The sequence below is a fragment of the Oncorhynchus mykiss genome, chromosome 17, assembly GCF_013265735.2.
Source record: "Oncorhynchus mykiss isolate Arlee chromosome 17, USDA_OmykA_1.1, whole genome shotgun sequence".
Classification (NCBI taxonomy): Eukaryota; Metazoa; Chordata; class Actinopteri; order Salmoniformes; family Salmonidae; genus Oncorhynchus; species Oncorhynchus mykiss.
In genome coordinates, this window is record NC_048581.1 from 39300806 (window position 1) to 39444984 (window position 144179).

At 42.7% G+C, this 144179-nt stretch overlaps 1 protein-coding gene and 1 long non-coding RNA gene across 4 annotated transcripts; one reads left to right on the plus strand and one right to left on the minus strand.

The window, feature by feature from the left end:
- The first annotated feature begins 42185 nt into the window (after positions 1-42185).
- On the plus strand, positions 42186-119006 carry pmepa1 (prostate transmembrane protein, androgen induced 1). Of its 3 annotated transcripts, none has more exons than XM_021568436.2 (4): positions 42186-42571; positions 101639-101793; positions 116748-116801; positions 117261-119006. In XM_021568436.2, exons 1-4 carry the CDS (start codon positions 42466-42468, stop codon positions 117849-117851), a joined length of 906 nt encoding a protein of 301 aa, XP_021424111.2. In that variant the 5' UTR covers positions 42186-42465; the 3' UTR covers positions 117852-119006. The 3 variants fall into 3 exon arrangements, with proteins under 3 accessions (XP_021424111.2, XP_021424112.2, XP_036805758.1); XM_021568437.2 differs by lacking the exon at positions 42186-42571 and adding an exon at positions 95235-95387; XM_036949863.1 differs by lacking the exon at positions 42186-42571 and adding an exon at positions 95381-95505.
- A 12388-nt stretch (positions 119007-131394) lies between these two features.
- Positions 131395-135019, minus strand: LOC110493879. Its single transcript, XR_005036980.1, has 2 exons — positions 132872-135019; positions 131395-132122 (listed from the first exon to the last, which is right to left on the minus strand). It is a non-coding gene; the product is annotated as an uncharacterized LOC110493879 (long non-coding RNA).
- Between the last annotated feature and the right edge of the window lie 9160 nt (positions 135020-144179).

The window sequence follows — 144179 nt, forward strand, 5'->3', positions numbered from 1 at the left end:
TAATTAATGTTTCCGGAGGGATCCGTGACAGGGTCACTGAGAAATGTCCTTGTTTTTGAAAGAAAAGCACATTTTTCTACATTAAAATTACATCAAATTGATCAGAAATACAGTGTAGGCATTGTTAATGTAAATTACAATTGTAGCTGGAAACAGCTGATTTTGAATGGACTATCTAGATAGATATAGAGGCCCCTTAGCCCCGGTCTGCTAGCTGTCTGAATCGCCGTGTCTCTAGCCAGCCCAACCACTCACTGGACCCCTATTGACACCTGGCTACGCATACCTCTCCCTAATATCAATATGCCTTGTCCATTACTATCCATCCTGGTTAGTGATTATTGTCTTATTTCACTGTAGAGCCTCTAGCCCTGCTCAATATGCCTTAACCTACCATTTAGTTCCACCTCCCACATATGCGGTGACATCACCTGGTATTGTCTCTAGAGACCATATCTCTCTCATCATTACTCAATGCCTAGGTTTACCTTCAATGTACTCACATCCTACCATACCTCTGTCTGTACATTATGCCTTGAATCTATTCTATCGCGCCCAGAAACCTGCTTATTTTACTCTGCTCCGAACGCACTAGACGACCAGTCCTGATAGCCTACTATTACATTTTCTGACTAGATAGAACTGCCATAGGGGGCGGTGTTGCAATCTACTGCAGAGTACTGTCTTACTATCCAGCTCTGTACCCAAGCAATTTGAACTTCTACTTTTAAAAATCCATCTTTCCAGAAACAAGTTTCTCACTGTTGCCACTTGCTACAGCTGCCCCAGCTGTGCCCTGGACACCATATGTGAATTGATTGCCCCCGATATATCTTCAGAGCTTGTGATGCTAGGTGACCTAAACTGTGACATGCTTAACACCCTGGCCATCCTACAATCTAAGCCTGATGCCCTCAATCTCACACAAATTATCAATGAACCCACCAGGTACAACCCCAAATCCGTAAACACTGACACCCTCATAGATATCATCCTAACCAACTTGCCCTCCAAATACACCTCTGCTGTTTTCAACCAGGATCTCAGCGATCACTGCCTCATTGCCTGCATCTGTAATGGGTCTGTGGTCAAACGACCACACCTCATCACTGTCAAACACTCCCTAAAACACTGAGAGCAGGCCTTTATAATCGACCTGGCCCGGGTATCCTGGAAGGATATTGACCTCATCCTGTCAGTAGAGGATCTTAAATGATCTTAAATTAGCATGCCACATTTAAAAATAATTGAACAGATATAGCCCTTGGTTCTCTCCATACCTGACTGCCCTTGACCAGCACAAAAACATCCTGTGGCATTCTGCATTAGCATCGAACAGCCCCCGTGATATGCAGCTTTTCAGGGAAGTTAGGAACAAATATACACAGGCAGTTAGGAAAGCTAGGCTAGCTTTTTCATGCAGAAATGTGCATCCTGTAGCACAAACTCAAAAAAGTTCTGGGACACTGTAAAGTCTATGGAGAATAAGAGCACCTCCTCCCAGCTGCCCACTGCACTGAGGCTATGAAACACTGTTACCACCGATAAATCCACTATAATTGAGAATTTCAATAAGCATTTTTCTACAGCTGGCCATGCTTTCCACCTGGCTACCCCTACCCCGGTCAACAGCCCTGCGCTCCCCACAGCAACTCGCCCAAACCTCCCCCACTTTTCCTTCGCCCAAATCCAGATAGCTGATGTTCTGAAAGAGCAGCAAAATCTGGACCCTTACAAATCAGCCGGGCTAGACAATCTGGACTCTCTCTCTCTAAAATTATCTGCCGAAATAGTTGCAACCCCTATTACTAGCCTGTTTAACCTTTCGTATCATCTGAGATTCCCATAGGTTGGACAACTGCCGGGTCATCCCCCTCTTCAAAGGGGGAGACACTCTAGACCCATACTGCTACAGACCTATATCAATTTTGCCCTGCCTTTCTAAGGTCTTCGAAAGCCAAGTCAACAAACAGATTACCGACCATTTCGAATCCCACCATACCTTCTCCGCTATGCAATCTGGTTTCAGAGCTGATCATGGGTGCACCTCAGCCACGCTCAAGGTCCTAAACGACATCATAACTGCCATCGATAAGAGACATGACTGTGCAGCTGTATTCATCGAACTGGCTAAGGCTTTCGACTCTGTCAATCACAACATTCTTATTGGCAGACTCAACAGCCTTGGTTTCTCAAATGATTGCCTCGGCTGGTTCACCAACTACTTCTCTGACAAGTTCAAATCGGATAGCCTGTTGTCCGCACCTCTGGCAGTCTCTATGGGGGTTCCACAGGGTTCAATTCTCGGGCCGACTCTCTTCTCTGTATACATCAATGATGTCCCTCTAGCTGCTGGTGATTATTTGATCCACCTCTACGCAGACGACACCATTCTGTATACCTCTGGCCCTTCTTTGGACACTGTGTTAACTAACCTCCGGATGAGATTCAATGCCATACAACTCTCCTTCTGTGACCTCCAACTGCTCTTAAATGCAAGTAAAACTAAATGCATGCTTTTCAACCGATCTCTGCCCTCACCTGCCCTCCCGTCCAGCATCACTACTCTGGACAGTTCTGACTTATGTGGACAACTACAAATACCTAGGTGTCTGGTTAGACTGTAAACTCTCCTTCCAGACTCACATTAAACATCTCAAATCCAAAATTAAATCTAGAATCGGCTTCCTATTTCGCAACAAAGCATCCTTCGCTCATGCTGCCAAACATACCCTTGTAAAACTGACCATCCTACCGATCCACAACTTCTGCGATGTCATTTACAAAATAACCTCCAACACTCTACTCAACAAATTGGATGCAGTCTACCACAGTGCCATCCGTTTTGTCACCAAAGCCCCATATACTACCCAACACTGTGACCTGTACGCTCTCGTTGGCTGGCCCACACTTCATACTCGTCGTCAAACCCACTGGCTCCAGGTCATCTACATGTCTCTGCTAGGTAAAGCCCTGTCTTATCTCAGCTCGCTGGTCACCATAGCAGCACCCACCCGTAGCACTCGCTCCAGCAGGTATATCTCACTGGTCACCCCCAAAGCAAATTCTTCCTTCGGCCTCCTCTCCTTCCAGTTCTCTGCTGCTAATGACTGAACTGCAAAAATCACTAAAGCTGGAGACTCTTACCTCCCTCACTAGCTTTAAGCACCAGCTGTCAGAGCAGCTCACAGATCACTGCACCTGTACATAGCCCATCTGTAAATAGCCCATCCAATCTACCTCATCTCCATACTGTATTTATTTATTTATCTTGCTCCTCTGCACCCCAGTATCTCTACTTGCACATTCATCTTCTGCACATTCTGCCATTCCAGTGTTTAATTGCTATTTTGTAATTACTTTGCCACCATGGCCTATTTATTGCATTTTCTCTCTTACCTCATTTGCACATGCTGTATATAGATTTTTCTACCGTATTATTGATTTTATGTCTGTATATTCCATGTGTAACTCTGTTGTTGTATGTGTCGAACTGCTTTGCTTTATCTTGGCCAGGTTGCAGTTGTAAAGGAGAACTTGTTCTCAACTAGCCTACCTGGTTAAGTAAAGGTGAAATATTTTTTTTATTTATTTTTTTATCAGCAACCATCACTCCAGTGTTCCAATGGCACGTTGGGTTAGATAATCCAAGTTTAAAAGGCTAATTTGTCATTAGAAAACCCTTTTGCAAATATGTTAGCACAGCTGAAAACTGTTGTGCTGATTAAATAAACAATAAAACTGGCCTCTATGGACTAGTTGAGTATCTGGAGCATCATAATTTGTGGGTTCGATTACAGGCTCAAAATGGCCAGAAACAAAGGACCTTCTTCTGAAACTCATCAGTCTATTCTTGTTCTGAGAAATTAAGGCTATTCCATGTCAGAAATTGCAAAGAAACTGAACATCTCGTACAACGCTGTGACTACTCCATTCACAGAACAGCGCAAACAGGCTCTAACCAGAAAAGAAAGAGGAGTGGGAGGCCCCGGTGCACAACTGAGCAAGATGTCAAGTACATTAGAGTGTCTAGTTTGAGAAACAAACACCTCACAAGTCCTCAACTGCCAGCTTCATTAAAATGTACCCGCAAAACATAAGTCTCAACGTCAACAGTGAAGAGATGACTCCGGGATGCTGGCCTTGGAGGCAGTTTGAAAAACCATCAAGCACTATGATCAAACTGGCTATTATGAGTACAGGAAAGGAAGACCCAGAGTAACCTCTGCTGCAGAGGATAATTTCATTCGAGTTACCAGCCTCAGAAATTGCAGCCCAAATAAATTCTTCACAGAGTTCAAGTAACAGGCACATCTCAACATTAACTGTTCAGAGCAGACTGTGTGAATCAGACCTTCATGGTCAAATTGCTGCAAGTAAACCACTACTAGAGAACACCAAAAAGAAGAAGAAACATGGTTGTGCCACGAAACACGAGCAATGGACATGAGACCGGTGGAAATCTGTCCTTTGGTCTGATGAGTCCAAATTTGAGATTTTTGGTTCCAACCGCCGTGTCTTTGTGAGACTTAGAGTAGGTGAACGGATGATCTCCGCATGTGGAGGAGGAGGATGTGGAGGAGTGTGATGGTGTGGGGGTGCTTTGCTGGTGACATTGTCTGTGATTTATTTAGAATTTAAGCCACACTTAACCAACATAGCTATCACAGCATTCTGCAGCAAATCACCATCCCATCTAGTTTGCGCTTAGTGGGACTATCATTTGTATTTCAACAGGACGATGACCCAACAGACCTCCAGGCTGTGTAAGGGCTATTTGACCAATATGGAGAGCATGCAAAGCGGTCATTGTAATGACTGTCGTGGGAAGAAGGTGAGGACCAATGCGCAGCGTTGTACGTGTTCATCTTTTTAATAAAGTAAATGTAACACTGAATAACAAAACAACAAAGACACAACCAAAACAGTTCTGTCTGGTGCAGACACACAAAGACTGAAAACAACCACCCACAAAACACAATAGAAAACAGGCTACCTAAATATGGTTCTCAATCAGGGACAAAGATTGACAGCTGCCTCTGATTGAGAACCATACCAGGCCAAACACAGAAATAGAAAATTATAGAAAAATGAACATAGGCAAACCACCCAACTCACGACTTGACCATACTAAAAGAAAATACAAAACAAAGGAACTAAGGTCAAAACGTGACAGTCATCAAGGCAAAGGGTGACTAATTTGAAGAATCTAAAATATATTTTAATTTGTTTAACACTTTTTTGGTTACTACATGACTCCATATGTGCTATTTCATAGTTTTGACGTCTTCACTATCATTCTACAATGTAGAAAATAGTAAAAAGAAAGAAAAACCCTTGAATGAGTAGGTGTGTCCAAACTTTTGACTGGTACTGTATATATTTACCCAAAAATATATGGGGGATTGGAAATTATGCAGACAATTACATTGATGGAACCACAATCTATCTGCAATATTAAAGCTGATCTAGCCCCCCCAACATAATAAAACAGATTTAATCAGTCCCGAAAAATGTGCTGCGCACGCACATTGCCGAAGGTTACTCTCTGGGGACTGCACTCTCCCAGACCCTTCTTCACTACTGCTTTGCTTCTCAACCCACTACGTGAGTCTCCCCCGAGTTCTGAGTCAGAGCCCGTCGACCTTATCAGGCCAACGAAATGAGCACGTTCTGGTCCTCTCCAAGTCAGGTCAGTCGTCAACTGGGCCCAGTGACATTTCATCTGGCAGATAAATCTCATTGGCACGCCAGCTGTCTACGCAGGGTTCCTGCTCCTGTGAACACACCAAACTTGCCCACTGCTCCAGTGGTCAGTCAGAAAAAACCTGTTGCCATGCAACCTGTCCAGCCTCCTGAACAACAGCCAGCTCTGTCTGCCCCTGAGCCATGTCAGGGGCTCATGCACGCCAGGACTTTGATACTACCTTTCATGGGGGGGGGGGGGGGGGGGGGGGGGCTCCTGTGAGTTTGTTGTGGGTCTTTTGACTCACTCTATTGTTATCCTGAAGAGCCACCGTACTTTGGCAAAACGGGGTTGTTATGCGAGCTCAGGACAGTGGGCATGTTACAGTGATAGCGAATAAACTTTGTGTCGTTGATAAAGAACAGTCTCGTTCTTCCAACACAATAATATATTGCATTATGTTATGGCTAGTTATGACACCTACTGTCACGCCCTGGCCATAGAGAGGTTTTTATTCTCTATTTTTGTTAGGCCAGGGTGTGACTAGGATGGGCATTCTATGTTATTTTTTCTATGTTTTTGTATTTCTTTGTTTTTGGTCGGGTATGGTTCTCAATCAGGGACAGCTGTCTATCATTGTCTCTGATTGAGAACCATACTTAGTAGCTCTTGCCCACAGGGATTTTGTGGGTAGTTGTTTCCTGTTTTGTGTTTTTTCACCTTACAGGACTGTTTCGTTCACTCGCGTTGTTGTTTTTTGTCATTCAGTGTTCAGTTTATTTAATTAAATTTACTATGAACACTTATCGCGCTGCGTGTTGGTCCCATGATTCCTATTCCTCATCATCAGACGAAGAGGAGAACCGTTACACCTACATAAGTGTCAAAACCTACATCCCTGCCAAGAAAGTTCCCTTTCATTTGAAAGCTTGTTACTTGAATCCTTTGTTGTTTTAAATAATTCTTTACAGTCTTCTTTTTTTCATTATATTTTAAATAACTTGTAGAAAATGCACTTCTTGACACTATCATGAAGCATTATGACCATCCTGTACCACATTAGGGTGTGTTTGTAAATTCAATCTGGAGTGCCAGAGTGTTCTGAGTGTTCAGAGCGCACACTGGACGTGCTGGCAGAAGAGTAGAGTTGATCTGAGAGTTCTGACCTCACAACAGCAGTCAAGCACCCAAGCTAACTGGCTAGCTTACTAGCTACTTCCAGACACAAATGAGAGAACCTCACTCTGACCAATTTACTCAACCTAGCAGAGTTGGTTAGGCTGTTTTCATGTTATCCAGAGATTTGGTGACTGTAACTGTGCTGCTGGCAACAATTTAATGACGCTTTTTTTGCAGAGGAGAGTGCTCTGAAATCAGAGTAGATAGCCAGAGTGAATTTACAAACGCACCCTTACTTGGACTGAGAAAATACACGTTATGCTGTATACTGTTAAGAAGCCTTATGACCATCCTGTGCCACTTCACTTGGACTAAGAAAATACACTATGACACTGTCAAGAAGCATTATGACCATCATAACCATATAAGCCAGATAGCCCTATCACGTACATGCCCTTATATGAGTCATCATTCAAAAAGAGGGTGCCTTGTCCTGCTCCTGAAATCTACTCCTGCATTCATCTCAGTCATCAGCAACAGAGCATTGGGGTAGGTGCATGTCTGACATCAATATGTGTGCCAGACAATTATCATTTTATATGGTCAATTTAATATATATATACCATAAACATACTATTGACGCATACGCTATGGTGTAATGGAATGTTTTGCCTTGTGCGGAAGGTTTTGTGGGTTTTTACACTCTTATTAAGGTGCCATAACTAGCCATACAATAATGCAATATATGTAACAGGTCTAAATATTTGTGTCATGACAGTGTTATTACCATATTACAAAAGGTTATGACAAGTCATGTCAACTGCTATGACATGGTTATGACCATGTCGTAACGCGTTTAACCTGCTGGTTGTCAAGTAAAGTGTTACCAAAATATGATATAAAACACCATTATTTACATAGAGGTACAGTAGCAATATCTATGCCAAATTGCAGTTTTTAGCATACTAGGCATTCCATATATTCTACAACATCACTCTAACTGAATATGGCTGTTGTGTTGGTTGAATTTTCCAGGCAGGATCCATAATGTTCTTCAGCTGGTGAACCTCTTCTTGTGTTGGGTAATTGCAGCTGGTTTAGCAAGCTTTGCTGCTGTGGCGATGTTGACAGGGATGTTGAGTTTAGGGGGCTGCGACTCTGGCTCTATGTAGACAACCATCTGGTCCTTTCTGCACTCCACAGCCAGGTGGACAGCACTTTCTTCAACACCCACTGCTTCGACCTTTTGCAGAAGATTTGTTTGTACTGTAAGTCTCCTGGAAAGACATTTGAAAGGAAACACTCTGAAGTTTGTGTAAATGTGAATTGAATGTAGGAGAATATAACACCATAGATCTAGTAGAAGAAAATACAAGGAAATAAACATACGTTTTCTGTTTTTATTGTTGCTGCATCATCTTTCAACTGAACAAGAACATCCAAACATTCAGATAGGATGATGGGGACAATTTCAGTGAAAAACGTAAGAGGGCAACAGTACTTGTGCAAAGTTTCAGAACGATAACTTCCATAATGAGTGTGCTACATGACATTTACCATGAAGTCACCCAGGTGTCCCACACAAGTAGCCCAAATGTACCCAAGTGGCCAAATTGGTGAAGTTATACATTTTGAATGGAATAACAATATACAAAATTGCACACATCCATGCCTGCAGAAATAAATTTGGGCAGTTGAACACCACTTGTGAAAGGAGCTGGATGAACCAGCTTCAGTGGGGGATGGACACCTTGGCACTGGGGGCTCCCATTCGGAGTCAGTGTCACTGTGATAGAAAATGTTCAGTTAGAATAGTTTCACATATGAGCCCTGTATCAACAGGTATAATAAACAGATATATATAGAGAGTACAGGGAACATAAGGTTGAATATATTATTATAGACCTGCTAGATCTACTGTCTCATTTATATTATGATATTTCAGCTAGATCTACTGTCTCTATTATATTACAACAGACCCGCTAGATCTACTGTCTTTATTATATTACAACAGACCAGCTGTATCTACTGTCTCCATTTTACTTTGGCCATTGTTGTGGGCCTGCCCTCCCTTCAACAGCCTTAAATAGGCTATTTCATTTCACAAATAATATTTTATATTATTAATTTCAAACAACGGCATTAGCATGAGAAGAACTTACCAGTCCAAAACGATGTCCTCTCCCTTCAAAAAATATTCCCCCATTTGGGAATCGCTAAATGAAACGTCATCTATCAATTTCTTCTAAAATTGTGTGTACATCTGTATATCTAGACTTAGATTTAGCTTTCCCTGACTTAGTCGCCATACTGATTGATATATAAACAGCTGAATATGCGCTTTACCAAACTAATGCTGTGCGCAACATGTGTGGCTCCTTCCGGTATGAATCGTCAATGGCGAATGAACCTCTTTACGCCGGAGTTTACTACATGGGTTGGTCTTCCAACACATAAACATTACATATTGCCGTTTACCTCAGCTCATTGGCTATCTACCCAGCTAGATTTCAAGACGATCTGTGGTCATTGGGTTAAAATACATTCAATCAACGAAACAGCGGTCATATCATTGGTGCACAATGATGTCATTATTTGTTGTCTTCAAATCGGTTTCTTTCAGTCAATACGTCCCACGAAATGACCCATCAGGTTTGGTTGTGTTACAAACAAACCAGTTGATTGCAATGAAACCAAACATGACTGGAAAAGTCACGTTTTGTGAGTGTATTTACCTCGAATGTGTCGTCAAAAATGGAATGAGACGGAATTCACGACCCAAGTGGTTCACAAAATGTTTCATGTTAAGCTATAAAAATGGATTTTATCAAACAAAATAACATTTATTGTGTAACAATGAGCATTGGGATTGCAAACAGAGGAAGATCGTCAAAGGTAAACTATTTATTTCATTGCAGTTTGTGATTGTTACGCCTGTGCTGGTTGAAATAGTTTTTTTTTTATGGGGCTCTATCCTCAGATAATCGCATCGTATTCTTTCGCAGTAAATCCTTTTTTAAATCTGACAGCGCAGTTGGATTAGCAAGATTCTAGGCTTTCGATAACATGTGAGACACTTGTATTTTCATGAATGTTTAATATGACTATTTATGTAGCGATCACCGAATTTCATCCCGCTACCGGGTTCTGCGCGCAGAGAGGTTAAAACCCACTCCACAAATCTCTTGTTAACAAACTATAGTTTTGGCAAGTTGGTTAGGACATCTACTTTGTGCATGACACATGTAATTTTCCATCAATTGTTTACAGACCGATTATTACACTTATAATTCACTGTATCACAATTTTGGTGGGTCAGAAGTTTACATACACTAAGTTGACTGTGCCTTTAAACACCTTGGAAATTTCAGAAAATTATGTCATGGCTTTAGAAGCGTCTGATAGGCTAATTGACATCATTTGAGTCAATTGGAAGTGTACCTGTAGATGTATTTCAAGGCCTACCTTCAAACTCAGTGCCTCTTTGCGTGACGTCATGGGGAAATCAAAAGAAATCAGCCAAGACCTCAGAAAAAAAATATAGACCTCCACAAGTCTGGTTCATCCTTGGGAGTAATTTCCAAATGCCTAAATGTACCATGTTCATCTGTGCAAACAATAGTACGCAAGTATAAACACCATGGGACCACGCAGCCATCGTACCGCTCAGGAAGGAGACGCATTCTGTCTCCTGGAGATGAACGTACTTTGGTGCAAAAAGTGCAAATCAATCCCAGAACAACAAAGGACAACGATAGTACTTTTTGGAGAAATGTCCTCTGGGCTGATGAAACAAAAATAGAACTGTTTGGCCATAATGATCTGTTTGGGGGAAAAGGGGGGAAGCTTGCAATCCGAAGAACACCATCCCAACCGTGAAGCACTGGGGTGGCAGCATCATGTCGTGGGGGTGCTTTGCTGCAGGAGGGACTGGTGCACTTCACAAAATAGATGGCATCATGAGAAGGAAAATGTGGATATATTGAAGCAACATCTCAAGACATCAGTCAGGAAGTTAAAGCTTGGTTGCAAATGGGTCTTCCAAATGGACAATGACCCCAAGCATACTTCCAAAGTTGTGGCAAAATGGCTTCAGGACAACAAAGTCAAGGTATTGGAGTGGTCATCACAAAGCCCTGACCTCAATGTCATAGAAAATTTGTGGGCAGAACTGAAAAAGCGTGTGTGAGCAAGGAGGCCTACAAACCTGACTCAGTTACACCAGCTCTGTCAGGAGGAATGGGCCAAAATTCACACAACTTATTGTGGGAAGCTTGTGGAAGGCTACCCAAAACGTTTGACCCAAGTTAAACCATTTAAAGACAATGCTACCAAATACTAATTGAGTGTATGTAAACTTCTGACCCACTGGGAATGTGATGAAAGAAATAAAAGCTGAAATAAATAATTCTCTCTACTATTATTTCACATTCTTAAAATAAAGTGGTGATCCTAACTGACCTAAAACAGGGATTTTTTTACTGGGATTAAATGCCAGGAATTGTGAGTTTAAATGTATTTGGCTAAGGAGTATGTAAACGTCCGACTTCAACTTGTAACGGTTTTCTGTATGTGAAGGAGAGTCGGACCAAAATGCAGCGTGTCGATTGCGATTCATGTTTAATGAAAAAACACACTAAACACAACCACTACAAAAACAATAAACGTAACGAAAACCTAAACAGCCTATCTGGTGAAAACACATAGACAGGAACAATCACCCACCAACACACAGTGAAACCCAGGCTACCTAAATATGGTTCCCAATCAGAGACAATGACGAACACCTGCCTCTGATTGAGAACCATATCAGGCCGAACATAGAACTAGACAAACTAGACATGTAACATAGAATGCCCACTCAGATCACACCCTGACCAACCACAACATAGAAATATACAAAGTAAACTATGGTCAGGGTGTGACAGTACCCCCCCCCCAAGGTGCGGACTCCGGCCGCAAAACCTGAACCTATAAGGGAGGGTCTGGGTGGGCATCTGTCCGCGGTGGCGGCTCTGGCGCTGGACGTGGACCCCACTCCATAATCGTTTTAGTCCACCTCCTTAGCGTCCCTAGATAGGTTACCCTCCTTAATGACCGCTCGGGACAGAGGGACAGCTCGGGACAGAGGTAGCTCGGGACTGATGGGTAGCTCAGCACTGAGAGGAAGCTCAGCACTGAGAGGAAGCCCAGGCAGGTAGTTGGATCTAGCAGATCCTGGCTGACTGGAGAATCTGGAAGAGTCTGGTCGACTGGCAGATCTGGAAGAGTCTGGTCGACTGGCAGCTCTGGCTGCTCCATGCTGACTGGCTGCCCCATGCTGACTGGCAGCTCTGGCTGCTCCATGCTGACTGACTGCTCCATGCTGACTGGCTGCTCCATGCTGACTGGCAGCTCTGGCTGCTCCATGCTGACTGGCAGCTCTGGCTGCTCCATGCTGACTGGCTGCTCCATGCTGACTGGCTGCTCTGGCTGCTCCATGCTGACTGGCGGCCCTGGCTGCTCCATGCTGACTGGCGGCCCTGGCTGCTCCATGCTGACTGGCGGCCCTGGCTGCTCCATGCTGACTGGCGGCCCTGGCTGCTCCATGCTGACTGGCGGCCCTGGCTGCTCCATGCTGACTGGCGGCCCTGGCTGCTCCATGCTGACTGGCGGCTCTGGCTGCTCCATGCTGACTGGCGGCTCTGGCTGCTCCATGCTAACTGGCAGCTCTGGCGGCTCCTTGCAGACTGGCGGCATCCTGCAGACTGGCAGCTCTGGCGGCTCCTTGCAGACTGGCAGCTCCTTGCAGACTGGCAGCTCCTTGCAGACTGGCAGCTCCTTGCAGACTGGCAGCTCCTTGCAGACTGACAGCTCCTTGCAGACTGGCAGCTCCTTGCAGACTGGCAGCTCCTTGCAGACTGGCAGTTCCGAACAGGCGGGAGACTCCGGCAGCGCTGTAGAGGCGGAAAGCTCTGACAGCGCTAAACAGGCGGGAGACTCCGACAGCGCTGAAGAGGAGGAAGGCTCTGACAGCGCTGGACAGGTGAGGCGCACTGTAGGCCTGATGCGTGGTGCTGGCACTGGTGGTACTGGGCCGAGGACACGCACAGGAAGCCTGGTGCGGGGAGCTGCTACCGGAGGGCTGGGGTGTGGAGGTGGTACTGGAAAAACCAGACCGTGCAGGCGCACTGGAGCTCTTGAGCACCGAGCCTGCCCAACCTTACCTGGTTGAATGCTCACGGTCGCCCTGCCAGTGCGGCGAGGTGGAATAGCCCGCACTGGGCTATGCAGGCGAACCGGAGACACCGAGCGCAAGGCTGGTGCCATGTAAGCCGGCCCAAGGAGACGCACTGGGGACCAGCTGCGTAGAGCCGGCTTCATGGCATTAGGCTCGACGCTCAATCTAGCCCGGCCGACACGCGGAGCTGGAATATACCGCACCGGGCTATGCACCCGCACTGGAGACACCGTGCGCACCACTGCATAACACGGTGCCTGTCCGGTCTCTCTAGCCCCCCGGTAAGCACAAGGAGTCTGCCCAGGTCTCCTACCTGGCGTAGCCATACTCCCTGTTAGCCCCCCCCCAAGAAAGTTTTGGGGCTGCCTCTCAGGCTTCCATCCGCTACGTCGTGCTGCCTCCTCATATCTGCGCCTCTCAGCTTTCGCCGCCTCCAGTTCTTCCTTGGGGCGGCGATATTCTCCAGGCTGAGCCCAGGGTCCTTTACCGTCCAGTTCTTCCTCCCATGTCCATTTCTCCAGGTGGTGCAGCCTCTCCCACTGCAGCTGCTCCTGCTGCCTCTGTTCCTTCTCCTGCTGCACCTTGGTGCGGCTACACTCCCCTGGTTTAGCCCAGGGTCCTCTCCCGTCGAGGATTTCCTCCCATGTCCAGAAATCCTTACTATGTATCTCCTCTTTTCGCTGCTGTTGCTGCCTGTTGACACGCTGCTTGGTCCGTTGGTGGTGGGTGATTCTGTAACGGTTTTCTGTATGTGAAGGAGAGTCGGACCAAAATGCAGCGTGTCGATTGCGATTCATGTTTAATGAAAAAACACACTAAACACAACCACTACAAAAACAATAAACGTAACGAAAACCTAAACAGCCTATCTGGTGAAAACACATAGACAGGAACAATCACCCACCAACACACAGTGAAACCCAGGCTACCTAAATATGGTTCCCAATCAGAGACAATGACGAACACCTGCCTCTGATTGAGAACCATATCAGGCCGAACATAGAACTAGACAAACTAGACATGTAACATAGAATGCCCACTCAGATCACACCCTGACCAACCACAACATAGAAATATACAAAGTAAACTATGGTCAGGGTGTGACAACTGTACTTAAGGAATCTGAACATAAGTAAATTGAAAGTGGCTTTTTTCTGGAACCAAGTTACAGTACACAAACACCCACACAACAATATAACAAGCCATGCCGTGCACTGCTGTGCCCAGTCAGATCTTTGACACATTCACCCACTCCCACGCTGAAAGATCAGCCATAAAAATGTTGGTACCATTGTAACAGGTTGTAATCATGCCCTGGTTTCCAGCATGGGAACAGAAAAGGAAAAGCTGATGTGGTAGTCTCAGGTAGGCCTACTCCAAATCATTTTGACTTTGACACACACAAATGCAAGCTTTGCAGGTCCACCAACCCATCTAAATACCGCTCACACCCTACAGTAACCTGTGGATCATGAGAAAACCTTCATAAAATAGCAGATTGTTGATAACCTATTTATTGACACTTGATGTATTGTCCAGTAATATTTAGTTTGAAGTGAGACACCTTCGGTCAATCATAACGCGTCCATAAAGACTCTATATCGCATGACGCTGTACTTACTTTAAAGTCAGACCCCTTTGGTAATTTATAACACATACATAAATGCAGGGTCGGCAGGTAGCCTAGGGGTTAAGAGTGGGGTTCAAATCCCCAAGCCAACATCTGTCAATGTGCCTTTGAGCAAGGCACTTAACTCTAATTACTCCTGTAAGTCGCTCTAAAAGACACCTTCGGTCATTCATAACAGATACATAAAGGCATATGGTAAACACAAATGTATTAACACTTAGGGAACAGCTAAAACAAATTCAAATTCAATACAAGTTTAAACCATACTTTTATTCTTACATTTTTAAACAATACCCATGCTTTAAATTTCAAAAAGTTCAGCAATTACATTTAATGCACTACACAGGCCTGTGAATAGTGTAGTTTGTACCTGAGCTGTGAATTAATGGTTATTGCCTCTCTGCCTGCTAAAGGTACTGCATGTTGGTTCCAACCTCAAAAGGAATAACAAAGAATGTTAGCAGGTCTGTTAGGAAGTGCTTTTGTCACACCATCTGGATAAGGAAATGTCTGTGCTGCACCAGAAATACTATAAATGAGGAGATGGGAAACTCCTTCGATTCATATTATTATATTCCCCTTTCATTTACAAATCTCATGACATGACTATGAGACGTGGCTATATCTAGGGGAATTTATTTTAGTTGAGCTAGCTATCTAATGTTAGCTGGCTAGCAATTGCTCTGAAGTCACTGAAAAGATTTGAAATAACGATTGAGGTAACTATGTAATCTAACTCGATGCTTAACTACTACAAAGACATTTAAATGACAATAAATAAAGGTAAACTTACACATTTTTTGCTGTCCAGTGGCACCAAAAGTGGGCATTTGATTTGCAAATTCCATCACGTGTGTTTACTCTGCTACTGATACACCGCTAACCAAACAGCAGTGTATGTGTTAAAAGGTAATTAAAGGGTAACATCACTCAAAAATCAAAGTTTCTTCTATTTTTCCCAGACCTCAAAAATGGTCCTCTGATGCAGTTTAAGCGTTGCTGTGAACACAGAGAATCTACTTTTGGGGGAATGGGGAAAAATAGGGGTAATCTGAAACATGGAAAAACAAACAAATAAACAGATTATCTCCATAGATAGATATTGGCAGTAGAATGGCCTTACTGGAGAGCTCAGTGACTTTCAACGTGGCACCGTCACAGTTCGTCAAATTTCTGCCATGCTAGAGCTGCCCCGGTTAACTGTAAGTGCTGTTATTGTGAAGTGGAAACGTCTCGGAGCAACAACGGCTCAGCCATGAAGTGGTAGGCCACACAAGCTGAAGCGCATGTTCTTGGTTGCAACACTTACTACTGAGTTCGAAACTGCCTCTGGAAGCAACGTCAGCACAATAACTGTTTGCCATGTTCCAACATCTTGTGGAAAGCCTTCCCAGAAGAGTGGAGGCTGTTATAGCAGCAAAGGGGGGACCAGCTCCATATTAATGCCCATGATATTGGAATGAGATATTTGACAAGCAGGTGTCCACATACCTTTGGTCATGTAGTGTATTATCACTATATAGCTGCAATTGAGGCAGCTTATTCTAATGCTTACCCTATAATGATGTACTAAATCACAGATTTGGCACATCATTGCACACATGTTGTTGCACATCATAAAAAAATATTGAGGCAAAAATGACAGACAGAAGCCTACAATTCGCAAATTACAGGTAACTGCCTAAATAAAGAAAACACCAACATAAGATGTCTTAATAGGGCTTTGGTTTACCACGAGCCAGAACAGCTTCAATACACCTTGGCATATATTCTACAAGTGTCTGGAACTCTATTGGAGGGATGTGACACCATTCTTCCATGACAAATTCAATAATTTTGTGTTTTGTCGATGGTGGTGGAAAACGCTGTCTCAGGCGCCGATCCAGAATCTCCCATAAGTGTTCAACTGGGTTGAAATCTGGTGACTGAGACGGCCATGACATGTGTCATTGGCATTTACATTGTTTTCATGCTCATCAAACCCTTCAGTGACCACTCGTACCCTGTGGATGGGGGTATTGTCACAATTGTTTCAATATACTTTGTATCCCCCCTTACTCAGGTATTTCCATTATTTTTATTATTATTTATTATTATTATTTTTGTTACCTATAGAACTCAACTGATTGAAGATTACTATTATTATAAAATATATAGGCCTATGTAGCCTATAGCCTACTGTATTTGTCTTTTCATGCTGTCATCTTGGCTTTCATTTGAAGCATATTTTTTATCCTTCGCTTGTTTCTAACAATTGCAAATACACTGGCAACTTTGTATTTATAGTCAACTTTGTTCTGAAGTTCTGGGTGGTCGCAGAGAAACAGATTAACACCTTGATTCTATATTTAGAGGAAATCTCCTGTGTATAAAGTGATGCTGAAGGGCAAAAAAGCATCTAACGACGCACTTAGCTGTTCTAGTGGTCTGAGGCAGTCGTAAATAACGAGTGTTTTGAAGTGCAACTTAAGTAAAGATGCTTTTGGGAAACAGCTCAGAGATTTAACATTGCTCATGTGGTTCTAACAATTAATTTAGCTTTAAGATGCTTTTTGGAAACTGGGCCCTGTACCATACTACCCACTGGGCACAGATGGAATTTCAACGTCTAGTTTTGATGTACATTTGTTTGAGAAATCAACTAACGTGAATTCAATGTCAAATTAACAACAAATGTCAGCATGTCATTGGTTAAAAGTTTTGTGAAAAAAAGGACATTTCCTTACTTTGATTACTTTTTGAAAATCCACATTGATTCAACGTCATCAGATATTTTTGGGGAGGCCGATGACATGGAACAAAGTTGATGCAACCAGGTTTTGCCCAGTGGGTACTAATTCTTCGAAAACCAAACAACATGCTGTCTATGAAGCCAATTAAGAGATAAGATGATGACACTAGGTCTATTGTGTGACTGCAAACCAGGGAGGAAACAAGTGAATTTCCTCTTCTAATGAACCAACATTTTAGGCGACAGTACATAGGAATTGCACAACTGACATTTTGTTAAAATTGAAGACAGATTACAGTTAATCCGTCTACCTTCATGAGGAACATGGTAAATCTCTGCAAATCCTCTTTTGAAAATTACATTGTGCCAGTCTTAAGACTGCAAATCGTTATGTGTGTAACAGGGAGACTAGAAGAGAACACACCTTAGATGCCACCAACCGCCATGTTCTGGCTCTCTCTACTCCCTCTCTGTCACGCTGAGCACTGCGAACATGATTAAGAATGCATGAGGAGAATATTTTACTTGTTTAGATTATACCTTAGCTGAGCCATTTAACAGCCTGTTAGTAGCCCAACACCATTACTTCTATGACCTTTTCATAACAGAAATTAAGTGAGAAACAGCAGGAACAACACAGGGGGCTCTATTTACATCTGGCGCTATGGAGGTGCAATTGTCAAACGCACGCTAGTTTTCACATTTTTGCAGAGGAAGTGTTTTTACATCAAACTAAGATGTTTGGTGCAGTTTATCTCAAGTGAAAACATTTGCATGAAAACTAGTCATCTCGTTCAATGACAACAAACACTTCCTTGAAGAATCCCATCCCTAGTTCCTGTGCTACTAGGAGTAAGAGTAGATTATGGGTCTGCAATGGATAGCTGCCGTTTTACGGGCTCCTGACCAATTCTGCTATTTGGTGTGTTTTTTCACACTGATCTTAACTTTTTCTGTACATAATATTTCCACCATTTCCACCGGAAACAGCTTCTGGACATTAGCGATCACTAACCTCGATTTGGATGAAGATTTCTACTTCAACGAGTAGGCAGTTTTGTATGTACTGCTCATTCTGGACCAGGCCCTATCCCTGGGCCTCGAAAGATGAAGAGATGGCGCAAGAGAGGAAAATTAATGGGCTCCCTGACGAGAGTAAGTAATCCGTCTCTACCCTTTGGCGAGTAAGTAATCCGCCTCTACCCTCTGTTCTATTGGCGAACGTACAATCTTTAAAGAACAAACTGGACGAGTTCCGGAGTCGTGGCTGAACAAAGATATGGATATTAAACATCTAGCTGTTTTTTTTGTATCGTCAAGACCGAAAGGCAGCTTCGGATAAGGTTAAGAGTAGAGGTGTGTGTCTCTTTGTTAACAATAGCTGGTGAGCAATCTCTAATTTTAATAAGGAAGTCTCAAGGTTTTGCTCGGCTGAGTTAGAATACCTTATGATGGGGCCTCCCGGGTGGCGCAGTGGTTAAGGGCGCTGTACTGCAGCGCCAGCTGTGCCATCAGAGTCCCTGGGTTCGCGCCCAGGCTCTGTCGTAACCGGCCGCGACAGGGAGGTCCGTGGGGCGACGCACAATTGGCCTAGCATCGTCCGGGTTAGGGAGGGATTGGTCGGTAGGGATCTCCTTGTCTCATCGCGCACCAGCGACTCCTGTGGCGGGCCGGGCGCAGTGCGCGCTAGCCAAGGTTGCCAGGTGCACGGTTTAGCCTCCGACACATTGGTGCGGCTGGCTTCCGGGTTGGATGCGCGCTGTGTTAAGAAGCAGTACGGCTGGTTGGGTTGTGTATCGGAGGACGCATTACATTCAGCTTTCGTCTCTCCCGAGCCCGTACGGGAGTTGTAGCAATGAGACAAGATAGTAGCTACTACAACAATTGGATACCACGAAATTGGGGAGAAAAAGGGGTAAAATTAAAAAAAAAAAAAAAAAAAGAATACCTTATGATAAGCTGCAGACCATACTTTTTACCAGAGAGAGTTTTCATCTATATTTTTCGTAGCTGTCTATTTACCACCACAAACTGATACTAGCACTAAGACCACACTCAATGAGCTGTATAGCTGTATATAAGCAATCTAGAAAATGCACATCCAGAGGCAGCGGTCCTAGTGGTCGTTGATTATAATGCAGGGAAACTGAAATCTGTCAAACGTAATTTTTACCGGTCACCTGTGCAACTAGAGGCAAAAAAATTGTAAAACACCTTTAATTCACACACACATACACATAGAAATCTCACCCTCGCCCTCCTAACTCTATCCTCCTGATACCTACTTACAAGCAAAAACTCAAACAAGAAGTACCAGTGAAGTGGTCTGAGGATGTGGATGCTAAACTACAGGACTGTTTCAGTAGCACAGACTGGAATATGTTCAGATAACATTGAGGCGTTTACCACATGAGTCACCGGCTTCATTAATAACTGCATCGATGACGTCATCCCCACAGTGACCATGCGTACATATCCAAACCAGAAGCCATGGATTACAGGCAACATCTTCACTGAGCTAAAGGCTAGAGCTGCTGCTTTCAAGGTGAGGATACTGATCTGGACACTTGTAATAACATCTGCTACAACCTCCAACAAGCCATCAAACTGACAAAACGTCAATACAGGACAAAGATCGAATCCTAATATGCCAGCTCTGACGCTCGTCAGATGTGGCAGGGCTTGCAAACTATCACAGATTACAAAGGAAAACCCAGCCATGAGCTGCCAACTGACACAAGCCTACCAGACAAGCTAAGTTCCTTCTATGCTCGCTTCGAGGCAAGCAACATTGAACCATGCATGAGAGCACCAGCTGATCTGTACGACTGTGTGATCTCGCTCTCCGTAGCTGATGTAATTTATTTTAAACAGGTTAACATTCACATACGGATAACCAGACCTCGTACTCAGAGAATGTGCTGACCAGCTGACAAGTGTCTTCACTGACATTTCAATCTCTCCCTGACCTATTCTGTAATGCCTACATGTTTCAAGCAGACCACCATAGTCCCTGTGCCCAAGACTATTGCCCCGAGGTACTCACGTGTGTAGACATGAAATGCTTTGAAAGGCTGGTCATGGATCCACAGATGACGAAATCTCTATTTCACTCCACACTGCCCTCTCCCACCTGGAAAAGAGGAACACCTACATGAGGATGCTTAGTACCTTCAGAAATTATTGTTACAGCCTAAATTAAAAATGTATTAAATTGATTTAACACACAATACCCAAATTGACAAAGTGAAAACATGTTTGTAGAAATGTTTGCAAATATCTAATTTACTTAAGCATTCACACCCCTGAGTCAATACATGTTAGCATCACATTTGGCAGTGATTACAGCTGTGAGTCTTTCTGGTCTCTAAGAGCTTTGCACACGAGGATTGTACAATATTTGCACATTATACTTTTTATTTTGTTCTTCAAGCTCTTCATGTTGGTTGTTGATCATTGCTAGACAGCCATTTTCAAGTCTGGCCATAGATTATCATGCCGATTTAAGTCAAAACTGTAACTAGAGCACTCAGGAACATTCAATGTCATTTTAGTAAGCAACTCCAAAGTATATTTGCTCTTCCATGTTGGTTGTTGATCATTGCTAGACAGCCATTTTCAATTCTGGTCATAGATTATCATGCCGATTTAAGTCAAAACTGTAACTAGGGCACTCAGGAACATTCAATGTCATTTTAGTAAGCAACTCCAAAGTATATTTGGCCTTGTGTTTTCGGTTATTGTCCTGCTGAAACCTCAATTTGTGTCCCGATGTCTGTTGAAAAGCAGACTGAACCAGGTTTTCCTCTAGGATTTTGCCTGTGCTTAACTCTTTTTCCATTTATTTTTATCCTAAAAAAAAACTCCTTAGTCCATGCGGATGACAAGCATACCCATAAAATGATGCAGCCCCCAACATGCGTGGTATTCAGTGGTACTCAGTGATGTGTTGTGTTGGATTTGCCCCAACCATAATGCTTTGTATTCAAGACATAAAGTTAATTTCGTTGCCATATTTATTTGCAGTTTTACTTTAGTTTATTTTTGCGAACATGATGCATATTTTGGAATATTGTTTATTATGTACTGGCTTCCTTCTTTTCACTCTGTCATTTAGGTTAGTATTGTGGAGTAATTACAATGTTGTTGATCCATTCTCAGTTTTTTCCCATCACAGCCATTAAACTCTGTAACTGTTTTAAAGTTACCATTGTTCTCATGGTGAAATCCCTGAGTGGTTTCCTTCCTCTCCGGCAACTGAGTTAGGAAGGACACCTGCATCTTTGTAGTGACTGGGTGTATTGATACAACATCTAAAGTTTAATTAATAACTTCACCATGTTAAAAGGGATATTCAATATCTGCTTTTTTTTTACCAAAAGGTAGCCTTATTTGCAAGTGTCATGGTTCCTCCTGGCACCAGAGGGCGGTAGAGACCGCCCTAGAGACTTTTATTGTACTCAGGTGTGTTTTATTATTTCATGATTGTTTCCCCTTTAAGAGAGGTGTGTTTTCTGTTTCCCTTTGTTAGTTCTTGAATTCAGTTCCCTGTATGTCTCCCCCGTGTGAGTTTTGAGTGCTAGAGGATGTTGTTTTTGGTTTTAAGTATTGTTGTGTTCTCCATTATTCAAGTAAAGTGTTTATGTTTTTCCCAAGTTGCTGATTCCTGGTCAGGTTCATTCTCTGCTCATGGGTTCAACTCTACCTTGTCACAGTGAGGAATTGGAAAACCTCCCTGTTTATTGTGGTCGAATCTGTGATTGAAATTCACTGCTCGACTTAGGGACCTTACAGATAATTGTATGTGTGGGGTACAGAGATGAGGTAGTCATTAAAAACCCATGTTAAACACTATTGCAGACAGTGAGTCCATGCAACGTATGTGACTTGTTAAGCAAATGTATACTCCTGAACTTATTTAGGCTTGCCATAAAAGGGATTGAATACTTATTGACTCAAGACATTTCAGCTTATTTTTTATCACATTTGTAACAACTTTGACATTATGAAGTTGTGTGTAGGCCGGTGACTCAATTTAATCAATTTTAAATTCAGGCTGTAACACAATGTGGAAAAAGTCAAGGGGTGTGAATATCTGAAAGCACTGTAGCTCAGAATTCAACACCATAGTGCTCTCCAAGCTCATCACTAAACTCAGCACCTAGGGACTAAACACCTGCAACTGGATCATGGACTTCATGACGGGCCGCTCCCACGTGTTGAGGGTTGGCAACACATGCTTGCTTATTCTCCTCCTGTACTGCATGTTCACCCACGACTGCGTGGCCATGCACGGCTCCAACACCATTAAGCTTGCTGATGACATGACGGTGGTTGGCCTGATCACTGACAATAAGGAGACAGCCTATAGCGAGGAGGTCAGTGACTTGGCAGTGTGGTGCCAGGACAACAACCTCTCCCTCAACGTCAGCAAGACAAAGGAGCTGATTCGTGGACTACAGGGAACGGAGGGCAGAGCACATCCCCATCCACATCGGCGGGGCTTTAGTGGGTTGAGAGCTTCAAGTTCATCGGTGTCCACACCATTAAGGAATTATCATGGTCCTCACACACCAATGCAGCCATGAAGATGGCCCTACAGGGCCTCTTCCCACTCAAGAGGCTGAATATTTTGTATGGGCCCAGATCCTAAAAAGTTCTACAGCTGCACCATTGAGAGCATCTTGACTGGCTGCATCACCGCTTGGTATGGCAACTGCTTCTGATCGCAAGCTGCTACAGAGTGTAGTGCGTACGGCCCAGTACATCACTGGGGCCGAGCTGCCTGTCATCCAGGACCTCTATACCAGGCAGTGTCAGAGGAATGCCCTAAAAAATGTCCAAGACTCCAGCCACCCAATTCATAGTCTCTTCTCTCTGCTACCACACATCAAGTGGTACCAATGAAGCAAGTCTGGAACCAACAGGACCCTGAACAGCTTCTACCCCCAAGCCATAATATTGCTTAATAGTTAACAAATAGCTACCCTGACTATCTGTCTTTTGACTCATTACATACACTGCTGCTACTGTTAATTATCTATCCTGTTGCCTAGTCACTTTATCTCTACCTATATGTACATATCTACTTCAAATACCTTGTGCACCTGCACATTAACCTGCATTTCATTGTTATTCTACACCTGATACAAAACAAAGCATGTGACAAATACAATTTGATTTGATTAGTATGGTAGACCAATCAGAAGTATGGGCGTAGACTTCGGTTACCAAACTTCAACTTGCCTCAATAAAAATGTGTGTATAAACAGCAGAAAAAAAACCTGACGAAACGAACAAAAACATAATCAAAACATTTTGTCATCATATATGCACAAACTGTTTTGACTCGGAAGCATGCCACAGACTTAATGTTATATCAACGGCAGATTCTTTTTGAGAATCTGTCTTGCACATAGGCAATGATACATTAGACATGAGCCTAGTAGTTTGTATAAAATTGCGAATGTTATGTGTAAAAACATTTAAGCCAACGTGTGCACCACAGGTGGCTGCTGGCACTTTAATTGGGGAGGATGTGGTCATAGTTGTCACTACTCCCGCTAGTAACCACCAGTAATGGCAACTGACATTACGCACACCTGGCAACAATCATTGCTCACACCTGTACTTCATCATCACCCTGATTAATCTCCCTTTATTTAGCCCTGAGTAGCCTCAGTCTTCAGGCAGTGTTGGTTTTGTTCATGTTCAGTATGCTACCCCTAGTTTGATTATTGTCATGGTGCTTAATCTCACCTTCTGCACCTGCTTCCTGACTCCCTATGTATGTGTTACAATAGTAAGGGGTTGAATGGAATTAATGGTATGGTATCAAACATGTGTTTGATACCATTCCATTTACTCCATTCCAGAGATTATGAGATGTCCTCCCTCATGTGAGAAGGTACATAGCTCGATTGCAATGCAATTTCGTCTGCTATTTCTGGAAAAGTACAAATATGATCTGTAAGATGGGTCCATTATGTTTATGAAACATTACATTTGCGAGTGTCACGCCCTGGTCTTAGTATTTTGTGTTATCTTTATTATTTTGGTCAGGCCAGGGTGTGACATGGGTTTACTTATGTGGTGTGTTTTGTCTTGTTTTTTTTGTAGGTATCGGGATTGTGGTATAGTGGGGTTTTCTAGGAAAGTCTATGGTTGCCTGAAGTGGTTCTCAATCAGAGGCAGGTGTTTATCGTTGTCTCTGATTGGGAACCATATTTAGGCAGCCATATTCTTTGAGTGTGTCGTGGGTGATTGTTCCTGTCTCTGTGTTAGTGTGCAACAGTATAGGCTGTTCGTGTTACGGTTCTTGTTTTTGTATTGTTTGTTTTTCATCTTTATTAAAGATGTATAAAAATTACCACGCTGCATTTTGGTCCGCCTCTCCTTCATCGGAAGAAAACCCTAACAGCGAGGAGAATAACGGTGAATGGACATTTTCCCCATTCTCTTTATATTATATTTAATCTTTATCCAGCTCCTATGAAAAGTTTGGATGTGCGTAAAACCCTCCATAGTCTAAGTTGCCTTGTCTATATTATACACCCAGGGGAGAAATTATGGTGCCTGTAACTGTATTTAGACAGCCTATTTAAACAAGTTTTTATACCTATTTTGCCAATTGGCCTGAACCCCCGCCGACCCATCACGACTGGACTACTGACATAATTTTCCCAAGTTTATTTTTTCTCAATCTGGCTCCTCTGTCGCCACGTCCCCTGAATGCCCATCTGCTAGCCTGCTATCCACGGCCCGCTAGATGTCTAGAGCATATCGGACTGTAAGCTTATGAGGCCCATCGGACAAATTCTTTGGCCACTATACCTATTTTGCCAATTGGCCTGGACTCTTTTACCACACAGAGCCCTTCTGATCGACGACGATTGGTCTGCCGACGTAACAGCACGAGGGGGCTACAACAGACTTAATTTGTCGCGACGTCCCTCTAAGGCCCTTCTGATAATTTGCTAGCCCCAGCCTGCTAGCTGCCTGAATCGCCGTGTCTCCGGCCCACCGAGCCATTCACTGGACCCCTATGATCACGCGGCTACACATGCCTCTCCCGGATGTCAATATGCCTTGTCCATTGTTATTTTGGTTAGCAATTGCATTCCCCAGGCGCTCTCGTTTGTTGACTTCTGTAACCGTAAAAGCCTTGGTTTCATGCATGTTAACATTAGAAGCCTCCTCCCTAAGTTTATTATATTCACTGCCTTAGCACACTCTGCCAATCCGGATGTCCTAGCCGTGTCTGAATCCTAGCTTAGGAAGACCACCAAAAATCCTGACATTTCCATCCCTAACTGTAACATTTTCCGACAAAATAGAACTGCCAAAGGGGGCGGCGTTAGCCTGCAGAGTTCTGTCTTACTATCCAGGTCTGTACCCAAACAATTTGAGCTTCTACTTTTAAAAATCCACCTTTACAGAAACAGGTCTCTCACCTTTGCTGCTTGCCATAGACCACCTTCTGCCCCCAGCTGTGCCCTGGACACCATATGTGAATTGATTGCCCCCCATCTAACTTCAGGGCTCGTGCTGTTAGGTGACCTAAACTGTGACATGCTTAACACCCCAGCCATTCTACAATCTAAGCTTGCTGCCCTCAATTTCACACAAATGATCAATGAACCCACCAGGTACAACCACAAGTCTGTAAACACGGGCACCCTCATAGATATCATCCTTTTTATTTTTTTTTATTCACCTTTATTTAACCAGGTAGGCAAGTTGAGAACAAGTTCTCATTTACAACTGCAACCTGGCCAAGATAAAGCACAGCAGTGTGAACAGACAATAACACAGATTTACACATGGAGTAAACAATAAACAAGTCAATAACACAGTAGAAAAAAAAGATTATTTACATTGTGTGCAAAAGGTATGAGGAAGTAGGCAATAAATAGGCCATAGGAGTGAATAATTACAATTTAACAGATTAACACTGTGTTAATCTGTGATAAATGTGTGATAAATGATAAAGTGATAAATGATAAATGAGTGATAAATGATCATGTGCAGGTAGAGATACTAGTGTGCAAAAGAGCAGAAAAGTAAATAAATAAAAACAGTATGGGGATGAGGTAGGTAAATTGGGTGGGCTATTTACCGATTGACTATGTACAGCTGCAGCGATCGGTTAGCTGCTCAGATAGCAGATGTTTAAAGTTGGTGAGGGAGATAAACGTCTCCAACTTCAGCGATTTCTGCAATTCGTTCCAGTCACAGGCAGCAGAGAACTGGAAGGAAAGGCGGCCAAATGAGGTGTTGGCTTTAGGGATGATCAGTGAGATGCGCGTGCTACGGGTGGGTGTTGCCATGGTGACCAGTGAACTGAGATAAGGCGGAGCTTTACCTAGCATGGACTTGTAGATGACCTGGAGCCAGTGGGTCTGGCGACGAATATGTAGCGAGGGCCAGCCAACTAGAGCATACAGGTCGCAGTGGTGGGTGGTATAAGGTGCTTTAGTAACAAAACGGCTGGCACTGTGATAAACTGCATCCAGTTTGCTGAGTAGAGTATTGGAAGCTATTTTGTAGATGACATCGCCGAAGTCGAGGATCGGTAGGATAGTCAGTTTTACTAGGGTAAGTTTGGCAGCGTGAGTGGAGGAGGCTTTGTTGCGAAATAGAAAGCCGACTCTAGATTTGATTTTAGATTGGAGATGTTTGATATGAGTCTGGAAGGAGAGTTTACAGTCCAGCCAGACACCTAGGTACTTATAGATGTCCACATATTCTAGGTCGGAACCATCCAGGGTGGTGATGCCAGTCGGGCGTGCGGGTGCAGGCAGCGAACGGTTGAAAAGCATGCATTTGGTTTTACTAGCGTTTAAGAGCAGTTGGAGGCCACGGAAGGAGTGTTGTATGGCATTGAAGCTCGTTTGGAGGTTAGATAGCACAGTGTCCAAGGAAGGGCCAGATGTATACAGAATGGTGTCGTCTGCGTAGAGGTGGATCAGGGAATAGCCCGCAGCAAGTGCAACATCATTGATATATACAGAGAAAAGAGTCGGCCCGGGAATTTAACCCTGTGGCACCCCCATAGACTGCCAGAGGACCGGACAACATGCCCTCCGATTTGACACGCTGAACTCTGTCTGCAAAGTAGATGGTGAACCAGGCAAGGCAGTCATTAGAAAAACCGAGGCTAATGAGTCTGCCGATAAGAATGGTAATTGACAGAGTCGAAAGCTTTGGCCAGGTCGATGAAGACGGCTGCACAGTACTGTCTTATCGATGGCGGTTATGATATCGTTTAGTACCTTGAGCGTGGCTGAGGTGCACCCGTGACCGGCTCGGAAACCGGATTGCACAGCGGAGAAGGTACGGTGGGATTCAAGATGGACGGTGATCTGTTTGTTAACTTGGCTTTCGAAGACCTTAGATAGGCAGGGCAGGATGGATCTAGGTCTGTAACAGTTTGGGTCCAAGATGTCTCCCCCATTGAAGAGGGGAATGACAGAGGCAGCTTTCCAGTCCTTGGGGATCTCAGATGAAACGAAAGAGAGGTTGAACAGGCTGGTAATAGGGGTTGCGACAATGGCAGCGGATTTCAGAAATAGAGGGTCCAGATTGTCAAGCCCAGTTGATTTGTATGGGTCCAGGTTTTGCAGCTCTTTCAGAACATCTGCTATCTGGATTTGGGTAAAGGAGAAGCTGGGGAGGCTTGGGCGAGTAGGTGCGGGGTGGAGGGGGGGGGGGGGGGGGGGGGGGGGGGGGGTGTCCCAGAACTTTTTGGAGTTAGAGCTACAGGATGCAAATTTCTGCTTGAAAAAGCTGGCCTTTGCTTTCCTGACCAACTGCGTGTATTGGTTCCTGACTTCCCTGAACAGTTGCATATCGTGGGGGCTATTCGATGCTATTGCAGTCCGCCACAGGATGTTTTTGTGCTGGTCGAGGGCAGTCAGGTCTGGAGTGAACCAAGGGCTATATCTGTTCTTAGTTCTGCATTTTTTGAACGGAGCATGCTTATCTAAGATGGTGAGGAAGTTACTTTTAAAGAATGACCAGGCATCCTCAACTGACGGGATGAGGTCAATATCCTTCCAGGATACCCGGGCCAGGTTGATTAGAAAGGCCTGCTCGCTGAAGTGTTTTAGGGAGCGTTTGACAGTGATGAGGGGTAGTCGTTTGACCGCGGGCCCGTAGCGGATACAGGCAATGAGGCAGTGATCGCTGAGATCCTGATTGAAGACAGCGGAGGTGTATTTGGAGGGCAAGTTGGTCAGGATGATGTCTATTAGGGTGCCCATATTTACGGATTTAGGGTTGTACCTAGTGGGTTCCTTGGTGATTTGTGTGAGATTGAGGGTATCTAGCTTAGATTGTTAGACTACCGGGGTGTTAAGCATATCCCAGTTTAGGTCACCTAACGGAACAAACTCTGAAGCTAGATGGGGGGCGATCAATTCACAGATGGTGTCCAGGGCACAGCTGGGAGCTGAAGGGGGTCGGTAGCAGGCGGCAACAGTGAGAGATTTAATTTTTTTAATTAGAAGTTTGAACTGTTTGGTTATGGACCTGGAAAGTATGACATTACTTTGGAGGCTATCTCTGCAGTAGATTGCAACTCCTCCCCATTTGGCAGTTCTATCTTGACGGAAAATGTTACAGTTGGGTATGGAAATCTCAGAATTGTTGGTGGCCTTCCTAAGCCAGGATTCAGACACGGCAAGGACATCAGGGTTGGCAGAGTGTGCTAAAGCAGTGAGTAAAACAAACTTAGAGGGGAGGCTTCTGATGTTGACATGCATGAAACCAAGGCTTTTTCGATCACAGTCAACAAATGAGGGTGCCTGGGGACATGCAGGGCCTGGGTTTACCTCCACATCACCCGCGGAACAGAGTAGGAGTAGGATGATGGTGCGGCTAAAGGCTATCAAAACTGGTCGCCTAGAGCGATGGGGACAAGGAATAAAAGGAGCTATATTCAGGGCATAATGTGCAGACAGGTATGGTGGGCTGCGGGTACAGCGGAGGTAAGCCCAGGCACTGGGTGATAAGAGAGGTTGTATCTCTGGACATGCTGGTTATAATGGTGAGGTCACCGCATGTGTGGGAGGTGGGACAAAGGAGGTATCAGAGGTATGAGGAGTGGAACTAGGAGCTCCATTGTAAAAAAAACAAACAATGATAACTAACCTGAACAACAGTATACAAGGCATATTGATATTTGAGAGAGACATACCGCGAGGCATAAAGTAATCGCAGGTGTTGATTGGGAGAGCTAGCTAAAACAACAGCTGATTAGCTGTTGTTGTCTCACCTAACACAACAACAGCAGGTAAAATGGCGATGACTAGGCAGAGAGGGTCAGATTAACTACACACAGAGCCTGAGTTTGTGGCTGGGGCTGACAGATAAAACAAAATAATAAACAGAATGGACAGTCCAGCAGGCATCAGCTATGTAGCCAAGTGATCATAGTGTCCAGGGGGCAGCAGTAGATGGAACAGGGAAGCCACCACTACGCTAGCATGCGGGCGACACTGCTTTTAAAGTTAGTAGCCCGGGGCTAGTAGGAGCGTCTGCTCCGACGGAGGCCGGTTTGAAGGCACAGTGGATGGAGTATTTGTCGGCAGACCAGTCGTGGTGGTGCGGCGGGGCGCCGTGTCGATAGAGAATCCAAGCCAGATGGCGAAAGAGGTATTGTAGAATTTAGTTTGCTAGCCGGGAGATGTGCCTGGCTCACGGCTAACTGGTGCTAGCTTCGTGGCAGTGGCGTAAGCCACTATAGCCAATCGGTAGCAGCGGTGATCCGGTGCCAAGGTCCAGAGTTTGCAGCAAGGATCCGGTGGAGTATTGGGCTCTAGCCGTGTATGAGTGGGGTTCGGGTGAGCAGCTGAGTATGCCGGAAGGTGGGCCTCAGGGATAGCTTCGGTACTGGGTGCAAGCTAGCTGTGAGGATCAGAAGTAGTGGTCCAGGGATTACGGCAGGAATCCGGCGTTGTTGTGGAGAGACAGTCCGATACTGGTAGACTGGCGAGTATTATCCAGGCTAAAAACAGGGCTGGTATCTGTGCAGAAGGTAAAAGCCGCTAGCAGTGGCTAACAATGACTAAACAGCTTGTAGCTAATTAGCTGGTTAGCTTCTGGAGGTTCTTGAATGTGTTCTAAAATTAAAAGTAATAGCGATTCCGTATCACATTGGGTGAGGCAGGTTACCGGAAGGTAAATAAAATTGAAATATATATTCAAAAAATACGAAAAATACAAAAGTACACGAGAGGACGAACAAAACACGTCTTCACTGCTACGCCATCTTACCAACCTGCCCTCCAAATACACCTCTGCTGTCTTTAACCAGGATCTCATTGCCTGCGTCCGTAATGAGTCTGCGGTCAATGACCACCCCTCATCACTGTCAAACACTTCAGCGAGCAGGCCTTTATAATCAACCTGGCCTGGGTATCCTGGAAGGATATTGACCTCATCCCGTCAGTAGAGGATGCCTGGTTATTCTTTTAAAAGTGGCTTCCTCACAATCTTAAATAAGCATGCCCCATAAAAAAAAAAATTGAACCAGGAACAGATATAGCACTTGGTTCACTCCAGACCTGACTGCCCTTGACCAGCACAAAAACGTCCTGTGGCGTTCTGCATTAGCAATGAATAGCCCCTGCGATATGCAACTTTTCAGGGAAGTTAGGAACCAATATGCAAAGGCTAGCTTTTTCAAACAGAAATTTGCATCCTGTAGCACAAATTCCAAAAAGTTATGGGAGTGGGGAGCTGGGAGGAGGTGCTCTTATTCCCCATGGACTTTAGTAAAGTCCATGGGGAATAAGAGCACCTCCTCCCAGCTCCCCACTGCACTAAGAAACACTCTCACCACCGATAACTCTACGATAATCGATCATTTCTAAAAGCATTTTTCTACGGCTGGCCATGCTTTCCACCTGGCTACACCTACCCCAGTCAACAGCTCTGCACCCCCCACAGCAACTTGCCCAAGCCTCCCCCATTTATTCTTCATCCAGATAGCTGATGTTCTGAAAGAGCTTCAAAATCTGGACATGCTACAAATCAGCCGGGCTAACCAATCTGGACCCTCTCTTTCTAAAATTATCTGCCGAAATTGTTGCAACCCTTATTACTATCCCGTTCAACCTCTTTCGTATCGTCTGAGATCTTTAAAGATTGGAAAGCTGCTGCGGTCATCCCCCTCTTCAAAGGGGGTGACACTCTAGACCCAAACTGTTACAGACCTATATACAGTGCCTTGCGAAAGTATTCGGCCCCCTTGAACTTTGCAACCTTTTGCCACATTTCAGGCTTCAATCATAAAGATATAAAACTGTATTTTTTTGTGAAGAATCAACAACAAGTGGGACACAATCATGAAGTGGAACGACATTTATTGGATATTTCAAACTTTTTTAACAAATCAAAAACTGAAAAATTGGGTGTGCAAAATTATTCAGCCCCTTTACTTTCAGTGCAGCAAACTCTCTCCAGAAGTTCAGTGAGGATCTCTGAATGATCCAATGTTGACCTAAATGACTAATGATGATAAATACAATCCACCTGTGTGTAATCAAGTCTCCGTATAAATGCACCTGCACTGTGATAGTCTCAGAGGTCCGTTAAAAGCGCAGAGAGCATCATGAAGAACAAGGAACACACCAGGCAGGTCCGAGATACTGTTGTGAAGAAGTTTAAAGACGGATTTGGATACAAAAGATTTCCCAAGCTTTAAACATCCCAAGGAGCACTGTGCAAGCGATAATATTTAAATGGAAGGAGTATCAGACCACTGCAAATCTACCAAGACCTGGCCGTCCCTCTAAACTTTCAGCTCATACAAGGAGAAGACTGATCAGAGATGCAGCCAAGAGGCCCATGATCACTCTGGATGAACTGCAGAGATCTACAGCTGAGGTGGGAGACTCTGTCCATAGGACAACAATCAGTCGTATATTGCACAAATCTGGCCTTTATGGAAGAGTGGCAAGAACAAAGCTATTTCTTAAAGATATCCATTTAAAGTTTGCCACAAGCCACCTGGGAGACACACCAAACATGTGGAAGAAGGTGCTCTGGTCAGATGAAACCAAAATTGAACTTTTTGGCAACAATGCAAAACGTTATGTTTGGCGTAAAAGCAACACCCTGAACACACCATCCCCACTGTCAACCATGGTGGTGGCAGCATCATGGTTTGGGCCTGCTTTTCTTCAGCAGGGACAGGGAAGATGGTTAAAATTGATGGGAAGATGGATGGAGCCAAATACAGGACCATTCTGGAAGAAAACCTGATGGAGTCTGCAAAAGACCTGAGACTGGGACGGAGATTTGTCTTCCAACAAGACAATGATCCAAAACATAAAGCAAAATCTACAATGGAATGGTTCAAAAATAAACATATCCAGGTGTTAGAATGGCCAAGTCAAAGTCCAGACCTGAATCCAATCGAGAATCTGTGGAAAGAACTGAAAACTGCTGTTCACAAATGCTCTCCATCCAACCTCACTGAGCTCGAGCTGTTTTGCAAGGAGGAATGGGAAAAAATGTCAGTCTCTCGATGTGCAAAACTGATAGAGACATACCCCAAGCGACTTACAGCTGTAATCGCAGCAAAAGGTGGCGCTACAAAGTATTAACTTAAGGGCGCTGAATAATTTTGCACGCCCAATTTTTCAGTTTTTGATTTGTTAAAAAAGTTTGAAATATCCAATAAATGTCGTTCCACTCCATGATTGTGTGCCACTTAAATACAGTTTTATATCTTTATGTTTGAAGCCTGAAATGTGGCAAAAGGTCGCAAAGTTCAAGGGGGCCGAATACTTTCGCAAGGCACTGTATATTCTACCCTGCCTTTCTAAGGACTTCGAAAGCCAAGTTAACAAACAGATCACCGACCATTTCGAATCCCACCGTACCTTCTCTGCTATGTAATCTGGTTTCCGAGCTGATCATGGGTGCACCTCAGCCAAGCTCAAGGTCCTAAACGATATCATAACCGCCATCGATAAGAGACAGTACTGTGCAGCTGTATTCATTGACCTGATCAAGGCTTCGACTCTGTCAATCACCACATTCTTATTGGCAGACTCAACAGCCTTGGTTTCTCAAATGATTGCCTTGCCTGGTTCACCAACTACTTCTCAGAGTTTAGTGTGTCAAAATCTGAGGGCCTGTCCAGACCTCTGGCAGTCTCTATGGGGTTGCCCCAGGGTTCAATCCTCTGGCTGATTCTTTTCTCTGTCTACATCAATGATGTTACTCTTGCATGCTGGTGATTGTCTGATCCACCTCTACGCAGACGACACCATTCTGTATACTTCTGGCCCGTCTTTGGACACTGTGTTAACTAACCTCCAGATGAACTTCAATTCCATACAACACTCCTGCTCTTAAATGCAAGTAAAACTAAACGTATGATCTTCAACCGATCGCTGCCCACCCGTCCAGCATCACTACTCTGGACGGTTCTGACTTAGAATATGTGGACAACTACAAATACCTAGGTGTCTGGTTAGACTGTGAACTCTCCATCCAGACTCACATTATTAAACATCTCCAGTAAAAAATTAAATCTTGAATCGGCTTCCTATTTCGCAACAAAGCATCCTTCGCTCATGCTGCCAAACATACCCTCGTAAAACTGACCATCCTACCGATCCTCGACTTTGGCGACGTCATTAACAAAATTGCCTCCGTCACGAGTCAGCAAATTGGATGCAGTCTATTACAGTGCCATCCGTTTTGTCACCAAAGCCCCATATAGTACCCACCACTGTATGCTCTCGTCGGCTCTTCATATTCGTCACCAAACCCACTGGCTCCAGGTCATCTCTAAGTCTTTGCTAGGTAAAGCCCCGCCTTATCTCAGCTCACTGGTCACCATAGCAGAACCCACCCGTAGCACGTTCTCCAGCAGGTATATTTCACTGGTCACCCCCAAAGCCAATTCCTCTTTCTGCCGCCTTTCCATACAGTACTTGGCTGCCAATGACTAGAACGAACTGCAAAAATCACTAAAGCTGGAGACTTATCTCCCTCACTAGCTTTAAGCACCAGCTGTCAGAGCAGCTCACAGATCACTGCACCTGTATATACCCCATCTGTATACAGCCCATCTGTGTAACGGTCTTCTTGAGGCGGACCAAAAAGCAGCGTGATTATATTGATTCATGTTTAATAACAAAAAGGATAAACACGAACACTACAAAACAACAAACGTGGAAAACCGTTACAGAATCACCCACCACAACAGGACCAAGTGGCGTGGTAATGGGCAGCAGCAGGAGCAGCGCGATAAAAACTTCTGGACTTGGGAAGAAATCCTCGATGGAAGAGGACCCTGGGCAAAACCAGGGGAGCGTAGCTGTCCCAAGGTGCGGCAGGAGAAGCGGCAGCAGGAGCAGCGCGAGGAGGAATGGACATGGGAGGAAGAATTGGACGGTAAAGGACCCTGGGCACAGCCTGGAGAATATCGCCGCCCCAAAGAAGAACTGAAGGCGGCGAAAGCGGAAGGCGCTGGTATGAGGAGGCAGCACGGCGACGCGGATGGAAGCCCGAGAGTCAGCCCCGAAAATGTATTGGGGGGGGGGGGGGCTCACAGGGAGTGTGGCTATGCCAGGTAGGAGACCTGCGCAAACTTCCTGTGCTTACCGGGGGGCTAGAGAGACCGGGCAGGCACCGTGTTATGCTGTGGTGCGCACGGTGTCTCCAGTGCAGGTGCATAGCCCAGTGCGGTACATTCCAGCTTCGCGTATCGGCCGGGCTAGAGTGAGCATCGAGCCAAGTGCCATGAAGCCGGCTCTACGCAGCTGGTCCCCAGTGCGTCTCCTTGGGCCGGCTTACATGGCACCAGCCTTGCGCTCGGTGTCCCCGGTTCGCCTGCATAGCCCAGTGCGGGCTATTCCACCTCGCCGCACTGGCAGGGCGACCGGGAGCATTCAACCAGGTAAGGTTGGGCAGGCTCGGTGCTCAAGAGCTCCAGTGCGCCTGCACAGTCCGGTCTATCCAGTGCCACCTCCACAAACCAGCGGGGGACTGACTGGAGGGTTGGCAGCTCCCCTCACCAGGCTTCCTGTGCGTGTTCTCGGCGCAGTACCACCAGTGCCAGCACCACGCATCAGGCCTACAGTGCGCCTCGCCTGTCCAGCGCTGCCAGCGCCTTCCTCCTCTCCAGCGCTGCCGGAGTCTCCCGCCTATCTAGCGCTGCCAGAGCCTTCCTCTTCTACAGCGATGCCGGAGTCTCCCGCCTGTTCAGCGCAGTCAGAACCTTCCTCCTCTACAGCGCTGCCGGAGTCTCCCGCCTATTTAGCGCTGTCAGAGCCTTCCGCCTCTACAGCGCTGCCGGAGCTGCCAGTCTGCAAGGAGCTGCCAGAGCTGCCAGTCTGCAGGATGCCGCCAGAGCTGCCAGTCTGCAAGGAGCCGCCAGAGCTGCCAGTCTGCAAGGAGCCGCCAGAGCTGCCAGTCTGAAAGGAGCCGCCAGAGCCGCCAGTCAGCATGGAGCAGCCAGAGCCGCCAATCAGCATGGAGCAGCCAGTCAGCATGGAGCAGCCAGAGCAGCCAGTCAGCATGGAGCAGCCAGAGCAGCCAGTCAGCATGGAGCAGCCAGAGTCGCCAGTCAGCATGGAGCAGCCAGTCAGCATGGAGCAGCCAGAGCAGCCAGTCAGCATGGAGTAGCCAGAGCAGCCAGTCAGCATGGAGCAGCCAGAGCAGCCAGTCAGCATGGAGCAGCCAGAGCAGCCAGTCAGCATGGAGCAGCCAGAGCAGCCAGTCAGCATGGAGCAGCCAGAGCTGCCAGTCAGCATGGAGCAGCCAGAGCAGCCAGTCAGCATGGAGCAGCCAGAGCTGCCAGTCAGCATGGAGCAGCCAGAGCTGCCAGTCAGCCAGGATCTTCCAGATCCGCCAGTCAGCCAGGATCTGCTATTCAGCCAGCATCCGCCGTTCAGCCAGGATCTGCCAGTCAGCCAGGATCTGCCAGAGCCCCTCAGCCCAGAGGCGCCGGAGCCCCTCAGCCCAGCGGCGCCAGAGCCCCTCTGTCCCGAGCAGCTGCCCCTCTGTCCCGAGCAGCTGCCCCTCTGTCCCGAGCAGCTGCCCCTCTGTTCCGAGCTGCACCTCTGTCCCGAGCTGCACCTCTGTCCCGAGCTGCCCCTCTGTCCCGAGCAGCTGCACCTCTGTCCCGAGCTGCCGCCCCTCTGTCCCGAGCTGCCGCCCCTCTGTCCCGAGCTGCCGCCCCTCTGTCCCGAGCTGCCCCTCTGTCCATTGAGAAGGGTCGCCGTGGTTAGGAGGCCACGGAAGCAGGCAATAAAGTGGACTAAGACAATGGTGAAGTGGGGGCCACGTCCAGCACCAGGGCCGCCACCGCGGACAGACGCCCACCCAGACCCTCCCCTATAGGTTAAGGTTTTGCGGCCGGAGTCTGCACCTTTGGGGGGGGGGGGGGGGGGGGGGGGGGGGGGGGGGGGGGTACTGTCACGTTCTGACCTGTATTTCCTTTGTTTTGTATTTATTTAGTATGGTCAGGGCGTGAGTTGGGTGGGCAGTCTATGTTTGTTTTTCTATGTTTTGGGGGATTTCTATGTTTCGGCCTAGTATGGTTCTCAATCAGAGGCAGGTGTCATTAGTTGTCCCTGATTGAGAATCATACTTAGGTAGCCTGGGTTTCACTGTGTGTTTGGGTGATTGTTCCTGTCTTTGTGTTTGTTGTCACCAGATAGGCTGTTTTTGGTTTTCCACATTTATTGTTTTGTAGTGTTCGTGTTTATCGTTTTTTCATTAAACATGAATAACTGAATAACATTTTGGTCCACTTCTCCTTCACAACAGGAAAACCGTTACAATCTGTAAATATCCCATCCAACTACCTGAACCCCATACTGTTATTTTATTCCTTTGCACCCCAGTGTCTCTACCTGCACACTCATCTTCTGCACATCTATCACTCCAGTGTTTAATTGTAATTATTTCGCCACTATGGCCTATTTATTGCCTTATCTCCCTTTTCCTACCTCATTTGCACACACTGTATATATACTTTTTCTATTGTATTATTGACTGTATGTTTGTTTATTCCATGTGTAACTCTGTTTTTGTTTGTCGCACTGCTTTGCTTTCTTGGCCACGTCGCAGTTGTAAATGAGAACTTGGTTAGACTACCTGGTTAAATAAAAAAAAAAGTAAAATAATGAGCCCATAATTCCGGTTGTGAAAATAGCACAAATATTTCTGACACACCCCTGAACCTATAACACTACTGCTAGTGCTAAGATTTACCATTGCATTAGATTTGTTTAAAATAGAGCCCAGGATATTGTTATACGTCGTCGTGGTCTATGGGCGCATTCTGCTGCCCATTCGGAACTCAGGAAATGCAACTCATCAGCCAATGGCAAATTCTTGTCTGTTAACGCAGGTTTCATAGCCACATTTAAACCAAGCTGTCAAAAATAATGATGCCGCAGACTGAAGTGGAGATACTGCCTGCGTCGGCGACATGGCCATGAATTGAGCAGCGCTATATTTCCTCTCCCCCGCCTGGCTCACGCAGCAAAGCTGCTCAAAGAACAAAGGAATGTTTGGCGGAAAAGAGGGGCAGAGCACCGAGCGTTATGATAATCATCACCATCTATACTGGGAGGTGTGAATTGCAGACAATTACCACACGCTCAGATAGAAGCCATTAGCCCAAACAAAGCAAACCATGTTTCCAAGTTGATACATGTGCATCCAGGTATACTTATGTGGGTAAGTCAACTTATTTGAATTACATCCTTTCACATGATTTAGTACATTATTAACAAAGTATTCTTCATTGGAAGTAAACTTCTATGTGAAATAATTGCAATCATGGCTGTCTTGGTTGTAGAAAAGCAGGAATCTCTAAAGCTGTCCCAGCAGAGACACACATGCGGGGGGGACACACACTATGGCTGCACAATCCACCAACTGAGCAAAGGGACACATCCTTTGGCAGGAAATAGCTAAAAAGATGTGGAAAACCATTGTAAATTTATGACACATTACAATACATCAAACCAATCAAATTGCCCTCCATAGGTGAAAACCGTGAAGTGGAACAACATTGTGAGGATGGCCGGGAAATTTAATCCGTCGCAGATTAAAACCATATCAAAATATGTTGATGTATGTCATCTTTTTGTTGTGTTTGTTGACATCACAGGAGGAACTACTATTACCTGGTTCGAAAACAGCGGGGAACATAACCTCGTCTCCAGGCTCAATTGCTATATACATTGCATTCTGAAAGTATTCAGACAGCTTCACTTTTTCCACGTTACAGCCTTATTCTAAAAAGGATTTCTCCTCACCAATCTACACGCAATACCCCATAATGACAAAGCAAAAACAGTTTTTTTTTTTAAATTTTTGGAAATGTACTTTGTTGGCAGCGATTACAGCCTCAAGTCTTCTTGGGTATGACCCTACAAGCTTGGCACACCTGTATTTGGGGAGTTTCTCCCATTCTTCTCTGCAGATCCTCTCAAGCTTTGTCAGGTTGGATGGGGAGCGTCGCTGCACAGCTATTTTCAGGTCTCTCCAGAGATGTTAGACTGGTCTCTGACTGGACCACTCAAGGACATTCAGAGACTTGTCCCGAAGGCACTCCTGTGTTGTCTTGGCTGTGTGCTTAGGGTCGTTGTCCTGTTAGGGCGAAGGTTCACCTTCCAATCGGAGGTCCTGAGCGCTCCGGAGCAGGTTTTCATCAAGGATCTCTCTACTTTGCTCCATTCATCCTCCCCTCAATCCTGACTAGTCTCAGTCCCTGCTGCTGAAAAACATCCCCACAGCATGATGCTGCCACCACCATTCTTCACAGAGTGGATGGTGCCAGGTTTCATCCAGACATGACGCTTGGCATACAGGCAAAGAGTTCAATATTGGCTTCATCAGACCAGAGAATCTCTTTTCTCATGGTCTGAGAGTGCCTTTTGGCAAACTCAAAGCGGGCTGGTGTGCCTTTTACTGAGGGAATTGCTTCCGTCTGGCCACTACCATAAAGGCCTGATTAGTCGAGTGCTGCAGAGATGGTTGTCCTTCTGGAAGGTTCTCGTATCGCAACAGAGGAACTCTGGCCAAACCTACAAATTTGACATTGTACTTAATAGCAGGGTATGGCGAAGGTATTTAAATTGTTTTAAAAAATATAGATTTAAAAACTATAGATTTGATGTCGGTTGAAGCAACGTTGACATCACTTGTGGTCTTGCTGGCCTTAAAGAGAAAAGATAATGGTTGTTTATACTACGTGTGCAAATATGTTGCGTGTATAAATAAGGCATGACAGAGATGGTTTGACATCCATTGCATTGCAAAACAGATACATCAATTGGGAAGTACTATACAACCAAGACATGGCCGTTCCATTCTGTCAGACCCTGGGCTGGGGTGTATTCATTAGGGCACACAATTGTAAACTGTAGCAAAATGTTTTGCAAAGGAAAACATTTTTTTTCATATTTGACAAATTCAGGTTAGTCTCTCCCCGTTCCTGCCTGTTTTCTTACATTTGGTTCCTAGTGAATATGCCCCAAGTGAATTTTGTCAGCAGTCAAAATGTTACATATTTCATTTAAATCCATAAAAAGAATCAAGTGCATCATACTACAATTTTTTACCCCCCTTAGAAAAAAATGGTGTTCAATGCGAACTTGCCTTGTATTTCCATATTTTTGGAGGGCAGCTATTCCTCTAGTCCAGTGGTTCCCAAATGTTTTATAGTCCCGTACTCCTTCAAACATTCAACCTCAAGCTGCGTACCAACGCTCTAGCACCAGGGTCAGCACACTCTCAAATGTTTTTTGCCATCATTGTAAGCCTGTCACAAACACACTATATGATACATTTATTAAACATAAGAATGAGTATGAGTTTTTGTCACAACCCAGCTCGTAGGAAGTGACAGAGCTCTTATAGGACCAGGGCACAAATAATAATATAATAATCAATAATTTTGCTCTTAACCATCTTACATATAAAATTAACCACAGGTTAATGAGAAGGGTGTGCTTGAAATGATGCACATAACTCTGCAATGTTGGGTTGTATTGGAGAGAGTCTCCAAATTATTTTCCACACAGTCTGTGCCTGTATTTAGTTTTCATGCTAGTGAGGGCCGAGAATCCACTCTCGTATAGGTACGTGGTTGCAAAAGGGCATCAGTGTCTTAACAGCGCGATTTGCCAAGGAAGGATACTCTGAGCGCAGCCCAATCCAGAAATCTGGCAGTGGCTTCTGATGTAAATCAAATTTAAGGGATAACAAATCCAGTTGTTTGTGTCATCCATTTTGGGAAAGTACCTGCGTAATTGCGCACCCAATTCACTCAACTGCTTTGTTATAGCACATTTGACATTGTCTGTAAGCTTGAGTTCATTTCCACATAAAAAAAACATGCAATGATGGAAAGACCTGTGTTGTCCTTGTTAATGCAGACAGAGAAGAGCTCCAACTTCTTAACCATAGCCTCAATTTTGTACCGCACATTGAATATAGTTGCGGAGAGTCCCTGTTGCGGAGAGTCCCTAGATTCAGATCATTCAGGCAAGAAAAAACCTCACCCAGATAGGCCAGTCGTGTGAGAAACTCATCATCATGCAAGCCGTCAGACAAGTGAAAACTATGGTCAGTAAAACAAACTAAGCTCTCAATTAAAAAAAAACGTGTCAATACTTTGCATCCTTGATAACCAGCGCACTTCTGTATGTTGTAAAAGCGTTACATGGTTGCTGCCCATATCATTGCATAGTGTAGAAAATACAAGAGAGTTCAGGGGCCTTGCTTTAACAAAGTTAACCATTTTCACTGTAGTGTCCAAAACGTCTTTCAAGCTGTCAGGCATTCCCTTGGCTGCAAGAGCCTCTCGGTGGATGCAGCAGTGTAAACAAGTTGCGTCGGGAGCAACTGCTTATACACGCGTTTACCACTCCACTATGTCTCTCTGTCATGGCTTTTGCGCCATCAGTACAGATACCAATATGAGCAGCAGCTACGTTTGGCTACATAAGGCCTGTTAGTGGAATTCCCGCAAGAGAGTAACGGTTAATGTGATTGGATGTTAATTATTTCACTAGGCTAACTGTATTTGACATTGTGTTGTTATTTCGCTGAACACTAGATGGTTACATTTGATTTTGACACCGAAACAAGACTACTCAGGCAAGGAAAAAACCTCACTCAAATGTTTAGCTACGTTGGAAAATGTGAGAAATAAAAATGTGAATCACACAGATCTGCAATGATAGTCTGAAATGTATGTACATTGTAGAAAATCACATAGGCTATTATATATCTTCAGACATAGAATAAGCTATTCTTTCTCTGGGTCACTGAACAGTCATGCGGCTTTCAAGACATTGTAATGTCATCGTTAAAACCATTAATCTATTTGCATTAGAGTAGACGACAAGCAAATGAGGCTGTGGTAAAGTTAGAACAAAATGTACTGCGTTGGATAATATTAAATGCAATAACATTTTAATTATAGCCCAGTAAGCCCACCCATGTGCAATACAAATGCTTGAAACAGAGCATGTTACTACTCTTTTTGAACACTAAAATTAAAATATATTAAATTGATCAGTGTATGACTGGTGTTTCAGTTTGATTTTCTTTTCCAAATCGAATGAAAATTACTGTCTGAATCTAATATGCAGCTTCCAATGCACATTGGCTACAATAAACTGTGTGGGCATTCAGACTGCGATTCGATTGGCCAGACATCCTGTCACTCTTGCCAGTTCAAGTCTGGTGTTGACGTAACCTTGTCTGCCTCTAAGCCCCGCCCCAAGAGGAGCTCAGCCGACTTGGACTTGAATGAGGTGAGCTCAGAAGCCCGTCAGACAGACGGATACAAAGTAGCACAAGCTGTTCACAAACATCGGAGATACTGGAGTACCGACGGCAGGCTGCGGCCCGGGGAGGGGGGGAGGACGAAGGCAACTGTGACCCCAGACCCCTGACTTCCACCCGCAAAGAATTTACCAAGAAAGAAAATATCGTTTTTATGTGATTTCTGCACCGTCGCGCGCTAGAGAAGTGAACTGGAGAGAGATCTTCGAAACGTTTTTCTCCTACATTTCCAGATTTAAATGTTCAACTTCATGGGTCTAATAAACGGTACAGCGGCCATCCAGACCAATGTATCCTGTACATGTAACTGCAAACGCTCGACTTCATTCCAAAGCATGGAGATCAGTAAGTACTTTTTGTTATGTTCAAGCTGCTACTTTTCTGTACTTTTCTTTCCCACTTCGAATGACCAAGCTTGTCAACCAAGCTAAGCTGTCTGTTAGGTCTCGCAGACTTCCATTGCGTGGCTGGTAGGCTAGCTAGCTTAGCTATCTATCCAAGCTCTTTCTGCTTTCAATTCAGCAAAATGTCTGGCTGACTGCCCGGTTTTTATGTGCAACGTTTCTCAGCCATAACATGTCACAGCTACTTTTTGTCTTGGGGATTTTTGTCAACTAAAAAGGTCTAGACTGTCTGCCGTGGTTTGACATGATGAAATGAAAGCTTATCTGGTCGTCATAACAAAGTTGACTCTTGTGCAGGCCAGACGTCTGGCTATCTCTGATTTCCAGTAATTGGCTCTAAATAAGGTCAATTATACTTCCATAAAAGGTGGCTCAGTGAAGACATTTTATAATACAAACTGTGTACATGTATTGTGTATGTATATGGACAATGAAAGCAAATTAATTAATTCTGGTTATTGGAGTGATCTTGTAAACCTAAATCTTGATCATACCATGCAGACAGTGGGCCAAATATTTAATGGTGGCATGAGAGGCTTTCTTTATCACAACATTTTGCATATTTAAATCAGTAGATTGATTATTCTACCAGGGATTCATAATGAATTAATAAAACACAATAAATCGGTTTACAAATATAAATATGTTTATTTATATTTATTTATGAAATAGTTTAATTAGAGTAGAGGGGTGATTATTAGACATTAACAATAATTGTATTAGTATCGTCTCTTCTAAATCCACTCGGAAAAGGTCATTCAGTTATAATAGAGATTTGATATAGTCACAAACTAATTTAGGAGTAAAGTGGAATTTCCTATAATGACAGTTGTGCTAAGCTCTGCCTGCAAGAACTACATTATGTTTTGTCTAGAGATGGAGGGGATAAAAAAGAACGAGAGATGGTCCCTGGTTTGATAAGAGAGTTTTCCCAAAGAGACAACCAGTCTGGATATCTTGGGACTGATCTGGACATATTGAATTCCTCAAAGTAATGGACTGTGAGCTCATGTCTCCTGCATACAGTCTCCTCTTTTCCACACAAAAATATTTTTTGCCAGGAAAGAGACAAAATTCATCCCCCCCCCCCCCCCCCCCCCCCCCGGTGCAATTATGGAATTTTGAACGTGATCTGATCTTGGTTTCCCCATAATAAAAGCGGCTTCTTGTATCCTGTCTGTAGTGCTTTGTTTCTCTGTGGTAGGGCAGTCTTGACTGAAGATGAAGTGTAAAAGGTGCATGTCTGAAAGTGTTTCCATTATCAGAAACAAATGCATTAGGAAGCCACTGCGTTTTGTCTAGACAGCCCCCCGAAAGAACGAGACGTGGTGGATGACAAAGCTTCAAAATCAGATAAATGGAAAATCTAAATACCATGGCCAGAATTAGGTTATTCACTTTGTTTGCCTCTGTTACTCAAAAACTCAGCCTATTTGGGAATGCTCTATCTCTCTGAGCATTTAAAAGAATATGTTGAAATCAATTTCAACGCTTATCTGACTGTGTGGGTGGTGGTGGGGAGCTCATCTCAAGCTTCGATTTGGTGCTGTCTGGTGTTCTAAAGAGCAGAAAGCCAATGAAAGATATTCGACAACCCACACTTCCTCTCAATCTAAGATGATATTTGTCACAACGTTATACAATGCACTTATTCAGTACACACACTCCTCTTTTCCCCCTATTTCTTCAGTGAAGCTGTATATTTCTAAGCTTCCAAATACTGCTTAACAATTTCATGGCAGGTAGCCTTTAAACGGTTAAGAGCGTTGGGCCATAACCAAAAGGTCGCTGGTTTGAATCCCAGAGCAGGCCAGACGGCTAGATGAAAAACTGTCGTTGTGCCCTTGAGCAAGGCATTTAACCATAATTGCTCATGTGAGTAGCTCTGGATAAGAGCGTCTGCTAAATGACAAAAATGTCAAATGTACCCTATTTATTCGATGCAATGATAATAAACACTGGTGGAAAAGAGCGTTTGATGCACTATACCAAGTTATCTAGCCTAAATAAAGTCATTGATAAAAACGGACCTTCTATGGCTATTTTTCACTGCCCAGACTAGAGGGCTGAATTGTTTCTTGATTTGTGATGAATTCCTGTTGATGATCGTTTGATTCTGTCGAGGCTCTGGTTCCTTCCCAGCAAGTGCTTTGAAGACAGACTCCAAGAGGAATCAGAAAAGACTTCACTCTGCTCGAGATAGCGAGTGTGATCCTTTAATTCATCGTAAAACGATACTCTCCCATTATACAAATACTAAAGGCAGAGGTTTAGGTTTTCTTTTAATCGCTTTCGGTCTGTCCCCCAAAAAGTGAAATATGAGTTTGCCTTTTAAGGGCTTATTCTCACTGAATAGAGTTATGGGGGTGAAATTTCTATTTACATAATATGTGCATACAGTTGAAGTCAGAAGTTTACATACACTTAGATTGGAGTGATGACAACAACTCGTTTTTCAACCACTCCACAAATTTCTTGTTAACAAACTAAGTCATTTTTCCAGAAATTGTTTACAGACAGATTATTTCACTTATAATTCATTGTATCACAATTCCAGTGGGTCAGAAGTTTACAAACACTAAGTTGACTGCGCCTTTAAACAGCTTGGAAAATTCCATAAAATGATGTCATGGCTTTAGAAGCTTCTGATAAATTATGTAAATTAGCCTAAGTCAATTAGAGGTGGACCTAAGGATGTATTTCAAGGCCTACCTTCAAACTCAGTGCCTATTTGCTTGACTTCATGGGAAAATCAAAATAAATCATCCAAAACCTCTGGAAACAAATTGTAGACCTCCACAAGTCTGGTTCATCCTTGGGAGCAATTTCCAAATGCCTGAATGTACCACGTTCATCTATACAAACAGTAGTACGCAAGTATAAACACCATGGGACCACGCAGCCGTCATACAGCTCAGGAAGGAGACGCAATCTGTCTCCTAGAGATGAATGTACTTTGGTGCAAAAAGTGCAAATCAATCCCAGAACAACAGCAAAGGACCTTGTAAAGATGCTGTAGGAAATGGGTACAAAATCCACAGTATCCATATCCACAGTAAAACGAGTTCTATATCGACAACTTGAAAGGCCGCTCAGCAAGGGAGAAGCCACTGCTCCAAAACCGGCATAAAAAAGCCAGACTACGGTTTGCAGCTGAACATTGGGACAAAGATCTCACTTTTTTGGAGAAATGTCCTCTGGTCTGTTGAAATAAAAATAGAACTGTTTGGCCAAAATGACCATTGTTATGTTTGGAGGAAAAAGGGGTAGTCTTGCAAGCCGAAGAACAGCATCTCAACCGTGAAGCATGGGGGTGGCAGCATCATGTTGTGGGGAAGCTTAGCTGCAGGAGGGACTGATGCACTTCACAAAATAGATGGCATCACTTGAAAGGAAAATTATTTGGATATATTGAAGCAACATCTCAAGACATCAGTCATGAAGTTAAAGCTTGGTCGCAAATGGGTCTTCCAAATGAACAGTGACCCCAAGCATACTTCTAAGGTTGTGGCAATTTAGTTTAAGGACAACAAAGTCAAGGTATTGGCGTGGCCATCACAAAGCCCTGATCTCAATCCCATAGAAAAGTTGTGGGCAGAACTGAAAAAGTGTGTGTGAGCAAGGAGGCCTACAAACCTGCCTTAGTTACACCAGCTCTGTCACAAGGAATGGGCTAAAATTCACCAAACTTATTGTGGGAAGCTTGTGGAAGGCTACCCAAAATGTTTGACCTAAGTTAAACAATTTAAAGACAATGCTACCAAATACTAATTGAGTGTATCTAAACTTCTGACCCACTGGGAATGTGATGAAAGAAATAAAAGCTGAAATAAATAATTCTCTCTACTATTATTCTGATATTTCACATTCTTAAAATAAGGTGATGATTCTAACTGACCTAAAACAGGGCATTTTTACTTGGATTAAATGTCAGGAATTGTGAAAAACTGAGTTTAAATGTTTTTGGCTAAGGTGTATGTAAACTTCCGACTTCAACTATACACTTTTCTATTTACATTAGCGACGGGAATGTCACGAGCCGAGAGAGGGTTCGGTATACGTTCTTGCATCGCAGCTCAAAAGTACTGTAAATGTCATAGCCACTAGCCAGGAGGCCAAGCAAACTATTCACATAGCTAGCTACTAGCTAAAGTTATGCAAGCAACTCTTCATGCGTCTACCATATTACACGTAATTATTGCAACAAAACCATATTAATCTCTTTAATAATGCAACAATTCACAAGCATGTCAAGACTTTTTTTCTTTGACTGTAGACATTTTTACTTCAAGACAAAAGCACAGAGTTACTGCTAGCTAAAGCTAACAGCATGTCATCAAGTAATGTTAGCATATCAAAATGAACAATACCCCTCTAATACGAATATACAACTACAGTAGACCTATCTTTTAACATTACAACCAACCAATCATTTTTTATCAATATCATGCAAATCATAAGGCTTTGTGGTAAAATCTAATTGTTACTGAGAACTTGGGTATAATTCACTGGGGACTTTCCCACCACCCAAAAATAAAATACATATAGATCATCCATATAGGTTATGTTTCTTCATTTGTAGCATTGTATGGCAATTTCCATCTGTCCACGTTGTAGAAATTAACACATCAGGGCTGCCACAAACGTGTAATAAACTTGCCAGCTTGTAGTCCTAAAAAAACGGACATTAGTTAGCATTTTCTACCTCTAGTTCATTGAGCATTCCTATGGGCGAAATTAATGGGGAAAGGAATGGAGCTTTGGGATATATGCCAAAAATAAGGTCGGAGGTTAACACAGGCTTAGGAGATCTTATGTTTCATTTTGTTCTATGAGATAATATTAGTCAGTTAACGTGACATGAATTATGAAGCCTTTATGTGCTCAAAATGTCAGTTGCTAACGAGTTGCTAGCGAGTCGCTAACTGTCAAATGGAACTACAACATTAGTCATACATTTTTTCACGTAACTATGTCGACCACGCAGATTAGTCTAACACTACAGTCCACCAAAGAGCTAGTTAGCTTAGTGAGCTTTCTGCTTCCCAGCTCGAAGGAAAATGCAAGGATGTTATATTGTTTGTTTCAGGCTGCAACCTTTTTACTTGTTTTTATTACATAAATGCATCAAAATTCACAAATAGTAATATTAGCTGATGAGATTCTCATAAAACAAAATATATAAGATCTAAGCCTTGGTTTACTGCAGACCTTATTTTTTATGTTTATCCAAAACAAACAATTTCTCCATAGGCTTTGTCCAACAAGCCATGGCGGAGTTAGCTTCTGTAAGTGTCTACAAAAAGATTCCATTACTATTGCTCTCTATTTGCCCTAGCACTTTTCATTTGATTTAATAAAAAAATATTTACACAAGCGTTGAAAAGAGGGACAAAGTTATTTTGACTGATTCACCTCATGATTTGTTTAACCGTTTTTTTGTTTTTATCCTCGCTAAGGAGTTTTTCCAGGAGTTAAAAAAAACAAACATATGTCCTGATTAGAAAAAAATCTGGTCCCAGATTTGTATGATTTACTATCAATTTTTTTTATAGTATTGGCATAAAAAAAACTGTTGAGAGAAATGGGCTTCCATAGATTTACGTAAGCTCAATGCAGCCGGCAGGCGGCAGCTACTGTGACAATTTCAGAATGTAACAGGCTGTTACTGCAATTTCAGGTAAAAACTCAATAAAACAAGTCTCAAATATAACCAAAATGTCTATACATTTCAGCTGTTTCAAAGACATTGCTCTGCTATTATCATTTACGCTGTAGGAGTGTTGAGCTCAACTAAGACAATACACTACCCTGATCGGAAGGGGGGCAACTGTTGGGAGAGTGTCGTGCACAACCTCCGGAGGTAGCTCTTGAGACGTTATAATTTTGCAACTTTATACAACAGTATTGGCTCTCGAGAATTGATACCTCTTGACTAACCTCTCAAATGTCCCTTTGCTATTGTCAATGTGAAAACAATCTAATAGGCATGTCAATGTCCTCTGGGGTATAAGCCACAGTAAACACTGCTCTACAACCAACTAACTAATAGCAGTTTGGTATATACGTCAAAATAATGCCTTGGAGGTGTGAAACCAACAGAGCAGTCAGTCTCGCCAAAGCTAATGAGGCTTACAAACATTAATTCAACCTTAAATTCTCAGAAGGATTGGAAACAAGGAAGGGCCTTGGGCAAGGGATGGTTGTCTCACTAATTTCCATGGAGAATTCATATCTCAATCAATTGTAACATTTGATAATGAATAATATGATACGGTGTGGGTTCTGTCCATATTCTTGCTATTCACACAAGTTTGAAGAAAGGAGGGATCCAGTGCAGTCAAGATGGGCCTAATCATTTGTCGCTAAATAATGTAATTTTTAAATAGGCCTAGTATTGTGCCCACTCTAATTTAATTTGGGTTGTATACTGTTTTTAAGAGCAAGGGCTTTTCTTTTGAAAGGGGAATTCACACAGTACACCTACACACACATACACCTGTGAACCAGGCTGGGAGTCTGGCACACAACTTAATTTTCCTGTATCCTTACTCTGAAGACGGTTGGGAAAACAGGCATCGGGGAACATAACCAACCACAGACCGTGGAATGTTCTGCGTTAGACACCATTTTCTCTCTCTCTCTCTCTGTCTTAGCAGGTCTTCAGTTGAGCAATCTGCACAGGAGCCCATATTCCCCCAAAGAGGTGTTTGTTCATGCATTCTCTTGTTTCTCTGTTCTCTTTTCGTTGGTAAGGAGAGAGTCTGTCTGACTAGCTCTCATAGGTCTGAATTTCAAGTGACTGTCATTCTTTAGAGAACAGAGCACATCTGCAGGTTGGCAGATTTGTTGGAATCAGAGCGCGGCAGCTTAGAGGTTGAGGTGATTTTAAATTAAAATCTATTCTGCTCTTTCTTATTGTGAAGTACAGTCTTGATTGTGATCAAATTGGACTTGGGTGAGCAACAAAGACTGTCCTTCATCGCTCTCTGTTTTTGGAAACCACTAGGTCTATTTTGGTGTGTTTCTTGTCATGCTGTAAACCTCCTTAAATGCTGGCTAAATACATTTCAGTGTCTCGTGGGGAACGTCACCCCATTGGCTGTGTCGGGATTCTCATACTGAAAGTATTTACCTTGTACTACATATAGCCTACATTCTACTACTTAGAACATACTGTTAGTATAATGTATGCAGTAAGCTCCTACATACTACAGTTACACACTAGGCCAACATGCTACTGTTCATCCATATTAAGGAAATGTTCTATTGCTCCATCATGTTATCGACCACCATTTGTTCACTTTTGCTCTTACAGCCGTCCCCTTTTCTGGTTGCATTGAATTGTTGGTCTAAAAAGGGTGATTCTCTTACTGAAAAGTGTACAGTGAATTCCTACTACAGGAAAAGGCTAAATTAAGTATGACATCCTGTCATTCAAGGCATACCCCAATTATGACACGTTTTTATATACTGCACATCTTTTTATTCTTGCATAGGGTACACTAAACATGTACTAAATAGGATGTAGTATGATTAATTGGATACAGTCTTGTGAAATGGAATACTGAAGCTATTGCCATCCTAAGCGTTATTTCAACTATCAGGCACCTTCTTTTCAGTGCCGCTAACACAATCCCCACCATTTTATGTTTATTGGAATAGCACTTCCTATTTACTTGTTTTGAAGAACAAATGATTTATGATTTGTAACCGTCTGGCCGGCATAGAACAGGCCCAGGCAGTGACAAGACGGACCACCCAGGAAAGTCTAGCTCACATCGCCCCCCTACCCCAACTCCCCCTCTCCTCATACCCAAGAAAACAGAGAATCAAATCTGCTACTAATTCAAGAGAACATGAGGAATATTCCATTGGACAGGATACAGGTTTTGTTCAGTAACTCCCTCCCTCCTTCACTCTTCTTTCTCTCTCTCACTTGTTCCCACACAGTGCTATTCTCCTTTTTCCATTATTTTTCAGTCAGGTGCAAACATGACAATGGTTGGCCATTTAGTGTTTAGATTATTTTAGAATCGGATAAAATGAACCGTTAATCCAACACAATTACTTCAATGAAATGACAGTGGTTTGATTGCAATTTTTTGAGGTGGGCAGTAACCTGTTAATGGTTAGGCTACCATTAGTTCTTATGCCTTCTACACATGTTGTTCTTTTGTAAATGGAGGAATATTTTTTTTCCTCATTAGGAGCAAGTCAAAAGTTACCTATTCTGGTTACAGAGGCCTAATAGAGGGTTTAATTATAATTTACCCTAATGTAGCAACATCAGGGTCATGTTCAGTGGTCATGAAATGGACGAAAACACTTTGAAACGGAGATGTGAAATGGGGAGGTACAATACTTTCTGAACTTGGGTCAGGGTGAAAGTAAGAGTGTTGCACCATTTCATTCCAGACCTTGTGTGACTGCTCATGTGAAACCATTTTTAATCAAACCCTCATTTCTATATTATATCATAACCGTTACCAGGAGTCAAGATCTCTGACTCAGGTTGAAGGAATGTAACTTTGGGAGTCTACTATTTGCTCATACCTTCAAATTGACCTCCCTCCCCGGATCCTGCATGTACAGTAATTGCAGGGTATGATTATTTTAGTCACTCTATAACCCTGTGTGTACACCATCCCCACCCACCTAACCCCATCTCCATGGGTTACCGAACTAGGCCGCAGCCAAAACCAATGATCTCATCAGTACCACTCACTGCCCAGTCATTGAAAAAACACAAGCCTCTTCCCTTTGAAGTCCTTGCTCATCTGCTCTGACACACCGGCTGTGCGTGAGCTAGCTAGCCAACCGGCATCCATTTGCATTGGAAATTAGGTGGAAGACACAAGACCTGGCAAAACCTGCCAGCAACATGGGAAAAATCACAAAGTGAGTCCTGACCACAGACCTTACTCACTCACCCTACTTATCAAGACTATCAGATTCTTTAACTCCCTTCAGTTCTCCCCCTACAGCTCTATCTGTGGGTACCATTGGGGGCCCCTGTGAGGACTTGCCTGTGTACAGTACAGGGAATAAGGGTCCACAAGCAAGCAGATCGAGCTCTGAGCTGTATAATGCTTTATCTCCCCACCCCCTTCAGTTGTTATCAGTGTAGTCCTGGGCTCCATTCCCATCCAGTCACCCCCCCCCCCCCCCCCCCCCCCCCTCTGCCTCTACCCCTGCTCCCTCGCCCCCAGCCCTAGGGGGATAGGCACTAACATGCATGTCCTTTGTTGTCTGAAGCTGGCCAGAATGCCAGACTGGGGAGACTTTTTTTGGAATTTAGAATTGATTTGGGTTATTCAGTTCTGGGAAAAGAGTGACCGAGAGAAAGGGAGGATATTAGTGTGTGCATTAGAGGTCGACCGATTAATCGGAATGGCTGATTTTAATTAGAGCCGATTTCAAGTTTTCATGACAATCGGAAATCGGTATTTTTGGGCGCCTATTTATTTTTATACCTTTATTTAACTAGGCAAGTCAGTTAAGAACACATTCTTATTTTCAATGACGGCCTAGGAACGGTGGGTTAACTGCCTCGTTCAGGGGCAGAACGACAGATTTTCATCTTGTCAGCTCAGGGATCCAATCTTGCAACATTACAGTTAACTAGTCCAACGCAATAATGACCTGCCTCTCTCTCGTTGCACTCCACAAGGAGACTGTTACGTGAATGCAGTAAGCCAAGGTAAGTTGCTAGCTAGCATTAAACTTATCTTATAAAAAACAATCAATCATAATCACTAGTTAACTACACATGGTTGATGATATTATCTAGTGTGTCCTGCGTTGCATAGAATCTGACTGAGCATACAAGTATCTAAGTATCTGACTGAGCGGTGGTAGGCAGAAGCAGGTGCGTAAACATTCATTCAAACAGCACTTTCGGGCGTTTTGCCAGCAGCTCTTTGTTGTACGTCAAGCATTGCACTGCTTATGACTTCAACCGAAGTGAAATGGCTAGCTAGTTAGCGCGTGCTAATTGCGTTTCAAACATCACTCGCTCTGCTCTGAGCCTTCTAGTAGTTGTTCCCCTTGCTCTGCATGGGTAACGCTGCTTCGATGGTGGCTGTTGTCGTTGTGTTGCTGGTTCGAGCCCAGGGAGGGACGGAAGCTATACTGTTACACTGGCAATACTAAAGTGCCTATAAGAACATCCAATAGTCAAAGGTTAATGAAATACAAATGGTATAGAGGGAAATAGTCCTATAATTCCTATAATAACTACAACCTAAAACTTCTTACCTGGGAATATTGAAGACTCATGTTAAAAGGAACCACCAGCTTTCATATGTTCTCATGTTCTGAGCAAGGAACTGAAACGTTAGCTTTTTACATAGCACATATTGCACTTTTACGTTCTTCTCCAACACTTTGTTTTTGCATTATTTAAACCAAATTGAACATGTTTCATTATCTACTTGAGGCTAAATTGATTTTATTGATGTATTCTATTAAGTTAAAATAAGTGTTCATTCAGTATTGTTGTAATTGCCATTATTACAAATAAATAAAAATCGTCTGATTTAATCGGTATCGGCGTTGAAAAATCATAATCACCATAATTTGCAAATAAATTCATAAAAAATCCTACAAGGTGATTTTCTGGATTTTTTTCCTCATTTTGTCTGTCATAGTTGAAGTGTACCTATGAAAATTACAGGCCTCATTTTTTTAAGTGGGAGAACTTGCACAATTGATGGCTGACTAAATACTTTTTTGCCCCACTGTACGTGCATGTTGAACTAGTCGACTGGTTGATTGTTTGGTCGATAGGCTATTGGTCCAACGAGATATTTTTTTAAAATTATCCAGCAGTAGCAAATATATATATGTATATGGCACGCTCAGTGAACTAATCCATTGCAGAGGCAAGGGGTATGCCAGGTGAACTCTCTGCCTGAAAGAGATCAATTATGCCAACAAAGGGTATCCGGCTCTGCTGGCACATTGTAGAACAGATGTCCACAGACAGAAAGTGTGCAATGTAATAATGTGAAGTATAGCCCAAATATATTGTTTTTGTTGTGTTGAACTTGACAGTAACACGTGTGTGTGTGTGTGTGTGAGTGAGGGGGGATTATAAAAATGTTAGTCAGTGATTTGTTATTTTTGCACACATGTAGCCTTGTGCACTTGATCAATGTCTATAGTGGGCACTATAATAGAGCAAAAATATAATGCCTGTTTGTTTCATTCTATTTCTACTTTAAGATGTTTTTTTCCTGTAGTGTTTGTGTCTGGTTACAAGCATTCTATTATAGAGGCTGTCATGCCTAACTGCAATATTAGTGTATTGTTTTTTTATCAAGACTTGAGTGTCATTTGCAGTAAAGTCTAGGCAACAAGTAACATTGGTTTGCTTTCTTAATTTTTTTTTTAGCTGTGTTAGGTTCACATTAACCACTTTCTTTTACACAAAGAGAGAGATCATATTCTTTGTTTTTTACTTAGTTAAAACCTGCATTTCCCCCTAGCAGGGATTTTTTTTTGCATGTTTCAGTGCAACAAAAAAAAGTGTCACCTTTTTGGGCCCTCACCAGTTTGCATCCCAGGCATAGAAGTAGGTTTATAGGCTACCTGGCTTGCACGCAAATGTATGCATATAAATGTGCCCACTTGTGGATCTGATGGTGTTTCTGATTGGTTTAATACACCACCACTAATGAGCTGTGGAGATTCTCAAAGTAATGTTTTCTTTACCTCAAACAGCAAACAAACAAGTCTGTTTTTACATCCATTGATATTGACAATAGATCCTCAATATATTTGTAAAATCTTTCCAGTTCTTTCCCTTCGATAATCACTCAGCGTGAAAGGGAAAAATGTCATGCTCTGATCCAATGGTAATGTCATAAAATAGGCCTACCTGATTACCTCTTATCCCTTGCGCAGATAGCCTACAGCTGTGTCTGTCCCGAGCTCACTGGTGCAGGAAACTCTTACATGCTGACCACACTGGTCTCCTTGCATGAGTGAGTGTTGCAAAATACATTTACATATACATGTTATTCAATAATTGAATTCAAACTGCTTGCGCGTCAGCGATCATCTGCGTAGCTAGGCGCTAAAATAGACCTTGGTTCTATTTTAGATGCTTGATGTACTGTAAGTTCCACCTCTTCCATCTCCTCATTGGTTTTTAGGAGCATATACCCGTGTGGGTGATTGAAAGTTGAACATTCCAGTCCAGTTGGTTGCAGTAATGCACTGTAAAGTTGATTGCCAACCGCCATATAAAATCCACAGAAGAAGTAGACTGAACAAGGAGAGATTACTAGAAACTATGTTTCCCCTTTTATCTGTGGATGAATTGTCGGAGTAGGGAACACACGATTTTGTGTGACTTAAAATGGCATAAAATTCTACAAAGATCCAGTAAAAGAAAAAAGGGCTGTGTACATTTCAGGTAAAATAACAACCCAATGTTTTTATCCCAGGACATAATAGCTAGCAACAGCAAGCTAGCTAGCTGAATATCCATGAATACTTCACTTGTCCCCAAATTAATATTGTTGGTTCAGAGTTCGTTTTGATATTTCAACCTGCTTGTCCTGACCACATCTGGTGTGACTGGACAAAATCCACATGCGCGCGATGGCAAATGACATTTCAATAGCATTTTGGGTCATTCCATGTGATTTCAGCAAGCTATGACACCCACCATCTCAAATTGTTCTGAAATGGTTTCTGTAGTTATAAACAGATAAAGATAAGCATACCTGCAACATTTTGTTCAAATACAATTTGGCCTCTTTGAAATTAATTGAATGCACCCAAATTGGCCATATAATTTATAGGATTCATAGAATATTCAGCAAATATAGTACCCAACGTCTGATTTCGACCAAACCTCTTCTTAACAATGATTAAGACGTGAAGAATCAAAATTAATGTTCAAAAGCCAGCCACGGACCTCCAAGACCCCATACCAAGCCCACCCAACAGCAAGTATATAGTATCTGTTCTCTATGGTTTGACAAGTGGTATGACGCTGCGGCTTGGATAAATATTTATTCAACTTATGTAATGTATTCTCAGCGAATTTGGTGCTGTTTATTTTTCCCTTTTCAGAGAAGTTGTCTATGTCCCATCACACAACCTGATAATACCAGGTTCTAACCCCTAGATGGTGCTGATCCTGCTGTTAGGTGAAAAAAGAAGAATCCCCTCCCCTCAATGTTAACTCAAAACGTATTATTTAAATGATAATGGTTTATACACGTACAATTAAGAGCTACAGTTGGGAGAATGTATTTGTCCAAATAGATCTCAAAGAAAAATCGTATGAAAACAAAAAACAGGACTATTTATTATTAATTTCATTCTTTCACTTTCTTTTCTGTCTTCAGTGCATCTCCTGTTGCAGTGATGATGTTAAAATCCCAAATTATTTTGGTGGCCAAGTAGCAGTGTTTGTTACTCTAATGGTGCAGATGATGCTTGTTTTTGGAAGAAAACGTGTGTCCTCTTTGTTTTGCCAAGAAAGTGACTTTGCTGGATTACTTAGATGCGTGCTTTCCTTCAATGTTTTCATCATTCACATCCTACACAATTCCAATCCAGTACTCATCATCATAGAAGCAAAGTAGAAAATTAGAGGCTCGCACATTCACCATTGAATTCTCATCTATGGGTTTCCTTAGGAACAAACTTAATGCATAATCTGGGCAGTACCCAACTTCAGCAGTGGCCAATTAACTATCTAGTGGTGAGGACAATTTCAATGACAAATTTCTCCGAACAGGGGGAACAAAACCCTCACAATTCTTTGAGAATACATTACATAGGATAAAGAAACAATACTCCAAGCCACAGCTCTATACTACTTGCCAGACATAGAAAACTGATACTATATACATGTTTTTGGTGTGGGGGGTCCGTGGGTGGCAAAAGTAATATCTGTGGATTCGTCGTGTCTTACTCGTAAAAAAAATAAGTTTAGCCCTAATTGAATGTTGGGTACTATATTTATTGAATATATGAATACTAACAATTTAAAATGGCCAATTTGGATGCAATCAATTATAAAGGGAAAGACAGCCACATCGCGGATACTGACACCTTGCTCCCGGACAACCTAAACAGATTCTTTGCCAGCTTTGAGGAAAAAATACAGTGCTGCCGTGGTCCACCGCTGCTCACGAGGACTGTGAGCTCTCGTTCTCTGTGGCTGACGTGAGTAAGACATTTAAGCGTGTTAACCCTCGCAAGGCTGCCGGTCCAGATGGCATCCCGAGCCTTGTTCTCAGAGCATGTGCCTGAAGGGTTTACTAACATATTCAATCTCTCCCAGTCTGTTGTCCCCGCTTGCATCAAGATGTCCACCATTGTTCCTGTACCGAAGAAAGTGAAAGTAACTGAACTAAATTACTATCGCCCTGTAGCACTCACTTCTATCACCATGAAGTGCTTTGAGAGGCTAGTTAAGGATCATAACATCTCCACCTAACTTGAAACCCTAGACCCACTACAATTTGCATCCGCCCCAACAGATCCACGGATGACGCCATCGCACTGCACATTGCCCCATCCCTTCTGGATAAGAGTAATACCTATGTAAGAATGCTGTTCATTGACTATAGCTCAGCCTTCAACACCATAGTGCCCTCCAAGCTCATCACTAAACTAGAGGCACTGGGTCTGAACCCCGCCCTGTGCAACTAGGTCCTGGACTTCCTGACAGGCCTACCCCAAGTGTGTTTGCTCAGCCCCCTTCTGTTCACCCATGACTGCGTGACCACACACGTCTCCAACTCAATCAAGTTTGCAGACGACACAACAGGAGTAGGCCTGATTACCAACAACGATGAGACCTCCTTCAAGGAGGAGGTGAGGGCCCCTGCGGAGTGGTGCCAGGAAAATAACCTGTCCCTCAACAAAACAAAGGAGCTGCTCATGGACATCAGTAGATAGCCAAGAGAACACACCCAATCCACATCAACGGGGCCACAGTGGAGAGGGTGAAAAGCTCCAAGTTCCTCGTCGTGCTCATCACTGACAACCTGAAATTATTAATTCACACAGACAGTGTGGGGAAGGCGCCGCAGCGTCTCTTCAACCTCGGGGGCTAAGCTGAATTTCTTCAGCCTCCTAAGACCCTCAGGCACTTTTACAGATGCACCATTGAGAGCATCCTGTCGGGCTGTATCACTGCCTAGTACGGCAACTGCACGGTCCGCAACTGCAGGGCTCTCCAGAGGGTGGGGCAGACAGCCCAACGCTTCACTGGGGGCACACTGCCTGCCGTCCGAGACATCTACCGCACCCAGTGTCACGGGAAGGCCAAGAAGATCATCAAGGACCTCAGCCGCCACAGCCTGTTCACCTCGCTACCATGTACAAAATAGAGACAGTACAGGTGCATCAAAGCTGGGACAGAGACTGAAACAGCTTCTATCTCCAGCCCATCAGACTGTTAAATAGTCACCACTAGCTGGCCTCCGCCCAGTACCCTGCCCTGAACTTTAGTTACTGTTACTAGCCGGCCAACATCCGGTACTCAAACCTTAGGGTAGCAGTCTCTATCTATGTACAGTGCCTGATTTTGTGTCACTGATCTACACTCCATTCCCCATAATGTCAAAGTGGATTTTTGTTTGTAGAAATGTTTTGAAATTAATAACAAATAAAGCTGAAATGTCTTGAGTCAGTAAGTATTCAATAAGATGCATGGACCCGTTCTGTGTTCAATAATAATGGTTAACATGATTTTTGAATGACTACCCTATCTCTGTACCCCACACATACAATTATCTGGAAGGTCCCTCAATCGAGAAGTGAAATTCAAGCTCAGATTCAACCACAAACCTGGGAGGTTTTTCAATGCCTGGCAAAGAAGTGCACTGTTTCGGTATACAGTAGGTAAAAAAAAAAATTGAAGTAAAATAAATAGACATTGAAAGATACAGGCGTCCTTCCTAACGCTGTTGCCGGAGAGGAAGGAAACTGCTCCGAGATTCCACCAAGAGGCCAATGGTGATTTTAAACAGTTGCAGAGTTTAATGGCTGTGTAAGGAGAGAACTGAGGATGGATCAACAACATTGAAGTTACTGTACAGAATAAAAATGTTCCAACACATGCATCCTGTTTGTAACAAAGGACTAAAGTAAAACTGCAAAATGTGGCAAAGCAATGAGCTTTTTGTCCTGAATACAAAGCGTTATGTTTGGGGCAAATCCAACACAACACATCGCTGAGTACAACTCTTCATTTTCAAGCATGGTGGTGGCTGCATCATGTTAGGGGTATGCTTGTCATTGGCAAGGACCAGGGAGTTTTTGGGGGATAAAAATTAACAGAATATAGCTATACGCACAGGCAAAATCCTAGAGGAAGACCTGTTTTCCAACAAACACTTTGAGACAAATTCACAAGAATTTTTGGCCTCAACAGCTTCCACCCCCACCCAAGCCATAAGACGGACAATTTATATTGACACCCTGCCTCCCTTTTGTACACTGCTGCTACTTGCTGTTTATTATCTGTGCATAGTCACTTCACCGCCACCTACATGTACAAATTACCTCAACTAACATGTACCCCGCACACTTACTCGGTACCGGTGCCCCCTGTACATAGCCTATTTATTGTGTTACTTTTTATTTTTATTTTTTATTTTAGTCTACTTAACTCATCTTGAACTGCATTGTTGGTTATTGGCTTGTAAGTAAGCATTTCACGGTAAAGTCAACACTTGTATTTGGCGCATGTGACAGTAGGACAATAACCTAAAACACAAGACCAGATCTGGAGTTGCTTACCAAGACGACCGTGGATCTTCCTGGGTGGAGTAGTTACAGTTTTGACTTAAATCAGCTGGAAAATCTATGGCAAGATTTGAAAATGTCTGTTTAGCAATGATCAGCAATCAACTTGACAGAGCTTGAAGAATTTTTGAAAGAATAATAGGCAAATATTGTACAATCCAGATGCGCAAAGCTCTTAAAGACGAATCACTTTCAAAGGTGATTCCACAGAGTATTGACTCGGGTGTGTTAAATGCTTATAGAAATTTATATTTTTCTGTATTTAATTTTCAGTAAATTTGCTAAAATATCAGCAATGGAGTATTGTGGAGTATTGGATGTATGGATTGTGTTTAGATGGGTGGAAAAATAAATTTAATACATTTTGAATTCAGGCTGTAAACACAGCATTTTGAATAAGTCGAGGGGTATGAATACTTTCTGAAGGTAATGTACATAGCCATTGAACAGTGGTCACTTTGACAATTTTTACATACTGTTTTACTTACTTCATATGTTGATTCTGTATTCTAGCCAAGGCTCATCCTGTATAACTACTGCTGTACACCTTTGCTATTCCTATACTGTTTATACCTACTGTCATATACATACTTTTCGTCATGTAGTGTGTGTAATATACAGTATGTGGACACCTGCTCTTTTCAAACATCTCATCTTCCAAAATCATGTGCATTAATGTGGAGTTGGTGTCCCCTTTGCTGCTATAAGAGCCTTCACTCTTCTGGGAAGGCTTTCCACTAGATGTTGGAACATTGCTGCGGGGACTTGCTTCCATTCAGCCACGAGCATTAGTGAGGTCGGGCACTGATGTTGGGCAATTAGGCTTTCATCCCAGGTCAGGGCTCTGTGCAGGCCAGTCAAGTTCCACACCGATCTCGACAAACCATTTCTTTATGGACCTCGCTTTGTGCATGAGGGTTTTGTTTTGCTGAAACAGGAAAGGCTTTGCGCACAGTGATCTTTGGCTTGTGTGTGGCTGCTCAGCCATGGACACCCATTTCATGAAGCTCCCGACTAACAGTTATTGTGCTGACATTGTATCCAGAGGCAGTTTGGAACTCGGTAGGGAGTGTTGCAACTGATGACAGACAATGTTTACGCGCTACACGCATCAGCACTAAGCGGTCCCATTCTGTGACCTTGTGTGGCCTACCACTTGGTGGCTGAGCCGTTGTTGCTCCTAGACGTTTCCACTTCACAATAACTGCAGTTACAGTTGACCGGGGCAGCTCTAGCAGGGCAGACATTTGACAAAATGACTTGTTGAAAAGGTGGCATCCTATGACGGTGCCACTTTGAAAGTCACTGAGCTCTTCAGCAAGACCATTCTACTGCCAATGTTTGTCTATGGAGATTGCAAGGCTGTGTGCTAAAACAAAATGTATACACCTGTCAGCAACATGTGTGGCTGAAATAGCCGATACCACTAATTTGAAGGGGTGTGTGTGTGTCACTCCCTTTCGAGTCCAGAGCAAGCAAAATCGTATGGCCTACCTGTAGCAAACTAAGTGGATGTTGCAGGAGGGCACCCTGCCAGCGGAGGTTGCTCGTTGCCAGCCGGGTAGCCCTGTTCTTTGCCAGAATATGTTACATCTTCCTCCCATAATATTGAAGGCAGTGCAATTTTACAGCTTCTTTTCTTTAGTCATATAGCCAGTAGCCACCCTAATTAGGCATATCTGAAAATGATCAATCAAATTGGATAATAGTAGATTGCTAAACTATTTTATATGGATGATAAATGTTGCCAGGTAAAACTGGGGGAAATTAACAAGTTCTTTCTGGTCACTAATCTGGATATGTGAGCCCGCCTTTGTGTGCCAATGCTGATGATTGGTCAATGGTCAACAATCAAGATGTGCAACATTTTGGTTCTGAAGCATAGATGAGAATTTAACAATGATTGCAGGCAGTGAGTTCAGACCAAAAACAAAAAATGTATACTCCTAAAAAAACATTGGGTGAAAATTATACCACCATCGTAAAGGGCACTTTTGAAGACAGGAAGGGCAAAGGGGCGTGTGCTCTGCAAAGGTAGAGCCTTGTCTGTGCAGGTGTTCTGCACAGGTGTTCTGCCGCTCAGCAAATTATCCCAAACAAAAACACGATTTCCTCTTTCACAAAACAACTCACTCCCTCGCCCTCCTCTGTTTTGTGTTTCTCTTATTCCTATCCACTCGGAACATTTTGTAAATTCTTTGGGGGTCTGTGGGATACAGGACTGTACCACTGTAACCGCAACAATGAGAAGCACTCGGCTGTGTGCTTCTCTGCTCCACCAGCTGCCCCTCCCTCTTTCCATTTTACACAGCCCACTCAACACCTTAACTATTACATAGAGAGAAGAGAGCTGTTATCTCCCATCCAAACATCCAAACGAGTGAGAGGGAGGATGAAACAGAATGAAAGATATCAACCTGCCTGGAGCCCAACGGAGACTGCACCTTATTGTTCTTCTATACGAGGGCATCCATTTTACCATGTTCATTTTTGGATTCATATATTTTTATAGCAATATGCGTGCGCAAACCACATCACAGGTTTTTGCAGACTCACCCCAGTGACAGTATCTAGGCCCTCTGCTTGCTGCACACAGCTTCTCTGCTCTGCAACCCTGGCTTTATTTAGCCTGCCTACACACGCACACACACACACACTACGAAGAAGCTCGCCAACCCGTTTGGAAGAGATCAGTAATATTAAGAGACTGTTGCTCCTCTCTTTGTGACCCAGACCCCAGTGAGAGAAGCGGATTAACATGGCGGATCCCCTAAAATAATGTAGGAGAGAAGTCGATGCGTCAAGTGTGACTGGGTCGTCCCTGTTTGACGACTGTGGTGCATGAATGGAGCCTGCAGACAGTGGGAGGCGACTCAGACACTGTCTGGCACTAATAACAGTGGTGCGTGTGTGCTTGTGTAGGAGCATGTGCATGTGATCAACCTGGGTGAGTAGAGACTAAATGTCTGCTCGCATTAGTGAATGCAGTTGTCTGTTATTGAATCAACCGCTTGAGTTTTGTTTCTCTCTTTCCCCTCCGAGTCTTCTGTGAAAGTTAGATTGGTCCACCAGCACATCTGGCCAATTTGGAAAATATCAACGTTTAAAGGAAGGGTTTCTTCGATCACTCGGTTGCAATTATTACCAAACAATATTTTTAAAGATGCTTGATGGAAACACTTTTCAACTGAAAACATAATCACCTGGAGAATTTATCTGCAGGAGAGAATGACTTTTGGCAAACTCCAGGTGTTTACTTTTGTTGGCTGACATGAAAATAGATATCTTTGGCTACGCACACCACGCAAATCCTGGGACCCTTGTTAGGGTCAACGGCAACGGCATCAACTTTCCTCATTACCAGGATATTTTAGGCTAAAACTTGGCTACCAGTGGAGCTTCCAGCAAGACAATAACCCCAACCACACATCAAAATCCTCAAATAAATGATTAATTGGCCACAAAATCAACATTTTGCAATGGCCATTTCACTCTCCAGACTTCAAACCCATTGAAAACCTGTGGTTTCAATTGACATGGGTCCATAAGCCCAAACAAATGAGATCAAGTATCTGTAAGGATTATGTATGGTGGAATGGTCGACGATCCCTTCCAATGTGTTTTCCAACTTTTTAAAACATTTAAACATTCAGTGTCGTTATGCTCGCAAGGTGAGGGGTGTCAATAATTTTGACCCCTACATTTTTTTTGATAGAGATTTTGTTTAACAAGTAATACAAATCTTTCTCGGAGCAATTGTATTTATATAAAATAATATAGTTTGCCTTTTTTTTTGGAGCATACAATATACACTGCTCAAAAAAATAAAGGGAACACTTTAACAACGCAATGTAACTCCAAGTCAATCACACTTCTGTGAAATCAAACTGTCCACTTAAGAAGCAACACTGATTGACAATACATTTCACATGCTGTTGTGCAAATGGAATAGACAACAGGTGGAAATTATAGGCAATTAGCAAGACACCCCCAATAAAGGAGTGGTTCTGCAGGTGGTGACCACAGACCACTTCTCAGTTCCTATGCTTCCTGGCTGATGTTTTGGTCACTTTTGAATGCTGGCAGTTCTTTCACTCTAGTGGTAGCATGAGATGGAGTCTACAACCCACACAAGTGGCTCAGGTAGTGCAGTTCATCCAGGATGACACATCAATGCGAGCTGGGGCAAGAAGGTTTGAAGTGTCTGTCCGCGTAGTGTCCAGAGCATGGAGGCGGTACCAGGAGACAGGCCAGTACACCAGGAGACGTGGAGGAGGCCGTAGGAGGGCAACAACCCAGCAACAGGACCGCTACCTCCGCCTTTGTGCAAGGAGGAGCAGGAGGAGCACTGCCAGAGCCCTGCAAAATGACCTCATGCAGGCCTCAAATGTGCATGTGTCTGCTCAAACGGTCAGAAACAGACTCCATGAGGGTGGTAATGAGGGCCTGACGTCCACAGGTGGGGGTTGTGCTTAGAGCCCAACACCGTGCAGGACGTTTGGCATTTGCCAGAGAACACCAAGATTGGCAAATTCGCCACTGGCGCCCTGTGCTCTTCACAGATGAAAGGAGGTTCACACTGAGCACATGTGACAGTCTGGAGACGCCGTGGAGAACGTTCTGCTGCCTGTAACATCCTCCAGCATGACCGGTTTGGCGGTGGGTCAGTCATGGTGTGGGGTGGCATTTCTTTGGGGGGCCGCACAGCCCTCCATGTGCTCACCAGAGGTAGCCTGACTGCCATTAGGTACCGAGATGAGATCCTCAGACCCCTTGTGAGGACATATGCTGGTGTTGTTGGCCCTGGGTTCCTCCTAAATGCAAGACAATGCTAGACCTCATGTGGCTAGAGTGTGTCAGCAGTTCCTGCAAGAGAAAGGCATTGGTGCTATGGACTGGACTACATTAAAGTTGGATCAGCCTGTAGTGTGGTTTTCCACTTTAATTTTGGGTGTGATTCCAAATCCAGACCTCCATGGGTTGATAAAAATCAATGGAAATCAAATTTGTATGATTTTGTTGTCAGCACATTCAACTATGTAAAGAAAAAAGTATTTAATAAGAATATTTCATTCATTTAGATCTAGGATGTGTTATTTTAGTGTTCCCTTTATTTTTTTTTGAGCTGTGTAGTTCAGTATTTGAAACATTTATTTCATACAGTCATTTTTCCTAGTCTTTATCGAGGGTGTCAGTAATTTCGGACCCCACTGAGTATTCAATCGGGTACACCTTTGTTAAGCGACTGACCACCCCTTTCTCTTTCCCATTTAAAACCAAAGGATCATTCACTGCCCATCTGGCACAAGTTCTCACACTTGTTAAGCAGAGGTTCTCCCTCTCTATAAATACAAACTCCCTCTGTCACTCCAAGCCCCCTCCCTGCCACCCCTACCTCCTCTACAGCATACACTTGCAGTCACACTAACCTTCTCCCGCCGCCCAGTATAAAAGTCACAGATCACATGGGGGTAGAGGGCTGCATTCCCGTGGGATGCCCACAGGACCTGCGGGTCCTGATAGAGATCATTGCTACACGGTCTGCATTTTTCACGCTGCGGGCGGGAGTGGGCGTTCAGACAGAGCTTTGCGCTGAAAATATTTTTGTTGTCCCCCAGATTATTTAGAAATGGCCGTCTTTCTGCTTTGTATTCGTTAGCCTAAGGCCTCAAACACACCTACAGCGTCATTGCTCACAATGGTATGCAGCATCATCTGGATATGTGTGCAACAAAAGTTCAACATTCACCTGCTACCCCTTTCTGTCAAGCCGTCTGTACATATAATTTGATGCGTATGTTCAATATATCCAAATTATGCACCACACAGAACGCACTGCAATTGCACAATGCTGCAAGGCAAACGGAGCATTCCATTGTAAAAGTAACTTAGATCACATGAGGGCCCTCTCTATTTTTATACCCATTTACAGGTGGTGTCTCTTTGTAATTGAATTATTAACTACAGTGGCTGGCTGGCTAGTAGCCCCGGACTCTTGTCTGACACTGAGCCAGACTGTCTCGGACAAATGGCTACTACTTTAGCAATGAAGGCTAAAGCTGACCCGTAAGAGCTGATCTAAGTTCAGGTTAGAGTTTTATGGCCTAGTGGTGAGGGTTAGGATTGAATAGATCTAAACTGAGTGTAGGCTACTGTAGATCTGTTGTAAGGGTCCTTTCTACATGTACCGTGCCTTTGGAAAGTATTCAGACCCCTTCACCTTTTCCACATTTTGTTACGTTACAGCCTTATACTAAAATGTATTAAATGTTTATCCTCATCAGTCTACAAACAATACTCCATAATGATAAAGCGAAAACAGCTTTTTTGACATTTTTGCAAATGTATACTACCGGTCAAACGTTTTAGAACACCTACTCATTCACAGGCTTTTTCTTAAATGTGTACTATTTTCTACATTGTAGAATAATAGTAAAGACATCAAAACTTTTAAATAACACAGTGTTAAACAAATCAGAATATATTTTATATTTGAGATTCATCTAATGCAGCACTCCCATCACTCTCCTTCTTGGCAAAATAGCCCCTACACAGCCTGGAGGTGTGTTGGGTCATTGTCCTGTTGAAAAACAAATGATAGTCCCACTAATCCCAAACCAGATGGGTTGGCATATCACTGTAGAATGCTGTGGTAGCCATGCGGGTGAAGACTGTTAAACAGTCTTGAATTCTAAATAAATCAGTGTCACCAGCAAAGCACCCCCACACCATTAACATCACCTCCTCCATGCTTTACGGTGGGAAATACACATGCAGACATCATCCGTTCACCCCACACCGCGTCTCACAAAGACACGGCGGTTGTTACCAAAAATCTCCAATTTGGACTCCAGACCAAAGGACAAATTTCCACCAGTCTAATGTCCATTGCTTGCGTTTCTTGGCCCAAGCAAGTCTCTTCTTATTATTATCCTTTAGTAGAGGTTTCTTTTCAGAAATTTGACCATGAAGACCTGACTCACACATTCTCCTCTGAACAGTTGATGTTGAGATGTGTCTAACTCTGTGAAGCTTTTATTTGGGCTGCAATTTCTGAGGCTGGTAACTCTAATGAAGTTCTTGACTGTATTGACTGACCTTCATGTCTTAAAGTAATGATGGACTGTTGTTTCTCTTTGCTTATTTGAGCTGTTCTTGCCGTAATATGGACTTGGCCTTTCACCAAATAAGACTTTCTTCTGTATACCCCCCTACCTTGTCACAACACAACTGATTGGCTCAAACGCATTAAGAAGGATATCAATTCCACAAATGAACTTTTAACAAGGCACACCTGTCATCAAAGCAAACAGTGGCTATTTGAAGAATCTCAAATATAAAATATTTTTGATTTGTTGAACACTTTTTTTGGTTTACATGATTCCGTATGTGTTATTTCATAGTTTTAATGTCTTCACTCTTTTACAATGAAGAAAATAATCAAAATAAAGAAAAACCTGAATGAGTAGGTGTTCTAAAACATACCTTAAGTATTCAGACCCTTTGCTATGAGACTCGAAATTGAGCTCGTGCATCCTGTTTCCATTGATCATCCTTGAGATGTTTCTACAACTTTATTGGTGTCCATCTGTGGTAAATTAATTTGATTGGACATCATTTGGAAAGGCACACACCTGTCTATATAAGGTCCCACAGTTGACAGTGCATGTCAGAACAAAACCAAGCCAGGAGGTTGAAGGAATTATCTGTAGAGCGCCGAGACAGGATTGTGTCGGGGCACAGATTTGGGGAAGGGTACCAAAAAAAATTCTGCAGCATTGAAGGTTCCCAAGAACACAGTGAAAAAGTTTCATACCACCAATACTCTTCCTAGAGCTGTCTGCCCAACCAAACTGAGCAATCAAGGGAGAAGGGCCTTGGTCAGGGAGGTGACCAAGAACCTGACTCTGACAGAGTGACCATCAGAAGAACCTTCCAGAAGGACAACCATCTCTGCAGCACTCCACCAATCAGGCCTTTATGGTAGAGTGGCCAGACGGAAGCCACTACTCGGTAAAAAGGCACATGACAGCTGGTTTGGAGTTGGCACCTAAAGGCACCTAAAGGACTCTCAGACAATGAGAAACAGTATTCTCTGGTCTGATGAAACCAAGATTGAACTCTTTGGTCTGAATACCAAGCTTTAAGTCTGGAGGAAACCTGGCACCATCCCAACAGTGAAGCATAGTGGTGGCAGCATCATGCTGTGGGGATGTTTTTCAGTGACAGGGACTGGAAGACTAGTCTGGATCGAGGCAAAGATGAACGGAGCAAAGTACAGAGATATCCTTTGAATAAACACTGCTCCAGAGCTCTAAGGACCTCAGACTGGGGTAAAAGTTCACCTTCCAACAAGACAACGAACCTAAGCACACAGCCAAGTCAACGCAGGAGTGGCTTCCGGACAAGTCTCTGAATGTCCTTGAGTGGCCCAGCCAGAGCCCAGACTTGAACCCGATCGAACATATCTGGAGAGACCTGAAAATCGCTTTGCAGCAACGCTCCGCATCCAACCTGACAAAGCTTGAGAGGATCTGCAGAGAGAAGAATGGGAGAAACTCCCCAAATACAGGTGTGCCAAGCTTGTAGCATCATATCCAAGAAGACTCAAGGCTGTAATCGCTGCCAACGGTGCTTCAACAAAGTACTGAGTAACAAAAACCAGTGGCAAAAAAGACCCCAACTCCAGCCTCTAAAAACCCACTGGGTTTGCCTTCAAATTGACTGACTGTAAATCCACAGGCAGATGCCAGCAGCCAGCTCAGTGCTGAATAGCTCAGAAACATTGGAGCTTTCACACTGGATGCCACGAACCAAAGTCTGAATACTCATGTAAATGTGATATTATTTTTTTTTTAAATACATTTGCAGAAATTTCAGTCAACTATTATAGGGTATAATGTGTAGATTGATGACAGGAAAAAAACAATTGAATCCATTATCTAATAAGGCTGTAATGTAACAAAATGTGGAAAAGTCAAGGGTTCAGAATACTTTCCAAAGGCACTGTGTGTTCACAAACTATGCCCTTACCCGTAGGTTCCATAGAGCTAGCATGGCTAGGCTAAGTGTAGCTACACTCTCCAGCTTGCCTCTTTTGAATGTTAGCCGGCCACAATGGCTCTCAATCAGTGGTTTGCAGGTCCCAGAGTCAAGCTAGCATTGCTATAAACAGAACACCATGTGTTGCAAATAGAGCCCAGTGGTGCTATCACCATTGAGCACTCATTCATTACACCACCTCTTATGCTTTCTCTTGTTCTCTCTTTGTCAGTGTCTGTACTGTCCCCTTCTACCCTCCCTGTAGCAGATCCTCCTTGCTGTTCTCCCAGTGACATTGGTTCTTGGCATCCAGTGTGAAAGCTCCAAGGAGATCAGCTTTGTTTCTGAGCTATTCAGCACTTTGAGCTGGCTGTTGGCATCCGCCTATGGATTTACAGTCAAAGTCAATTTGATGGCAAACCCAGTATGTTTTTACAGGCTGGTGTTGGGGGGTCTTTTTTTGGCTATGGTTTAAAAAAGACAAGACAACATATTATTTGATATTCATATTTGATAGAACACTAAACTCAGATGTTCTAATTTTTGTATAGTGTCTTTTGTAAGTTATACCGTTCATCTAAACAGAGCTTGAAGTTTTTTAGCAAGGCTTTTGCAGAAGATGTACATTTTTTGCTGTAGGACATAATCGATCTTGGGCAGTCACTCTATTGATTGAAAACATGATATTAAAGAGTCTCACATCTAAATAAATTATCTTAACCCATAGTAGTTTCTCCTCACAAAGGGCTTATTCACTGCAGTGCCTGGAGAGTGGAGTGGGGCATGGGAATAAGTGGAGATGGGAGGAACGTATGTTGGCACAGAAGAGGGCAACTCCCTATCAGAACAAACCAACCCAAAGCCCCTAACACTCCTTCATTAGTCATTCTGCTAATCACTACCCATGTCTGGTTGCCCCCACTGTGGCAGAAAGGTTGGGGTTGGGCTGTGGGGTGGGGTAGCTATCTGTCCCTCATTCTCTGTCTCCCTCTCTCTCACACTCTGTGTCGTATTGAGCCATATTGGCCCTGAATAGTGCATATGTTCACTTCTGGGAAAGCCCAGAGAACAATGTCCAGCACTCCGGCAGAAGATTTCTCTTTCACATGAAATAAGAATATTTCATTCATTCAGATCTAGGATGTGTTATTTTAGTGTTCCCTTTATTTTTTTGAGCAGTGTTTTTATATGTACATATTATTTTTCCATCCCTTTAGATTTGTGTGTATTAGGTAGTTGTTGGAGAATTGTTAGATTACTTGTTAGATATTACTGCACTGTCGGAACTAGAAGCACAAGCATTTTCCTACACTCACTAACATCTGCTAATCATGTGTATGTGACCAATACATTTTAATTTGATTTGAATGTACGGCAGGGCAAGACATTAACGTCTGTCCGGGACAAGTAAAAAATAAAATGTTGGGCAAGCAGAATTTAGGTTTAAGTTGTCCGAATGGGCAAGTAAATACATATCATACAATATAAAATAATTACTCTGATCAGAATTGGATCAATGTCCTCCAGATGCAATGTTTTGCACTGTGTTCTACCATTTCTGCAGATTGCATTGACGGGCATGAGCAGTCTTTTTCAATTACCCTTTGAGATCAAATCACAGAGCTGCGTGTAGCCTCGTGTGCACCGTTGTTGATATTCGTTGCTTTATTTATTTATTTATATATATATATATATATATATATATATATATATATATATATATATATATATATATATATATATATATATATATATACACACACACACACACACACACACACACACACACACACACACACACACACACACACACACACACACACACACACACACACACACACACACACACACACACACACACACACACACACATATACACACACACACACACACGGTGGAGAGTGAAACCAGGGACACAGAAAATCTTAAATACAATAATCATGAACAAATACTTCCTGGGGACAGAAAAGGCACCGCATTGTAGATATATAATCGAACCCACAAATGCTGATGCTCCAGATATATATTTATTTTGCATCAGGTGGATCATTTCTACAATGCGGTGCATTTTCTCTCCCCAGGAAGTATTTGTTCATGATTATTGTATTTAAGATTTTCTGTGTCCCTGGTTTCACTTTCCACCATGTTTTTATTTTTTATTCCACTTTTAAAAAAATATCCCCTTCCCAGAATGACATCACATTCAGGAAGTGTCATAATGCTGGCCTTCTAGGCAGAGTTCCTCTGTCCAGTGTCTGTGTTATTTCACCCATATTTATCTTTTCTTTTTATTGGCCAGTTTGAGATGTAGCTTTTTCTTTGCAACTCTGCCTAGAAGGCCAGCATCTTTGCGGGTACAATTTATTGAAGCTGCTAGTTGTGGACATGGGAGGCATCTGTTTCTCAAACTAGACACTCAAATGTACTTGTCCTCTTGCTCAGTTGTGCACCGGGGCCTCCCACTCCTTTATAATCTGGTTAGAGACAGTTTGCGCTGTTCTGTGAAGGGAGTAGTACACAGCGTTGTATGAGATCTTCAGTTTCTTGGCAATTTCTGACATGGAATAGCATTAATTTCTCAGAACAAGAATAGACTGACAAGTTTCAGAAGAAAGGTCTTTGTTTCTGGCTATTTTTGAGCCTGTAATCGAACCCACAAATGCTGATGCTCCAGATACTCAACTAGTCTGAAGAAGGCCAGTTTTGTTGCTTTAATCAAAATAGCAGTTTTCAGCTGTGCTAACTTAATTGCAAAGGGTTTTCTAATTATTAGCCTTTTTAAAAATGATGAACTTGGATTAGCTAACACAACGTGCCATTGGTACACAGGAGTGATGGTTGCTGATAATGGGCCTCTGTACGCCTATGTACAGTGGGGCAAAAAAGTATTTAGTCAGTCACCAAATGTGCAAGTTCTCCCACTTAAAAAGATGAGAGAGGCCTGTAATTTTCATCATAGGTACACTTCAACTATGACAGACAAAATGAGGGGAAATAATGGAGAAAATCACATTATGATTTTTTAAATGAATTTATTTGCAAATTATGGTGGAAAATAAGTGTTTGGTCAATAACAAAAGTTTATCTCAATACTTTGTTTATATACCCTTTGTTGGCAATGACAGAGGTCAAACGTTTTCTGTAAGTCTTCACAAGGTTTTCACACACTGTTGCTGGTATTTTGGCCCATTCCTCCATGCAGATCTCCTCTAGAGCAGTGATGTTTTGTGGCTGTTGCTGGGCAACACGGACTTTCAACTCCCTCCAAAGATTTTCTATGGGGTTGAGATCTGGAGACTGGCTAGGCCACTCCAGGACCTTGAAATGCTTCTTACGAAGCCACTCCTTCGTTGCCCAGGCGGTGTGTTTGGGATCATTGTCATGCTGAAAGACCCAGCCACGTTTCGTCTTCAATGCCCTTGCTGATGGAAGGAGGTTTTCACTCAAAATCTCACGATACATAGCCCCATTCATTCTTTCCTTTACACGGATCAGTCGTCCTGGTCCCTTTGCAGAAAAACAGCCCCAAAGCATGATGTTTCCACCGCCATGCTTCACCGTAGGTATGGTGTTCTTTGGATGCAACTCGGCATTCTTTGTCCTCCAAACACGACGAGTTGAGTTTTTACCAAAAAGTTCTATTTTGGTTTCATCTGACCATATGACATTCTCCCAATCTTCTTCTGGATCATCCAAATGCTCTCTAGCAAACTTCAGACGGGCCTGGACATGTACTGGCTTAAGCAGGGGGACACGTCTGGCGTTGCAGGATTTGAGTCCCTGGCGGCGTAGTGTGTTACTGATGGTAGGCTTTGTTACTTTGGTCCCAGCTCTCTGCAGGTCATTCACTAGGTCCCCCCGTGTGGTTCTGGGATTTTTGCTCACCGTTTTTGTCCCCATTTTGACCCCATGGGGTGAGCTCTTGCGTGGAGCCCCAGATAAAGGGAGATTATCAGTGGTCTTGTATGTCTTCCATTTCCTAATAATTGCTCCCACAGTTGATTTCTTCAAACCAAGCTGCTTACCTATTGCAGATTCAGTCTTCCCAGCCTGGTGCAGGTCTACAATTTTGTTTCTGGTGTCCTTTGACAGCTCTTTGGTCTTGGCCATAGTGGAGTCTGGAGTGTGACTGTTTGAGGTTGTGGACAGGTGTCTTTTACACTGATAACAAGTTCAAACGGGTGCCATTAATACAGGTAACGAGTGGAGGACAGAGGAGCCTCTTAAAGAAGAAGTTACAGGTCTGTGACAGCCAGAAATCTTGCTTGGTGTAGGTGACCAAATACTTATTTTCCACCATAATTTGCAAATAAATTCATAAAAATTCCTACAATGTGATTTCTGGATTTTTTTACTCAATTTGTCTGTCATAGTTGAAGTGTACCTATGATGAAAATTACAGGCCTCTTTCATCAATTTTAAGTTGGAGAACTTGCACAATTGGTGGCTGACTAAATACTTTTTTGCCCCACTGTAGATAATCCATTACAAATCAGCTGTTTCCAGCTACAATAGTCATCTACAACATTAACAATGTCTACACTGTATTTCTGATCAATTTGATGTTATTTTAATGGACAAAAAAATGTGCTTTTCATTTGAAAACAAGGACATTTCTAAGTGACCCCAAACTTTTGAATGGTAGTGTATTATAATTTGTGTTTTATTAGTGACTCGAGCTATTAGCACCAGGCAACATGACTAACCTAGCATTACAGTGTATTATTTAGCTTGCGCCATGGCTAGCTCCAAAGTTGATCCTCCATTTAGGCCTAGCTTTTTTAGTAGTCTTGAAGCTTTTTGCAGTAGTTAGCTCTATTTCTAGTCCATTACAATTTTATGTTGAGCCCTATGGTAGCTTAGTGCTCAGCCAGTGCCATATTTGGCTTTATCACTAGCTTAGAGGCTAGCTAGCTAGTGCACCTCACTGCAGGTGAACCTGAAACAGATTTTCCGTTATCTGAGCTGTTAATGGTGTCCGACCGGTGAGTGAGTCTCCTCCTTCCGTAGCTGCTCTCGACTGGCCTTTGTTTAGCAGTCTAGACATGATGCAAAGGGGAATACAGCAGTGCCACGACTCAGACAGACACAGAGACCTCCTAACCCCTTGCCTGTCACTCCCAAAAGTCGGCCGGGCCTAATATATGCATGTATGTGTGTAGGGGGCAGGGACATGGGAAATTGGGCCATATATGTGATATGCATAATCTGCATTCTAGATGAGGTTACAGAGGGGCTCCAAGCACTGGACTGGTGGTGTAGCCACGTTTTTCCCACAAATTAAGTTCAGCCATTCAGGTTTTGTTTATTGTTACTGCCCGTGTGATATTTTAGCCTTTGCACAATTAAATGGTTAAATTGTTAGTGCAACGACTGAGGTAAAAACTCTCAATATAACTTTACAATGGCTACACACGCAGAACTACAATTCTGTTTTGTGACTAATATCATTTTGTAGGAATGAATAGAAGGAAAAGTATTCAGACCCCTTACATTTTTACATTTTGTTACGTTACAGACTTATTCTAAAATGTATTTAAAAAAGTTTTTTTTCAGCAATCTGCACACAATACTCCATAATTCAGGCCCTTTGCTATGAGACTCGAAATTGAGCTCATCCTTGAGATGTTTCTGCAATTTGAATGGAGGATTGTTTCAGCACAGATCTGGGGAACGGTATCAAAACATTTCTGCAGCATTGAAGGTTCCCAAGAACACAGTGGCTTCCATCATTCTTAAATGGAATAAGTTTGGAACCACCAAGACCCTTCCTAGAGTTGGCCACCTGGCCGAACTGAGCAATCGGGGTAGAAGGGCCTTGGTCAGGGATGTGAACAAGAACCCGATGGTCACTCTGACAAGCATTTCGTTACACTCGCAATAACATCTGCTGACCCTGTGTATGTGGCCAATAAAATTTGATTTGATTTGATTTGACAGAGCTCTAGAGTTCCTCTGTGGAGATGGGAGAACCTTCCAGAAGGACAACCATCTCTCCAGCACTCCACAAATCAGGCCTTTATGGTAGACTGGCCAGACGGAAGCCACTCCTCAGTAAAAGTCACATAACGTTCCGCTTTGAGTTTTCCAAAGGCATTTGAAGACTCTTAGTCCATGAGAAACAATATTCTCTGGTCTGATGAAACCAAGATTGAACTCTTTGGCCTGAATGCCAAGCGTCATATTTCTGGAAACCTATCCATACATTGAAGCATGGTGGTTGCAGCATCATGCTGTGGATGATTTTCAGCGGCAGGGACTGGGTACCTAGTCAGGATCAAGGGAAAGATGAACAGAGCAAAGTACAGACAGATCCTTGATGAAAACCTGCTCCAGAGCACTCAGGACCTCAGACTGGGGCAAAGGTTCACCTTACAACAGGACAACGAACCAAAGCACACAGCCAAGTCAACGCAGGAGTGGCTTCCGGACAAGTCTTTGAATGTCCTTGAGTAGCTCCGCCAGAGCCTGGACTTAAATCCGATCGAACACTTCTGGAGATACCTGAAAATAGCTGTGCAGCAACGCTCCCCATCCAACCTGACAGAGCTTAAGGGGATCTGCAGAGAGGGATGGTAGAAACTCCCCAAATACAGGTGTGCCAAGCTTGTAGCGTCATACCCAAGAAGACTCGAGACTGTAATTGCTGCTAAATGTGCTTCAACAAAGTACTGAGTAACAGGTATGAATACTTATGTAGATGTGACATTTCAGTTTTGATTTTTTTATGCATTTGCAAACATTTCAAAAAAGTTTTTGCTTTGTCATTATGGGGTATTGTGTGTAGATTGAAGGGGAATCAACTATTTTATAAATTTTAGAACAAGGCTGTAATGTTAAAATATGGAAAAAGTCTAGGGGTCTGAATACTTTCGGAATGCACTGTATACACTATAGGACAGGGGTGTGCCTGAACAAGTCACATTCCTCTTTCCATGTAACTCAGTGGTAGGAATAACATGTGTAACATAGATGAGAGTTGTAAGGCCTATCCAGTTTTCCAGTCCTCTTATATTGTGTAATAGGTTGTATTTTCTGTGAACATTCTTCTCCTATTGGTGGCTGTGAGGGCTGTCACTTACAGTGCCTTGCGAAAGTATTCGGCCCCCTTGAACTTTGCGACCTTTTGCCACATTTCAGGCTTCAAACATAAAGATATAAAACTGTATTTTTTTGTGAAGAATCAACAACAAGTGGGACACAATCATGAAGTGGAACGACATTTATTGGATATTTCAAACTTTTTTAACAAATCAAAAACTGAAAAATTGGGCGTGCAAAATTATTCAGCGCCCTTAAGTTAATACTTTGTAGCGCCACCTTTTGCTGCGATTACAGCTGTAAGTCGCTTGGGGTATGTCTCTATCAGTTTTGCACATCGAGAGACTGAAATGTTTTCCCATTCCTCCTTGCAAAACAGCTCGAGCTCAGTGAGGTTGGATGGAGAGCATTTGTGAACAGCAGTTTTCAGTTCTTTCCACAGATTCTCGATTGTATGTAAATTAAGTTTTGCATATGAAACCAGGCTTGCCGTGCATCAGAGGGGAAATGGGAAGGTCTGGGGGAAATTGAAAAAGGGTGGGGACAGGGTGTCTCCTGGCAACCTGGCTGTGTCTCGGGGAGAAGGTCATTGGTTATTATGGGGTGGCACCCCTGCAATCAAAGCAAAGGGTTCATTGTCAGAATGACTGGGGGTTGGGGGTGAGCAGTGCTTGTGTGGTGATGGTAGTTCTGTTGCCCTAAGACCACAGAGCTAGCCTTATCAGCCCTACCACCCCCTCCGTTCTCTACCTCTGTTCTTTAATATTACACTCACAATTGCAGCCATAATTTCAGAAATACTCTAATTTAAAAGTATTTTCCCACATCCCCCACAATTGTTTTAAAACCCACTGCATTTCCTTTCGATTTCTTCCTCCCAGTGGCTGCCAGGAATACATGACATGACAAATGTTCCTCGATACTAGTCTGCGAGAGATGGTTTCAGTTGCTCAAGTTTTGTCCTGCCCCAACATCTTGCCCAGAACCATCCAGACGGAAGTCATCTGAACTTGAGGCTCAGGCATGAGTAAGCGCTGACAGAGTTGAAAGTAAAGCCCTTTCGCTCCTCCCCTCGAACGGAGCTATAAAAATGTAAACCCAGGAAGCAGCCCTCTGGGCCCGATGTGCTCTTCCTGAAACTGACTCATGGCTGCTTGATTTGCTTCCGTATGGAGCAGAGAGGCTGCTGGCTGAGGTTTGTGCGTGTGCGTTCGTGTGTGTGTGTCCATGTCAGTGTGTGTGGGAGTGTATGTCCCAGCTCCTAACCTCCCAGCTGGGGCATTGTGCAGAGTGCAGCTGAACAGACTCACCCAGACCATCCTGCACAGTACAGAACGCTTAGCTGTCTGTGTCCAGTGTGACGGATCAATCTCATTAACCATAGTCATACACATCCGCTTCCTGCATTCTCTGCCCTATGTAACTAACTTGGGTAGCTTACATGGACCATTTGCAGAGATTTTGACTATTTCCAGTGATGCGACAAAACCATAACCCTTTATATTGCAATCAAATCGCCTTGTTTATAATAGCCCAAAACTATGGGAGAATAGTGAAGCAGAGGGATGCGTAAACCTTTATCCCTGCATTATTCATTAAGGGCAACATGGCTGTTCAAACCTAATGAAGTTTAGTTCAACCGCCCAAGGATAATGTCCTCTGAAATCTTAAATGGCAAGTGTAATAATATTTGCACAAACCTGGCTCCCCAAGGTCCTAGCTTGACGACTGGACATGTATTATGCATTGCTTTTTAGCACAGCCGGCTTTGCAATTGTCTAAATGAATTTCCTTTTTAATTACCATTAGGCTGTCTGCAGTTAGCATCAGCGGCTAATGTACGGCCTAAAGAGGTCAGAGTGAGGTAAAGTTCCCCCGTCTGTTTTCCCCTCAAACTTCAAATTTTTATAGCATTCTACAGTTTATTTAGTAGACAATCTCTCAAAGTTATTTTTACCTGGTTTTATGTATTTTGACTTTCATGTTTTAACGAAGGCCTAAAGCTTATTGTATTAAGGACTTAATTCCCCTCCCTTTTAAGCCGGTAAGTATGTTGCGTCCAACTAGAATAGGGGCAATTCCACTGTAAGAGAATGATTCTAAGACTCAGATTTTTCACTTTAAAAGTATGGCAAACAAAAACCATTGATTGCCAAGTTAAACTATACAAGGACTACTTGGAACAATTTTAACAGAACATTTAACAAAAAACATGGCAGATGTAAAGTTTGGTAACAGAATGATTGTAAACTCTACCTTGGTTTGTGACCATGTTTTCTAAAAACTCTTAGATATCTACTCTGAATTAAGATTCAAAGATGTCTGCAGAATGATTGGGGTGTCAGCAATGATATGACACGTTGAGTTTGGAAAATGTATTTTGGTTATTGAACTACTGTAAGTGAAGTGGATTAACACCCGATAACAGAGTGATGGTAACAGAATGACATCATGGGTCCCTGATCTGTACTACACAGAGATGCATAATTATGAATGTCATTCTCTTCATGGTGATGGATACTGAAAAGGAACACAAAGGTAGAAAAATTTTATATCCTTATTTTGGGTTTTATTCTACATACTACCTATTATTTTAATGAGCTCTGCTCCCAGACAAGACCAAATTTAGTTGTTCTAGACCGCACCAAAATCTGTACCAATCATTGACGTGAAATGTTTCACAGGTTTGGACAGCAAATCAAATCAAAGTTTATTTGTCACGTGAGCCGAATACAACCTTACAGTGTAATGATTACTTACAGACTGAAATGGTGTTAGATGAACAATAGGTAAGTAAAGAAATAAAACAACAGTAAAAAGACAGGCTATATATAGTAGCGAAACCTGTACAAGTAGCGAGGCTACATACAGACACCGGATAGTCAGGCTGATTGAGGTGGTATGTACATGTAGATATGGTTAAAGTGACTATGCATATATGATCAACCGAGAGTAGCAGCAGCGTAAAAGAGTGGTTGGTGGGGGGCGGGACACAATGCAGATAGCCCGGTTAGCCAATGTGTGGGAGCACTGGTTGGTCGGCCCAATTGAGGTAGTATGTACATGAATGTATAGGTAAAGTGACTATGCATATATGATAAACAGACAGTAGCAGCAGTGTAAAAAAAAGGGGTTGTGGGGGGGCACACAATGCAAATTGTCCGGGTAGCCATTTGATTACCTGTTCAGGAGTCTTATGGCTTGGGGGTAAAAACTGTTACTCCTTTTTGTCCCTGACTTGGCACTCCGGTACCGCTTGCCATGCGGTAGTTGAGAGAACAGTCTATTACTGGGGTGGCTGGGATCTTTGACAATTTTTAGGGCCTTCCTCTGACACTGCCTGGTGAAGAGGTCCTGGATGGCAGGCAGCTTTGCCCCAGTGATGTACTGGGCCGTACACACTACCCTCTAGTGCCTTGCAGTTAGAGGCTGAGCAATTGCCGTACCAGGCAGTGATGCAACTAGTCAAGATGCTCTCAATGTTGCAGCTGTAGAACCTTTTGAGGATCTCAGGACCCATGCCAAATCTTTTTAGTTTCCTGAGGGGGAATAAGCGTGTGTTTGGACCATTTTAGTTTGTTGTTGATATGGACACCAAGGAACTTGAAGCTCTCAACCTGCTCCACTACAGCCCCATCGATGAGAATGGGGGTGTGCTCGGTTCTCCTTTTCCTCCACAATCATCTCCTTAGTCTTGGTTACGTTGATGGATAGGTTGTTATTCTGGCACCACCCGGCCAGGTCTCTGACCTCCCTATAGGCGGTCTCATCGTTGTCGGTGATCAGGCTGTTGGCACTGTTGTCGTCTGCAAACTTAATGATGGTGTTGGAGTCGTGCCTGGCCATTCAGTTGTTGGTGAACAGGGAGTACAGGAGGGGACTGAGCACGCACCCCTGTGGAGCTCCAGTGTTGATGATCAGCGTGGCAGATATGTTGCTACCTACCTTCACCACCTGTGGGTGGCCCGTCAGGAAGTGTTGGATCCATTTGCAGAGGGAGGTGTTTAGTCCTAGGATCCTTAGCTTAGTGATGAGCTTTGAGGGTACTATGGTGTTGAACGCTGAGCTGTAGTCAATAAACAGCATTCTCACATATGGGTTCCTTTAGTCCAGGTGTGAAAAGGCATTGTGGAGTGCAATAGAGATTGCATCATCTGTGGATCTGTTTGGACGGTATGCAAATTGGAGTGGGTCTACGGTTTCTGGGATAATGTTGTTGATGTGAGCAATTACCAACCTTTCAAAGCACTTCATGGCTACGGACGTGAGCGCTACGGGTCTGTAGTCGTTTAGGCAGGTAGTCTCTATGCCCAAGAACACAATGGTGGTCTGCTTGAAACATGTTGGTATTACAGACTCAATCAGGGACATGTTGAAAATGTCAGTGAAGACACCTGCCAGTTGGTCAGCACATGCCCAGAGCGCACGTCCTGGTAATCCATCTGGTCCTGCAGCCTTGTGTATGTTGACCTGTTTAAAGGTCTTACTCACGTCGGCTACAGAGAGCATGATCACACACACAGTCGTCCGGAACAGCTGATGCTCTCATGTATGCCTCAGTGTTGCTTGCCTCGAAGCGAGCATAGAAGTGATTTAGCTCTTCTGGTAGGCTCGTGTCACTGGGCAGCTCACGGCTGTGCTTCCCTTTGTAATCTGTAATAGTTTGCAAACCCTGCCACATAAGATGAGCGTCGGAGCCGGTGTAGTACGATTCAATCTTATCCCTGTATTGACGCTTTGCCTGTTTGATGGTTCATCGCAGGGCATAGCAGGATTTCTTGTAAGCTTCTGGGTTAGAGTCCCGCTCCTTGAAAGCGGCAGCTCTACCCTTCAGCTCAGTGCAAATGTTGCCTGTAAATCCATGGCTTCTGGTTGGGGTATGTACGTACAGTCACTGTGTGGGGACGACGTCCTCGATGCACTTATTGATAAAGACAGTGACAGATGTGGTGTAAAGTTCAGTAGGGTAAAACAAACAGTTGAGCATATTTCAGTAAAGTACAGTGCAATACAGTAAATTGTACCTCTAGTGTGCTCTATTGTATTATACTAAACTCTACTGTTTTGTGCTGACCTATACTCTGCTCTTCTTTACTCTACTGTGCTGTCCAAACTTGTGAAACAGGCGTCTATGGTAGGTTCAGATTTGGAAGGACCATAACTACTTTTCAAGGTCCATGGACATCCTGTGATCAGTGGGTGAGAGAGCCAGGAGAGGTAACATTAACGAGAGAGAGAATGGTTGACCTGTTTTCACACTCTTGCTTTGACCCCCACACGACAAAGAGAAAGATAGTAGTTATGAGTTGAACATAACTAGTATACCAGTGGAAGGGAGGACCGTAGCAGGTGACCCAACTGAAGTTTGTGACTAGTATGAATTCCCAGTTGTTCATTCTGTTACCGATTTGGTAACATTAAGACGCGTTTTAATCACTTAAATCATAAAAAATGTATCAGTGAAAACACTAAGTAAATGGTTGGTCTACCTTTTCTCGTTACTTCTGTGCATTATCCTCCCTCATGAGGGGGAGAAGTTAGCAAAAACCAACACATCTAGGATATTTTCTATCAGCATGACAAGAAACTAAGCAATATTTCTTAAAATTCCATCTGTTTGAACAGAAGTCAAATCCTCTTAGCTTTCATTTGACAACAAATTTGATGCGCTCGTATGAACTTCACATGTTAGTGCTCATGGGGCTTTTTACATGGAAATGCCCGTAGACTTTACAGACAGTCACAATGGGAGAAAAATGTAGGTTCTTTTAGCTTTCCTGACGATTGTGGTTGAGTAGGAATTTGAAGTAAATTGAATCAAGTCAACACCGGTCACTCCTATTCTCTCTGTGAAGTTAAAAATGTCACTTCATGCTTTGATCAAACATTGTTGAATTAAAGCTGCAATATGTAGCTTTTCACACATGTTTAGATGGTACAATGATTCTCTACACTATACTTGCTTGTTTTGTCACACAAACGAAAATTAGGCAAACTATTAGAATTTGAACAACCAAGAAAAGAGCGATTTCTACAGTGCTTCTTTAAATATTTTTTATAAGAGTTTGGCTGCAGACAATTTGCCTGCTAAGCATAGTAACACATGTTACATTTTTATGTTGGTGATGGTGTGTGCTCCCGTCTGGTCTGAAGTGGCCATTGTTTGTGGCCTTGTCTAGACTGGCTGCCGACCGGGCTTACTTGCTGATGCAGGCAGCAAACAATGCGGCAAGCTGCTGAATGTGTGTGTGTGTGTGCCCCATAAAGGAATCCCCCTCTGCCCGGCAGGGACAACTGAACACACACACACACGCACACACATATATATGTATATATATGTATGTGCTGACACGGATTTAGAGAAAGGGGTGTGTCTGTCTCTCCTCCCACCCTCAAAATAGGAAACAGCTGGGACTGTCTAAATACCATACACACTCATCTGAATTGTTCACTATTGTTTGTCTATAGGGTGCAGGGGGTGGGTGTCTGGTGCCCTTTGCAGATGTTTAATGCAATTTGTTAATTTGTCCTTCCCTTTCTTTTCATAGCTTTCTCTCTTATTTGCCAGAAAAGGCAGCACCCGTAGTGAAACTTCAGAAGTCCTCATTATTGATTCCTGTATAGTTATCGCTAGTCCCCGCACAGAACATATTTGACAAATTGTTTCTGAGGTAAATCATAACCACCTGTTGATGATTGTAATGCTTCCGCAGGTTCATCAACCTAAAACCTTGGAATGAATGTTGTGACATAACAGAGAGCTTAAACCCACCAAATGGCTTCCGGTTGTCTTTTTGGGTTGAAAAAGGATGTGATTCCATAATCCCAAAAAATGAGGGCTCAGACAAAGAAATGCCTCACCTAGACTGAATTCAGCACGGGCAATTAAGAGCAGCTGTAAACCATCAATCCAGGCATCTGCAGAACAGCAAATCTCTTTTTGGAAGTGCCTTTCGAGAGCTGCCTTTTTCCTGGGGTCATGTATTGGCACTCCCACCAGAAGCCAAGAGAGAACGCGATCGTAGGGAGTGAGGGAACGAACGAGTGTTGGCCACACACTGGCTCCTGTGCACCTGTGTTCACTTCATGCTGGCAGTGGGGTCTGCTGTGCTTCCTTTACCATTCATTCCATTTCTGCTCCTCCCCCCTACTCCCGCCTACAGCCATAATTATAACCTGGCACATGGAGCTCTTGCTGTTGTTATTGTTATTTCTCAATCCTGGCAGATGTCTTCATCTCTTAAAATGACTCATTTGGACCTCCGCAGCGCTGGGCAAGAGCACGTAATGAAGTGCAACATGCTTCACGGCCGAGGTTCAACCAGTTATTAGAAGGGGTTTATGGGGCTACGTTCAAGAACCAACACAACCCCAGCTAAATACCAAAAATTTCTTCATAACATTGAACAAAGCTTAACCACACCGGTTGTGTAGTTTTAACACCATTGACCTTGTAATCTAAACACATTTCAGACATGTTAGACTTGTTCAAGCTACCATAAATCTGTAGAATAAATGTTGTAAAGCCCTTGGCATATAATGACTAGTTTCCACATTAGGTGTTAAGCTAGTTGCTTTGATGTTGTGACTAATGCCCTATGAGTCTCAGCAGCCCTTGTGGCTGCCTGCCACATGTGTTCAGCTTGCTATGTTTCCTGACCAAAGCAAACAACTCTGCTTTTATTTTTCCTCCACATCTGCACCATTTAGCCTTCCCAGTTAGCACTAGCATGGAGGGTTGTTGTGTATATCTCCAAGCTTGATTATGTGCAAAGACGAGAAGTCCATCCAAGTCCCGGCAGTACACCATCAGAAATGACTGGATTTGAGACACGTTTCATTATGTACCTAGAGGGCTTTAGCTTGTAAAATTAACGTTCGAAACAATATCGATGAGTCATGGTGTAAACACTGACTTTACAGAGCCCAGGGGGAGATTGTGTCGGATGTTGAGCCAAAGTCCACTTTTTTGGATTTGAGAAACCAGCCGACTAACGTGCCTCATCCTGAGCCAAATAATTTTTTCCATTGGGCAAGCCCTTAGTCGTCAGAGCTGTGGGAATAATTTCAGTAAAGTAAATGCTGAGGTTACTGGACTTTTCTCCTCTAATCTCTTGTCTATGTTTAAGGAAAAAATACATTGTTCCTTTCAATGTCTGGGCAGTGTCTATGATTCCAACTCCAATTCAGATCTTCATCGTCCTTCATTCAACCTCACTCATCCGAGCATACGTTAATTAAGTGGGATTTGTGTAGCTGGGGTTTGTTTTGTCTAGTTCCCTCCCCCGATGAAAACGAACCGGATTCCTGCCAGGGCTCTTGTAGTTAGACGAGTTTGACTGTGGTGGTGGAAGTGGTGTTCTCTCTCTAGACAGACACTGTTATGTCTGGACGAGTGTAGAGTCTGTCTGCAGCTGCGGCTGACGGGTATGGCAAGTTTTCAGCTCTGGAAAAACTTGGCAGCCATCTGTTTATAGATGAGGCTGCCATGTTGGGGAACGTCTGTGTTCCCTCCAAGAGACAGTTTACACAGCGCAGACCTGGAACATAAAACCCAGCACCTGGAAATGGCCTCTCTTTATCGGCCTCCAAGGCCCATGCAGTCATTAGCCGTTTCGTCTGTTCCCACAAGCTCTTAAAGTCAACACTGGTGCAGACTGTTGTTTTTTTATTATCAAGGTGAACGTGAAACATTTTCACTTGAACTCTTGAACTTTCTATTCTCATTAGAATCCCTTCCTGTATATGGCCAGGCTATATTTAACAGTTGGAGTATGTTTTCCCTACAATAGGCCTGTCATGTCTTATGTCTGGACACCCGTTGGCAAGATTAACTGTAGGGAGAAATTCACAGTGGACAGCTTCTAGGTTTGTATGTCTGTGTATATGGATGTTGTTAGGGGAGACAAAGCACATCCCACCTTATTCAGACTGTAGCCTAGATAATAATTATGTCTAGCACCACTCCAGCTCAAAACGGGAATGACTGTCAGACAGAGCGAGAGGTGCGTCCTTATTGGAGTTAGCCAAGCGCTGGATGACTTGCTCTTTGCTCCCCATGTTTTCTTATTCAAATGAAGGAGAGCGTGGCTGTGTGCCCTTGGTGACAACAGATAAATGAGGTGGCAAGCCAGGGACCGGGGGAGTGCGAGACGAGGTCTAGGTCTAGCTCCCGCTGGCTAGAATAACAATGAGCGTCACACCGCTCGGCCCGCAGACAGGCCAGTTGATAACAAGGTTAGATTTTCATAAGCTACAGACAGTCAGACAGTCAGGTCTGGGGGTACATGCCGGTGGGTGAGGCAGGCTCAGTCCCGCAGTGAGCAGTGCGCTAATCGTCCGCTGAGCTGTGAATGATGGCACGGAGGAGGAAACTCAATTTGAGGTTCTGCCATGATTCTTTTAAAACACTGGGCACAGACTCGACAGACGGCTCTCAAGCTGTTCTGCCGGCTTTCCTTTTCAATCTTTAGAAGGGATGTTTTTTGTGCGTTTAACACCACTATTGTGCTCCGTATTGTGACGTTGCTTACTTTTCCTCCATATTGTTTCAAGGGTGGTGAATCACAAGGAGGGTATGTACAGTATGACTATACCTTAGGCCACACACACTGTAAAGGCAACCTCCCACACTCCCATCCCATGTTGTCTAGCCAAAACCTGACCTTTCGAAACTCCCTGTCCTGTAGCCACAGAATCGAACAGATCTGTTCTTCCTATTTTCAAAGCTCCTTCACCCATACAACTCCTTTGCTTTAGGACACTCTTCTAGCAATGTGGAAGTACTCAAGTTAATCCAGTAGCCCTGCTCATCCTTTGTTCTTCCCTTCACTTGTCTGTTTCAGTAATTCACCAGCCAGGCCTCCCCTGTGGGTTCTAATAGGTGGGGGTGGGATTTAGTGGCGAGAGTAGGTGGGGTGGTAGAGTGGGGGGATGTAGTCTAGGATTCCCTGAAGCTGCCAGCTCTGTCTAGTCAGGGAGAGGAGAAGGAGGAGGCGATGTCTGTCACCCCCCTCCCTTGGGACGAATCCGAGATGAGTGAGAAAATGAGTGTGTTTATTCTATTTATGTTCTAACAGGGTCGTTCCACCTCAAAAAGCACAAGAAATAGGTTTTCGATGCCCATCATATCAGATTGTTCTGAAATAATTTATGTAGTTAGTAACAGATATGATTAACATTCCTGAAAAATTATTTTGTTAAAATATAATTTGATCTCTGAGAAATTAAGCTACTTGATTGCACCCAAATTGGCCATTTGCATTTATTGGATTCAGATAATATTCAATAAATATAGTATCCAACGTTCAATTTGGAACAAACTTCTTCCTACCAATGAGTAAGAAATGAGGAATCCCCCCCCCCCCCCCCCCCAGACCTCATGCCAATCACACCCCAACAACCAGTATACAGTTTCAGTTTTCTATGTTTGACAAGTATGGACTCTGTGGCTTAAAGTATTGCTTCTCCGTAATCTGTAATGTAGTTCCTGTGAATCTGGTGATGTTTTTTCTCCCCATCTGTTCAGAGAAATTAGCCACTGAAATAGCTTGCATCGCTTATTTACCTTAAAGTAGTGGAAAAGTACCAGGTTTTGACTACCTAGATGGCGCTGTTCCTGCTATACTGCCACTCCTTTTATCCGTTATGCTCATCTCTTGTGTTTATCAAATAGATCACATTTCCTTGGCAACTTTGGGTAGAAAACCAATAGATATGTCTCATTATGAAAATACATTGTGGTCATCCTCACAATTCCTCCATGAAAGCAATTCAGTTTGTCCTAATAGCAACCCAATGCTTCAACCCAACTTTCCTTGAATAGTCCAACAAGTGGCCGCTGTCAGAGGGTTATCCTTATGCAGTTCTCATATGATTGTCATCATTTTATTGTAAATAAGAATAGAATACGTTTCCAAACACTTCTACATTAATGTGGATGCTACCATGATTACGGATAATTCTGAATGAATCGTGTTTATCCTTATTCATGGTAGCATCCACATTAATGTAGAAGTGTTTAGAAACATTCTATTCTTATTTACAATAAAATTATGACAATGCATTATGTACCATTCATTTATATTGGGCACAAAATAATCTGAAACACAACCAAAACAAACACATTCATCCAACAAGTTTGTAGAGTCACAAACTTAATGTAGTCATTGCGTGCTAGAAATATTGGACCAAATATAAACTCTCTAGTTGAGCCGACTCTGAGCTGGGGTAGTTCATTTCACGTCTCAGGGCCTCAGCTGTTTGAGAGAGTGGTGAATGTGCTGCAAATCCAGGGGGACGCAGGCGAACATAACAAACAAACCACTGTTCGTGATTCCACTCGTTCGAAAAGAGGCAGGTGTGATTAGAACTCGGTCAGATCAAGGATATAAGCGCTCTGAGCATTGATCAATGCTAGGGATCCTCATATGTAGTTACATTCCTGATTAGAACTGCTGTAGCCTAATGGTTTGCTCATTCACCAGGAAGGGTCTAATAGTTACTATTCCCAACCTTTTTTGAAGGGAATTAACCCACCACAAAGGGGCTGTTTCCTGCACACATATTATCGTAAAAGAGCGACAAACTGATTTGCTTTCATGGAGGACTGGCTTGAATTCTGAGGATGACCACAAAATGTATTTTTTATTCATGAGGCAAATCTATTGGTTTCTACCCAAAGTTACGAAGAAAATGTTGTGATCTACACTGAACAAAAATATATTTGCAATATGTAAAGTGTTGGTCCCATGTTTCATGAGCTGAAATAAAAGATCCCAGAAATGTTCCGTACGCACAAAAAGCTCTCAAATGTTATTTACATTCCTGTTAGTGAGCATTTCGCCTTTGCCAAGAATATCCATCCACCTGACAGGTGTGACATACCAAGAAGCTGATTAAATAACATGATCATTACACAGGTGCACCTTGTGCGGGGACAATAAAAGGCCACTCATTATGTTGTTTTGTCACACAACACAATGCCACAGATCTCAAGTTTTGAGTGAGCGTGACTGCAGTAATGTCCACCATAGCTGTTGCCAGAGAATGAAATGTTAATTTCTCTACCATAACCCACCTCCAACGTCGGTTTGGCAATACGTCCAACCGGCCTCACAACCGCAGACCACGTGTATGGTATTGTGTGGGCGAGCTCATGGCAATGTTGTGAACAGTGTCCCTTGGTGGCGGTGGGGTTACGATATGAGTAGGCATAAGCCATTGACAATGAATACAATTGCATTTTATCGATGGCAATTTGAATGCACAGTGATACTGTGACGAGATGCTGATGCCCATTGTCGTGCCGTTCATCCGCCACCATCACCTCATGTTTCAGCATAATAATGCAAGGATCTGTACACAATTCTGAAAATGGCCCAGTTCTTCCATGGCCTGCATACTCACCAGATTGAGCACTAGTGGGATGCTCTGGATCCCACTGTCTACAACAGCGTGATCTAGTTCCCGCCAATATCCAGCAACATGGCATAGCCATTGAAGACGAGTGGGACAACATTCCACAGGCCACAATCAACAGCCTGATTAACATTATGTAAAGGAGATGTTGCACTGCATGAGGCAAATGGTGGTCAAACCAGATACTGACTGGATTTTCTGATCCACACCTCTACCTTTTTTTTAAGGTATCTGTGACCAACAGTCAGTCATGTGAAATCCATAGATTAGGGCCTAATTAATTAATTTATTTATATGAACTGTAACTCAGTAACATATTTTAAATTGTTGCATGTCGCATTTATATTTTTGTTCAGTATATCAGCATATTTAATGAACACGAGACCAGCAAACTGGATAAAAGAGTCTGGTGACATAGAAGGAACAGCGGCATCTAGTGGTCAAAACGTGGTACTTTTACACCATTGTACTGTAAATAATGCAACCAACTTATATTACACATTTCTCTGAACACGGGGGGTGAAAAACATCACCAGATTCACAGGGAATACATTACATAGTATGGAGAACAAATGTTCCAAGCCTCATACTACTCAAATAGAGAACTGATACTGCATAATGGTTGTTGGGGTCAATTGGTGTGGGGGTCCGTGGTTGACTTTTGCCAATTTTTGGGGATTCCTCATGAATTACTCATTGGTAGAAATAAGTTTGTTTCAAATCGGATGTAGGTTACTATATTTATTGAATATGATCTGAATCCTATAAATTTAAATGACCAATTTGGGTGCAATCAATTAGCTTAATTTTCTTGAAGGTACATTTTAATTTAAACAAAATAATTTTGTAACAATCTGAGATGGTGGGTGTCATGGCTTGCTGAAATGACATTGAGCGACTCAACACACACGTTCAGGGAGTGGTGGTCAATCCCAGACAGACATGCAACATATTTCATGTCTGTCATATTTAATATTTCAACATAGTTCAATGGGGCACAGGCTTGGTGGAGATGGTAAAGATGGCGTGGTTCTAGTTTTTTGGCCCCTGGCACCTTGACCTGGATACCATGAGACCCCCCCCCCCCCCCCCCCCCCCCAAAATGGCACGTATTTGAAGTCTGTCAGATTCACACCAGTCTTCTAGACAAGCATCATCGGCCGCTGTCGCAGATCGAACGTGGGTTATCACAAGCTGTGCACTGGGACAAACATTGGCTGTGCTTATTCTGCTTTTTTATTTATTTTTATTTTTCCAAGGTGTACCTCCCAGTCAACAATCTAACTAGTGACCAAATGTGTTCCCAGTTGACCTGTCTCATCATTCCAGTGAGATTATTCATTTCCTTCATCCCTGATGTAAGATCAGTTCAGAGTTTTATGTCTCTACAGTGGACTACATTGCACTGTTTGGAGCACAGTTGCTTTCTGCAATTCATTTGCTTCTCGAGGTAATTCATTGTCCTACATTGGGCTGGGACTCTGTGTTGCCTGGTGTACTTTGGCAGAGTTGCATGAGGCTCAGTGTACAACCCCTGCATCTCAATATCCAAGTGTCCTCCACACACACTAATGGCATGATGCCTCGAGTCCCTTCCTGGTGCTTTACTACAGTTACTTTTGTTTTTTTCTCTCTTTTGCAATGCTGCTCTTGTTAAAGTGTTTTGGTCTGAAATACATTTTACATCCCTTCGTGGCACAAACTTGTGAAATAAAGGTACAATTAAAATAGCACTGTACATATCATGTTGTCAAGTCTGCCTGTGTATCTCTCTTATAGTGTTTGTGTGTGTTATGTCCACTTAGTGTGTGTTTGTGCATTCCCATATGTGCACATATATTTGTGAATGTCTCATAACCTGGCCTAGGAGTCTCATATTCAGCATCTCTACAAAACTGTGTGTATCTCTGTGGTGGGGAGCAGCATCCCGAGCATCTGCTGTTGTGTCTGGAAATGCTTTAGAGACACGCAGAGCAGCAATTGAAACTTGCTCTGAGATGTTAAGCTACGCTTGAGAGCTCAACATATAGAGAGGTGGAGATTTTAAAGAGCAACAATTCCGGTTTTGTTTGTCTAGATTTCCTCCCGACTAGATGACAACCATATTTCCACTAGACCTGTTTTCCGACAGCTCTTGTCCGGACTCGCCGTTCATTCTATCAAATCTACCTTGACTCTTCCATGTGTGCCCCTGTTGTTTGGGTTGAAATAATTACTATAACTTGATTTTGATTAAAGCACAGTCGGCTTTGTTTATTGAACAGTTGCTTCCCCCAAGACTTGTTCAAACAAAGACTCCAGGAAGGTTTCCCATTACTTTGGGCCTTCTCCTCACCCTCTCTCTCACTCCCACCCCTTAACCCACCAGACATGTGTGAACACACAAACACCCTTGAACTTCACCAAAGCTCCAGTTCTAAACTGGGTGGGTGGTACATGGTTTGCTTGTGGTTAAATTTGCTCTGCTAAATAAAATAAAACCCGTCTCAGAATTGTCACTGAACAGACTTCACTTAGTATTAGCATCAGTGCTAATGGCTACACCATGTTAGCAAAAGCGAATAACTCGCTTACGCACCTCCTGTTCTTCACCACCCATTGCTATCAAACTATGTTTAACTAAAAGTTCCTAGCGTTTAGGCTGAGCCTTCTCCGCTTAGCATTAGCATCTAGTGCTATCATTTTAACATATAAGGTAAAGCTAATAATTCACTTAGCTCCCCCTTCCCTCCTCTTTTTCCCCCCACCCGTATCAATAGTGTGAGTGTCCCGATCTAAAGTTCCCACACTTGTTGGTTGTGGCTGTATGACCGTGGTTCCAAAGTCAATGAAAAGGGGTTGCTTTGTCCTCCCCCCCTTTCTGTCTGACTATTGCTCCCCACTGTCTCGGTCTCTCCCTGCTCTGCCCTTCTCAGTGACTCTGCGCAATGCAGGCCTGCCCTGTTTGCTCCGAGCATTGCACCCCCTCCAACCCAGCCTTTTTAATGGAAATTGGCAAGCAAATGTTGTGCACCTCTGACCTACAACCCGCCGCCGACACACACACACACACAAGCGCACACCCATCCTGCTTGCCCATGTGAGCAGACAGTTTTACAGACTGATATATCCCCCTTTCCTTACACACACATCCTCCCCACACCCCGCTATCTGGCCACTCCCAAATTCCCTAGACTAACAGTGTGTCGAGTCAGTAACAGGGAGGGAGAGACAGATGAGAGAGTGGAGTGCTAACCCTTCCCCCAACCCCCCCCCTCGTCCCGCTGTCTGTCTGCGTGCTTAGAGCTGTCTGGCTCAGCAGTGACCGCGAATGCCCCGGCCTGACACTGAGCAAGGGAGGGAACGGGGGGAGGGGGTGCAGGGTTGTCTTCCTTCTGTGACAGGGGACTCCCTTGACCCCCCTCACCTTCCCCATTTGGGGGCGAGTGAGTATCTCCACAAGCTGTATTGTCTAGAGAGAGAGAGCAAGTGGCTGGGGTGCTGTTGCTCTCTAGCTCGAACACACACATACACTAGGATTAACACCCCTACTCTTACGATAAGTGCCATGGGATATTTAGTGACCACAGAGAGTCAGGACACCCGTCTCCAGTCCACCTGCTGTCCCCAGTCCACCTGCTGCTGCTCCAGTTTCAACTGTTCTGCTTGCGGCTATGGAACCCAGACCTGTTCACCGGACATGCTACCTTGTCCCGGACCTGCTGTTTTCGACTCTCTATATCGCACCTGCTGTCCCTAACTCTGAATGATCGGCTATGAAAAGCCAACTGACATGTACTCCTTCTACAACATGTACACCCTCTACAACCATTGTGATGATTATTATTTGACCCTGCTGGTCATCTATGAACGTTTGAACACCTTGGCCATGTTCTGTTATAATCTCCCCCCAACACAGCCAGAAGAGGACTGGCCATCTCTCAGAGCCTGTTTCTTCTCTAGGTTTCTTCCTAGGTTCCTGCCTTTGTAGGGAGTTTTTCCTAGCCACCGTGCTTCTACTTCTGCATTGCTTGCTGTTTGGGGTTTTAGGCTGGGTATAGGGGTATAGCACTTTGTGACATCGGCTGATGAAAAAAGGGCTTTATAAATTAATTTGATTGATTAACGTCCCATCCAAAAGACGGCACCCTACACAGGGCAATGTCCCCAATCATTGCCCTGGGCCGTTGGGAAAGGGTACCTCCTCCTGGCCATCCAACACCACTTCCAGAAGCATCTGTTCTCCAATCCAGGGACTGACCAGGACCAACCCTGCTTAGCTTCAGAAGCAAGCCAGCAGTGGGGTGCAGGGTGGTATGCTGCTGGCATTATGAGCAACTCTTGAACGGTTAAACAGTGTGTATCTGTTTGTGTGCGTGTGTTTAAATTTAGCCCAGGCTTTAGTTGTTGTTGCAGTGGTCCGGAAAAAGGGAAACCGCAAGGTCTCCTCATTGCGCAGTTTTTTCCACAATCTGTTCCTAGGGATTTATTCTGGAAGCTTTGTTGGAAAGCTTTGGTAAACTTCTCTGTTCGGTCTGGGAGCAACCGCTCAGAGGCCATTTTCTCCTCAACCCCCGACTATCCCTTTTTGAACACTTCCATTTGCATTCCTTAAGATAAGCCATTTCAGGAGCATGAAGGCTTGCTTTTTTCAGAACAACATTCCTCTCCTCTATTAAAAATACCCAGAGAAGATAGATAGAAGATGGACTACTTGAATAAAGTGGATTCATGTCTATAATTAAAAAGGCTGTTAATAGCAATACAAAAAATACTTCTCACGACACAGTGTTGCTGGTGGACAATGTAGCGGCTTTCATTTGTTTCTATGATATAGGTTAGGCCTAGTATATGATGTAGACCTATCTTATGATATATGGTACTCAATAACACCATGAACCTGGTAGTGGTGTGAATGTTTAACTGTTAAAACAATTAAATAAATAGGGATCCTTAACATGAATTAATCCCCCCCCCCCCACCCCCAAATGTAAATCACGGTACAGTTATTACAAAACATATTATTTTTGAACTAGACGATAGGCTAGAAACGGGTGCCTGGAGAAGTGGGTATACTCAAATTTTTCAAACGGCCCACTTGGTGAAGGAAAGACGCCCTGTGTAGAAAACCGGGAGACCCATGGGGCGGCGCACAATTGGCCCATCGTCGTCCGGGTTAGAGGAGGGTTTGTCCGGCAGGGATGTCCTTGTCCCATCACGCTCTAGCGACTCCTGTGACGGGCCGGGCGCATGCACACTGTCACGGTCGCCAGGTATATGGTGTTTCCTCCAACACATTGGTGTGGCTGGCTTCTGGGTTAAGCGGGCATTGTGTCAAGAAGCAGTGCGACTTGGTTGGGTTATGTTTCGGAGGACGCATGGCTCTCGACCTTCGCCTCTCCCGAGTCCGTACGGGAGTTGCAGCGATGAGACAAGACTGTAACTACCAATTGGATACCACGAAATTGGGGCGAAAAAGGAGTAAAAAAAAATGTAAATCACATGTTTCAGTTTTTTTTTTTATACGCATCAGAGGGGATTAAGAAGTGAGTAGATGCAATGCCCACTGAAATAAAAGTGGGTATACAGCATATACCTGCGTATATAGCCTCCTTTGCACAACTAGCTATAAAGGCCAGGGAAAAGTTATGTAATTTAAAAGGTACACTCAGCGATATAAAGTAGATGCAGAAAGTATACAGCATAGTAGGTCAATTTCCGCAACAACTAAGAGTGTTGAAGCGCAAGGCTCAACTTCTCTACTGTTTTGGTACCTGGCTACGCTGTCAACAGTGTGAAGCGAACCTGTGCACATGAGCAGATACAGGTTGTGACTATGTGATAGCGTTGCATCTTGCTCATCTCAATATCCTAGCCTATTCATTGGTGATAGGCACTGCTTTACTGAAGTTTCAAGACATTGAAAGAAGAAACAAGAAATTGTGAGACAGCTTTTGATTGCAAATAGATACGCCTAGTGCACGCTTCTGACTCTGTCTGCCTGGTGCCGACATACTGTGCACCCCCACCCCCCCCCTCTCTCTGTCCCTCGCTAACAATGGAAGATGCAAGTTTGATTGTGTTTTTGGAAGGACAGCTCCGTTCCAAAAATACTGAATCTTAGGAGTCGATTCCGCTCTTGACAATCAGAAATGGGAGTCAGCACCGGGAGTCGATGTGTCAGGAGTCGAGGAATCAATTATTTTGTAGTATACCCTCTACCACTATGTCATCGTTGTTAACAGTTCTAAAAAAGAGGCCTGTATGGCAATAGAGAGTGATGTGCCCAGCTACGCAGTCTCTGCCTGCCTGGCACACACTGGCCCCACTACGTCTCTCTGCTGCTAGCCCTGCCATCTGTGTGGAGCCTCATCCCTGTGTGTGCATGCTGGTGTGTCCGTGCCCCCGGGCACCATGTCAGAGAGTAAGGCTGTGCGCCAGCTGACAGGGCCGTTCCAGACAGTGGGTTTGCATAGTCGCTGGCTCAGGTCACTGGCCATATATTAACCCTGATGCTTTAGTAGAGAGACCCTAGCAACAACACTGTTTGTTTGTGGGAGCCGGGTTTAGGGTTGGGGTGTGTTTTGGTTTTATGAGTGTGAATTTACCTTAAGTCAATATTGAGGAATGAGGCCGAGGAACGATGATTTCTCATAACATACATTCGTATTATCCTCCGGTTTGTGTATTTTAGGCCGTGAATAAATGTGGCATGTGTATATACAGTACCAGTCAAAAATTTGGACACACCTACTCATTCAAGGGTTTTTCTTTATTTTTACTATTTTCTACATTGTAGAATAATGGTGACGATTTTCAAAACTATGAAATAACACATCATGTAGTAACCCAAAAAACTAAATATGTTTTATATTTGAGATTCTTCAAAGTAGCCACCCTTTGCCTCGATGACAGCTTTGCATGCTCTTGGCGTTCTCTCAACCAGCTTCATGAGGTAGTCACCCGGAATGCATTTCAATTAACAGGTGTGGCTTGTTAAGTTAATTTGTGTAATTGTAGAAAATAGTACAAATAAAGAAAATCCTTGAATGAGTAGATGTGTCCAAACGTTTGACTTAAATTTATAAACATTTATGAATGTGCTTTTCCGTAGTAATTCTATCTAGTCTTTCTCTCCCTCTTTCTGTCTCGCTCCCATCATTATTCTCTTCATCTCTGACCCATCTGTCTTTCTCTGGATTGTGCCACCACTCCCCCTCTCCCTCTCCTCTCCCTTTGGAAATCTTTTTTTTTTTTTGCACCCCATTGTTCGGCGCAGTAGGGGACACTCATTGTGTGTGTGTCGAGTAATGCGTGTGAGAAAGTGGGGACAAGGCTGCAGACCTTTTGCGGGCCGCGGTGTGTCGTTCTGCTCAGTGAGCACACAGGTTGAGGCTCTCGCCAAAGTTGAGGTATTAGGGGTAACACGATGCAGCCGGTCTCAGGGGGTCCCCACCACCACCATAACTGCGTACAGACTCAATGTAGCGGTGAGTTGTGCATTAATCGTTACTATCTTGGATTTTAATCATTGGGTAAAATCTGTAGGAGTTTGTTTTTTCTCTTCGTGCATTAGTTTTTTTTTCCCCAAGTCAAAAGTCCAATGCGGTGAGTCATTGAGCTCGTCATTGAGCTCGTTTTCTAGACTATCTTGAATTTGGGTTTCTTTGCCAATTGTGTGGTTGTCTGTGTATAACTAGCGTGATAAAAGCCTTTGTTGTTGTGTGAGGACGGCAAACTCTCCTTTAATGCTGCTGCAGGTCAGACATGGTTGTGTAATAGTCGCTGGTAAGACTTCTGGAATGTTGGAACAAACTATTTTCAAGTCTCTAGCCTGCGAGAGCATTTCAGTATCTGGGTTATGAGCACACTGCATAGCTTGGTCTCTTTGTTGTTTTGAATAGAATAGGTTAGGGGCAAATCCATGACAACAGAATTACACTGAGACTCAGCTTTTTCACTTATACAAAACAAAAAACAATGTTTTCAAAGTTTAACAAACTATGCAACTCTATGCACAATGACTACTTTGAAGAAATTACACAGTATATTTCACAAAAACACATTTACTGGAAGAACAGTGCAGATGCTAAGTTTGGTAACAGAATTACAGTAAATTCTCCCTCCGTTTATGCGACCATGTTTTCCCAAAACTCTTAAATACTGTTAAATATCGTCTCAAAATGAAGATTCAAAGATGTCTGCAGAAAGAATGAGGTATGAGCAGAACATAACAGTATGCCTGTGGAAGGAAGGAAGGAAGGAAGGAAGGAAGGAAGGAAGGAAGGAAGGAAGGAAGGAAGGAAGGAAGGAAGGAAGGAAGGAAGGAAGGAAGGAAGGAAGGAAGGAAGGACGGACGGTAGCAGGTTTATTTTTATTTTTTACAAATTAATTCAAATTGAAGTAAATTAGTATTGGAGTCAATTAGTATTCAACCCCGAGCCTAAATGCGTTCAGGAGTAAAAATGTGCTTAATGATGCACTACGCCTTTTTCTAATTGCTAAAATTTGAATAGTTTGCCTAATTTCAGTTTGTGACAAAACAAGTAAGTATAGTGTAGAGAATCATTGTACCATCTAAACCATTGTGAAATATATTTTCCATAACAAAGCTGGTGTACAAAACTGAAAGTAAAAGACACAAAAATGAAACTTAAGAACAAGAAGCATAGAAATAGCACACACAGAACAGATCTTAGAGTTTCTTTGAATGAGAAGGACAGAACTTTAACTCACCTTTCTACGTGAATTTGGTCGGGTTGCCAAAAAAGTTACATATTGCAGTTTTAACAAGTCACATAAGTTGCATGGACTCACTCTTTGCAATAATAGTGCTTAACATTATTTTTGAATGACTACCTAAAAAACAATTCAAAAACAGGCATTGAATTTGTGGTGAAGTTATTAATTACACTTTGGATGGTGTATCAATACACCCAGTCACTACAAAGATGCAGGCGTCCTTCATAACTTAGATGCCAGAGAGGAAGGAAACCGCTCAGGGACTTCACGATGAGGCCAATGGTGACTTTAAAACAGTTAGAGATGAATGACTGTGATAGGAGAAAACTGAGGATAGATCACCAACATTGTAGTTATCCACAATACTAACCTAAATGACAAAGTGAAAAGGAGGCCTGTACAGAATAAAAAGTATTCCAAAACATGCATCCTGTTTGCAATAAGGCACTAAAGTAAAACTGCAAATAATGTGGCAATGAAATTAACTTCATGTTCTGAATACAAAGTGTTATGTTTGGGGCAAAATCAACACATCACTGAGTACCACTCTTCATATTTTTAAGCATGGTGGTGGATGCATCAGCAAGGACAAGGGAGTTTTTGTGAGATCAAAAGAAACAGAATTGAGATAAGCACAGGCACAATCCTAGAGGAAACCTGGTTCAGTCTGCTTTCAACAGACACTGGGAGACAAATTCGCCTTTCAGCAGGACAATAGCCTAAAACACAAGGCCAAATAAACACTGGAGATGCTTACCCAAGACAACGTTGAATGTTCCTGAGTGGCCTAATTACAGTTTTTACTTAAATCAGCTTGAAAATATATGGTTAGACTTGAAAATGGTGGTCCAGCAATGAACAAACAACTTTGATAGAGCTTGAAGAATTTTCTTAATAATAATGTACAAATATTGTACAATCCAGATGTGAAAAGTTGTTCTAGATTTACCCAGAAAGACTCACAGCTGTAATCATTGCCAAAGGTAATTCTAACGTGTTTTGACTCAGGGATGTGAATAGTTATGTTAAAGAGATTTGTATTTATTTTTTTACTTTGTAATTATGGGGTATTGTGTGTAGATGAGTGATGGAGAAAAAAATATATTTAATCCATGTTGAATTCTAGCTGTAACACAACAAAGTGTGGAATAAATCGAGGGTTATGAATACTTTCTGAAGGCACTGTATGTGGGTTTTTGGTAACATAATTACAAGTTACAAGGCAAATTTACAGAAGGCAAATAATTTCTCCAAAACATAGTATAAGTGGTGATATTAGCTGGCAGGGATCTTTACTTCAACGTTATTGTTGTTTTGATGAATTGTAATGCCTATTTTCTGGTAGGTGTTTTCTAAGAAGCTTTTTCAATCTGTTTGAACAAAAATCAAAGCCATTTAATTCATTTGTATCTATGCCTTCATTTCCCCAAAATATAGACTCAGCTTTATTTTGTCACATAATTTGATATGCTCCCATGAACTTCATATGTTGGTGCTTTTACATGGAAATGACCTTAGGCTGTTTCACAGAGGAAGCTACTGTGTTAGCTTATGCTTTGCTTATCTGCTCAGTTAGACTGTCTGTGTTTGGTTTGAGTTGTTGCTTGGGGCAAAAGTCCCTGCTGGATTTTTTATGTGGGGCTGTCCGTGAACTTTCTCTCTGACTGTTGAAGTGTGAGAAGAACACAAAGTATGTCTGAGTTAGAAAGTGTGTGTGTGCGCGTGCGCGCCGAGTCCTGCATTTGTATGTCTCTGTCTGCTTCTGGGTCTGTTTGTGTGCTCCGTCTGCCAGGGTCACGTGGGGGGAGGGGAAGGTCAGGTTGTCCTGCCCTGTCTCCAAACAAAGATTGCTCTGTCTACCTCGACACTGTTGTGAACTCTTCTGGGAAAAGAGCTCCGTCGTCTCGGAATCAATAGAGCCTCTGAGCTGACCAATAACTCTACTCATTTTACTACACGCGCACACGTGGTGCGCTATGGTGATAATATTCAAACATGACATAAGACTGGAAGCAGCCAGTCATGATGACAGTATAAGTTGTCATCAATGACATCATACCTGTCATAATACTTGAGATGTCTTGCATATCATCGACGATGTGGTACTTAAAATAGTTCCTGTTTGGCTTTTCTATTGAGTAGGATATCATATGTGCCTACTTTTAAGAGTTGTTACGAATACTAAGGGTATGTTTCAAAATAATTTTCACAATATTGGTCCCAAATATATAGCTTGGCGATATGGACAAAAAGTTATATAGAGATAAATGTAACTATTTTACTCTAAAGGTAAATCCATCAATAAAATAAATATATGCAGCAGGATTTATTTTTATGCCAAGTAAAGACAACTGAGATGGTATGCTATGTTATAAAAAGTGAGCTATTTCAACATATCCCGGGAATGCATCATTGATATGTTGATGTGCAACCTGTCAAAATAGGATCCAGAATGATCTAATTCTTTTTGGGGCTCTTCAGAGATTCTATTGCAGACCACTTTGTGCATGGGCCTATTGGCATAGGCTATATTAGCCTATTTACCACCTGAGAAAGTGGGAACTCAAAACACGTAGAAATGTACTAATTCTAAGATCTTGTTGCTAGATAGCCATGTACGCTAATTGATTAATTTATCAGTAAATGTAATGTCCTACAAAACATTCCAGTGCTAGGCCTAAGCTACTTGATGTGGGCCTATTCAGTGCAAATGGCATGTTCCACTCGGCTCTGCGGGCACATCAAAATCATACTACCTAGCCTACTCCGGTTGGAAAGTGGTGCCATGAACTCAATATTGAGAGGTGAGAAATAAATTATATACTCAGACAGCTGTGACACTCTCCTCTATGTAACAAGAAAATAGTATTTTTCTTATAATTGCATTTTGAGAAATTGTCATATGCTTGTGTTTATCAGAATGCATCTCTCCCTCCTCCGTGCGCACAGTCGTGAGAGGGCAGCCCACAGTGAAACAGGGACAGGCGGATACTTTCATAGCAGGAATCAACATAATGCATAGGCTATTACTGTTGACCAAAGATAATGGTTTTAGAACAAAAAAATTGTCAGGAACATTGTTTAGCAAAATCACGGAATATTACTGACCTAAGCCAAATGCTTCGGTAGGAAGAGGGCAATGTCGGTGTCGGTAATTTTTTGCTTTATCATCACAGCTCTACCCAAACATACTTACTAGGAGCCAAGCAAGGAAGTACTACATTAGTAAATGAAAAATAACTCAATTGAATTATATAGCAGTCCCCTTTTAGCCAAAGGTAAGTTATAGAGGACCTTATAAGTACAAGGTACTTATCATGTAAATACCTAGTAACAACATCTGCAGATATTTGTATTTTGTATTACCAGAGACAGGATGATTGACTTGAAGGTATGTGGTAAGTACATGGTAATAAATAAATACAATATACCATAGATGTTTTTACTTGGTATTTACATAATGGGTACCTCAATACTAACCTTTGGGACTTTAGAGGACTATTATATAATTACATTTTGCTACTTTGTATTTACTAAGTAAGTATGCAGTACGTACTTGTTTGGTACCTAATAAGTATGTTTTAGACCAAATAGTTACCATGTGTTTACTTTTTGTATTTATCTAGTTATTGTCTAATAACTACCGGGCTGTAAAATGAAGGGTTACCAAACATGCAGTGCATTCGGAAAGCATTCAGACCCCTCGACCTTTCCACATTTTGTTACGTTACAGCCTTATTCTAAAATGGATACAAATATATATTTTTTCTTATTCATCTACACATAACACCCCATAATGACTAAGGGAATACAGGTTTTAATACATTTTTGTAAATGTATTAAGATAAAAAACCTTATTTACATAAGTATTCAGACCCATTGCTTTGAGACTCGAAATTGAACTCGGGTGCATCCTGTTTCCATTCATAATCGTTGAGATGTTTCTACAACTTGGAGTCCACCTGTGGTAAATTCAATTGATTGGACATGATTTTCAAAGGCACACACCTCTGGTCTGATGAAACCAAAATTGAACTCTTTGTCCTGAATGCCAATTATCACGTCTGGAGAAAATATGGCACCATCCCTACAGTGAAGCATGGTGGTGGCAGCATCATGCTGTGGGGATGTTTTTCAGCAGCAGGAACTGGGAGACTTGTCAGGATTGAATGGAGAAAATTACATAGAGATCCTTGATGAAAACATTCTCCAGAGTGCTCAGAACCTCCGATTGGGGGGAAGGTTCACCTTCCAATAAGACAACGACCCTAAGCACACAGCCTAGACAATGCAGGAGTGGCTTCGGGAAAAGTCAGATTTGAACCCAATCTAACATCTCTGGGTATGACAAAGCTTGAGAGGATCTGCAGAGCAGAATTGGAGAAACTCTCCAAATACAGGTATGCCAAGCTTGTGGTGTCATACCCAAGACGACTCGAGACTGTAATCGCTGCCAAAGGTACTTCAACAAAGTACTGAGTATCAGGTCTGAATACTTGTAAATGTAATGTAAATGTAATATTTCAGTTTTTATTTTTTACAAATTTGCAAACATTTCTACAAACCAGTTTTTGCTTTGTCATTATGGGGTATTGTGTGTAGATTGATGAGAAGAAAATAAAACGTTTTAATAAATTTTAGAACAAGGCTGTAACGTAACAATGTGGAAAAGTCACTGGGTCTGAATACTTTCCGAATGCACTGTAGACCTATGCAAGTTGCTTTTCGTAACATCGGACTAAGTTGTCTTCAATTACCATGGTCCCAAACACCCTTTCCCAATAAACTGCAATGTACATATCCTCCTATTTGTCCTCTTGGGTTCTTCAAATTTCTATGAATGGAGTTTCACGCACATCCAATATAATAACCGGAGCTAGACTAAAAGAAGGTCCAATACATCGTATCCTCTCACTTGATGATATGTTGATGAAGCTTAGGTGATACAATCAAGTATTCCACTCTTCCACTAGCTCTAACCTCTCCCTTCTCTCTCCAGCCCAGTTGGAGTTTGTGCAGATCCTGGTGATCGTGGTGGTGATGATGGTGATGGTGGTGGTGATCACATGCCTGCTCAACCACTACCGGCTGTCAGCACGCTCCTTCATCTCCAGGCACAGCCAGGCTCGCAGGCGCCAACTACCGCTGGCCTCAGTAAGTACTCTACACTGACCAGGACGTAGACTACTTTACAGCCTCCACATAGACCAGGGTGGGAAGTCTACTTTACAGCCTCCACACAGACCAGGGTGGGGAGTCTACTTTACAGCCTCCACACAGACAAGGGTGTAGACTATTTTACAGCCCCTATAACTACTTGATAATTACATCTCACTGACCAGGGAATATACTTTACTTGACAGCCGCCACACAGACCAGTATGCAGCCTTAACCAGTGCTTCCCAAACTGTGGGCTGGGACCCACTTGTGGGTCAAGGCAGGGAAAGAGATAAAGGTCGCGGGATACACATTTTGGTGCATTGCACATTTTCCGGATGGACACAACACTTTCAGTGTCAACTTAAAGCTGCAATATGTAACTTTTTGTGCGACCTGGCCAAATTCACATAGAAATGTGTATTATAGATCTGTCATTCTCATTGAAAGCCAGTCTAAGAAGCTGTAGATCTGTTCTGTGTGTGCTACTTCTATGCTTTTGGTTTTCTACACCAGCTTTAAACAGCTGAAAATACAATATTTTTGGTTGTGGAAAATATATTTCACAGCGGTTTAGATAGTGTAGAGAATCATTGCACAATCTTACATGTTTTGTCACAACTAAAATTAGGCGAACTATTACATTTTTTGCAACCAGGTAATGGCAGTACTGTTTCTGCATAGTGCATATTTAAATAACTATACCAGATATAAAGTATGCAGAAAAGATAATATACATTTGAAGTCGGAAGTTTTAAATACACAAATTTCTTGTTAACAAACTATAGTTTTGGCAAGTCGATTAGAACATCTACTTTGTGCATGACACAAGTAATTTTTCCAACAATTGTTTAGACAGATTATTTCACTTATAATTCACCGTATCACAATTCCAGTGGGTAAGACGTTTACATACACTAAGTTGACAGTGCCTTTCAACAGCTTGGAAAATTCCAGAAAATTGTCATGCTTTAGAAGCTTCTGATAGGCTAATTGACATCATTTGAGTCAATTGGAGTTGTACCTGTGGATGTATTTCAAGGCCTACCCTCAAACTCAGTGGCTCTTTGCTTGACATCATGAGAAAATCTAAATAAATCAGCCATGACCTCAGAAAAAAAATTGTAGACCTCCACAAGTCTGGTTCATCCGTGGGAGCAATTTCCAAACGCCTGAAAGTACCACGTTCATCTGTACAAACAATAGTACGTAAGTATAAACACCATGGGACCATGCAGCCATCATACTGCTCAGGAAGGAGATGCATTCTGTCTCCTAGAGATGAACGTACTTTGGTGCGAAAAGTGCAAATCAATCCCAGAACAACAGCAAAGGATCTTGTGAAGATGCTGGAGGAAACTGGTGCAAAAGTATCTGCATCCACAGTAAAACGAGTCTTATATCAACATAACCTGAAAGGCCGCACAGCAAGGAAGAAGCCACTGCTCCAAAACCCGCCATAAAAAAGCCAGACTACGGTTTGCAACTGCACATGGAGACAAAAATTTTACTTTTTGGAGAAATGTCCTCTGGTCTGATGAAACAAAAATAGAACTGTTTGGCCATAATTACCATCATTATGTTTGGAGGAAAAAGGGGTAGTCTTGCAAGCCGAAGAACACCATTCCAACCATGAAACACGGGGGTGGCAGCATCATGTTGTGGGGGTGCTTTGCTGATTGAGGGACTGGTGTACTTCACAAAATAGATGGCATCATGAGGAATGAAAATTTCGTGAATATATTGAAGCAACATCTCAAGACATCAGTCAGGAAGTTAAAGCTTGGTCGTAAATGGGTCTAACTGACCTAAGACGAGGAATTTTTACTGGGAATAAATGTCAGGAATTGTGAAAAACTGAGTTTAAATGTATTTGGCTAAAGTGTGTGTAAACTTCCGACTTCAACTGTATACTCGGTATATAATATACTGAGTATACCAAACATTAGGAACACCTTAATATTGAGTCGTACCCCCCCCCCCCCCCCCCCCCCTTTTTGCCCAGCAACTCCACTCTCACTTGTCTCCAATTCCACATCCCAACCCTCAGCTTCCTTCAGCCCATCCCACGATCTCTGCTAGCCACCCTCTTTTGATTTCTACGCACCATATATCTTTCAACTATGCTGTAGTGTTTTAACATACAATTTGAATCTATTAAATCGAACAGAATCCACAGATTATGAGTTGAAGATAAATATTTTAACTAAGAGTATTAGTATATTAGTGATTGACTGACCAGGTCTCTCCAGATCTCCCTACAATACTATTTCTAGGGTCAATTTTCGATCAATGTTATGCATTTTCAGCCATTCCTGAACCGGAGACCAGAAACAGGCTACCTGAGGGCAATACCAAAACAAATGGTCTATTGATTCTGTATCCTTACAACAAAATCTGCAGCGCTGCAATGATTGCAAGCCACAAATATTCAAAATTTTGTTGGTGGCAAAAAATTCTGTACAATAATTTTACAACAAAATCTGCAGAGCTGCAATGATTGCATGCCCCAAATGTTCAACATTTTGTTGGTGGCAAGAATTCTGTATAATAATTTTATCTTGTTTTTATTTAACCTTGATTTCAACAGGGAGTCACATTGAGATTATACATCTTTTACAAGAGAGCCCTGTACACATTACAATAAAAACAGAATATTAAAACATTCACGTGTATAAAACAGTATAATTCAGCACACAATTAACAAAAATAAACATTTAATAAAAGCAATCACATTCAACTACATAGAGGTCCTCAATCAATAATTTCAACTACCTGAGTGGCACCAGTACATCTAGCTGCAGTGAACTCTGCATATTGTTCCACAAATTAGGTGCAAAAAACTAAATGCGGATTTTCCTATGTCTGTGGAGACTGAAGGGATCTCTAGTGTTATCCATTCCTGTGAACGGGTTTGGTAACTTATTATTCTTATTTTAATTAATGAAGTTACATATGGAGGGAGTTTCTGTAAGATTACTTTGTAAATAAGTAAATGAGAATTCAGCTCTCTTCTTACAGACATTGAGGCCCATCCCACATTTGTATACAGACTACAATGATGAGTCCTGAAATTGTCCCTGTGATAAAACATATTGCACAATGGTAGACTGCGTCCAAGGGTTTTAAAAGAGAGGTTGCCGTATGCATGTAAACAATTTCACCAAAATCCAATACAGGGAGAAAGAAGCGTTGCTTTAACAATATTTCTCCTATTTTTAATACTAAGGCATGATTTATTTCGATATAAAAAAATTATCTTGGAACTTAGCTTCTTAGTCAGATTTGTTATATGTGTTAGGAAGGATAACTTGTCATCAATCCAGACACCTAGGTACTTATATTGAGAAACAAGCTCAATTTGGGCTCCATTTATAGCACAAATATGCAGGTTCTCAAGGTCAACATTTCGTGACCTAGAGAACAGCATGAGCGTGGTTTTTACTTGTATTTCTGAATTGAATCAAAGTCATGCTGAAGTTCACAAATGGCCTGCTGCACTGAGAAGGCACAGGAATACAAAACTGTGTCATCTGCACAGAGATGAATGCTAAAATAACTAACAAAGTGAACAATAATGCACCCAAAATTGAACCCTGGCGAAAACCTTTTTGAATCTCAAGAAATTCTGATTTAACCCCACCTATCAAGAATGCCTGAGTTCTGTCGCTAGGATAATTCTGAAACCATAAACAGGCTGTATATCCCAGGCCTACTCTTGATAATTTCTTCAGCAAAACAGAATGATCAACAGTGTCGAACGCCTTTGACAGATCAATAAACAAGGCAGCCCAGCTCTTTTTAACATCCAAGGCATTGACAAGATCATTAGCAACTAGCGTGGTTGCTGTGGTAGTACTATGCCCAGGCCTAAACCCTGATTGGTTTATATTAAGAATACAATTATCAGATAAAAAGGATGAAGTTGTACATTAACCAAGGATTCAATAATTTTAGCTTAACAAGGTAGTCTTGAAATGGGGCGATTAGTTTTCAAGATAATTTGCATCACCACCCTTATGGAGTGGCAGAACATGTGGATTTCCAAGCTTTTGGAATACTTCCTGATAATGTTAAATTGAAAATGTGGGCTACTGAGCCAGCAATAAGGGGTGCTGCACACTTAAGCAGACCAGGATCCAAATGATTAGCCCCTGTGGATTTTTTTGGGGTATAATGTTAACAAAAAAAACTCCTGACTAGCATTTTCAGTATCATTCAATAGATTTTCACCATCTACATCCAAACTACTCTTTTCAAGAGCTGGCTTTGAAATATATTCAAATATAAATATAAAATGGCGATTTAAATGCATTAATGATATCAATTTAGTCAGTAATAGTAATAGGGCCAGAATCTAAATTAATTTATTGGGGGAGAGAAGAGGGGATACAACCCTTCAGTCAACAGCTTTTTAAAATTTAGCTGGGTTCCCGGTACATTCAGATAGTATATTAACATAATAATCTGATTTTGCTTTTTTAACTAGTTTTACACACAGATTTCTCAACCGCCTAAAAGACTGCCAGTCTGTGTCTGGGAGTCTGTGAATCTAGCTTTGGCCCAGGCAGCATCTCTGTTGTGTATGACTTCAGATAGCTCTGGACTGAACCAAGGGCAAGATTCAATTTTTTGAATGGGGAGCATGTTAATCTACAATACAATTGAAAACATTTGAGAAGTGGTTAAGAGCCAACTCTGGGTCAGGTATAGATGCAATACAATCAAAGTCACCAAAATAAAGGTCACAAAAAAGGCCTGTTCATTAAAATGTTTAAAATTGATATTGTTGATAAAACAAGGTTTGGATCAAGGCGTCCATATATCCCTGACATATGCAATAGGACAGTGGTCACTAATATCCCAAGCAAATACCCCACTCCCAGCGTATTTCTCTGCAGTGTTTGTAAATATGAGGTCAAACAAAGTCAACTTTGTAGGGTCCTTTAAGTTTGGATTAGTGGGCTTTGTAATCAGCTGGGTCAAATTTAGATTAGTACAAAAATCATTTAGACAATCAGCATCCTGCGTTCTCCATGCAAGATTAAAATCTCCAGCAATCAACACCTCCGGTGTAATAGAAATGGCAATTAAGTCGGTGAGTTTGTTTAGTACACATTTTTTGGCGGAAGGTGGATGATAGATTCCTATAACTGTTTTTCTTGAGTTGAAACACAACTGCAGATTTAAAGCCAACAATTCAAATTGTTTAGGACTGGAAGTAGCCTTTAACAGAGACACACAAACAAGATTATTTGTGTAAATAGCAACACCACCACCTTTGCCTTTCCTATCATCCCTAAACACATTGTAACCATCCATAGCAACATCATACACTGCTCAAAAAAATAAAGGGAACACTTAAACAACACAATGTAACTCCAAGTCCATCACACTTCTGTGAAATCAAACTGTCCACTTAGGAAGCAACACTGACAATAAATTTCACATGCTGTTGTGCAAATGGAATAGAAAACAGGTGGAAATTATAGGCAATTAGCAAGACACCCCCAATAAAGGAGTGGTTCTGCAGGTGGTGACCACAGACCACTTCGCAGTTCCTGTGCTTCCTGGCTGATGTTTTGGTCACTTTTGAATGCTGGCGGTGCTTTTACTCTAGTGGTAGCATGAGACGGAGTCTACAACCCACACAAGTGGCTCAGGTAGTGCAGCTCATCCAGAATGGCACATCAATGCGAGCTGTGGCAAGAAGGTTTGCTGTGTCTGTCAGCGTAGTGTCCAGAGCATGGAGGCGCTAACAGGAGACAGGCCAGTACATCAGGAGACGTGGAGGAGGCCGTAGGAGGGCAACAACCCAGCAGCAGGACCGCTACCTCCGCCTTTGTGCAAGGAGGAGCAGGAGGAGCACTGCCAGAGCCCTGCAAAATGACCTCCAGCAGGCCACAAATGTGCATGTGTCTGCTCAAACGGTCAGAAACAGACTCCAACACCGTGCAGGACATTTGGCATTTGCCAGAGAACACCAAGATTGGCAAATCTTGCCCAACACCGTGCAGGACGTTTGGCATTTGCCAGAGAACACCAAGATTGGCAAATTCGCCACTGGCGCCCTGTGCTCTTCACAGATGAAAGCAGGTTCACACTGGGCACATGTGACAGAGTCTGGAGACGCCGTGGAGAACGTTCTGCTGCCTGCAACATCCTCCAGCATGACCGGTTTGGTGGTGGGTCAGTCATGGTGTGAGGTGGCATTTCTTTGGGGGGCCGCACAACCCTCCATGTGCTCGCCATAGGTAGCCTGACTGCCGTTAGGTACCGAGATGAGATCCTCAGACCCCTTGTGAGACCATATGCTGGTGCGGTTGGCCCTGGGTTCCTCCTAATGCAAGACAATGCTAGACCTCATGTGGCAGGAATGTGTCAGCAGTTCCTGCAAGAGGAAGGCATTGATGCTATGGACTGGCCCGCCTGTTCCCTAGACCTGAATCCAATTGAGCACATCTGGGACATCATGTCTCGCTCCATCCACCAACGCCACGTTGCACCACAGACTGTCCAGGAGTTGGCTGATGCTTTAGTCCAGGTCTGGGAGGAGATCCCTCAGGAGACCATCCGCCACCTCATCAGGAGCATGCCCAGGCGTTGTAGGGAGGTCATACAGGCACGTGGAGGCCACACACACTACTGAGCCTCATTGTGACTTGTTTTAAGGACATTACATCAAAGTCAGATCAGCCTGTAGTGTGGTTTTCCACTTTAATTTTGAGTGTGACTCCAAATCCAGACCTCCATGGGTTGATAAATTTGATTTCCATTGATAATTTTTGTGTGATTTTGTTGTCAGCACATTCAACTATGTAAAGAAAAAAGTATTTCATAAGAATATTTCATTCATTCGATGTGGATGTGTTATTTTAGTGTTCCCTTTATTTTTTGGAGCAGTGCATATCAACTCATACACCCTGTACCATGGAATCGGTACATCAAAAATCTCTTCCCAACTATTTAGCCATCCTTATGGCACAGCTGTCAACATCCTTGTCCTCAAATGAAACTGGTATTCCTATTTATGCTATTTTTATTCCTCTGCCCGTTTTGATCCTTTATATTGGGCAGACAGACCAGTTCTAATCAAATGTTATTTGTCACATGAGCCGAATACAACATTACCATGAAATGCTTACATGCAAGCCCCTAACCGACAATGCAGTTCAAGAAATAGAGTTAAAACATCGAATCAATCCAAAAATAACACAATAAATGTACAAAACAATAATGACGCTATATACAGGGGGTACCGGTACCTAATCATTGCAGGGGTACGGGTTAGTTGATGTCATTTGTAAAGTGACTATGCATAGATAATAAACAGTGAGTAGCAGCAGTGTGAAAACAAAGGGGGTGGTCAATGTAAATAGTCCGGCTGGTATTTGATTCGTTGTTCAACAGTCTTATGGCTTGGGCGCAGAAGCTGTTAAGGGGCCTTTTGGTCCTAGACTTGGTGCTCCGGTACCGCTTGCCGTGTGGTAGCAGAGAGGACAGTCTATGACTTGGGTGACTGGAGTCTTGGACCATTTTTTGGGCCTTCCTCTGACACCGCCTAGTATATAGGTCCTGGATGTCAGGAAGCTTGGCCCCAGTGATATACTGGGCCGTACGCACTACCCTCTCTAGCGCCTTACGGTCAGATGCCAAGCAGTTGCCATACCAGGCACTCACAGACAATATCTTTGCAGTTTTGGAAACGTCAGTGTTTTATTTCCAAAGCTGTCAATTATATGCATAGTCGAGCATCTTTTCGTGACAAAATATCTTGTTTAAAACGGGAACGTTTTTCATCCAAAAATTAAAATAGTGTCCCCTATATCCAAGAAGTTAACTTAATCCTGTATTGACACTTTGCTTGTTTGATGGTTCGTCTGAGGGCATAGCGGGATATCTTATAAGCGTCCGGATTAGTGTCCCGCTCCTTGAAAGTATCAGCTCTCGCCTTTAGCTCGATGCGGATGTTGCCTGTAATCCATGGCTTCTGGTTGGGATTTGTAGGTACGGTCACTGGGGGGACGATGTTGTCAATGCACTTATTGATGAAGCCGATGACTGAGGTGGTATACTCCTCGATGCCTTTGGATGAATCCCGGAATGTATTCGTCTGTGCTAGCAAAACAGTCCTGTAGCGTAACATCCGCGTCATCTGACCACTTCAGAATTGAACGATTCACAGGTACTTCCTGCTTTAGTTTTTGCTTGTAAACAGGAATCAAGAGGATATAATTATGGTCCGATTTGCCAAATGGAGGACGAGGGAGAGCTTTGTATGCTTCCCTGTGTGTGGAGTAAAGGTTGTCTACAGTTTTTTTTTTTTTTCTCATCTGGTTGCACATGTGTCATGCTGTTAGAAATTAGTTAAGTTTGCCTGCATTAAAGTCCCCAGCCACTAGGAGCGCCGCTTCTGGATGAGCATTCCCCTACCTCCTCCCGCTGGCACCTGCCTAGTTTTGGGGTAATGATGTAATCAATTGGTTGTAATCTTGGATTGAGCAGACCTTCCCATACAATTCTAATAACTCCATGAAAGACATAACTCTACCATTCCAATTTACAATATAATTTAAAAACAAAATACCCTTTTCAAACATTCATAAACACAGGTCTTTTATCAACCAGCACATTTGAGGTCAGCCATAATATTTGTTGTAATATTTGTTCTATCTTTTCAAGGGAATTAATTTGGAATTGTAGCCAGCTCTGTGATGCTTGTTTGAAAAAGAGATACTTTGAAAAATGTTTCATTTTCAATTAATCGAAAATGAGACGTGGCAATCTGCACAAAGACAAAAAGGCAATTTTTAAACAATAGATTCGTTTTTCCTAGTAATATACCAATTAGGGTTCAAGTAAAACTTTTGTATAAGTGAAGCTTTTAGAAAGAGGTTTAGTGCTTTTATATTTAATAATCTCAACCCACTCAGTTCATATTCATTATATAGATAAGGTACACTTTATTTTGCCTGGTTTAGCATCCCAGATAAAGCGTAATATATTTTGCTCATATGATTTGAAAAATGAATCACCAGGAGTAGGCAGCGCCATAGGTAAGTGAGTAAACTAAGATACGACTAAGGAGTTAATCAGGGCAATATTTCCATAAATAGAGAGGTGTATATACAGTGGGGCAAAAAAATATTTAGTCAGCCACCAATTGTACAAGTTCTCCCACTTAAAAAGTTGAGAGAGGCCTGTCATTTTCATCATAGGTACACTTCAACTATGACAGACAAAATGAGAAAGAAAATCACATTGTAGGATTTTTAATGAATTTATTTGCAAATTATGGTGGAAAATAAGTATTTGGTCAATAATAAAAGTTTATCTCAATACTTTGTTATATACCCTTTGTTGGCAATGACAGAGGTCAAACGTTTTCTGTAAGTCTTCACAAGGTGTTCACACACTGTTGCTGGTGTTTTGGCCCATTCCTCCATGCAGATCTCCTCTAGAGCAGTGATGTTTTGGGGCTGTTGCTGGGCAACACGGACTTTCAACTCCCTCCAAAGATTTTCTATGGGGTTGAGATCTGGAGACTGGCTAGGCCACTCCAGGACCTTGAAATGCTTCTTACGAAGCCACTCCTTCGTTGCCCGGGCGGTGTGTTTGGGATCATTGTCATGCTGAAATACCCAGCCACGTTTCATCTGCAATGCCCTTGCTGATGGAAGGAGGTTTTCACTCAAAATCTCACGATACATGCCCATTTCATTCTTTCCTTTACACGGATCAGTCGTCCTGGTCCCTTTGCCGAAAAACAGCCCCAAAGCATGATGTTTCCACCGCCATGCTTCACAGTAGGTATGGTGTTCTTTGGATGCAACTCAGCATTCTTTGTCCTCCAAACACAATGAGTTGAGTTTTTACCAAAAAGTTATATTTTGGTTTCATCTGACCATATGACATTCTCCCAATCTTCTTCTGGATCATCCAAATGCTCTCTAGCAAACTTCAGACGGGCCTGGACATGTACTGGCTTAAGCAGGGGGACACGTCTGGCACTGCAGGATTTGAGTCCCTGGCGGCATAGTGTGTTACTGATGGTAGGCTTTGTTACTTTGGTCCCAGCTCTCTGCAGGTCATTCACTAGGTCCCCCCGTGTGGTTCTGGGATTTTTTCTCACCGTTCTTGTGATCATTTTGACCCCACGGGGGGTGAGATCTTGCGTGGAGCCCCAGATTGAGGGAGATTATCAGTGGTCTTGTATGTCTTCCATTTCCTAATAATTGCTCCCACAGTTGATTTCTTCAAACCAAGCTGCTTACCTATTGCAGATTCAGTCTTCCCAGCCTGGTGCAGGTCTACAATTCTGTTTCTGGTGTCCTTTGACAGCTCTTTGGTCTTGGCCATAGTGGAGTTTGGAGTGTGACTGTTTGAGGTTGTGGACAGGTGTCTTTTATACTGATAACAAGTTCAAACAGGTGCCATTAATACAGGTAACGATTGGAGGACAGAGGAGCCTCTTAAAGAAGAAGTTACAGGTCTGTGAGAGCCAGAAATCTTGCTTGTTTGTAGGTGACCAAATACTTATTTTCCACCATAATTTGCAAATAAATTCATTAAAAACCCTACAATGTGAATTTCTGGATTTGTTTTCTTCTAATTTTGTCTGTCATAGTTGAAGTGTACCTATGCTGAAAATTACAGGCCTCTTTCATATTTTTAAGTCGGAGAACTTGCACAATTGGTGGCTGACTAAATACTTGTTTGCCCCACTGTACCTCTCCATAATTTCAGGATCTTGCAAGTTTTCTATTGAAATTCATTGTAGAGAGCTCATTTATATCTATCTATGGATACCAAGTGTGTCTACTTCACCGTCAGCTCATTTTATAGGTAAACTGCAGGGTAATGTAAAATTTTTATTTTTTAAAGATCCAATGCGTAATATTGTACTCTTATCGTAATTAGGTTTTATTCCAAAGAGTCCAGAAAAATCTAGATCTTCAATGAGACATTGCAGCGATCTAGCTTGCGGACTTAATATAAAACCTGAGTCATTGGCATACATGGACACCTTTTTGTTTTTAAGCCTTGGATTTCTAATCCTCTAATTTATTATTATTTATTTTGTTTCACCTTTTATTTAACCAGGTAGGCTAGTTGAGAACAAGTTCTCCTTTACAACTGCGACCTGGCCAAGATAAAGCAAAGCAATGCGACACAAACCACACAGAGTTACATATGGAATAAACAAACATAGTCAATAATAAAATAGAAAAAGTCTATATACAGTGTGTGCAAATAAGGTAGGATAAGGGAGGTAATGCAATAAATAGGCCATAGTGGCGAAAAAATTACAATATAGCAATTAAACACTGGAGTGATAGATGTGCAGAAGATGAGTGTGCAGGTAGATACTGGGGTGCAAAGGAGCAAAATAAATTAAATAAATAACAGTATGGGGATGGGGTATTTAGATGGGCTATGTACAGGTGCAGTGATCTGTGAGCTGCTCTGACAGCTGGTGCTTAAAGCTAGTGAGGGAGATATGAGTCTCCAACTTCAGTGATTTTTGCAGTTCGTTCTAGTCATTGGCAGCAGAGAACTGGAAGGAATTGGCTTTGGGGATGACCAGTGAAATATACCTGCTGGAGCGCGTGCTACGGGTGGGTGCTGCTATGGTGACCAGTGAGCTGAGATAAGGCGGGGCTTTATCTAGCAAATAATCTTAGATGACCTGGAGCCAGTGGGTTTGGCAACGAATATGAAGCGAGGGTCAGCCAATGACAGCATACAGGTCGCATTGGTGGGTAGTTTTCGGGCTTTGGTGACAACGGATGGCACTGTGATAGACTGCATCCAATTTGCTGAGTAGAGTGTTGGAGGCTATTTTGTAAATTACATCGCCGAAGTCAAGGATCGGAAGGATAGTCAGTTTTACGAGGGTATGTTTGGCAGCATGAGTGAAAGATGCTTTTTGCGAAATAGAAGCCGATTCTAGATTTCATTTTGGATTGGAAATGCTTTATGTCAGTCTGGAAGGAGAGTTTACAGTCTGACCAGACACCTAGGTATTTTGTAGTTGCCCACATATTCTAAGTCAGAACTGTCCAGAGTAGTGATGCTGGGCGGGTGGGCAGGTGTGGGCAGCGATCAGTTGAAGAGCATGCATTTAGTTTTACTTGCGTTTAAGAGCGGTTGGAGGCCATGGAAGGAGAGTTGTTGTTATTTGATCTGATTTTATTAACTAGCATTTCGATAGCCATAACGAATAGATATGGTGACAGCGGACACCCTTGTTTAACTGCTCTTGACAATTCAAAACTCTCTGAGAAGTAGCTGGTATTTACTATTTTACATCTGGGGTTGTTATACATTACTTTTACCCATTTATATAAGAGAATCACCAACATTGGAAAAATCCAGGCATTTATAAATACATTTTATCAAAGGCCTTTTCAAAATCCACTAACACCTAGCCTGACTTCTTAGATGTTTCATGTTGTTCTTTTATCTCTAGTAGTTGTCGTATATTATCTCCAATGTATTGTCCGTGTAGAAAACCGGTCTAATCAGGATGAACAATACCTGGTAAAAAACTTTTTTTTAATTCTGAGTGCTATGCATTTCACTAGTATTTTTGCATCAACATTGCAGGGTAAAAGTCTTCCTTTTTTTAAATAGACTGGATCTTTATATTTGCAATCTGGGTTTTGTTTTAATAATAGTGAAATCAGACCTTTCTGCTGAGTACCTGACAGACTACCATTTCTATAGGAGTAGTTAAAACAAGCTAACAATGAAGCTTTGAGAATATCAAAAAAGGCTTGATATACCCCTACCGGTATGCCATCAAGCCCTGGGGGTTTTCCAGACGGAAAGGATTTTATAGCCTCAAAGTTCTCCATCTGTAATTTAGTCTTCGCACTGATCCTTTTTGTACATTTTGTTCATTTTTATTTTTTTGTATTTGCAAATAATTCCTTACAGTAATCATCATTCAGTGGTTGAGGATGAGACAGAATAGAGTACATCTGCTTCAAATATTTAGCTTCCTCTTTTAAAATATAATTTGTAGAATCATAATAACGAGTATCTGCAAATTCTTTTTGGTAGCATTCCTGTGTTGGAGATTCAGGAATAATTTACTGCATTTTTCTCCATATTCCATTCAGTTTGTTTTATTTTTGTAATAGATTACATTAGATCGTTCTTGAATAAGTTCCTCCAGTTCTTTTTGTTTTTCCTCCAACTTATTTTGAATCTCTAGTATCGTTTTTATTTTGATCTACCTGTACTATTTCATGTATTTCCCTTGTTGGTCTTGGCTCTTTAGACAGAAACTGCTTTTTTTTATTGATACATTTTGAATTGAATGACCTCTGCACATACATTTAAAGGTATCCCAAACAATAAGGGGATTTATTGAACCTATATTGTACTGGCAAAATTCAGTTATAAATAATACATTGTCCTCCAGTAAACTTTGATAAAATTTTCACGCGGAAATTATGTAACAGTTATTGTGAAGGCCAATTGGATGATGATCCGATCGCATTCTGTCTCCTATCAATACTTTTTAAACATTTGACGCAAGAGAGAAAGAGAAAATAAAGTAGTCAAGACGACTAGCTTGATTAAGTCTCCTCCATGTATATCTCACTAGGTCAGGGTTTTTTAGTTTCCAAATATCCATTATTTCTAATGTGTCCATAATATTTGTGATTTCCTTAAGGGCACGGTGATAGTTTGTATCGTGATTTATTTATATACATACATACATACAAACAGTTTTTGCTTCGTCATTATGGGGTATTGTGTGTAGATTGATGAGGGGACACACGATTTAATCCATTTTAGAATAAGGCTGTAACATAACAAAATGTGGAAAAGGTCAAGGAGTCTGAATACTTTCTGAATGCACCGTATATGGAAAAATACATGTTTAAAAATGTTTAACAATCGAACAAGATTTGTTTTAGTCTGGGACAGCCCTAGTTGACTCCAATGCTTCCCACAGTTGTGCCAAGTTGGCTAGATGTCCTTCATGTGCTGGATCTTTGTTGATACACTCAGGAAACTGTTGAGTGTGAAAATCCCAGCAGCGTTGCAGTTCTTGACACAAACCGGTGTGCCTGGCACCTACTACCATACTCCGTTCAAAGACACTTGAATATTTTGTCTTACCCATTCACCCACTGAATGGCACACATACACAATCCATGTCTCAAGGCTTACAAATCCTTCTTTATTGAAGTGGATTTAACAAGTGAATAAGGGATCATAGCTTTCACCTGGTCAGTCTATGTAATGTTTTGTATACTCGTTTTAATGTCTGGTGTTTCTTTCTTTGTGTGTCTTTGTCAGAGGCTTACGGGAGACAGGTTGTCTGCCACATGTCTGACACATCGCCCAGTGCAGTTATCTGAAGATTCCAAAACCATATGACTGCACTGCTGCTTTCTGAATCACCCACACACACTGCTGCTTTCTGAATCACCTAGCCTGTGATTCATTCGTTAGGAGATGTGGGGAATGATGCCGTGTGTGCGTGTGTGTTTTGGGCTAGGCAGACGTCTGTGTACTCTGCAGGAGGGGGTATGAGTCAGAGATGACAGAGCTTTCTGTGTCACGGTCAGTGTCTGGCTGTGTGTTTGTTTAGGATTGCTTGTGTGAAGAGCACTTGAACAGTACATGTAGCTCTTGTCCAATTTACAGCCCATCTAGGTGTAGAGAACAAGGCTCAGATAGGACAGAAAGTTTACAAAGGCACTCCAGTATTAGCCCTTGGATTCTGCCTATTAAGAGATGCTTTTCAAGTATACCTTACTCTGTCTGGCTCTGGGGTTGATCTCATCACCTTCACCCTATGCTCAAAGGTGGTTGGCTCTTTGGCTGGAAAGGTAAGTATTCCACTTAGTTGCACAACATGGTATGCAGTGAATGATAAATTCTTCTCTCTCTGTCTTTCTCCTTGCACCTCGCCATCGCTCTCTCAGGATGGGAGTCTGTGGTCCTCAGATGGCCCAGGGTCCACCAGTGGAATGAGCGAGGTAAGGGGGATTATGGGTAATCTTGTTTAGCCATTAAGACTTTACATCTATAGGGGTCATCCCTAAACCCAGGGACCTAAAATTCATCCCAAATGGGCTGAAATGTATTATGGATTTGTCCTCTGATATAAGAGCAGAGAGGTTATGGGTGTTTATGGATGTTCATAGCAAAGAGATGACAACGATGGTGCTGTATTGTTTTGTATGGTTGCTCAGCCCCCTGTCAATATACCCTCACTCAATATACCTTCACACACTCTTTTTGTCACTGTGGATAAAAAGAGTGTTCTGAACAAGAGGACCACAATGGAAATAAGTTCAACTTTTTTTGTGTTATCCTCAATTATTTTAAGTGCATTGCATCCAAATACAAGTTGTCAATTTCATCAAAATAATCAGAAAAATGAATGACCAAATATGTGTGTTTGTGCTAACTTTCCCTCTACTCCTCCCTTACAGCAGCAGGTGTACACCCCCCGGCCCCCGGACCGCGGCCCTTCCTACCTGCAGAGGGAGCGTCTGGCCCGCTTCCAGCCCACCTACCCCTACCTGCCCCATGCCATCATTGACCTGCCGCCCACCATATCGCTGTCGGACGGCGAGGAGCCCCCGCCCTACCAGGGCCCCTGCACCCTGCAGCTTCGCGACCCCGAGCAGCAGCTGGAGCTTAACAGGGAGTCGGTGCGCGCGCCCCCCAACCGCACTGTCTACGACAGCCACCTCCTCGATACCTCCCTGTGCCCGCCGCCCAGCCTCAATGCAGGAGTCAGTGCTACCACTGTAGCCACATCCGCACAGGCCTACTCCAGCCGAGTGGAAGGGGCGCCGCCGACTTATAGTGAGGTTATAGGGCACTACTACCACCCCTCTTCCCTGCCCAGGCACCACCACCAGACTTCCAGTGGCAGTGGGGGCATGGGGGGCGGAGGCGGGTTAGGAAGCCCGGCTCCCTCGCTGCTCCATGGGATACTCCAGCAGGCCCACCTGGGCAGCTTGGAGAGCAGGAACGCACGCAACAAAAAGGAGAAGCAGAAGCCTCGGCAAGTGTGACGGCAGTGTTGGTGTCGGCTGTTTTATTTCTTTCTCTGCACTTCAGCTGAACTGTTGGTGTCAGGCAGGGTTGGGGAGGGGAGGTCGACATGGGGTGGCAGGGGGAGGCAGACACAAAAAAAAGAAATGCCTCCCCTCTGAACTTTACCCCCCCGGTCACCGTCATAACTGACAACCGTCGCCGCTGACTTACTTTGTATAAATATTTACTTGTTCTTTGTTGTCTCCGTGCTTACAGCTTTTTTTCTATACTGACAAATGCGAAAACAAAAAAAGAGTTACATTTTTTAATTTTATTTTTAGGTTTATTTTGTTTTTGTATCCCTTTTGCATCATTTCTAGTCACTTATCTCCTTGTAGTTTATCCTTAGTTGCTCCCAGAGTCTTTTAGAATGACCAGGTCTTCCTTTTTTAGATGTAGATGGCTCTTTTAGTGATCCGCCACCTAACCCCGTCTAGCTTTGTGTGCTGTCCGTGTACAGGCTTGTACAGTGCATTGATAGCAATCTTGTATCAGGTTGCCAGATTCAGGCTCTCACGGGTTGCCAGATCGAAGCTCATATGTTAGCCCTAGTTAGCCTCAGCTCATGACCCAGTTGGCCACAGTGTAGACACCCCCGTCGCTCATCAATCCACATCAAAGGGTGAGTAAGCTTAGCGGTGTGGTGGTCAGCGTTGGCATCCATGGAAACACATGATTGACAGCTGACTGGGTCTGTGTATCAACATGTGCACTGGAATAGAGAGTCCTTTGAGGTCAATTGAGTACAGTACTTTGCCCACTGTAGTGCTTTATGGCTATCTTGCTGTACTATCTGGACCCATCTGAGTTTAGTACTGTACTTTGGGTCTTGTCCAGTCGATTTTAGTACTGTCTTTGGGTCTTTGGACAGACAAGTTCAGGAGTTCCCGTGTGCAAATGCTCTTCATTTTTTTCTGGATCTTTTTTAAAGAGATGTTTGCACAAGATTCAAGACTGTTTATCTGGAGAAAAAGAAAAGAAGTCTGCAATATGTATCATAAGAGAGGAGAGTGTGAGCAGGGGTATTTTTGTAAACATGGATTCTAAAGAGAAAAATACATTTTTTTGTTTTATTTTTTGTCTGCTCTAGAAATAAAAGTGAAAACGGTCATCTGTTGGGGTGCCAACTCAAATGTGTTTAACATTGTGCTATCTATACATATACATCCGTATGTATATGTATCAATGTATGTGTGTAAACATATATACACGTATATAGAAACGGAAAAACAAAGTTAAAAAGCACGATTTTAGAGTTATTTATATAATTGTTGAAAATAATTGCACTATTTTTTTATATAACAAAATGGAACGAGGAAAAAAGAGACCTGGAGTTTTGCGTGCATGTGTGATCATGAGTGACAGAGCCCTCAACCTTTGAACCCCCAACTTTGAACTCCAGTTCAAGTTTATTATCTGCAGAGACCCCAGATGTTTGACCAGAAGTAGGGTGAAGTTGCTCCTAGATGCTGATCTTGGGTCATTTTTTGCTTTTTCCCTACTAATGGTTAAGGTAAGGATAGGGGAAGAGAAGCTGATCCTAGATCTGTACCTAGGGGAAACTGCATCTGACCACAATTTCATAGGACTGCAGCGTACAGTAGCCTACTAAACAAAACAGCAGTACCGTAAGGCCAAAATCGGACTTAAAACATTTTGTACAGTGACTTTCAAATTGATCTCCTATTGATTTTAGGCAAACGTTAGAGTTAAAGTTGCAGATTTTAATTCAGGATTCTGCTCGTAGGCCCTATTCCATATGCTTAACTTTCACCTTTCTTGGCCTTTAGAAAGTCCAAATCAACACAACTCCATTAACCTCAATTACCTACTATCACTCAAGATGTATTTGTCAAATCATTTATTTTGACAAACTACCTCAACAAGCAACATGTGAAGCACGTAGTCTCACCTACCTTCAGATATTTTCATGGTTAGTGCCCGTATTGAATTTCAACTCATGGATTTTTTGTTTTTAATGCAAGCCTCCACCATGTGTAGATTTGGAACAGAAAAAGATTAATCAGGAAACTAAAGTTGGAGTGGTGACCTTCACCACTTTCCTCTAAGCTTTGTATCTGAATGTCAGGCCTTTGAAGCGGCCAGGTGAGCGCGAGAGTGCTTTGTCAATAGAGAGCATGACTGAGCGTTTAGCAGGCAACTGTACGCTGCACACATCCTCCTACCGTCTGGGCTTTTCTCCAACAGGCATCTCTTAGCACTTTAATGAAGAAGGAGAGAGATGCAATCTCCCTCAGTCAGCATTGGTCTCACTTCAATATTGATATTATGCAACTGCTCCCTCTGAGGTGAGACTCAAACTGCAAGGGGGCCCAACTTAAGATGGTATCACAGCAAAGAAGAGAGATGTGTGTGACAATAATAAAATACAAATTATATATATATACACACACACACACATACATACACATGTGCACACACACACAGTGAGCTCCAAAAATTGGTACAATGACACATTTTTGGTTGTTTTGGCTCTGTACTCCAGCAATTTGGATTTGAATTTATATAATGACTATGAGGTTAAAGTGTACATTGTCATCTATAATTTGAGGGTAATTTCAACTGTTTAGAAATTACAGCACCTTTTGTACATAGTCCCTTCAATTCAGGGGACCAAAAGTATTGGAACAACTCACTTGTGTATTAAAGTAGTCAAAAGTGAAGTATTTGGTGCCATATTCATAGTTCACCCCATATGGCGTTCACCCCATATGGATTTAAAAAAAAATCTAATTAAAGCTGACAGTCTGCACTTGTATAATTTCAAATCCAAAGTGCTGGAGTACAGAGCTAAAACAAAAAATGTGTCACTGTCCTAATACTTTTGGAGCTCACATATACAGGACCAGTAAAACGTTTGGACACGTCAACTCAGTCAAGGGTTTTTCTTTATGTTTACTATTTTCTACATTGTAGAATAATAGTCAAGACATCAAAACACATGGAATCATGTAGTAACCAAAAAAGTGTATTTTAGATTCTTCAAAGAAGCCACCCTTTGCCTTGATGATAGCTTTCCGCACTCTTGGCATTCTCTCAACCAGCTTCACCTGGAATGGTTTTTCAACAGTCTTGAAGGAGTTCCCACATATGCTGAGCACTTGTTGGCTGTTTTTTCTTCACTCTGCGGTCCAACTCATCCCAAACCATCTCAATTGGGTTAAGGTCGGATGATTGTGGAGGCCAGGTCATCTGATGCAGCACTCCAACACTCACCTGCTTGGTCAAATCGCCCTTACACAGCCTGGAGGTGTGTTGGTTCATTGACCTATTGAAAAGCAAATGATAGTCCCACTAAGCACAAACAGATAGGATGGCGTATCGCTACAAAATGCTGTGGTAGCCATGCTGGTTGAGTGTGCCTTGAATTCTAAATAAATTACTGACAGTTTCGCCAGCAAGGCACCATCACACCACCTCCTCCATGCTTCACTCTGGGAACCACACATGCGGAGATCATCCGTTCACATACTCTGCGTCTCACAAAGAGATTGGAACCAGAAATCTCAAATTTGGACTCATCAGACCAAGCAAGTATCTTCTTATTTGTGTCCTTTAGTAGTGGTTTCTTTTCAGCAATTCGACCATGAAGGCCTGATTCACGCAGTCTCCTCTGAACAGTTGATGTTGAGATGTGTCTGTTACTTGAACTCTGAAGCATTTATTTGGCCTGCAGCAGAGGTAAATCTGGGTCTTCCTTTCCTGTGGCAGTCCTCATGAGAGCCAGTTTCATCATAGCGCTTGATGGTTTTTGAAGAAACTTTCAAAGTTCTTGAAATGTTCTGTATTGACTGACCGTCATGTCTTAAAGTAATGATGGACTGTCATTGCTCTTTGCTTATTTGAGCTGTTCCTGCCATAATATGGACTTTCTGTATACCACCCATACCTTGTCACAACACAACTGATTGGCTCAAATGAATTAAGAAGGAAAGAATTTCCAGAAATTAACTTTTAGCAAGGCACACCTGTTAATTGAAATGCATTCCAGGTGAATACCACATGAACCTGGTTGAGAGAATGCTAAGAGCGTGCAAAGCTGTCAACAAGGCAAGGGGTGGCTACTTTGAAGAATCTCAAAAATAACATGTATTTTGATTTGTTTAACACTTTTTTGGTTCCTACATGATTCCATATGTGTTATTTCATAGTTTTGATGTCTTCACTATTGTTCTACAATGTAAAATTTAAACCCCTGGAATGAGTAGGTGTGTCCAAACTTTTGACTGGTACTTTATATATGTACAAAAGTGTGTGGACACCCTTTCAAATGAGTGGAGGTTATTTCAGCCACACCTGTTGCTGACAAGTCTATAAAATCGAGCACACAGCCATGCAATCTCTATAACACATTGGAAGTTGAATGGCCTTACTGAAGAGCTCAGTGACTTTCAACGTGGCACTGTCATAGGATGCCATCTTTCCAACAAGTCAGTTCATCAAATTTCTGCACTGCTAGGCCTGCCCCGTTTTACTGTATGTGCTGTTATTGTGAAGTGGAAACGTCTAGGAGCAACAACGGCTCAGCCCTGAAGTGGTAGGCCACACAAGCTCACAGAACGAGACTGCCGAGTGCTTAAGCGCGTAGTGCGTACAAATTGTCTGTCCTCATTTGCAACACTCACTACCGAGCTCCAAACTGCCTCTGGAAGCAACGTCAGCACAATAACTGTTCTTTGGGAGCTTCATTAAATGGGTTTCCATGGCCGAGCAGCCGCACACAAGCCTAAGATCACCATGTGCTATGCCAAGTGTTGGACTCCATTAGACTCTGGAGCAGTGGAAACACGTTCTCTGGCATGATGAATCACGCTTCACCATTTGGCGAATCTGGGTTTGGCGGATGCCAGGGCAACGCTATCTGCCCTAATGGAGGAGGAATAATGGTCTGGGGCTGTTTTTCATAGTCGGGCTAGGCCCCTTAGTTCCAGTGAAGGGACATCATAACACTACAGCATACAATTACATTCTAGACAATTCTGTGCTTCCAACTTTGTGGCAACAGTTTGGGGAAAGCATTTTCCTGTTTCAGCATGACAATGCCTCCATGCAAAAAGCGAGCTCCATATAGAAATGATTTGTCGAGATCGGTGTAGAAGAACTTGACTGGCCTGCACAGAGCCCTCACCGCAACCCCATCGAAAACCTTTGGGATGAATTGTAACGCTGACTGTGAGCCAGGCCTAATTGTCCAAAATCAGTGCCCGACCTCACTAATGCTCTTGTGGGTGAATGGAAGCCATGTTCCAACATTTAGTGGAAAGCCTTCCCAGAAGAGTGGAGGCTGTTAATGCAGCAAAGGGGGGACCAGCTCCATATTAATGGCCATGATTTTGGAATGAGATGTTTGAAATGCAGTTGTCCACATACTCTTGGTCATGTAGTGTATGTCTATATGTGTAAGACACCTTCCTTGCGCTTTCTTCCCGTTGGCCCCACTTGATTTATTTCTTATGTTTACATTTCATTTTAGGACAAATACCTGAATTAAAATAAACATGTCTGACCCTTCATAAGCAAGCAGCCAAAGGATTGATTTAAGGGTTGTGGCCATTTGACCTCTGACCCCTAGTGACATCTCATGATGCAGTTTGATGACCTCGGAGGAGAGCTTGGGCAGGTTTCCTGCTTTGATTTCAGTCTTTGCTTCAGGGAAACCAGTGCTGACTGATTACAATACAGGCAGGGTGGAGAAGTGACACATTACGAACCAAAAAAAAGGAACCACTATTGGCATACCGTACTAAACCGTACCGCTGTTTAACCTTGACATAACACTTTCATGGCGTTATGCCTGTCGTAACATTCTATGACTGTTCGTTACAATAAAAACAATATCAGTACTTGAAATTAAATGTCATGTATAATGACGACAGACATGCTAATGACAACTACATAATGTGGGTATCCTGTCAATTTGCATGAAGTAAAGAGCTACATTTTCCTCCGAACTCTAAACTTGTCAACATTTCTGTTAATACAATGCACTTCGTACATAAATTGAAGGCATTGCAAGCTCCAATAACCCCTAACATATTAGGTTGCGTTTTCGTACACTACCTTACCCATCTAATGACCTCTTACCGTCTAGACTGGATGCTCAGATGAAAGCAAACAGAACCACTCAGACAAAACAAATAATACTGAATATTCCAAATGGTGTTCCCTTAGGGTTGGTACCTTAAATCACCCCCTGTCCCCATCTGAAATGAGCTACAGTTCCAGAGAGATGCCCGTGTCCAATGATGGAGTCCCACATAGACCTTCCTCGTGCTGCCATTGGCTGGGTGTCGGTCCCCTTGGAAATGTTCAGTGTTTATGTGCGCCTGCCTGTGATGACAGATTAGGCTCCGTCTGTGCTGTCAGTCTGCCTAGACTTGCCCTAGACTGACTCACAAAATGACAGACGTATGGATGATAATGTTGACAGAGTTGTCGCGAAGAGTGTTGCAATATACCTACTATTTGCCTTTTGATAATGTAGTAATTGTTTAACTTAGAGAAATGTAATGTAATTTTTTTCTTCTGTTTTTTCTTAAACAAATATATTTTTGCTCCAATTCATTGTACACGCATATAAGGGTTTTGCTGAATGAATAACAGAACATTTATTCCATGGTTTGACCACCAGGTGTCTTCACTAACTATATTGTCTACCATTGTGAGTCAGGCTTTGGAGACAATACCCCAAACCAGGTTGGGCATCACTTTGTTTCAATGCAGCCAGTACCACAGGTTTCTGCACTTTATTTAAACTGGTAGAGTTGATGGGAAGTACTTTTAGGTGACCAAGTGCCAGATCGATGCCTTTGCTCCTATTCTCTATTCGAGAACCCTTTAGTCGTCTTCAACATGCGCTATAGTACTTAGTGTGGAATATATGCCTCTTGCTTTTGGCGGCACCATTTTGAAGACAAGTACAAGGAACAACCAGATGGGGACAGGCTTAAAGGCATCACCCTGGGCCAGAACCTTCTTTACCTTCGTCCACCCTCCCAACTACAGCCTCCTTGACCAGTGTGAACCTTACGGAGTCCATATTAGGACAGCTGAGATTAAAGCCATCCTAATATGGACACCATAGAGTGGACCTGGATGGGTTAAATTCTGCCATATTACCTATTGGTCTATATACCCAAATCACTATAGATTCCCTTCACCACCACATGCTCAGTTTTTAGATGTGTGCCTTTGAGGATTTTGTGGTTGAGACTTTTTTTGTAATGTGTGTTAGCGCAATTTTCTTCCTCTGGATTCTGTTGCCTTTTTCACATGAAACAAATCGCCCTTGTTATTTACAATACCAAAAAATACAATAGAGAATTGACTCCCATGTTCTATCATACGATGATCATTTCCAACTTCGCTGCATGCATACCGATAAGAGTAAATATTAACCTTGAAGCACTAAAGTAAACCAAATGGGTGAAGCATGGGATGGAGAGGTTTCTAAGGGCCCAGCTCTATGAATATAGAACATAGCAAACAGAACCTGTCCCATTATGCAGTACATGTCCCACTACTGCATTATAAAACAGGGGTTTGTACTTTGCTGCATTGTAATCATCATCTGCTTTAGATTCCGATATTTCCTTCAATAAGTTACTGTTGAGGGTTTCAGTGTGGGGGAAAAAAAGCATTTCCAAAGAAGGAATCATCCTAACCAGACTCTTTTAGACTGTCAAGAGTCAAAATGACTTGAACTTTGTTATTTTCCTTTGTTTGACTGTTTTTTTTTTACTGTTCTGTTGCTTTGCTTGTTTTGCCCTTCAAATTAGCATTGCTTTGAGTCTTTTCTTTTTTGAAATAAATAAAAGATCGATGATAAAAAAAAAATATATATGGTTGCAGTATAAGCATATTTATCAAACTCTTAAGCAATTTATTAACTGTACAGAAAAACCGACTATCCTGGTGCTTATTTTGTTATGACGCTTTGTGTACTGATGAAGAGGTAATGTTGTACTGTCTATATAAAATCAGTTCTATTCTATAACATGTTCTATGCCGAGATGTATTGCAGTAAATATATAGATGCCTACTGTTGTCGACAATAATTGCTTACGTGTATCAACATTGTTTATTTAAATTTATATTGGATCCTTAAAGTGTTACTGGGTTTGTATCTCTATTTGATAAGAACAGGAGACAATGTCTATAACAGAACATGCTATGAATCTGATACATTTCAATTAGCCCCCAATTAAACAAGTAAAAACATTTTATAAAAACTGTCTGCTTTTTGTCTTTTTACTCACTTTCACGTCATTGACCCTGAAGATTAAAAGACATTAAAACACACCATATTTAGTTTATTATTTCTTATTGTTGCATTGTCGAGAATAAGACAAGAACCTGCAAGTAAGCATTTAGTTGGACGATGTATACCACGTGTATCCTGTACATATGACAAATAAAACTTGAAACTACACAATTTCTTTTGATGCATATTGTAAGTGTATAAGTGACAATTTCAGTTTTCACTGCTCTGAGGATATACAATATTAGTAAAATCCTAACATTGTATATGGTCATTCACTGATACTTTACCAGTTTAATCAGTTGCTTATTTGACAGTGATATTGGTTACTACCACAAGATGGCAGTTGTACACAATTGTTGGAGCAACGCTTTGCTGCAGCTTTCCCCCATGCTAGTGTACACCAGTTGTAGGCAGTGACACTCAGTATCCAGCAGGAGGTAGGCTTTTATAATTTATTCTTATTACTAGACCACACACAGTATACGAGCCGGAGTGCTAGTTACATACTAATGTTAGATTCCAAATTGACCTCTAGCCCCTACTCCCAAGCCAACCAAAGAAATCTTTAAATATGTAATTGCACTGAACTATACCTTTTAATGTGACAAACTCTTGCAGTTACACAGAAGCATACGATTTATTTTACTAAGCTGCAGTACAGGTTAAGTTTTGAATTCCCCCAACTGACCCCCTACAGCCCTCAAACTAAACTCTTGCAGCTAGTTCCACTGCTTGTTTCATTGTTACCCTCTAATCAGGGACTGATTTAGACCTGGGACACCAGGTGTGTGCAATTAAGTATCAGGTAGAACAGAAAACCAGTAGGCTCAGGACCGCGTAGGGTAAGAGTTGAATACCCCTGCCCTACAGCATATTCAAATTCACAATACACAAGATTTCCAGTTGTTAATGGTCATTTCAATTGACAATATACCATTGATTCTTAAATAATAATAACTCATTATTTCAATTTATAAGGCATTTGTCTTATCACCCTATTGTAACCCTAAATCTAAAGTTGTATAACTCAAATTTGTATATTTTTGTTGTCAAATGAATAGCTTCAAAATATGTTTAAAAACCCATTTTGATCTCATTGACTATCAATCATTGTATGCATAGCTCTGTGGATAGGAGTTTCGCAGACCCATCCCTCAGCTTAATACAAACAAAATGGTGGGGCTGCTGTTAAGGTGAAACACAAACTCAGGATTGTGGCTTTAAGGAATCCCACATTATCCTGTATAGTTAATGATCCAAAGGGTGGAACAGAGTGAACACTGTGTTTCCTACAAGTCAGTTTTCTCACTCAAGACTTATGTAACGGTTCTTGATAGAGGAATCAAGGTAATTGAGTTTATGATTAAACATCACAGTATCAAATAGGTCATCTAGCATTCATTTCCTCCGACAATATAGTCTGTTAGAAACAGCTCTCCCTTTTTGTCTGGTGATGGTGTATTCTTGTAATGTTGTATGACATTGGCAAAAATAATTATGTTGTGGTACCAACAAATGCCATGGTATTAACTTGTTTTTTGAAGCAAGTCCTTGATTACCATAGAACTCTGAATCCAAATAATACTTCACATTTCAGTCTGAAAATAAGGTTTAAATAAAATTATGTTAAACTATTTTAAATGTAAAATCTGTGATTTCTACATGAATTGTACAGTTACAGAAGTATAAATAGCCTTCCTCTCCCAAACATACCACACCTGTTATTGGTAATGATGAAAGGTTAGCATGTGTTGGCGGTATGATCTTTGTGCCTCTGTAACTTTTTCCCTCATAATTTTTCAAGATTCATTCGGGATAATCCGTAATAATTTTAGCATCCATATTAAAGTAGAAATGTTCAGAAACATATTATATTCTTATTTGCAATAAAAGTGACTGCAAAATGACACTACATTATCTACGATGAATTTAAATTGGGCACAACATAATCTGAAACACAACAAAAACAAACTGCAAATGCGTCCAACAAGTTTGTAGAGTCACAAGCTTGATGTAGTCATTGCATGTTAAGAACATGTACAACAAATACAACACTTTTGGCTACTTTAATACACATATAAGTGTAAACTTTTGGTTCCCTAAAATGGGGGACTATGTACAAAAAGTGCTGTAATTACTAAACGGTTGACCCGATAAAGATAAAAATACCCTCCAATTAAAGCTGCACTTTAACCTCATAGTCATTGTATACTTTCAAATCTAAAGTGCTATAAGAGGCAAAACAGCAACAAAAATGTGTGTCTGTCCAAATACTTTTGCACCTCTCTGTGTATACTGATTGATTCTTGACAAATATAACTTATAAATGCCTCATGAGTTTAGTTAAACTTTCATACCCCATCAGAACCCCAAATATAAGATTGTTTTACTCCGTTGTTTATAAACAATGCAACTGTAAACAAACACTGTAGCCTCAAAACATGGCCGGGATTTCAATCCGATCGCTGATTTAGACAATGTGCTATTTAAAACTAATTCCAATTGAGCCATATTATGCAGCGTTTACCGTGAATGATGGTCTCCGCGGTACATTGCTTTTAAAAAGTGCATTTAAAAGTCCCAAAATGTGCTCCTTCAAAGCTTAATAAACAAAATGATATTGGCAAGATCAGTTTTCAGGTCTCTCTTGTCTTTTAACAAATGCTTTCAAAACGTGAAATACATTGGGACTAGAAAAGAGAAGAGAATATGAGACTTGGATCATTAGGACATGCAAAGGAAAATGTTTTATAATGGAAAACCAGGTTCCCTCACTTTTTCAGTCCATTTTCCATCCATTTCAGTTTGGTGCCTAATTAATACAACCCTGGTTTCCTTTTATGGCAACATGTTCCGTAGTTCAGCCATATCTCATGCGGTAGTTAAAGGGTACCAAAGAGTCATAAACTCAAATGTGTCTTGCAAAACCTCGGCTAAAGAATGATTCAAGCGACAAGTGTTGATGATTAGTTACATGAGAAACGAGACCAAGATGAGACTCTGGACAAGGCGGATACGGTATAGTAAAGGCCGTTTATTTAAGCGTAATGATATCTGGCAAAACGTGCTGCACGGCCCCCATTCGTCCAGCTCTTAGGGAACTATCGGAAGAAGAAGAGGCCTAAAACATATTGTGCAGTTCATTTATACATTGAAATGACGTAGGTAGATTCTGGTAGTCCTGGCTTCTGGTAGGTTGCTTGTAGGTGATAGACAGTCCTCTCCAGCCTGGTGTCAGTATCCCATTGGTTCTCGACAGAGTTCTTTGTCTTTGGAGCCCATCCCAAAGGGTTTTGAGTGTGTGCGTGTATTTATGGGTTTCAGTGTGTATATTATCTTAGTCAGCCACCCGTGTGGGGGTTTCCAGTGTAGTTAGTATATAGAGAAACAGAGAGAGGGGGAAGGTATAACACAGAGTACAAGCCAAAATTGCATGGTTAGGCCACAGGCAGACAACAGTCAGTGAATGCGTTATTACATGTGTTAATATGTTATTACAAATCCCCCTCTTCACATCTAAATAGACATGACAAAAACTAAAAGTAAGAAAAATAGAACAGGAAAATTGTAGTTCCCCTCTTTACGTCTCCAAAGAGACGTGAAAACTACTCATATGTGCATGTTACAAACTCCACCGGAGGATCCTCCTGTTGTAGGAGGGGGAACATCAGTGCAGGGTCATTATTTGGTGCAATAGCAGAAGTAATAACTTGAGAAAGCAAGGAGCGGGCACATGGGATGCAACAACAGCCACAGACGGTTAATATAGCAACAAACACAGATATAGAGACCAGAATAGAAGAGACCAGGACCTTATATTTACCAAATGTATCCATCCAGGAGTCCCACGTGCTGGTATCAACCCCAGAGTGGGATTTCATTTTACCATTCAGGGTACGCAGGCCTTCTAACGCAACAGTGAGACTGCCATCAGAGGCTGTGTTATTGGGGATAAATGTGCAACATTGCTCCCCAAACATAAAACATATCCCACCCTTCTCAGCCAGCAGCATGTCAACGGCAATGCGATTCTGAAAAGCCATAAGGGAGGTAGCCGCCAGTTGACCATGTATGGCCTCAAAACCTTGTTGAGTCCAGTTTCCAAATTTTTGGACATTGAAATGTATATAGTTAATGCGGTCAACATTTTTATTCACAGTGCACCACCAGCAGAGAGATGATTCAAAACCTGCGGCGACCTGGTCCACCAGCTTGTACTCATCAGGGACCCCCCTAGGAACACCTATAGCATCAATATACGTGGGATCCCCAACAGTCAGGGCTGCTTCCCGCTTGGTTCTGGTAGGCAGAAACTGTGGGTCCACAGCCTGTATCCGGGTCACCAAATCACCCACATCTATAGGGTAAACAGAGATAGGCAGCAGAAGTGTTACAAGCGCACAAGTACCCGTAGCATTATTGGGAGGTCTGTCAAAAAGCCGAGGTCCCCCACACCACCACCAGATGTCAGCCCTGATCACTGGCTTAAAACCACCAACTACTACGATAGTATTTGTACACCAATCATCAGGGAGCAAACCTAACTGTAGTATACCCCCTGTCATGTTAATACAGGAGAATTCGGCCCAGGCAACAACAGAGGAAAATACTGGTGCCCTGACCGTAGCGGAGACGACAGGGTAAACTGCCTCCCACAAGGAGCAATTAATTACCAGTCAGATTGTCTTTGTCCATAAGGGGCATTAAACATCCGATCTCGACAGTGGCCGGGACAATGCGGAGCAATGGTCTGGCACCCATGCAAACTACGCAACTAGTGGGGGTTGTATTGGCTGCTTGTTCGGTCAATAATAACCAATTGTTAGACAAACCTGAGACACCTGTAGCAACCCGAATGTTCTCATCCGGGGTAGGGGTAGTGACCACTAAAACAGCAGAACCCCACCCATCCCTGTGCTGGGGTAGGGTATGTGGCTTTGCCATACTGTCACGCACCGTCACAGAAGTAGGCTGTGGTTGTGGCGTAAAGCAGATATATAGTGTGAAATAGACTTCAGTCCTGCTGATATCTACATATGGGGACAACGTAAAAACCTGGCAACCCATAGTGGTCCCAGGTCGTACAATCAGCTTTAGTTGAAAACCAGTGCGTGAAAGTGTAAGCCGTTTGCGCCAGGCAAGGACAACCCGTCCCATGGAATAGCTGGACCAGTCATGCCCTGTTTCCGCCACCAGGTTTTTCCAAGACCACTCACAATATCCCCCTTTGGTTATGTACCAGTTCAAACTGGAATAAGTCCTGGCAGGTAGCCCCAGACTATTTCGCGCATTACCCAAAAGGCTCCAAGGCAGATAAGCGGTGGTGGTGGCATTGAAAGGCAAACACAAGGGATGCTCTTCAACTCCTGGGGGGTGCACTTAGTGACCCCCACCTCACGCCTAGAAACGGTATGGTCTTGTGGTAGATAAGAGGGGAAAAAAGGAGAGAGAGTTAGTTTCACCTGGCAGAGTAGAATTCAGTGTGTGAATCTGTAGTGGGTGCATCTGTTGGTCTATAAGCCATGTGAGTGTGCATACAGTGACTCCTCCTATGAGAAGAAAAATAACAAACAGGGGTCCGGAGATCCCCAAACGTTCCCAAGGAGTACGGTGTGACTTAGTCAGTGAATATGGGACTGAACCTCGCATTTTCCCTGACTAAGGAGGTGCAAGATTTGGGGCCGAATGTAGACCACTTAGGTCAGTTCTGACTTCCGTCAGTGTGCGGGAAGGGGTTGGAGCTGGTGTACAATGTGTGAGGTGGTGCCAAGGTGCGCCCAATTTACCTTTGACCTGGACTGAGTGTGAAGTAACCTTCTTCACTTCGTACTGACCAGTCATCTGGGTTCCAGCCACTTTCTCTTGTGGACCTTTACCCTTACCCAGTCTCCAACTTTTACCTTCAGTGGCACTGGTTCCTCCGGCAGTTCTCCCTCCTGGACCTTTCGAACCTGAGCAGAGAGAGCTGCAGAAAGTTTCGTCAGTTCTCACCAGATCAATTCGTTACACGGCACGGCGACCGCACAACCCCGCCCAAACTTTTGACTCGCCGGTCAAATTTAGAGCCGGTGGTCAGTATCACTCGGTCTCATGGAACGGTGAATCAGTGACATTAATCTGGAGAGATCAGGTTTAATTCCTTCACTCCTAGTCCAATTATTTAGCTTATTAACTGATGCTCCTAGTGGGATCCCAACTCCACTAGTCCCAGTCTTAAATATATGTCTTGATCAATTAACAAAACATTTCATCATCTCATTCATATTTCATTTCACTGAGTTATCGAATCCCTCACCGTAACACCTAGCCGATTGCCACATCGACTATTGCCAGACTATATGGATCCGATTAAAACAATGTATCACATTCCATCAAATTCTGTTATCAAATCCTTCACTGTAACACCTAGCCGATTTACATATCAACTATTGCCAGACTATATGGATTAGATTTTAAACAATATATCACATTCTGTCCTCCAATTCCTCACCGTTACACCTAGCCGATTTACATATAAACTATTGCCAGACTATTTGAATCAGATTTGAACAATATATTTACACAGATATCATTACGCAAATGCCTTTGGTTAGTGGATAATTTTTTTCATAAATTTAACGGCAATTCATACTCACGCACCCAGTACTCCTGATCATAATTTGGATATTGACTATGATATAATATGCAGATTTTGATTTAACAGGTTCTGCTTACCTTATAGTGTCGAGCTCTTTGATCAGTTTCCTGAGGCGAGTTGAATCCCCGATGGCTCCTGTAGACAGGTCGCCCGTCCTTCTAGAATCTGTCGTCAACTTGTCTTTTCTCTCATCAAGTCTATGGACCGAATTCATGGGTTTCAACCATCCTCTTGCTACCATTTTGTTGATGATTAGTTACATGAGAAACGAGACCAAGATGATACTCTGGACAAGGCGGATACGGTATAGTAAAGGCCGTTTATTCAAGCGTAATGATATCTGGCAAAACGTGCTGCACGGCCCCCATTCGTCCAGCTCTTAGGGAACTATCGGAAGAAGAAGAGGCCTAAAACATATTGTGCAGTTCATTTATACATTGAAATGACGTAGGTAGATTCTGGTAGTCCTGGCTTCTGGTAGGTTGCTTGTAGGTGATAGACAGTCCTCTCCAGCCTGGTGTCAGTATCCCATTGGTTCTCGACAGAGTTCTTTGTCTTTGGAGCCCATCCCAAAGGGTTTTGAGTGTGTGCGTGTATTTATGGGTTTCAGTGTGTATATTATCTTAGTCAGCCACCCTTGTGGGGGTTTCCAGTGTAGTTAGTATATAGAGAAACAGAGAGAGGGGGAAGGTATAACACAGAGTACAAGCCAAAATTGCATCGTTAGGCCACAGGCAGACAACAGTCAGTGAATGCGTTATTACATGTGTTAATATGTTATTACACAAGCCATATCAGTTACAATACAAACCATTCAAACCTTTTAGATAAACTCTCGTCTTTGGTGCGTACATTGTATGTTTTTAGCATTGAGCAATTCAGCTGTGCCCAGGCTGATGCTATCGCAAATATTATTTGGGATCCCGCAGGCTCTTACATAATTTAATTGCTCACTTTGCATAAGAAACATTGTGTTGACAGGGTTGCAAAGTAATAAACTTCTCCTATTAATAAAATGTAGGCTGAATATTGCACTGGATTAGACCCAAAGGTAATTTAGGTTATATTATAGAGTATATTTACATATTGGGTGATAGTGAATGATAGGGCTGTGTGTAAAATAGTTCATACCTGTAATCAAGAAGTCAATTGTTCACAATTGATTAGCGTGTTTTTTTTAGAGGTGCTAAATGTACTTATATAATTTTGACGATATTGACACAAAGGGATGTACTATTTTCATTCCTTTCAGAAAATAAACTTTGCACTGTTTCTTCAAATCTGTCAATAAGGATTGTAGCATCCAGCCAAATCATTCTAATATGTTACTTAAATTGAAACAGCAATGAACATAGTGCCAAATCATGTTGTTCCTATCCTGTATGAATCTGCTGGGAGCTAACCAACATTAGGCTCTAACTAGCAAATCAAACGGCTCTGGGATACGAATAATAATGTCAGCTAGGGAGACAGCCAGCTAACATTAGCTAGCTAGCTAACAGTACACTTTAGCTTAAGACATGTAGCTAACTAGCTAGGTAAACAATTAACCTAGCTAGGTAAACAACGTGTAAGATCACACACATCACGTAACCTTAGCTAATGAGCCAGTCAGCTAACGTTAGCTAGGTAAATAGCAATGAACATAGTGCCAAATCATGTCGTTACTACCCTGCATGAATCTACTGGGACTTATTTGGTGAAATTGTATTTTAAAGTACACATATTAGCTACTAATTACTCGTTTGTACATCTGTATATAAGTAGCTAATGAGGTCTTTATTTTGTATTATTAGCAATGTTTTAGGCCGTAATTAAGTATTTTCTTATTCAAAGTTCTGATTTAAAGACACACTATGGATGTTTAGATGCTAATTGTTTCTATAAAATGTTTACTTGATTGTTGAATACATTTCGTATCTCATGAAACATTTTCAGTTTCATGCAAGCATTGTATGCTGTTTCTCGTGAGTGTGGGGAGCTGTGCCCCTTTGCGTTTCATGTTACATAATACGCCATACAACCAGCATTCATATATATATATGAAAATATATTGAATATTGGCTGCATGGTGTATATGTGGGGAGGTGTGCTCCTTTCTGTCCAATGAGGTCAATTGATAAGCGTGTTTTTTTATAGGTGCTAAATGTTCTTACAGTTGAAGTCAGAAGTTTACAAACACTTAAAGTCATTAAAACTTGTTTTTCAACCACTCCACAAATTTCTTGCCAAAACCATAGTTCATTAATAAGTCGGTTAGGACATCTACTTTGTCCATGACACAAGTAATTTTTCCAACAATTGTTTACAGACAGATTATTTCACTTATAATTCACTGTATCACAATTCCAGTGCGTCAGAAGTTTACATACACTAAGTTGACTGTGTCTTTAAACAGCTTGGAAAATTCCAGAAAATGATGTCATGGCTATAGAAGCTTCTGATAGGCTAATTGACATCATTTGAGTCAATTGGAGCTGTACCTGTGGATGTATTTCAAGGCCTACTTTCAAACTCAGTGCCTCTTTGCTTAACATCATGGGAAAATCAAAAGAAATCAGCCAAGACCTCAGAAAAAACATTGTAGACCTCCACAAGTCTGTTTCATCCTTGGGAGCAATTTCAAAACGCCAGAAGGTACCACGTTCATCTGTACAAACAATAGTACGCAAGTATAAACACCATGGGACCACGCAGCTGCCATACTGCTCAAGAAGGAGACACGTTCTGTCTCCTAGAGATGAACGTACTTTGGTGCAAAAAGTGCAAATCAATCAATCCCAGAAAGACCTTGTGAAGGTGCTGGAGCAAACAGGTACACAATTATCTATATCCACAGTAAAACAAGTCCCATATCGACATAACCTGAAAGGCCGCACAGCAAGGAAGAAGCCACTGCTCCAAAACCACCATAAAAACGGCAGACTACGGTTTGCAACTGCACATGGGGACAAAGATCGTACTTTTTGGAGAAATGTCCTCTGGTCTGATGAAACAAAAATAGAACTGTTTGGCCATAATTACCATCATTATGTTTGTAGGAAAAGGGGGGAGTCTTGCAAGCCGAAGAACACCATCCCCAACCGTGAAGCACAGGGATGGCAGCATCATGTTGTGGGGGTGCTTTTCTGCAAGAGGGACTGGTGCACTTGCCAAAATAGATGGCATCATGAGGGAGGGAAATTATGTAGACATTTTGAAGCAACATCTCAAGACATCAGTCAGGAAGTTAAATATTGGTCGCAAATGGGTCTTCCAAATGGACAAGGACCCCAAGCGTACTTCCAAAGTTGTGGCAAAATGGCTTAAGGACAACAAAGTCAAGGTATTGGAGTGGCCATCACAAGGCCCTGACCTCTGAATTTTTGGGGGACAGAACTGAAAAAGCATGTGCGAGCAAGGAGGCCTACAAACCTGACTCAGTTACACCAGCTCTGTCAGGAGGAATGGGATAAAATTCACACAATTTATTGTGGGAAGCTTGTGAAAGGCTACCCGAAACATTTGACCCTAGTTAAACAATTTAAAGGAAATGCTACCAAATACTAATTGAGTGTATGTAAACTTCTGACCCACTGAGAATGTGATGAAAGAAAGAAAAGCTGAAATATATAATTTTCTACTATTATTCTGACATTTCTCATTCTTAAAATGAAGTGGTGACCTTAAACAGGGATTTTTTTTACCAGAGTTAAATGTCAGGAATTATGAAAAACTGAGTTTAAATGTATTTGGCTAAGGTGTATGTAAACTTCCGACTTCAACTGTATATCATTTTGAGAAGATTGACACAAAAGGATGTCCTATTTTCATTCCGTCCATAAAATAAACTTTGCACTGTTACTTTAAATCAGTCAATAAGCATTGTAGCATCCAGACAAATAATTCCAATCAATCATACATTGTAAAGTTAAGTAACCCTTACAATTCATTCCCTTCATGCCTGCAATTCTACACATTTTGACATGACTTATGCCATGTTCATATGAGTGAAAGTGACTAACAAAATGAATCGGGGCCCCGTGGAGGTCAGGGCCCCTGGGGACTTGCTCTGCGTGCCGGTCGGCAATTTGTCCATGATTACTTTTTTCAGATAGGCTGGCTAGACTAATTTACCTTTTTTCCACGAATAGAGTACCTTTTGAGTATTGTAATTTTTTCTATAATAACTATTTTTTTCACATAATTTTATCATTCTGTCATAAAGAGCATAACAAACATGTTTTCTCATCTCAACAGGTGTCACGCCCTGATCTGTTTTTCCTGTCTTTGTGATTGTCTCCATCCCCTCCAGGTGTCGCCCATCTTCCCCATTATCCCGTGTATTTATACCTGTGTTTTCTGTCTGTCTGTGCCAGTTCGTCTTGTTGTTCAAGTCAACTCTCAGTGCCTGCTTTTCCACAGTCTCTCTTTTTCTCGTGCTTCTGTTTTTGACCCTTGCCTGTCCTGACTCTTTTGCCTGCCTGCCGTCCTGTGCCTTTGCCCCTACTCTGTATTGCCTGCCACTGTTGTTACAATAAACATTGTTACTTCAGAATAAATTAAGCAAAATCCCACTGAAAAAACTGGTTGAATCAGTGTTTTTTCCACGTCATTTCAACAAAAAAATTCAATGTGATGATGTTGAAACAACGTGGAAAACTGATTGGATTTGGAAAATTTTGTATTTTTTTCAATAAACTTTTAACTTAAATCCAATAACATGGTGACATATTTTGTATATTTCACTTTGAATACATGCTAGTTAACAATTCAATCAAATGTAAATAAAAATAGACGTTGAACTGACGTCTGTGACCAGTGGGACACTTATAAAGTTGACAATTAAAGTTACAAGGTTGACCATAACAGGGTTGACGGTTTCATCTTAAATCAACCATAATTCCCCATGTGTGCAACAAGGAGGGGCAATTGAAGGCAAGCTTAACAAAAAAAATGTTAACTTGCTAAAACATTTCTAGCCTATCTATGCATGGGTAACAGCATTGACGTGTTATGCTCAACTCGCTCAGTTTTCCACAACAAAACACCAGAAAATGTCTAAAAGAGTTAAACCAGCTCACCTGTTTCTACAGAATAGTTTTACCATGTAAAAAATAGTGTTCAGTTCACATTACGGGATTGACCTTATACCTGAGGGACAATTATATTTTTTATCACTAATTACAAGTCTGTTGTAGCTCATATTTTTTACCAAGATGGCATAGCAGTTCAGACGTCTTTTGTCCTCGTCTTGTCGTGTCCTGTATATATATATATATTTACAACTTTTTTCACATACATTTTATTTTTATTTTCCATCAACTCATCTTCAAAACACTCTCCTGCAACCCGCCTCACCAATTTATATTTATAAAAAAGTATTATTTACCTCAAATCTGTAATCCTCCAAGAAGCTAGCCAGAAACTCCAAGAAGCTAGCCAGAAACTCCAAGAAGCTAGCCAGAAACTAGCCAGAAGCTAGCCCAGAAGCTAATCCAGAAGCTAATCAGAAGCTAGTTCAGAAGCTAGTTAGCTTCTTTACTAGCAAATCGTTAGTATTCAGCTAACCACGGTTTGTGGTCATCAGCTATCCTTTAGCTCGAAAATCTATCGCCAGTTTTGTACGGCGCAGCGCGGCTCGGATTTCAACTGCTCTCTGGACATTCATACCCGGATCTCACAGCTAGCTAGCTGCTATCCGTGTGACTATCGGCTTTCGTCGATTCCGGAGCAAACATCAATTATTCTGGAGCTAGCCAGCTCCGTCAATCACTCCTGAGTTTCATCAATCACTCCTGGTCTGCAGTCACCTATCCGGACCCGTTTTACTGTCTACGCGGAGCCCCACCGGGCCTTCACAACTGGACTGCCGACGTTATCTACCCGAAGGAGATCCGGCTGGCTCCTCCGTCGCGACGTTACCTGAACGCCCATCTGCGGCCTGCTAACCGTTAGCTGTCTTACCGGCTGCTATCTGAATAGACAATCGGACAATTTATTTATTTTTATTATTATTATGTTTTCTTCTTGGGCCTCTATAACTATATCTATTGTTCTTATTTTTGTTGTTGTTGTGTGATTTGGATTAATCCCCTCTACCACACGGAAGGAACCCCACTAATCTACTGACGGAACGCAAGAGGTGGCTAACAACAGACCTCCATCCTATGCTAGCTTGCTACCGATGGCCTGGCTAGCTGTCTAAATCGCTGTGACCCCCAACCAACCTCTCCACTCACTGGACCCTTTTGATCACTCGACTAAGCATGCCTCTCTTTAATGTCAATATGTCTTGTCCATTGCTGTTCTGGTTAGTGTTTATTGGCTTATTTCACTGTAGAGCCTCTAGTCCTGCTCACTATACCTTATCCAACCTATTAGTTCCACCACCCACACATGCAATGACATCTCCTGGTTTCAATGATGTTTCTAGAGACAATATCTCTCTCTTCATCACTCAATACCTAGGTTTACCTCCACTGTATTCACATCCTACCATACCTTTGTCTGTACATTATACCTTGATGCTATTTTATCGCCCCCAGAAACCTCCTTTTACTCTCTGTTCCAGACGTTCTAGACGACCAATTCTTATTGCTTTTAGCCACACCCTTATTCTACTCCTCCTATGTTCCTCTGGCGATGTAGAGGTGAATCCAGGCCCTGCAGTGCCTAGCTCCACTCCTATACCTTGGTTAGCCTTGGTTTCATGCATGTTAAAATTAGAAGCCTCCTCCCTAAGTTTGTTCTATTCACTGCTTTAGCACACTCTGCCAACCCGGATGTTCTAGCTGTGTCTGAATCCTGGCTTAGGAAGAGCACCAAAAATTCAGAAATTTTAATTCCAAACTACAACATTTTTAGACAAGATAGAACTGCCAAAGGGGGCGGTGTTGCAATCTACTGCAAAGATAGCCTGCAGAGTTCTGTCCTACTATCCAGGTCTGTACCCAAACAATTTGAACTTCTACTTTTAAAAATCCACCTCTCTAAAAACAAGTCTCTCACCGTTGCCGCCTGCTATAGACCACCCTCTGCCCCCAGCTGTGCTCTGGACACCATATGTGAACTGATTGCCCCCCATCTATCTTCAGAGCTCGTGCTGCTAGGCGACCTAAACTGGAACATGCTTAACACCCCAGCCATCCTACAATCTAAACTTGATGCCCTCAATCTCATACAAATATCAATGAACCTACCAGGTACCTCCCCAAAGCCTTAAACACGGGCACCCTCATAGATATCATCCTAACCAACTTCCCCTCTAAATACACCTCTGCTGTCTTCAACCAAGATCTCAGCGATCACTGCCTCATTGCCTGCATCCGTAATGGGTCAGCGGTCAAACGACCTCCACTCATCACTGTAAAACACTCCCTGAAACACTTCAGCGAGCAGGCCTTTCTAATCGACCTGACAGGGGTGTCCTGGAAGGATATTGATCTCATCCCGTCAGTAGAGGATGCCTGGATATTTTTTTTAAATGCCTTCCTAACCATCTTAAATAAACATGCCCCATTCAAGAAATTTAGAACCAGGAACAGATATAGCCCTTGGTTCTCCCCAGACCTGACTGCCCTTACCCAACACAAAAACATCCTATGGCGTTCTGCATTAGCATCGAACAGCCCCCGTGATATGCAGCTGTTCAGGGAAGCTAGAAACCATTATACACAGGCAGTTAGAAAAGCCAAAGCTAGCTTTTTCAAGCAGAAATTTGCTTCCTGCAACACTAACTCAAAAAAGTTCTGGGACACTGTAAAGTCCATGGAGAATAAGAACACCTCCTCCCAGCTGCCCACTGCACTGAAGATAGGAAACACTGTCACCACTGATAAATCCACCATCATTGAGAATTTCAATAAGCATTTTTCTACGGCTGGCCATGCTTTCCACCTGGCTACTCCTACCCCGGTCAACAGCACTGCACCCCCAACAGCAACTCGCCCAAGCCTTCCCCATTTCTCCTTCTCCCAAATCCATTCAGCGGATGTTCTGAAAGAGCTGCAAAATCTGGACCCCTACAAATCAGCCGGGCTAGACAATCTGGACCCTTTCTTTCTAAAATTATCTGCCGAAATTGTTGCCACCCCTATTACTAGCCTGTTCAACCTCTCTTTCGTGTCGTCTGAGATTCCCAAAGATTGGAAAGCAGCTGCGGTCATCCCCCTCTTCAAAGGGGGGGACACTCTTGACCCAAACTGCTACAGACCTATATCTATCCTACCATGCCTTTCTAAGGTCTTCGAAAGCCAAGTCAACAAACAGATTACCGACCATTTCGAATCTCACCATACCTTCTCTGCTATGCAATCTGGTTTCAGAGCTGGTCATGGGTGCACCTCAGCCACGCTCAAGGTCCTAAACGATATCTTAACCGCCATCGATAAGAAACATTACTGTGCAGCCGTATTCATTGATCTGGCCAAGGCTTTCGACTTTGTCAATCACCACATCCTCATCGGCAGACTCAACAGCCTTGGTTTCTCAAATGATTGCCTCGCCTGGTTCACCAACTACTTCTCTGATAGAGTTCAGTGTGTCAAATCGGAGGGTCTGCTGTCCGGACCTCTGGCAGTCTCTATGGGGGTGCCACAGGGTTCAATTCTTGGACCGACTCTCTTGTCTGTATACATCAATGAGGTCGCTCTTGCTGCTGGTGAGTCTCTGATCCACCTCTATGCAGACGACACCATTCTGTATACTTCCCGCCCTTCTTTGGACACTGTGTTATTAACAACCCTCCAGGCAAGCTTCAATGCCATACAACTCTCCTTCCGTGGCCTCCAATTGCTCTTAAATACAAGTAAAACTAAATGCATGCTCTTCAACCGATCGCTACCTGCACCTACCCGCCTGTCCAACATCACTACTCTGGACGGCTCTGACTTAGAATACGTGGACAACTACAAATACCTAGGTGTCTGGTTAGACTGTAAACTCTCCTTCCAGACCCATATCAAACATCTCCAATCCAAAGTTAAATCTAGAATTGGCTTCCTATTTCGCAACAAAGCATCCTTCACTCATGCTGCCAAACATACCCTTGTAAAACTGACCATCCTACCAATCCTCGACTTTGGCGATGTCATTTACAAAATAGCCTCCAATACCCTACTCAACAAATTGGATGCAGTCTATCACAGTGCAATCCGTTTTGTCACCAAAGCCCCATATACTACCCACCATTGCGACCTGTACGCTCTCATTGGCTGGCCCTCGCTTCATACTCGTCGCCAAACCCACTGGCTCCATGTCATCTACAAGACCCTGCTTGGTAAAGTCCCCCCTTATCTCAGCTCGCTGGTCACCATAGCATCTCCCACCTGTAGCACACGCTCCAGCAGGTATATCTCTCTAGTCACCCCCAAAACCAATTATTTCTTTGGCCGCCTCTCCTTCCAGTTCTCTGCTGCCAATGACTGGAACCAACTACAAACATCTCTGAAACTGGAAACACTTATCTCCCTCACTAGCTTTAAGCACCAACTGTCAGAGCAGTTCACAGATTACTGCACCTGTACATAGCCCACCTATAATTTAGCCAAAACAACTACCTCTTTCCCAACTGTATTTAATGTATTTATTTATTTAGCTCCTTTGCACCCCATTATTTTTATTTCTACTTTGCACATTCTTCCATTGCAAAACTACCATTCCAGTGTTTTACTTGCTATATTGTATTTACTTTCCCACCATGGCCTTTTTTGCCTTTACCTCCCTTCTCACCTAATTTGCTCACATTGTATATAGACTTGTTTATACTGTATTATTGACTGTATGTTTGTTTTACTCCATGTGTAACTCTGTGTCGTTGTATCTGTCGAACTACTTTGCTTTATCTTGGCCAGGTCGCAATTGTAAATGAGAACTTGTTCTCAACTTGCCTACCTGGTTAAATAAAGGTAAATAAATAAATAAATAAATAAATATGGAATTATTTTAAGAAGGTCATACCATGGATCATTTAGCTATTTGATTTTGGGTGTAAAAATATATATATAAAACAAAAACAAATAACATATTGAATTGGTCTTTTACTACTTTGGCCCATAGAAAGGCATCGAATTACACATTCATAAATGGCCAAATAGACAGTCAAAAATAAAGGAGTAAGATATGAATGGTGTCTGTCCTAAATCCTGGATCATGCCAAGGTTCTTTGCACTCTGGGAGGGGGACACCATGGAGTTGTCAATGGTCATGAAGAGGTCTTGGAGCAGGCAGGCCTTCCCCGGGAGGAAGAGGAACTCCTTCTTGTTAATGTTAAGTTTGAGGTGCGGAGTTATCTATCAGGCATGCAGAGATGCGTTTCGCCCAAGTTGTTGAGTGTCACCCGATATGACAGAGCCGAGTGACTTGGTGTATGAAGAGAATAAGATAGTACAGAGAACCGAGCCTTGGGGTACACCAGTAGAGAGTACGTGGTGCAGACACAGATCCTCTCCATGTCACCTGGTAGGAGTGGCCTGCCAGGTAGGATGTAATCCAAGAATGTGCACAGTCTGAGATGCCCAGCCCTGAGAGGGTGGAGAGGAGGATCTGATTGTTCATGGTGTCAAAGGCAGCAGATAGATCAAGGAGGATGAGAACAGAGGTGAGAAAGTCCGCTTTGGCCGTGTGGAGAGCCTCCATAACACAGAGTAGAGCAGTCTTGGTTGAGTGACCCGTCTTGAAGCCTGACTGGTTAGGGTTATGAATATTGTTCTTAGAGAAATAGCCAGAGAGTTGGTCAGAGACAGCACACTCAAGTGTTTTGGAAAGAAAACAAAGAAGGTATACCGTTTCTCAGTAAAGTATTATGTTTATCCTTAACCACTGATTCCTCGTCTGGTCTCTTCTCTGCACCTGGGTCCAACCTCACCACGTCACAGCAAGCTTCTGCCAACAACATGGACCCACCAAAGATCATCCAGATCAAGAATGTTGTAACCCACCAAGGAGCACTTCTGGAGCGGCAGCAAGAACAACTCCTGGCGTGGGAATAGCAGCCACCATCCTGCATCTTCATATTAGCCTTCACTGTCGAGCTGCGATGAGTCTTCGCCTGGACAAGGGGAGACCCTGACAAGCTGTGCAGTTATCCCCCCCCCCCCCCCCCAGGCTACCCAGTCATCGTCTGTCACTACCCGCAACCCTCCACTGGGACACCTAGAGCCTCGCCACATCCCCATGCATCCATTAAAGACCAAGACTTCTCTTCTCTCCCTCCCGAATACTTCGAACTACGGGAGGCTTTCAGTAAAAGTCAAGCAGCCACCCTCCCTCCTCAACATCCATACAACTGCGCCATATAACTCCTACCCAGCTCCAGCCATCCCCGGGGCTGTTTTTACTCCCTCTTGATCCCTGAACATGCAGTCATGGACAATTACATCCGGGAGTAGCTGGAGGCAGGTTTCA

Excerpts from the sequence above, each read along its gene's own strand:
- pmepa1 (XM_021568436.2), top strand. The coding sequence starts at position 42,466 with ATGTTCAACTTCATGGGTCTAATAAACGGTACAGCGGCCATCCAGACC. Across the intron at positions 101,794-116,747 it reads GCCAACTACCGCTGGCCTCA|GATGGGAGTCTGTGGTCCTC; the intron begins GTAAGTACTCTA and ends TCGCTCTCTCAG. Across the intron at positions 116,802-117,260 it reads CCACCAGTGGAATGAGCGAG|CAGCAGGTGTACACCCCCCG; the intron begins GTAAGGGGGATT and ends CCTCCCTTACAG.